At 54.7% G+C, this 116,134-nt stretch overlaps 3 protein-coding genes across 11 annotated transcripts; 2 read left to right on the top strand and 1 right to left on the bottom strand.

Annotated features, from left to right (window-relative positions):
• The first annotated feature begins 13,289 nt into the window (after positions 1-13,289).
• QTRT1 (queuine tRNA-ribosyltransferase catalytic subunit 1) lies at positions 13,290-21,126 on the top strand. Its single transcript, XM_044254204.1, has 10 exons — positions 13,290-13,570; positions 13,741-13,809; positions 13,898-14,036; positions 17,075-17,153; positions 17,236-17,351; positions 19,393-19,531; positions 19,795-19,870; positions 19,980-20,089; positions 20,178-20,265; positions 20,363-21,126. Exons 1-10 carry the CDS (start codon positions 13,328-13,330, stop codon positions 20,513-20,515), a joined length of 1,212 nt encoding a protein of 403 aa, XP_044110139.1. The 5' UTR covers positions 13,290-13,327; the 3' UTR covers positions 20,516-21,126.
• Positions 21,127-23,165: 2,039 nt separating this feature from the next.
• DNM2 (dynamin 2) lies at positions 23,166-107,733 on the top strand. 8 transcript variants are annotated; one of them, XM_044254196.1, is made up of 21 exons: positions 23,166-23,375; positions 52,877-52,950; positions 63,829-63,978; positions 65,122-65,325; positions 67,870-67,968; positions 72,701-72,861; positions 76,134-76,276; positions 78,661-78,796; positions 80,070-80,137; positions 82,105-82,243; positions 83,226-83,312; positions 84,888-84,958; positions 88,132-88,183; positions 89,144-89,155; positions 93,075-93,188; positions 98,013-98,122; positions 100,581-100,692; positions 101,222-101,386; positions 103,857-104,089; positions 105,114-105,365; positions 105,951-106,881. In XM_044254196.1, exons 1-21 carry the CDS (start codon positions 23,215-23,217, stop codon positions 106,015-106,017), a joined length of 2,610 nt encoding a protein of 869 aa, XP_044110131.1. In that variant the 5' UTR covers positions 23,166-23,214; the 3' UTR covers positions 106,018-106,881. The 8 variants fall into 8 exon arrangements, with proteins under 8 accessions (XP_044110131.1, XP_044110134.1, XP_044110135.1 ...); XM_044254200.1 differs by lacking the exons at positions 82,105-82,243; positions 105,951-106,881 and adding exons at positions 80,757-80,895; positions 107,339-107,733 and having other exon boundaries at positions 23,167-23,375; XM_044254194.1 differs by having other exon boundaries at positions 23,167-23,375; positions 105,948-106,881.
• TMED1 (transmembrane p24 trafficking protein 1) lies at positions 107,473-110,579 on the bottom strand. 2 transcript variants are annotated; one of them, XM_044254202.1, is made up of 4 exons: positions 110,283-110,579; positions 109,485-109,582; positions 109,159-109,342; positions 107,473-108,530 (listed from the first exon to the last, which is right to left on the bottom strand). In XM_044254202.1, the coding sequence occupies exons 1-4, from the start codon at positions 110,463-110,465 to the stop codon at positions 108,312-108,314; spliced, it is 684 nt and encodes a 227-aa protein (XP_044110137.1). In that variant the 5' UTR covers positions 110,466-110,579; the 3' UTR covers positions 107,473-108,311. The 2 variants fall into 2 exon arrangements, with proteins under 2 accessions (XP_044110137.1, XP_044110138.1); XM_044254203.1 differs by lacking the exon at positions 110,283-110,579 and adding an exon at positions 109,696-109,983.
• Between the last annotated feature and the right edge of the window lie 5,555 nt (positions 110,580-116,134).

Here is a 116,134-nt window from a genome sequence, read left to right as displayed (position 1 = left end):
TGCAGTTTCAAGTCCCCATGGAATGAAATGTCCTAGGTTTGGTATGTGTAACCTGACTGAAAAAGGATCCCCAGGATCTGGGGAACCCAGCCATAGAACCTTCTACATCAGGATGGCGTGGTTCTGTGTCTCGGACAGCGGCGCCTTCCTCCTTGGTGCCGCCCCCGCCCAGAGGCTCAGAGTGCGCCTGAGTGGTTGGGGCTCCTTGTCGCAGCCCAGCCCCGTTCTAGCAGGTTTCCCTGGAGCGATGCTTCTCAATCCCAGGCAGTTTTGCCTGGTATGGGGGACACAGCCACGCAGTGGGCAGAGACCAAGGATGCTACTGACCGTTCTATACGGAAGTGTCCGCTAGCTACGAGGAGGTGGAGGAACCTGCGCTGAGAGCAGCTCCAGCCCCGTCCCGGGGGGAGGGGCCCTGACTGCCTGTGCCCGGGTCAGCTCTTTCTCGCAGAGCCTTTTGCAAGCTGAGCCCTGGGGCTGCGCTTCTGCAGGGACCCTTCTCTTGCCGTCTCTCTGCCTCCCTCAGACCAGGCTCATTTGAATTCTGAGCCCTGAGGAGTCCCTCGGCCTCTTGTGCTTGGTTAGCCATAAGCTTTGGAAGAAGATCAAAGCTTTTTTGCCTCCGAACTCTTCAGCTGAGTCAGAAACCCCAGTGTTCCTTCAAAGGATGAAGCTCTGCTTTGGAGAGGTGAGAGAAAGGTGTTCTGCGCTAGACAAAAGAAAGCACGGGAAGAATTTTGCCTTCGCTGGAGCAGAGGAGGACCCGGGGTGGTTCAGCTCGAAGCGAGGGAGGGATGATGGGATGCCCGCCCGAGTTGCGGTCCGCAGCGCCAGCATCCGGGTCAGCCTGCCGCAAGCTGGCGTCCCTTGAGTGTGTGTGTGCACTAGTGGAGAGGAGGCAGACCTGAGAGGTGGTCCCCACCCAGACTTTGATGAGATGTGACAACATCTGTGACCCATCGTCTCTCCTGGACACTTCCAGGGGGCTGGGACAAAGAGCTTCTCGTGATCAGTAGGACCTTGTGTTGAAATGAGATGTGGACTGTGGTTGGTGCCTGTAGCACCCAGAAACCCACAAAAGGGAAGGCCCCGCCGCCCCTCCTCCCAAATGCCTTCAAACCGTGGGCCTGTGTTCTCCGCACGCATCTCTCACCGCCATCCTGAAGTTTCTGAACACTGGCCCTTCACAAGGGCAGGAATCTCAAGGCCATGGAAAAAACTCCCAGGCCATCTGACGGTGGAGGCCTCAGGGAGCTGTGACTTGGTGCAATGCTCCTGTTGTGAAAAAGGGCAGATCCCTGGGTGGCTTGTCGTGGATGGAGGCCAGTCTTGGTCCCTGGGCCTGGCCTGAGCACTCCCAAGGCAGGCCAAGTTGTGTTGACATGAGCGACATTCGTTTCCAAGAACAGCAGTATGGGAGAAGTAGGATCTTTCCGTGTTTCTGCCAGCTTCTTGTGACTTTGGGCGTTCCTCTGCTCCTGACAGCCTTCCCCCAGGCTCCGCCCCCCTCACAGGACCTCCCTGTGAGCCGCCTTGTCTCAGATCTCCTCTCTTACAAGGACACAGGCCACTGGATTTCAGCCCCACCCTAACCTAGGGTGAGCACGGCCCGAGATCCTTCACGGTCTCGGGTAACAGCAGTTAGGACGTGGATGTACATTTTGGGGGGACACCAGCCCACTAAGGAGTTGGGTGAAGGCTTTACCCGGTGCTGCCAGCACAGCCCTGGGAGGTTGTCGGCCACCGCCAGGATCACTTGGTCAGCACAGCGGGGACCTGTCCCAAGGCGACAGCTCACGAGCGCACACATCCCCTGGCACCCTCACGGGGACCTCGTTGGTGCTAATGGCACTGTGATGCAGCTGGCCAGGAGCACTGTCACAGCCCACAAGACCTGCTGTCCCCGGAAGCTGAGTTTCAGAAAGTGTGGCCAACACTGAGCATGGACAAGGCCTGGGTGCCAGTGTGGCACTCCTTCAGAGCTGACTGAGGACTTTCTGGGCCTGTGGCCCTCTACACACAGGAAGCCATCCTAGAGGAGGTTCTCACTGAGGTGCTTCTCCAGGGCCGCCTGGGCCAGGGACACGGCGGGCAACAGAGAGATGCTTCAGCCTGCGTGCTGCCAGAGGAGGGTGTCCTGCATCTTTCAGTCGTGAGCAGAGATCGCCAGGAGCCTCAGCGGGAAGAGCCACTGGTCCACAGGCTTACTCAGCAAGCTGATCCGGGTAGGGTACTTAACTTGGTGTATAGACCACGAGGGTCAGTGACCCAGGACTGGACACTACCCAGAGGGCCCGGGAGCCTTTAGAGGCAGGGAGGGAGGAAGGCCTCATGCCTGAGGGAACAGCTGGACATGTTGAGGGGTGGGGCTGAGATGACATCAGAGGGGCAGGGCCTTGCAGGGAATTTCAACTGATCCAGTGGGGGAGGTGTGGGGTGGTTGAGACCTAGGGACCAAAGGGGGCCCCTCAGCAGTAATGGGACACAGATTTAGGATTTCCATCTTTTCTACATCGAGCAGAATCACTAGGGTACTGGTGGTGTCCCTGTGGGCTGGGGTCCGGCCTGACCTGGAAGTCGACACCCAGTTGCTTCCACTGCGGCAGGGAAACATCCCTCTGACCCCTGACCATTCTTGGGTAGTCAGCAAGGCCTGTCCCACCCCGGAGGACTGACCTGGTCCTCCCGGCCTGGCCTTTTGCAGCTGGGCTCAGCCTCAGGATTCAGTCTGCAGGTGTGAGCCCCACGCGGTCTGTGCCCTTTGCAAATCCATCCGGAGACTTCTGGACACGATTATGGGCCACACACCAGCGAGCCTTCTTGGCCTAGATGCTCATTCTAACCCATCCCAGAATAAATGGAAACTTCATGTGTTCATTGTTTCATTCACTCCACATGTATTTATTGGGTGATGTGTATGCATTAGTCCTGTACGGGGTGCTGGGAGTATGAACCTGGGTCCTGTGCTCATGGAGCTTCCAGGTTCCAAGAGGGCCCTGGCCCAGCTTGTGTAGGGAGTGTCAGGGAAGGCTTTCTGTGTTTAAAAAAAGGACAGTCAAATTGGAACCAGAAGGTGTGTTAGGGAGGGTGAGCCCAGGTTATGGGGTGCATGGGGAAGGGGAAGCTCAGCTGTGTGTTGGGAAGGGACTTCAGACAGCTGAAGTCAGGTGGGTGGGCCATTCCGTTTGCAAGGTGAGGACTGTGGCTGGTGTCCGTGGGGGCAACCACTACAGGGGCCTTGACAGCCGAGGACTGGAGTTCTAACGTTTATCCTGATGGCAGTGGGGAACCATGGAAAGATTCTGAGCTCTGGAGAACCCAGGCTCAGTCGTGCCTCAGAACAGTCATTTTGGCTGTTGGGCAGAGAATACGTGTGTGGGAAGAGGTGAGAAGACAGGCCAGCGGGTCACCAAAGAGACTCGAGTCATGGAGCATCTGAACTGAGGTTCAGGGTGATTTAGGACATTGGGCTAAGTGAGGAAACTGCTCCCAGATCTGAGAGGGGTGACACCTGCATGCCCCAGATGGGGCAGTCAGGCTCAGAGAGAGGAACCCTGCATTGCCTCAGGCCACAAGAAGTAGAGGGCCCCTATTTACAGGCACTCTGCTCTGTGGTTGTGAGACAAGCAGAAAAGCCACAGAAGTCATTTTTGCAAGTCCTGGGCCCATGCCCTTCCCAGCGTTTCCCAAGAAGCTGACAGCGAAGCTCAGCCTACTTAGTACTGGGCTGCAGGGGGTGAGAATATCACAGAATGATAGCCTTCATCCCTGGCTGGATAAATCGGAGAGAACACACATTCCAGCCTCCTGGGACAACCGCCAACACCAGCCTCCAAGTACTCTATCTCAACGTTAGGGGTATTTGGAATCCCCAACTCCTCTTTCAGAGGTTCTGGATTCCCATTCCCTGCCCAGAAACCCGACTTCTGCTCTTCTGGGTCCCGAGACCTCAGTACCAGCTGAGAGGCTGCTAACTACCTACTTCGTGGACGACTGTGGCCTTCCCAGGGAAGGGGAGGTTGGGCGATCTAGTGGGAAGACCTTCCAGCCACGCCTCCAACCTGTGCAAGGACCTCCACGCGAGAGGCGGAGAGGCCGGCTTCAGGCCCCGCCTCTGGCAACATCTCCCTAACCCAGCCACGTTCTATTCGCCTTTAGGTCGGCCGTCCTCCCCTATTATGCCCAATCGCCAGACCCCAAATGGAACGGAAGTGTTCTATGAGAGCCACTCCCCGCAGGGCCTGCCACGAGACGCCACGGCCCTGTGCCGTCAGCGAACTCCAATTGGGCGCTGTTGTAGGCTCCGCCCTCTGCCCTGCCCCCATAAGTGTATCCCGCCTGGCGCTCACAGCCAACGAACGGCTTGGGAAAGGACGCTAGCCCAGGGCTCCGCCCCCAGAGCCGCCGCGTCCCCGGTCTCCCGGCAACGCGCGCGGCGCTATCCAGCGTTCTGAAACCGCGCTCCCAGCGCCTCTCGAATAGTGGTGGCCTTCTGGCGCCCCCAGGCCTCCCTGCTGAGCAGCGCTCAAACCCCTAAAGCAGATGTCAGTGAATCTCAGCGGCACCCCGCCTCCACTCTCCAATTTACTTCTTGGTGATAGAAAGAGCTTGCTTCACTTCACGCTCTGGTAAGGAACCCCACCCTTCTGTCTGGCTCAGAGGGAAGCCGAAGTCCTCTTTGAGAACCAGAGGCCCTGCAGAGCCTCACGCTCTGACCTTCTCACCCTCATCTTCCCTTCCTTCCCTCCCTCCCTCCAGCTACACCGACCTCCCCGCTGCACTGCAAACAATCCAGACAGATTCCCACCTCAGGACCTTTGCTCCCGCTGTTCCCATTGCCTGAAATGCTCTCTCTGAGAGCTTTTCTTTCCTTTTTATAAGATGTTGTTTTGAAGTAATTATACCCAACGTGGGGTTCGAACTCACAATCCAGAGATCAAGAGTCACACGTTCCACCAACTGAGCCAGCCAGGCGCCCCGCTCTCTCTCAGATCTTATTATGGCTCCTCCCAGATCTGCTTCAGGTCTTAACTCTCATGTCACCTTCTTGGTGATTCTGGTCCTGACCAGCCTACTTAAAATAGTCACCTCCCAGGGGCACCTGGATGGTTCAGCTGGTAGAGCATATGACTTTTGATCTTGAGGTCATGAGTTCGAGCCCCACATTGGCTGTAGAGACGACTTAATAATAGTCACTTCCCAAATCTTTTTTCCCCTGCCCTCTTTATTCCCCAGCACTCACCACCACCTGCGATGTGGTCTGTTTTGGGCACCTGAGTGGCTCAGTTGGTTAAGCATCTGCCTTCAGCTCAGGATTCCAGGATCAAGTCCCACCTTGGGCTCCCTGCTCAGCGGGGAGCCTGCTTCTCCCTCTACCCCTCCTGCTGCTCCTGCTGTCTCTCACTCTCTCTCTTTCTCACATGAATAAATAAAAACTTTTTTAAAAAAGAATATCATATATATATATATATATATAACATCATATACATTCAAAGCACTAAATTTTAAAAAGGAAATACTCAGCAGCTCACCCATGTTGAATGCTGCTACCAAATTAAGTCATCACTAAATGGCTCCAACATCTGAAGACATGTCCAACCTCAGTAAGAATCACAGAAATGCAAACTAAACCCCCAGTAAGACACTACTTCACACACACCTGATTGACAGAATTGAAGATTTCTGAAAATGGAAGAGGTGTTTTTTTTTTAAAGATTTTATTTATTTATTCATGAGAGATGGAGAGAGAGAGAGAGGCAGAGGCAGAGGGAGAAGTAGACTCCTTGCTGAGCAAGGCCCCTGATGGGGGACTTGATACTAGGACCCTGAGATCATGACCTGAGCAGAGGGCAGCTGCTTAACCAACTGAGCCACTCAGCCTCCCCTGATAAATGGAAGAGTTAACAAACATTCCTTATTTGTTTGTTTGTTTTTTTATTTAAAGTAGTCTCGGGATACCTGGGTGGCTCAGTCATTTAGCGTCTTTATTCTGCTCAGGTCACGATCCCGGGAGTACTGGGATCGAGCCCCACTTTGAGCTCCCTGCTCAGCAGGGAGCCCGCTTCTCCTCTGCTGCCCCCACTGCTTGTGCTCTCTCTCTCACTCTCTCTGACAAAAAAATAGATGAAATATTAAAAAATAAAAATAATCTCTACACTCAAGTAGGGCTCAAACTCAGGACCCTGAAATCAAGAGCTGCACACTAGAGTTCCTGGGTGGCACAGTTAGTTTAGCATCTGACACAAGGAAGTTTTCTTACACCGCAAGTGTAGGTGTCGATTGCTGTGATCACCTGGATAAAAGTTGGTACTGCCTAGTGAAGTTGAATATCCATTCTGTCTAGGGTCTTGCAAGTCTATTCCTAGGATACTTTCACAGGTGTACAAGGAGATGCATACACAGATGTTCACAGCAGAACTATTTATAATAGCTAAAACAAACAAAAAAATAAAAGACACTGAAACGCTCACAAGTTCATTGACTAGAGAATGAATAAGTACAAGGTGGTATATTTATACTAATACCTGATGGTCTGTTGATTTGCAGAAGAAAAGAATGGACCACAACTAAATAAGACACAGATAAATCTTAGACACGTAATTCTAGGAAACATAAAGTAGATCAAAGGACTATATGTGGTATCATGATTTTTTAAAAAGATTTTACTTATTTATTTGACAGAGACCACAATCGGGGGAGAAACAGGCAGAAAGAGAGGGATAAGCAGGCTTCCTGCTGTTCCTGCTTTGCTATCAAATTATCAAATAACTTATGAAATTTACATTTCGAGTAAATCATAATGCTGGGAATAATGTTGAGGTAATTCCAGGAGAGAATGATCTATGACGAGTGGAAAATGGCAGTTCAAAGGCTCCATTTGTAAAAAGTATTGAAGTATTAAAGCTTTGTAGATGATGAAAAAAACCCCATAGTAGGGGCACCTGGGTGGCTCAGTGGGTTAAGCCGCTGCCTTCGGCTCAGGTCATGATCCCAGGGTCCTGGGATCAAGTCCCGCATTGGGCTCTCTGCTCAGCGGGGAGCCTGCTTCCTCCTCTCTCTCTCTCTCTGCCTGCCTCTCTGCCTACTTGTGATCTCTCTCTGTCGAATAAATAAATAAATAATCTTTTAAAAAAACCCCATAGTATATCTAAATGAATCAATCAAAAACAACAGCAGCAACAGGAAGAAAATACATATTTGCTAACATATGCTGACGAGTGTGAGTATAGACAAGAATGAATACTAACCATTATTTAATAGTAAGGGATGAGAACAGTTTTGACAGGGGACATGAGTGGGAAAGATAATTCACAGCATACATTTCATCCCCATTTAAAAAAAAAGACGTGGTGGGACGCCTGGGTGGCTCAGTTGGTTAAACAGCTGCCTTCGGCCCAGGTCATGATACCAGCGTCCTGGGATCGAGTCCCACATCGGGCTCCTTGCTCGGCGGGGAGCCTGCTTCTGCCTCTGCCTGCCATTCTGTCTGCCTGTGCTCGCTCTCCCTCTCTCTCTCTCTGACAAATAAATAAAAAATCTTTAAAAAAAAAAAAGACGTGGTTATTTTATCTATTTTATTATCTATTTTATTTTTTTAGGATTCTTATTTATTTATTTGGCAGAGAGAGACAGCGAGAGAGGGAACACAAGCATGGGGAGTGGGAGAAGAAGCAGGCTCCCTGCTGAGCATGGGGCTCGATCTCAGGACCCTTGGATCATGACTTGAGCCAAAGGCAAACGCTTAACTACTGGGCCACCAAGGCACCCCTATTATCTATTTTAGATATTAATTATTTTTAAAGTAATTTGTGCACCCAGTGTGAGGCCCGAACCCATGACCCTGAGACGAAGAGTTGTATGCTCTTGCAACTGAGACAGCCAGGTGCCCCATATGTTATCTATTTTAAAATCTTAAATAAGCTTATTTAATGAAAATTGAATCCTCAGTAAAGCTTATTACACTCCTCTGTTTTCAAATTTTTCATTGTATTTGTTGTATTTTTGTGTGTATGTATACCTACTTTCATTTCTTGAAATAAATTTGTATTGTGAAACAAACTTTACTGTGGAAAAATATTTAAAATATAAAATTTATCATTTTAACCTTTTTCATATTTGCTAAGCGATTCCCCCCAGTTTTATTGAGATATAATTGACATATAACATTGTGTTGGTTTTATTTGCTTGGTTATTTGTTTATTTATTTAAAGTAAAATCTATGTCAATGTGGGGCTCGAATTCACCACCCTGAGATCAAGAGTTGCATGCCGGGGCTCCTGGAGAGCACAGTTGGTTTCACCTCTGGTCCTGATCTCAGGACCATGGAATCCGGGTCTACTTGGGCTCTGCACTCAGCAAAGAATCTGCTTGAGATTCTCATTCCCTCTCCCTCTGCCCCTCCTGCTCAGGCTCTGCACCTCTTTCTCTAAAATAAATTTTAAAATCCTAAAAAAAAAAAAAAAAAAAAAAAAAAAAGCTTCGCGCTCTACCAACGGAGCCAGCCAAGCAGCCCTGTATTAGTTTTAAATGTACAACATAATGATTTGATATATGTGTATATTTCAAATGTATTTAAGAATTGTAATCTCTACACCCAACGTGGGACTTGAACGCACAATTCCGAGATCAAGAGTTGCATGCTCTATTGCCTGCACCAGCCAGGCACCCCTCAAATGTATTTGATATTTGAAAGGGAAACAGAAACATCAAAAAATATTAAAAGGGAATTTTCCCGCATGCTAGCATGAGGATCTTCGCAGACCCCGTCCCCAGTGAAACTGGTGAAAAGTGTTAAAATAAGAACCATTGAACATTTCTGGAAGGTCCCAAGCGCATACAGTAAATGAGGAAGGAACCATTCAAGAAAATCTATGAGATGGTTCAGTTAGAATAGTGAGTGTTTCTGGTATTTGATATTTTTGCCTCCCTTTCTTCTACCAGTTCAGCGAGATGGAAACTCCGGGTCAGACTGGCGCACCCAGGCGAATAAGGTTGGTTCACCCTTAGCCCCCAGATGGGGGTTATCTTCTCAGGATGGGTAACACCTCAGCATTTCTTGTCCTGCTCTCAGCCCCCTGTGTTGAGGCTCTTTGAGGCAAGGGCAGCTCTTTAAAGAACAACTGAGCATTTCCAAAATTATGGAAAGGCTCTGATCACCAGATCCAATAATTTGAAGGAATCTCAAATAGGACAAATTACAAGAAATCCACCCCGAGACACATTAGATAAAATTGCAAAATGACAAAAAAGAATGACTTTAAAAAAAAAAAGAAAGAAAGAAACTGGGGTGCCTGGGGGGCTCAGTGGGTTAAAGCCTCTGCCTTGCACTCAGGTCATGATCCTGGGGTCCTGGGATCAAGCCTCGCATCAGGCTCTCTGCTCAGCAGGGATCCTGCTTCCCCCTGTCTCTCTGCCTGCCTCTCTGCCTACTTGTGGTCTCTGTCTGTCAAGTAAATAATAAATAAAATCTTTTTAAAAATAAATAATAAAAAAGAAAGAAGGAAACCAGTAAGATCACAAGAAATAGCATTTTGGTTGAGATCCTAGTTCTTCTGTTCCCCCAAGAATTTTATTTTATTTTACTTAAGATTTTATTTATTTATTTGTCAGAGGGAGAGAGAGAGAGCACAAGCAGAGGGAACCGCAGGCCAAGGAAGGAGGAGGCTCCCCCCTGAGCAGTGACCTTGATGCAGGGCTCCAGACTCATCCCTGGATTCCGCGATCATGACCCGAGCCGGAGGCATACGCTTAACCCACGGAGTCACCCAGTCGCCCTCTTCCCCAGAATTTTAAACATACCTGTTAATTTGTAAACAGGGCTAAGGGACAAGAAGGGGCCCTAAAGCACAGTCTGGGATTAGAGAAACAGAAGGAAATGGGGTTAGGTAAAGCGGTTGGGTCAGGGAGGCAGCCACCTGTTAGGGAGGGTCAACTTCTAAGTAGCCATCCAGTGTGACCTCCACCTGTTACCCTTCATAGTCCAACACCTGGAACCTCGAGCCGTCTGCCGCTCCCGGGATCATGACCGCGGATGGAATAGGCACAGGATTCGCTTATTCGCTAACCCCCGCCCAGTTCATACCCTACACCCTGCGATGGCTGGGTCACTTCTGTCACCACCAGGTCTGCCGGGCAGGCGCAGCCAGGCCAGGTCCCGCACGTGGACGAGCCTGCGTCACACTCACCCTTGCAACTTCTTCCCGAACTGCGCCCAGCTCGGGGCCGCCACGCACTCCGCGAGAACCGCCCCGCAGCCGGGTAGCCGTGACAAAATCCGCTGGTTCTGCTCCTGGAGACCCCTCCGCGGACGCTCTTGCAGAAGTGGAGGGCACGCTGGCCGGGCTGGCCCGGCTCCCCACGTTCCCGCCGCCACCCAAGACCCTACCTACTTCTTCTTCTTTTTCAAAAAGATTTTATTATTGTATTTGGCACAGAGAGAGAGAGGTCACAAGTGGGCAGAGCAGCAGGCAGAGAGAGAGGGGAAACAGGCTCCCTGCTGAGCAGAGAGCCCCATGTGGGCCTCCATCCCAGGATCCTGAGATCGTGACCCTAGGCGAAGGCAGACGCTTAATTCATTGAGTCACCCAGGCGCCCCATGTCATCATGATTTTTAAGTAGTCTCAAGGCTGGGCGTGGAGCCCAACATGGGGCTGGCACTCAGCACCCTGAGATCAAGACCTGAACTGAGATCAAGAGGCTGCCTCTTACCGGAATGGGCCACCCAAGTGCCCTGAGACTGTCTTTCAAGAACCAAGGTGGGGGGCGCCTGGGTGGCTCAGTGGGTTAAGCCGCTGCCTTGGGCTCAGGTCATGATCTCAGGGTCCTGGGATCGAGTCCCGCATCGGGCTCTCTGCTCAGCAGGGGCCTGCTTCCCTTCCCCTCTCTCTGCCTGCCTCTCTGTCTACTGTGATCTCTCTCTGTCAAATAAATAAATAAAATCTTTAAAAAAAAAAAAAAAAAAGAACCAAGGTGGGTCACCAGGCTGGCTCAGTCGGTAGAACAGGTGACTCTTGATCACTCTTGGGGTCCCGAATTGGAGCTCCATGTTGGCCATAGAGTGTATCTTAACAATTAAACAACAAAACAAAACAATCCCTTAAATCAATAGCTACAGATATTTCTTCTGTGAAAACAACATAACTAGATGGATATACAAGCAAGGCCAATAAAATATTCCAGAAAGAGGTAATTCCAATCTCGTAGAATTTCTTCCAGCAAATAGGCATTTGAACACCAAACTCAGGCAAAGACAGTACAAGACAGGAAGAGTAGGGACCAATATAATTTAAAACAGATGGGATGCAAAAGCTTTACTAAAATATTAATTAAAATTAATGTCAAATGCCATAGTATATAAAAAGATACCATGACCAAGGTGGGCTTATACAGGAATGGAAATAAATGTGTTAGTAAATAAAATAAATTTATGTCATTGGACATTTTAAATTAAATGAGCCAAATAATATGGCTATCTCAGATACTGAAAAGGCATACAATAAATATTTATTTACAACAAAAATCTGTTAATTAACTAGTAAAAAATTTATTTGAGAGCAGGGGAGAGAGGGAGAGGGGGAGGGGCAGGCAGAGGGAGAGGGAGAAGCCGGCTTCCTGCTCAGCAGAGAGCTCTGGAATCAGGGCCCGAGCCAAAAGCAGATGCTTAACCGTCTGAGCCACCCAGGTGCCCTCAAGTGTCCTTTCTTTACTTGATATGGTGCATCTTCCAAAAACTTACAGTAGATATCATACATAATGGTGAAATGCTGAAAGCATGTCCTTTAAAATATCTTCAGGTGTATTGTATAGGGAGTAAAGAACAGAAGCCACAAGACTAGTGAGCCATTTACTGTAATAATCCAGGTAAGAGGTGCTGGTGGTTGGGTCAGAATGAGAGCTCAAGGACTACCCACACATTTCTGGTCTGAGTTCCTGGAAGGATTGAGCTGCCATTACTGAGAAGAGGAAGATGGAAGGACATAGGCTAGCTTGGGGGGACAATCAGGAGCTTTGTTTTAGACATCTGGAGTTTGAGTATGGACACACACCCAGTGGAGATGTCAAGGAGGCATCTGTAAAGAGGAGATGGGAGTTCAATGAGAGAGGACTACACTGAAAATACAAATTTGAGCACTATCGATGTATAGAGGTTTTACAAGCACAATAGGAGTTACAAGCAACATGATACAGAGTGATACAGAGTTACAAGCAACATGATACAGGTGGAGCTTGTTATTAAGATTGGGGAAGCCAGGAGCAACTGATAAAATACGAGCCAGCCATGAGAAAATCAGAAAGGAAGAGTATTGCAGGTAAAGGCAATAGCTAGTGCAAAGGCCCTGGGGTGGCCCTCATGGTTGGGCGTTTTCAGGCCTTGGCCTCAGCGAAGACTGTCCACCCCAAGGCTCTTTGAAGGTCAGAGCTTGTTCAGATCCGCGCAGTTTAGGCCAGTGAGCCACTGAGCGGAAGGATTCTGGGGGCAATGCTGCCCTCTGCTGGCAGGGACAGATATCAGCTCCATTTTCAACAATAATAATTAATATAACACATAATATTTTGTTAGTATTAGTAGAACGCAGTACTCAATAAATCCATGACCCAGCCTCTCTCATCTTTGTGCGGCGTGAAGGCTGGCACTAGTAGGTATAATGAACATATAAATAAACGAACGTATAAATGTGGCTAAGTTCTGAGTCTCGAGTCTGTTCTATAAATCTGGGATTCTTGTTCTCATTGTATAAACCAATGTATATGGAGCACGTCCTCTGTGCTAGGAGCTGTTCTAAGTTCTTGGGACAAATCAATGGGCAAGATAGACAAAAGCTTGTGCAAGGCAGCTTATTAAGATCTCTATACATCCATGCTTCTCAATCTTTACAAAGTTTATTTCTATTGATTTGTTAAAGGATTTTAAGTAATCTCTACACCCAGTGTGGGGCTTGAACCTAAATCCCCCAGGTCAAGAGTGGTATGCTCTACCGACCGATCCAGCCAGGCACCCCTTTCACAACGTTTTTAATACAAAAACACTATTATTCGCCCCGTTTTATAGAGGAGAAAATTAACGCGTGGAGAGAGGCTTTGAATGTAGAGCAGAGAAGTGACCGGGGTAGCATTCGAATCCATAACAGTATTTATGTGTCGGTGTGACAAAGCAGACACAGCCGGTGGGAACTAATTAGCCGCTCCGCGGGGACGAGCTTACTGGCGTCCGTTGCCATGGTTCCCGCACTCGCTTCCAAAGAGACCGCCCGCGGCTTGCCTCACGTGACTTTAATCAACATGGCGCCGCCCAGGGTGTTGCAGTGGCCACGTGGTTCCCTTAGCTAAAATGGCGGCAACAGTCAGCCCGACGTCTCTGGAGTCGGCCCCGCGGATCATGCGGCTGGTGGCGGAGTGCAGCCGATCCAGGGCCCGGGCAGGGGAGCTACGGCTGCCGCACGGGCCGGTAGCCACTCCTGTGTTCATGCCAGTGGGCACGCAGGCCACTATGAAGGGCATCACGGCCGAGCAGCTGGACGCTCTGGGCTGCCGCATCTGCCTGGGCAACACCTATCATCTGGGTCTGAGGCCGGTGGGTCGGTTCTGCCTTGATGGGGAGATGGCTGGTAGTGGGGAGTACGGGCACCTCCGAGGCACGGGCAGGAGGGAGCGGCGGGACCGTGGGTGGCCAGGCCTGTCCTCCAACATGAGCCCTCAGGGTAGCGCTCCCCACTAACCTGTTCCTTTCTTCTCCTGACCCAGGGCCCCGAGCTGATCCAGAAAGCCCACGGTCTCCACGGCTTCATGAACTGGCCCCACAATCTACTGACGGTGAGGTGGAGTCGGGGCCGGGATCCCAGGGCGCCTGGGATCCCAGGGCGCCACCCCCCTGACAGCCCTGCGGTGGGATTTCCCTCAGGACAGCGGCGGCTTCCAGATGGTGTCTCTGGTGTCCCTTTCCGAGGTGACGGAGGAGGGCGTCCGCTTCCGTTCCCCTTACGATGGCGACGAGACCCTTCTGAGCCCGGAGAAGTCCGTGGAGATCCAGAACGCTTTAGGTGAGCGAATCCTGGGCCACCTGCTCTTGCCTTGCCTCTAGAGCGGGGAGGTGAGGCGGGCCGGGTCCTTAGGGGATGTTCGGTTTTGGGTAAGTCACTCCCCCTGCCTGAGCTTCAGAGGAGCCAACTCAAGTGAGGATAGTTCACAGAAGTAATGACGTAATGTTTGTTCATCGCTTAACACAGTGCCTGGCATGTAGGAGCTTTTATCATATCTCTAAAGCTGTTCTTTCTCTTAAATGGCCAATTAGTGGGGCAATGATTAATAATGAGAAATAATGAGAGCAACAAAGGGGCGAAGGGGGAAGCCTTCTGTCCTTTCTGTTTATATCAGTATTCTTCATCCCTTGATAAAGACAATGAACATTGCTCTGTGGTATATATTGTATGTAGTGCACATTATGTAGTTTCTAGCTGTACCTCCTTCCTGTCGTCTTCCTTTTTGAAAAGACCTTATTTATTTATTTGGGGCAAAGGAGGGGAGGACCAGGAGGAGAGGCAGAGCATCCCAAGCGGAGCCCTGCTGAGGGAGGAGGCAGAGTGGGGTTGGAGGTGGGGCTCCGTCTCCCCATTGGGTGCCAATTCATTCATTCATTCATTCATCCATTCAGTCATCATTCATTCATTCATTCATCATTCATTCATTTGTTCGTTCATTTTTTTCATAAATTTGCTCCTTCAAGAGATGAGTTCCTTTCCCCCGTAGGGTGTCCCAGGGTCTGAATTTTGCTGATCGCATCCCCACAGTGCATGTAACAGTCTTCTTCTGCCTTCTGGATTTACGGTAGTTGGTAGTCAGATCTCGAGGTTTGCGCAAATTAGGTTCTGGTTTCCTGTAGCCAGAGGGCTTCGCAGTGTGTGTATTTCCCTCAGGGAGGTCAGGGAGCGCCTGACCTCTGCTGGGATCTCCTGGGAGCTCATGCTCTTTGCCTGGGACTCTCATGCCATGAGGAGTTCCAAAGTGGTCATGTTCTTTCTTCATCTATCACCCAGGTTATTTCTTTTTTTCTTTTTAAAAATTTTATTTATTTGACAGAGAGAGAGAGAGATCACAAGTAGTCTGAGAGGCGGGCAGAGGGGGAAGAGGAAGCAGGCCCCCCGCTGAGCAGAGAGCCCGATGCTGGGCTCAATCCCAGGACCCTGGGATCATGACCTGAGCCGAAGGCAGAGGCTTAACCCACTGAGCCATCCAGGCGCCCCAACCAGGTTATTTCTGTAAAGAAAAACATCCCTCACCTGCTCCTGGGAGAAGAAGTAGTTCAATTTATATAGGAAAAGTGGGATTCATTCTTTTCCTTATTTACTAGTTCTCATGGATTGATTACTTAGCATCTTCTAGCAGGGATGAATGAATCTTTAGTGTTTTTAGGATGACCATGTAATTGTCAGTTGGTTGGTTTTTTTTTTTTTTTTTAAAGATTTTATTTGTTTATTTGACAGACAGAGATCACAAGTAGACAGACAGGCAGGCAGAGAGAGACAGAGAGGGAAGCAGGCTCCCTGCTGAGCAGAGAGCCCGATGTGGGACTCGATCCCAGGACCCTGAGATCATGACCTGAGCCGAAGGCAGCGGCTTAACCCACTGAGCCACCCAGGCACCCAAGTTGGTTGGTTTTTTGCTCACTTGTTTATTTAACCATGGGTTTAGATGTATTTGATGTGTCTCAGTTTCTTCAGTTGAATCGATCCATATTGACTCTCAAATTGGCCCATCTTTGGTTTGTATGGTGCACCGTGCTTTTCTCCTGGAATGATGCATCTTGGCAGTGTTCCCCTGAGCTTTTCTAACACATATAAATCCACAGCCCCTCATCTGAAATTCTTCAGGTTAATTCAGAATTGTAGTATTTTAGAAGGATAATGCAACATACATAGTGTCCTGGTAGGTCTGGGCAGCACCCTGTTAAACTTCCCTCTTTCCATTAAAAAAAGATGGTGAGCGGTGCCTGGGTGGCTCAGTAGGTTAAAACCTCTGCCTTAGGCTCAGGGATCAGGCCCTGCATTGGGCTCTCTGCTCAGCAGGGAGTCTGTTTCCTCCTCTCTCTCTGCCTGCCTCTCTCCCTACTTGGGATCTCTGCCTGTCAAATACATAAAATCTTAAAAAAAAAATTTATTTCTAAAATTGACTTAAGTAGGCCGCGTGCCCCATGTGGGGTTTGAACTCTTGACCGTGAGACCAAGAGCGGTGAGCTCTACTGACTGAGCCAGCCAGCTGCCCTGACTCTAACCGCGTTTAAATGTCTGATTTAGTGGCACTAAGCACATTTACACTGTTGTGCAACTGTTCACCACCATCCTTCTCCAGAACTCTTCATGCTGCGAAGCTGAAACCCCGTTCCCATTAAACACTGACTCTCCATCCCCCTCCTTTAGCCTCTGGCTGCCGCCATCTACTTCCTGTCCCTAGACTTCTCTAGGGACCTCATACAAATGGAATCATACGGTATTTGTCATTTTTTGTGTCTGGCTTAGTTCACTGAGCCTAATGGCCATGACATTGTAGTATATGCCAGATTTTTTTTTCCTTTTTGAGACTGAATAAGTCACCTGCTAAATTGGATTTTATTAAAGATAATGACTGTCTTGGGTTTTGCTGCCAAATTAGATATGCCGTAGGCATGAGATAAAGTCTTTGGTTTTGAGAAGTTTCTAGATTTTTGGAATTGTGGGAAAGGAACATTTTGTTAAGGGTTGGACCCTGACCTACTGAGCCAGACATCTGTTGATGGGCACCTGGGCTCCCGTGGTCCCATTGCCTGCCACACCAGGCCGGTTTGCTTTGTATACACAACATTTTGCTCTCGAAGGTTAATTCTGCCGGAGTGGGATTTCATTCCCCGTGCTTCCGGCAGGGTTTCAGCTGGGGTGAGGCGAGATCTGATGGGTATTTTCAAAACCTCCCTCTGGTTGTTGTATGAACAGACTAGGGGCCTGTGTGGAAGCCAGCAAGACCCAGGGCGGCACTTCGAAGGTCCAGCTTATCCCCAGCAGGAAGTGAAGGCTTCCCCAGTGATGGTGCTTCTGTCTCACCCCCCCAGGCTCGGACATCATCATGCAACTAGATGATGTGGTCAGCAGCACTGTGACAGGGCCACGCGTGGAGGAGGCTATGTACAGGTGTGTGTGTGTCAGGGAGCAGATCCTAGTCCTGTAGCCTTGTCCGCTTCCCCTACGGCTCATGACTTGGGCCCTCTCACAGGTCCATCCGCTGGCTGGACCGGTGCATTGCAGCCCATCAGCGACCAGACAAGCAAAACCTCTTTGCCATCATCCAGGGTGGTCTAGACGCGGATCTCCGGACCACCTGCCTCGAAGGTAGACCCATGCGCTGGTCCATCCAGGGCTTGTCCATCACTGAGGGCCCCCAATGGGCCTGGCATGTGATGGTGTGCATGGTGGTTATTGAGGGGTGGAAGGAATAGCTGAAGCAAAGGCCCGGGGGCAGAATGGACTAGAATGTTTGCCGAATGATAGTCATTCCAACAGCTGGCGGTTGGGGGGTGTTCACTGGATGCTACGCCGTGGGCCGGTCACAGATTGATCCAGAGTTTTCATAACCATCCTATAAGGTGGGAACTCCCAGGTTCCCGAGGTTACAGCAGAGGAACCTGAAGCACAGGGCTGTATAGTCACTTACCCCAAAGCCACACAGCTTGGATGTTGCAGAGCTGGGGTTTAGACCCAGTTCTCGGGCTATAGAACCCACAGCATTAACCGGTGCAGGTGCTGGTTCCTCCCCAGGGTCAGGAGTGAGGGGTGGGAGTGTGCTGACATGGGAGGCCCTGGGATACCTCACTGAGGTACTGGGGAGCCATGGAGGGCTGTTGAGTGGGAGAGTGACAGCGACCAAGAGGCATCATGGAAAATATCCCTGTAGGATAGGAAGCAGAAAGCCCATAAAGAGGCCGGAGTATTTGCCCAGGGGAAGAGAGACAGGCCTACATGAACGCCGTGGCCATGGAGACAAAAGGGAGATAGAAATGGGGACTCAAAGGCAATGAAGCGTCACAGGCAAGGCTCTGAGTCCTAGAGTTTGGCTGGCCGGATCCAGACCTCTGATCTCTTGCTTCATGGCTGTGCACCCTTGGGTTAGTGGCTTGGCCTCTCTGAGGTCCCCTTTTTGCCTCTGTAAAATGGGCACATGTTCCCAATGTCATGGGTCGAAGTGAGAGGATAAACAGGAAAGTCTGTCCAAAGTCTTGGGCCTCCGCCTGGCATCCGTGTATACCGTTATGCAGAACATCCTTGCTGATACATTTCCTGTCACAGCTCAGTATTCCTGTCTTCTCAAGCTGGGTGCCCAGCTCCCAGTCCAGTAAGTCTTTTTCACAGCCCCCCCCCACCCCAGGCAGAGATACATTTCCTGTCACAGCTCAGTATGTGTGGACATAGATGAAAGCAGAAACCAAGACTTCAGGAAACATTAGCCTTAACATGTGGAACATTTCCTGGCATTCTCTGTTGGCTCATTTAAAAAAAACAACAAACCACGCTGGTCTTGCCCTAGCAGATTCGGTTTGCCGCCACGCTGATGCTGCTTCTAAAATGCTCCAAGCTCGCCTGTACCAGTGCCTTCTGGCTTCTCCCCACGACTGGATCAGGGTCCGCGGGGAGGGGCTGGGAGGCCACATTTGAACAACTGGTCCCCCTACCCCGTGGATTCGGCTGCTTGTTCCAGCTTTGAAAACTGACCCTTGGACTGGGTCCATTTTGTCAATGCCGTGGCCTCCCGTGGTGGAACAAGGCAACTGGGGCCCCAGACACAACTGGCTTGGAGGCTGGACCTGGGTTCAAATACAGCCTCTGGCATATGCGGCCTCAGGCCAGCCTCGAGACCCCGAACACCCCAACAATGGCGCAGAGCTGCCTTTCTGGGGCCTAGTGGCCCACTTCTAAAATGTAGAATGCTTGGAAATTTGCACCTAACTCCTTTGGTGGCCAGCCCAGACCTGTGGGGTTATTCACCCCAGTTGGTGGGAGTCTGATGTTTTGCTGCTGAAACGTTACAGAGTTTGAGGACAGACTATTACCCAGCACATGGGATGTTCTAGATTCTAGAATCTGGGAAATGCTCAGTTTCAAAACATACCTGGTGTTGTCTTGGGTGTCGGTGAAGGGAGCAGAGGCCGTGGACCTGTTCTGAGGATTGCAGGAGGGGAGGGGGCGTCACACGCAGCAGGCGCCCAACAAATGGAAGCTGAGACCACCAGCAACCTTTAGACAGACAGACAGACAGACACTCCCCCCCCTTTCTTCCCGAGGGACTGTGGATGTCTGGGCAGGGTCTGCCCCGGGGCTGCTGAGGAGGCGTATTTTCTTTTGCCTGGTGGCCCCTCACCTTGCCCTCTACCCCCAGAGATGACCAAGAGGGACGTGCCGGGCTTCGCCATCGGGGGCCTGAGCGGGGGCGAGAGCAAGGGCCAGTTCTGGAGGATGGTGGCGCTGAGCACCTCAAGGCTGCCTAAGGACAAGCCACGCTACCTGATGGGGGTCGGGTATGTGGATGGAGGGGAAGCGGCCCTACCTGTGGGGAGCGAGCAGGTTCCTGGGCACTCCTGCCAGGGCTCGTGTTGGTAGAAGGACACAGCGCTGCCTGGGGCGGGGACCGGAGGAGGACACGGCTTTCCTCTAGGGGTGGCTCGGGGGGAAGGTGGCCCCATGTCCGGGGAGTCGGGGTGTCTGCAGGGTGGGGGGAGACCTGAGTGTGTGAGCAGGGCACGAGGTCCTCTGCTCCCTCCTGCCACGGCCGTCCCCTCAGCTATGCCACTGATCTGGTGGTCTGCGTGGCTCTCGGATGTGACATGTTCGACTGCGTCTTCCCCACGCGGACGGCGGTGAGGCCCTGGGCAGGGGGCAGACGGGGTGGGGGCAGGGTGGGGGGAATGGTGCCGATGAAGACCTGGTTGATACCCCCCCCTTTGCCCTCGTCCACCCCTCCCCCAGCGCTTTGGCTCAGCTTTGGTGCCCACCGGGAACCTGCAGCTGAAGAAGAAGCAGTATGAGAAGGACTTCCGGCCCATAGACAACGACTGTGCCTGTCCCACCTGCCAGAAGTAGGGGAAGCTGGGCCCGGGGGTGCTGGGGAAGGGTGTGGACGGCAGCAGGACGCCGCGGGGCTGAGCCCCAGCCTCCTGTCCGCAGGCACAGCCGGGCCTTCCTGCACGCTCTGCTGCACAGCGACAACACGGCCGCCCTGCATCACCTCACCGTCCACAATATTGCCTACCAGGTGCCGGGGTGGGCCAGGCCCTGGGGGCGGGACTGGGGAGGGTCCTGGGCACCCCCTGGCTGATACCTTGGCTGACATTCTCCCCCACCCCCCGCAGCTGCAGCTGATGAGCGCCGTGAGGGCCAGCATCGTGGAGAAGCGCTTCCCTGACTTTGTCCGGGACTTCATGGGCACCATGTACGGGGACCCCACCCTCTGTCCCACCTGGGCCACTGAAGCCCTGGCCTCGGTGGGGATCACTCTGAGTTGATCTGGTTTGGGGCGGCGGGAGGGGAGGGACTGGGAGGTACGGAAGGATTTTTTAAATTATTATTATTCTAATTTAGAGTGTTATCTGTGCCTTCTCGGGAAGGTGGCCTGTCTTGGTCCTCTTCTTCTGAGTGTCCCTGTGGCCAATGTGTCATTCCCATGTTGTGTCCAGTTCCACGCCCCCCCCACCCCTGCTCCCCCCATTGATAATAATAATAAGTGACCTTGGCAGCAGCTGTTCTCTGGAAACCACCTGGCGCAGCCTGGCATGTAGGACGTACCCCAGCACGGGAGATGCGTCCTTTTTCCTGTGGCTCAGGCCCCCCAGCCAGCCTGAGGGTGGGTACTTATTCCCCAACTTTCCACAGGTGAGGAAATAGGCAGAGAGGGAAAGTAGCTTGTCCACGGTCACCACTGAGAGGAAGCCCCTGGCTCTGGAGCTCCTGCTCTGAGCCTTGACTCTTGACGCATGGCTTAATTTTGCTGTCAGTAAACACAGTGATGGTGACAGTAGGTGTGATCTAGCAGATGCTTACGCTGTTGTTGTTTTCTTTTTAAGATTTTATTTATTTATTTGACAGAGATCACAAGTAGGCAGAGAGGCACATGGAGTCAGGGAAGCAGGCTCCCCGCTGAGCAGATGCCCAATGTGGGGCTCAATCCCAGGACTCTGAGACTATGACCTGAGTAAAGGGGAGAGGCTTAACCCACTGAGCCACCCAGGCACCCCCCTAGTACTGTTCTAAGTAGTTGCCTTGTGTGTTTAATTCTTGCAACTTTGTAAGGCGTTTGTAGCTGCAGTCCCTGTGTTACAGATGAGGAGACAGGTTCAGAGGAATGAAGTGAGCAAAAAAAATAGGCACATGATCTAACCTAGATGGGGCCAATTACAGAGCTGGTGCTCTTAGAAGAGAAGATAATGGGTTTTTATATTGAAAAAGTAATCCTGTGTACAATGTGTAGGATCCAGTATTCTAATAGCATAAAAATGAAACTATTTGATCGGTTTGTGTATTCTCCCCGAGATTTTCCATGTATATATATTTTTCAAGAATGTGGGCGCCCTTTGTGTGCAGTTCTGTACCTTTCTCTTTTCCCTCTGAGTATATTTCAAGTTGTTTACACGTCAGAACAGGAAGACTTCCTGTCTTAAAGCTGTTGCACAGTATTTATTTAACGAGCTCAGCGAAGGGGATGTAGGGTGTTTCCAGGCTTCTGTCACTGCGGTCAAGGCTGCAGTGCGAAGCCTTGTCGGTTGACTTTTTGCCCATCTCTCTGGGACCCGGGTTTTAGGTCGTGGAGCAGGCATATACCATTGGCTACTGCCATTCCCCTGTTACTGCCTCATCGGCCCCATTCCCTATCTCCGTTTCATCTGACTCCTTATTGGGCTTCTCTCTGGCCAATCTATGCCCAGGGGAATCAGATCACTTTATAAAATACTTCCACCTATCCCTGGCTTTTTTCCCCATGAGGTCAAGATTTCTAGTTCCCAGAACCCCCAACACCGACTGCAAAATAATATCTTTACTTGGGGGAGAGGATCCGTTGAGTTTCATTGGGTACTCGAAAAGGTCACGAAACGCTCAAGTTGAAGAGGCAGGGGAACAACGTTACAGGCGGTAGCGGAATCAAGTCGGGGCGTGAGCGGAAGGTAATCCTAGGAAAGGGCATAGCATTTGCAAAAGCGTGGAGGTGGGACTTTACAGGAATGAAATTGAGAGCCAACGCAGTGCTAAACCGCTTCTCCCCAGGAACTACTAACCCAGCACTGCCCTTCAAAGCGCTTTGAAACCCGGCGCGAAATGCTGGTTTGCAACCTCGGGCCGAGGTGCATTCTAGGACTTGTAGTTTTCTCCAGAGGCCGGAAACTCAGAAGTGACTCTCACTACCGGGTCCGACCACGAGGTGTCGCCCTTCGGCGAGTATGGTGCGCCTTGGTCTTTACTCCAGAAGACTCTCTAACAGACTTACAACAATCACAAGAACGGGAGATTCTTTGATTGACAGAGAAGTTCTCGATCAAAGTCAGGATTCGGAGGTCAAAGCCCGTCCTCTTTGGCTTTGTTGGCTGGAGGAATGGAGTGATATTTATATAAACCAATGGGGAATTCTTAGGGAACTAGGTAGTGTCAAGTGACAAACCAGAGTCGATGAATCGATCCCTAACGTCATTGGTCGGCACTGTTGACTGGCGGGTCTTCCTGCCAATAAGACTTGGGTGTTCTTGCCTTTATAGGGTGCCTCCCACAATAGGCGGAGCCTATTCCTCCTACATTTTCCGAAACACCGCCTCCTGGCCCTGACAACTCGCTGCCCCCACGCTATTGGCTCTTGCGCAAAAGCGACAGTTCTGGAGTCCAATGGGCCCACCGGGAGGTCTTTCGGGGGAAGGGTCACTCAACCACAGGCCTATACTTCTCTTTCATTGGCTCGCATGTAGGAGTGGCAGCGCGAAAGGCTAATCGGGAGCGGTGTGAGGGCTTTGGGCGCAGCCCCGGGGCCCGGGCGGGAGGTCGCTCGGGTCGGGTGTCTTCTGAGAACCGGATGAGGCGGCTACTGTGAGGCCGAGCCGGGAGCGGGCGTCGCGCCGAGGCCCGGGCGGGCGGGGAGCAACGGCCGCGGACGCCGCGGGGCCGCGTCGTTAAGGGCCGGGGCAGGCGGGGAGCGCGGGGCGCTCGGGCCGGGGCCACCGGCGCCATGGGCAACCGCGGGATGGAAGAGCTGATCCCCCTGGTCAACAAGCTGCAGGACGCTTTCAGCTCCATCGGCCAGAGCTGCCACCTGGACCTGCCGCAGATCGCCGTGGTGGGAGGCCAGAGCGCCGGCAAGAGCTCGGTGCTCGAGAACTTCGTCGGCCGGTGAGCGAGCGCGGCGGCGACTGCGGGCGGGCGGCGGCCTAGGGCGCGGAGGGCGGACCGGGAATGGCGCGCCCTGCGCAGCCGGCGTAACTGCGGCGCTTGCGTGCCCGCGACGGGGACGGGGACAGGGAGGCGGGCCCTGTAGGACGCCCTGGGCGGAGGGCTTCCTGCAGGGTCTGGGGATCCGGCTCAGGCCCTTGGGGCGTCTCACCGACTGGGGGGCGTGGGCCAGGAAGTGCGGTGGACCGTCGCCGACTCTTCTGGTCCCCAGCTTTCGTGGCTGAATTCTACCATCTGGTTGCCAGTGGGTCAGGGTTAGGTCCCTCTTCTCTGTCTGTCCGAAACCTGCCAGCTAGATACCTATTGGTTCGACCCCTGTGGTCTGGCTGGCTGTTGATTTATCTGGAGCAGCCCCTGCCGTCTGGTTGACTGTCTCTCTGTCCTGGATAGAACTCCTTGCCACCACCATTTGGCTGTCCATCTGTCCAGTCCCTCAGGGCGGCCCCTGCTGCCTGGCTAGCTGTCTGGGGTGACCTGTGCTGCCTGGCCGCCGGTCCGTGCCCCTCGCAGACTTTAACACTTAACCATGCCTCTGTTGGGTTACTCTGGCCTCTGCAGCCTGACTTGGCTGGCTGGACCCTCGGGGACTCGGTTGTCTGGTTCTCCTAGGCTCACTCCAAAGCCTGGTCCCTGGCAAACGCTGGCTTCTCTCCCGAATGGATCCTTTTGTCTGTCTGTACAGGTGTCTGGCGTTATCTTAGTCTGCCCATCAGTGCCCTGGCAAGCCCTGGCTGTCTGGCCCCACCTCTGCAGTAGCGAGGGGGTGGTGGGAGCAGGCAGAGGACAGGGAACTGAAGGATGAACCTGAATTTCCCTGTCAGTTAGAAGTAGGACCCTGCGGGGGAACTTTCTGCAGGATTCTTTCCCTGCCCTTGTCACAGTGCTCTGGGGCCCCAGAACACAGGCTAATTCCCAAGCGAAAGCCTGCAAATTGGGGGGCCCTTGTTGGAGCCTGATAAGGCTTTTGGCCAGCCCTGGGAAGCCTCAGTTTACCCATTTGTCCAGTGGACAGACTCCGCTCTGTGGGGTGTTTCCAGGATTCAGGAAGCGGATGAATGAGAGCTGGACATGTGGCCTCCAGGGGTGTTCGGTTCTTTCCTCTCCCTTCCCCCGCTTCTTGCCCTTCTGCCTCCCAGATGGACTGTCACTTCTCCATTCTGGGAAGGACTCGATTTGTGCTTGTGGCTTCTGAATGATAACATCATAGTCATCGTTATTATTACTGTGGTTGTGATCGGTGTTAAGGGGTAATGTTCCTGTGGCCGGCCCCAGGCTGAGTTCTTTTGTCAGCATCTTGAACCCCGCAGTGGGTTAGGTGGAGGTTCTCTTATCCCCAGTTTAGGCACGAGCAGGGAGGCTCAGTAAAGACTCATCCTTGGCCCAAGGGCACCAGGCTAGGGCTCGCTGGAACCCAGCTGGGTGCCCAGCCCCACCCTGCCTTCCCGGAGGCCCGGAGTTTTTCTCTCAGCGGCATGAATTTCCTCCTTTGCTGCTCTGTCTCTGGCGCCTTGCCTGTTGTCCACTGTGGCGGAAAGGTGTGGACTTGGGGTCAGCTGGGCCTGGGCTGAGCCTTGGGCTGGGCTGTGGGCCCCTTTGCATGGTTATCTTCCTCCCTGCCCAGGCTTTCAGTGAGCACACAGCAAAGCTCTGTCCATGTCATTTGCCTTGTGACCTTGCACAGGTGGTTTGGCCTCTCTGAGCCTCAGTTTCCCCTCCTAAAAATGGAGTGACGAGTCCCTCGACAAAACTGTTGCCGTGATGCAGGGATATGGTGTGTTGAAAGTCCTTAACACAGTGTCCGGCGCACAGTAGGTCGACACGGACAGGCTGTTACTCCCCACGCTGGTTCCTTTTATATCAGCAACAAAAACTAATCAGAATGAACGTGTTTCAAGTTACACACTGGACTGCTTTGAAGCCTGATGACGCCAACACTGCTATGATCCCACTTTACAGATCAGACAACTGAGGCTCAGCAGAGTTCTCGTGCTCAGGACCATTCAGTGATGAATTGGGGGCTCTAGGTTGGGGATCCGGGGTCTCTCTCCCCTGCCCACCTCCCCTCTGCCTCTCTGCCCCTCCCCTTTCTCTCTTACCCACCCTCCCAGGCACCTACAACTGAGTGGGCTCCTGTGGCAACCTGCTCCCAGAAGCCTGCAATGTGACCTTGGTGGTTAAGAGCATTAGTTCAGGGCCTGAGAACCAGACTTGTAAAAAATCTTCTTGGGTATGGGTTGCTCAAACAGAGCTAACTTCTTTTTATTTCTGGAGCGTGGGTAAGGTTTCTTAGCTTCCAAGCCCTGCCTTAGGGGGACGGCAGGCGGGCCTCATTTTGAATGAGAACCTGTTTTCTTCTTTGGGTTGTGGACCCTTAACAGTAGACATCTTGGATGGTTTCAAGGAACAAGCGAGAGAGTATGTCAAGGGTCTGTGCCAGGGGGTCAGCACGGGCGGCTCTGTTTCATTGCCACCTCCTGTTGGTTTTCTAAGAATGTGGTCCAGGGGAGAATGGCCCAGCTAGCTCAACCTGTACCAGTGGTTGCAGAGCGGCAGCCGGGGGCCCAGGCCTGCGTGCTGGTCTTTTTGTTTCAGCTGCGTAGTGTTTAAAATCTTTTTTGTTTCTAATTAGCTGCCAGTATTTATATTTTGCATCAGAATTCAGATTTTTGCCGTGCTTAGCTGCACACCTTTCGAGTGTAGTGGTGGTATGCATGGGCTCTGGGCCTTAGGCCTGACTTCCAGCGTGTTTGGGTGTGTGACTTTGGCCAAGTGGACTCAGGTTCCTTTTCTGTAAAACGGGGTGATAACTAGACCCTCCCCAGGGGGACTGCATGAGTTAATGGGTGTCGAGTGCATTGACCGTGTGCCCATGGCAGCTGTTGTTAACGATCGTCGTATTCTGGCCCCCTTAGGCCTGAGTCTTGCTTGGCATGAGGTGCCACACTCCTCACTATTCCCTAATACTCGCCCAGGCTCATTTTACATTTGCCTGGTCCTGGAAACCTTTGAGGTTAAGACCCTTGGCTTATCCGCCCTGTACTAGCATGTGGCCCCAAGAAGGGGGAAGGATGTGGCTCTCCAGTGACCCTGGTCTTTTAGCCTCAGCAGCCCAATGAAGGGAGGAGCTTGGGAAATTTTTCCTTGGGAGAAGAGGAGGAAGCTGAGGTTGAGGCCCCCCAGCTCAGAATTTCCCCAGGGCTGGGCTTGATCCCATGAGCCTTTCCCCTCTGAACCTTAGTATCCCCAGCTCGGGAATAGGGCTGTTAACAGTGTCCCCTCAGGGGCCCCTTTCAGGTGGCCAGATGGGTGGGTGTGTTTTACCTCTTAGGGAAGATAAAGTCATCTGGTGCCTGTCATTGAGGGTGGAGCGAGGACTAAATGCTCGAAAGAGTGTCTAGCACAGGAAAAGTGCCTAAAACGCTGTGCAGTTTTCATTTGTTCACTGAAAAATGTTTCCTGAGCACGCGTACTCATGTGTCCGGCCCTGTTCGGGGGCTGCAGACACGGCCCTGAGCAAGATACCAAAACCCCTGTGCTGGGGGGCAGATAAGAAAGGGGGCAGATAAGGAAGAAACAGGGTGGAAATGGATAACTCTTAAGGACTAGAAGAGCAGGCTCTTGGGAGAGGGCAGGGGCAAGTTAGGGTTTTTTTTTTGTTTTTTGTTTTTTTTTAAAGATTTTATTTATTTATTTGACAGATAGAGCTCACAAGTAGGCAGAGAAGCAGGCAGAGGGAGAGGAGGAAGCAGGCTCCCTGCTGAGCAGAGAGCCGGATGCAGGGCTCGATCCCAGGACCCTGGGATCATGACCCGAGCCGAAGGCAGAGGCTTTAACCCACTGAGCCACCCAGGCGCCCCAAGTTAGGGTTTTAAATAGGAGGGGGTGGGGGGGGCGTCAGGGAAGGCCTCTTTGAGAAAATGACATTTGAGCTAGGACTTCAGCATGTGAGGGAAGAGCCACTGGTGGAGATTTGCTGGGGGAGCATCTCAGGCTGTGGGAACGGCCAGTGCTAAGGCCCTGAGGTAGGCCTGCCTGCAGGCCAGTATAGCAGGACAGTCAGGGCAGATGAGATTAGCAGGTGCTGGGGTGGGGTGGAGTGAGGGCCTGGGGAGGCTCTGAGCAGAGGGAAGGCTGTGGTGGCGCCATTCTAATCCTTCCGGACGTGGTTCTGGGAAAGCTGTGGGCTCTTGCCTTTGATTTTCAGCTTTACCTTGATTTTCTCAGCGAACAGTACTTGCCGGCTCACAGAGGGGCCCACTGCCATTTTTCTTTTGACAAGACTCAGCTGCCCCTGGGTCTCTACCATCTCCAGATCCATTTCCATTTGGTCTTGAGTGACATGTCCTTCCAGGAGACATGGCCGCACCAGGCGGCCTGGCACACAGTGGGTGCGCGACAGATACCTGTCAGATGACTGTTGGCTGCTCCCGCCCCTGCCAGACTGAGGGACCGGCATGTGCCTTCACGGTCATGGGTGTTCGAAGCTGCTTGGAAATGACAGCCGTTTCCACTGTTTTCTCCTTGCGGAGCAAAACTAAATAAAGTTCCTTCGCCTGTGTGGTCAGTAGTACCTGGGCAAGCCTGAATGGGGAGCGTGCAAAGGCGCCTGTGGGAATGTGGCTGTCCCTGTCATAGGTCCACCGAATGACCTCACTTCTCCGGGCCTCACTTCACACACCTGGAGAATGGGGTGCAGGATGTTCCCTCTCCCCTGGGAGCGGGCTGAGGCTCAAATGAGCTAATCCTTGTGAAATAGGAGAGCCCTGTGTTTTGCAAAAGCCCCAGGTGAGAACTCACCATCAGTTAATTTCTTTTTCCGCAAAGAAAAGGAATTCGTAATTACTTTGTTAATGTAAAACCACCTGATTTTAGCGGAACCATAAATTGAGTACTTCTCGTGCGGCGGGCCTCATTCTGACTTTGGCCCGGCAGGGATCTAACCGGGACCCTCCACTGAGCCAGATCCAGAAGTGCTAGCGGGGGCCTCTTACTGGTGTGTTGGTAAGTGGAAACGGTGGCTGCGGTCAGATACTTGGTGTGAGAGTCATGTATGCTCACTTAGCCTGTGGAGGTGGGAGACGGAGAGCAAAAATGCCCCACAGTAGCGAATTGTAGACACGGTGTTGGATACCCAGCTATGAAATAGCTACCGGGGAGTGAGAAGGGGATTTAACGGTCCGGAAGGCTGTGTGAGACCTGTTCGTTTCCCGGACCTAGCAGAGGGGTGCTCTCGTCTCGTGCAAAGCAGTTGTGTTTTTGGAGCAAAGAGCCTGGGATGGTGTATGCCGCCGGAAAGCCACCCCCCCATGTGGGTGGTCTCCCTTTACGGTTCTTGGTTTGGTTTTGCCTGTTCGGATTATGTTTATGGCCGGGAAGACAGATTTCTCCAGACCTGAGCTCTGGGCGGCCGAGGGCTTTCTCAGACTTACTTGTCCAGGGATACTGGCCCTCACTAGGTACACGGATTGAAATCTCCCTGGCAGTGAGCTGGTCGTTTCCGCTGAGGGCAGAGGACGAGCCTGTGGACAGTTCTAGATTGAGGGTTTTCAGAGCTCACGCCGACAGAAGGGAACCACGTGTCTCGCCAGGTGTTTGCATTTGGGTCAGAGCCACATCTGCCAAGCTCTTGACGGATTCGAGTGGAAATGCCGAAATTACAGGGCCCTCAATTGCAAGAAAAAATGGGAACATCAGCGAACCCTTAATTTACTGGCGTTGCTAACCACATGCTGTAATTAAGCCCTTATTGTGTGAAAGCTTTGGGAAAATGCAAGCCAATAATGAGATATTTATAGGGCATTAGCTCCCATCCGAATAAAAGACAAATTGCCTTGCCTCTGAAGCAAGATGGCCCGGGAGAGAAAAGACTCCGCTTCTGGGTGCGTTTTGGGTTCCTGTTAAATATTGGCATGAGGTCCCTGATGGGTGCTGTGCTGGGGATTTTCCCTCCCGGAGTCACCCTCAGCTTGAACACGGAGCCGGGTGACTGCTGGCTTCACCGGCTGCTGGATGTTTATGACCCAGTAGGAGGTGATGTTTGTCGAGCATCACTCTGTGTCCTCCCCTGGGGATTTCTGTCTAAAAATTGATCATGTGGTCCGGGCAGCCCTGGGCTACTGCTCTTCGCATCCTTGCTTTGCAAAGGTGAGAAAACTGAGGCCAGAGAGGGGAACTGACTTGAAGTCATGCAGGGAGGGCTGCGGAAGCTGACAGTGAACTGGGCGCATCTCTTCCAGAGCCGGGTGCTCAGGGACATTAGGGGTGGGAAGGCATGGAGTGGACAGGGGACGCCATGGCCCTTGTGTCCGAGGAGGGGGCCGAGAGGACAGTGGAGCAGCTTCTCGCTCCCAGCATCCTTTGAGGCTGTTAGCCGCGTGTCCAGCCGCACTCCGTCCAGGAGCACCTCCCCTGCCGGGTGCTGGGAGTCCCACGGGGACCAAGATGGACAGAGATTGGGTGAACGGTTATAAGAACAACTTTCTGAACATGAAGTGCGGCGACGATGGTCGGGGAAGGAGAGAGTGGCTGGGTGGGGGCTGCTTCGGACAGGGGCTCGGTGGGTGCCCCACAATGCAACGGGCCGCTCGAAGGCCTGGAGGCAGAGTGTCCCCTGCAGGGGGAAGGGCAGGCACGGAGGACCCCCCCGCATCCCGGCAGGGTCGCTGCTGCGCTCTTGGAGAGTGGGGCTGAGATGCAGGCCTGAGCCAGCAGGCACGGGAGGGTCAGGAGCGTGCCCGTGGAGGCCTGCTTTCCCTAAACTTTCATTATGCAAGTAGGACACCAAAGGCCAAGTTCTCGTGAGAAGGGAAACTGATGAGGAAGAACAGATGAGGAAGAACAAGCTTCAACCCCGTCCCGTCCTCCCGGCTCCACGGGGAGCCCTGTCGTCAGGTTGGGGTAGATCGTGCCAGACCCGTCTTGTGTGTTTTTGTCCAGAAATCCTGCTGGGACCTGTGGAAAATCTGTAGCCCCGCCAGCAGTTGGTTCTTTTTCAGCGTGCCTGCTTTCTAGAACTGAGACCACCCCAGACACATAGTGTGGCAACTTGCTTTCTGGCCACTTAACACGTCCCAGAGGTCTTTCTGCATTGGAGCATCTGTCACTGCTGCTTGGAGTTTCCTGATGGCCCCAGAGGGCTAAGGAATGGAGGAGGGAGCCCAGCGGGAGTTGCCGTGACTGGCCCCGTGAGAAGTGGCGGCACCTTCCGTGTGTGTCATCGATGCTGGGGCCTTGGCACGTGGCGCCTTTCTCACTTCGAGGCCGGTCGATGCTCCGTCCCTGTTAACTGGTGAGGAGACTGAGTCAGAGAGGCCTACCCAGGGATGTTGGGGCTGTGGGTGGCCAGACTTGAACTCAGAACCTTGACCTTCATGGGAGGCCTTCCCCGGGCCTGCTGGCCTGGACCTGGAGTGGCACCCTCAACCTGTGACCCAACTTCCAAGGGTCGAGTTTTCACTCTTCCTGCCCTGTTTGTCCTGCACCGTGGCCTCAGACATTTCTGGAACAAGGCCAGGTGTCGAGTAAACCAACCTCCCAGGTCCTCGCAGTGCCCACTGGCGGGCCCAGTACCGCACCTCAGGTGCTTGATGGGCCTTCTTCAGTGGCTTTGGGGGTGGTCCTGGGCTTCCTCCCACACTGAACAGACTTCCCACATCCCTGACGTGCTTGCTGTGTGCCAGGCACAGAGCGCTGTGTGTCCTTTTGGGACGGCCCCATCTTACAGACGAGAGAGCTGGGGCAGGAGGCATGCAGGTGGGGGTGTCCAAGTCCCCACACTTGCCCATGGATTCAGTCAGTCAGTATTTGGCCCCAGGGGAGAATGGCGCCCCCCTCGCAAGCGGCAGAGGCTGGACTTGAATGGGGGCGTTGCTGTGAGTGAACCCCCAGAGCTGCTTGTCCTCTCGGGAGGCACAGTGACAGGGGGTATGGAGACACGTGGAAGACACAGGTTCTGATAGGGAGCCTTGGGGCGGAAGTGGTGGTCAGGGAATGCTTCCTGGAGGAGGCATAGGTCTTTCTGTTGAGGTGAGGAGAATGGGCAGGAGTTGGCATTCCTTTGAATTCATACTGTGCCCATCCTGCCTGGCTGTGGGCCCCAGCTTGTGGCTTGAGCCCTATTCATCGGTGTGGTCTTTTCTGTCCTTTTCTTTTTTCTTTCTAACTTTTTTTTTTTTTCGACTTTTTAAGTTTTTTTAATTTTAATTCCAGTTAGTTAACCTACACTGTTACATTGGTTTCGGTGTGCAGTATCGCGTCCGTCCCGACACTGGGCGCTCATCCTGACGCGCAGCCTCCTCCCCCTTCCTCTTGGTCGCGGCCGTGTAGTGGGCCGGGTACCGAGGCACCTTGGATATTTGCCAGCCTGCTGGGGGTGGATGCTGAGGCTCTTCCTGGTCATCTAGTCCCAGGATTTGCACGTGGGCAGGGGCACCTGCACAGCCTGTGGGAGAGGAGCGCGGTGGCCAGTGCGGGGTGTGTGGTCCTCCCCTGCCCCCAGCGTGGTGGTCGAGACGCCATCATGGAGCCGCTTCCCTGGGGTTGGTTTGGGACTGGTCAGCAGGTCCTTCCCCCGGCTTCACCCTGCTCTTCCCCTTTAGCTCCGTCTGACTGAGAATAGCCGCCTGCACCCTGGTTCCTCGGGTCCTGCCCTCAGCCCCTACCCGCTCTGGGTGCCCGTGGACCCCTGAGTCGGGGCACGTCCCTCCGCTGGCACAACCTGCCCTGGCTTCTGCCTCCCTCCCAACTTCTGTGCTCCCCCCCACCTCCTGCCTTCCCCTCCTCCTAGTCTCCCCCTCCTTCATCCCTCCAGCCACACAGCCTCCTCCTGGAACCCCCCAGGCTCACTCTCACCTGAGGCCTCGTTTATCCCTTATTTGTACCTCCTCTTTGTCCAGAGTTCCCTGTGACCTGCCTGCCTGTCTCTTCTTGGGTCCCTGCAGAAAGCTCCCCTCTCTGCGAGGCCAGCCCTTACCTACCCTGGCTCACACTGTGGCACTCTCTCAGACCCCCTTCCCTGATGTGTTTTCTTCTGAGCTCTTATTAGCACCTGAAATTATTTTTGTTGTTTTGTCTCTTTCTCTGTCCGCACCACCTGTGCCCCTCCCCCCCAACCCCCAACAGAATGGCAGGTTCTCACGGGCAGGGAACTTTGTCTGTGTGTTCCTTGTTGTCGTGCTACGTAGTAGGAGCATGCGTATTTGTTGAATGAATGTCTCTAGAAATCAGAATTGGATCAGTTTCACTGCACAGACATTCATTGAGAAAAGGGGCTGGAGGACGGGGCTGGGACTCCCTGCTGGGGCTCACAGCAGAGAGTGGGGCATGGGCTGCTCTAAGGGGCCCAGAAGCATGCGCATCTTCTTCATGGGCAGGACTGTGATTGTCCTATGGACACTGAGTAATAACAGTACTGCGCTGAGACCCCAGCGCCACCCAAGCTCGGATGTCTGTCTGGGCTGACTTCCCCAGCCATCAGAGGGCCCCCCCCAGGTTGGGGCAATGGAAGCCCCACAGACCTTCCAGTGAGCTGCCCCCTTAACTCTTGCTTTGTACCTGGCTGCCAGGCAGGAATGGGGACCACTTTGCCCAGCACGTTCACGGGGGCCCCTTGGTGAGCTCTGAAGCTCTTAAGGCAGGATGCCCGAGTCCCCGCTTGGACCAGGGCAGAACTGTGGAAAGAGAGCCACTGGGGGTCGTCCTCCCATAGGGAGCTGGGGGAGAGGTCGTAAAATACCAGCATGCCTCCCCGGACCAGCTTAAAGCTCCCAGGGGATTCTGGTCATGAGCCACAGCATGGCAAGCCCGTGTGCTGGAACGGGAGACTTCTTCTGGCTAAACTTGAACCCGCTCGGACCGCAGACCCGCAGGGTACGGACAGGTGGCCAGCAGAGCTGCCCAGCCCCTCTGGTGACACCCCCACGCCCAGACGGAGGAGGAGGCGGCATCCTGGAGACTCTGCTGCGTGATACATTTTCTCAGCGATAAGAGTCTAAACGGACCGGCAGGCTGGCTGGCGAGCAGAGCAGGCAGGGACAGTCCCAGCTGGGCTGACAGCTGCCTGCTGGGTGATACACCCTGGCACGGCCAGGCCAGCCCCGGAGGACGCCCCTGTGGTGGGCCTGGGACACAACCCTGCCTGTCTCAGGCCATCGGGCCTCTGTGTTCTCTGCTGATGGGGCGGGTTCCTCCGGATGGCCACAACCTCCTTGTCCAGGAGGCTCGCAGCTGGCCCGGTAGCCTGGGAGCCAGTGGTTTTGAGGATGATGCCTTCAGACATTGTTCTTTCGCTCCCCGGCGGGGCGACGGAGTGCCAGGGTTCTCTAAATCAGGACTGGGGGACTGCGACCAGAGACGGGGAGCACCCACTCAGCCTGAGGGAGCCTTCCTGTGGTTTGAGTCGGCTCGTCTTGTCTTGCAACACTGAGTTCCCCTCGTCTGGGGGGAAGCCGTTCTGACGGAAGTCCAGCCTCTGGCGTCTGTCCTGCCGACACCTGCCACCGGCGCTGCCAGGCCTCGGTCACCAGAAGGGGGGCCTCCGGGCGCGCAGCTGGCCAAGGAGGGAGGCTCCCCCCGGAACACGCTGCCGGCACCGGCAGAACATGACATGTTGGCTTGAGTTTTCAGTTCTTTTCAAGTTTAAGATTTATTTGTTCACTGTGAGGTAAGAGTCCCTCCTTTAGGACGCACCGGGAGTAAGGCAGCGGTTCCTTGGCCCATTCCCCCCAGTGCCATTAGAAGCCCATGTTTCCTGCCAGAATGTGCCCGCCTCAAGCCAAATTCCCGCTCTTCACCGTCTGGAGGAGTTTTTGCCTTTGTTTTGCTTGTAATACATTTTTTATATTGGAACAATTTTAGATTGACCAAATTAAGAAGAACAAGTTTTGTTTTTTAGTTTTATTTTTTAAATGATTTTATTTACTTGGGCCCGGGGGTGGGGGGAGAGAATGAGTGGGGGGAGGGGCAGAAGGAGGAGCAGACTGTGCTGAGTGGGGAGCCGACCTGGGGCTCGATCCCAGGATCTTGTGATCATGACCTGAGCCAAAGCTGGCTTAGCTGACTGAGCCAGCCAGGCGCCCCGAAAATAAACAAGGGTTTTTTTTTGTTGTTTTTTTTTTAAGATTTTATTTATTTATTTTTAAATATTTTATTTATTTGACACACAGAGAGAGAAATCACAAGCAGGCAGAGAGGCAGGCAGAGAGAGAGAGGGGGAAGCAGGCTCTCCGTTGAGTAGAGAGCCCGATGTGGGACTCGATCCCAGGACCCTGAGATCATGACCTGAGCTGAAGGCAGAGGCTCAACCCACTGAGCCACCCAGGTGCCCTTATTTATTTATTTGACAGAGAAAGAAGGGACACAACGGGGGGAGTGGGAGAAGGAGAAGCAGGTTTCCTGCGGAGCGGGGAGCCCGATGTGGGGGTCCTGGCATCACAACCCGAGCCAAAGGCTGGCGCCCAATGACTGAGCCACCCAGGTGCCCAGAAAATAAACCAATTTTAAGTTTAAAGGAGCAAAGACAGTAGCAAGAGCGCCCATGTAGCCACTGCCCCATGGTACGTGGGTGCCTCATGCTGAGAAGTGAACCTTGGTAGGTTGTTATCATTAAGGAAAGCCAGACTTACTGCGGATTTCCCCAGCTTTCCCCACTGTGTCCTTTTTCTGTCCCAGGACCCAGCCGGGATGCCACGCTGCAGGCCAGTCATCCCTCCTCCGGAGTCTCTGCTGGTCTGTGACCGCACCACCCTCTTTGCTTGGTTTTCATGCCTTTGGTATTTGATAGAATGTCCTTCAGTTTGGGTTTTTCTGGTATTTCCATGATGAGATGGGGGCTCCAGGTTTGGGGGGAAGAACACAGAGGTGAGGAGCCCTTCCCTCCACATCCTGTCGGGTCCATCACCCCTGACGGGTCTTCCCGTGGGTGATGCTGACCTTGATCTCTTGGTCAAGGCGGTGTCTGTCAGCTTTCCCTGCGGTGGTTCACTCTTTTCCTCCTTTTCATACACCATCCTTTGGAACCACTCAAAGGTGGTTCTTGATGGCTTAAATTGGTAATATGTTCAGTATGGCACCAAGTTCCAAAATTCCAGAATGGATGGAGAGGGAGGCCTTGCTCCCTCTGCCCCTGCAGCCAGCGCTCCCACAGCTCACGGCCCTGCTCCCCGGGGGCGTGTGCCCGCCCTGCTTCCGGACGGACAGAAGCAAACACGTGTGCGTGTGTTCTCCCTTCCCCCCTGCACAGCTTTACACCCTGGTCGGAGCGGTGAGCTTGTTGCTGGACAGTGTTTCTTGGAGATCTCCTTGCATGGGCACAGAGTGCCTGCTCGCCCCTCCGGCTTGTTTCCCACCCTCCAGGTATCATTTACATAGAGTAAACGCACTGTTTTTAGCATAAAGTTGTGTTTTTTTTTTTTTTTTAGCATAAAATTGTTTTGACAGACAAGCAGGCTTGTGTCGCCAGGACGGATCAACAGACAGAACACCTGCAGTCCCCCCGAGGAGTCCCCCTGTGCCCTTTTGTGGTCTCCCCCCCCCGCCCCCCCGCCGTGCACCTGGCACTTGAGGATGGGCTCTCCACCCTGTGGTCTTGCCTTTTCCAGAATCTTGTAAATGAGCCCGCGGGGCTTTTGAGTCTGCCATGTCTCCCTCTGTGTAGCACACTGGAGAACCATCCGGGCTGAAGGCAACTGCCCTTCGGTCCTTTTTCTTGCTGGGGGGGTGGTATTTCATGGTGTGACCGGGCCACGGTCTGCTGATCTGTTCACCCGCTGAAGGCCGGTGCGTTGTCTCCAGTTCTCGGCGACGGTGAATAATGCTGCTGGAAACACGTGTGCTCCTGGCTCTGTGTCTCATGAGTCAGGTACATTTTGAGTTAATTTATGTAGGACTTAGGAGATACAGATGGGGGTTAAGTTTCTTTTGCATAAGTGAGTGTCAGTACTCCCTTCCTTCCTTCTTCCTTCCCCTTTCTCTCTCTTTCTTTTTCTCTCCCCTCCCTCCCTCCCTTACTTGTTCTCCTCTGGCTCTACTGGGCTCCTCACTGTTCCTCAAAGCTGTGAAACAGGGTCCTACCTCAGGGCCTTTGCATATATGCTCTTCCTCTGCCTGGAAAGCCCATCCCTTGAGATAACCTGATGGATCACTTGTCACCTCCGCCCGGCCTGTGGTCAGGTCTCCTCCTCCGCAGGCCCCACCTGGCCCCACTGCTAAAATGCCTCCGTCTTGTTACCCCATCTTCTTGCCCTGCTTGTTTTTTCTTGGAAGTCCTCGTCACTCCCTGTCATGGTTCTACCCGTTTACTTGGTTTATTGTCCATCTCCACCCAGTAGAAGGTCGGTGCCCTGCTCCTGGGGCCTTGCTCTTGGGGGTGCCTCTGCCCTTTGTATGGTGCCCAGTGCATATTGTTCTAGAAGGCCCTCTCCTCCTCGTAAACGAGCCGCGCATCTCGGTCGCTAACAGGTACTCCCTCAGCAAAGGCAGCGGGCCTGCTGCAGGCCCCACTCCGACCTGGGCTGCCCCCTCTGCTGTCGCCACTTGGAGTCAGGCGGGATGGGGGAGGCACCCACTGGGCAGGCATGCCACCAGCAGACGGAGGCTGTGACTAAGGTCAGGGTCATGGAGGGGATAAGGCCGGAGGAGGGCAGGATGAGGCCAGGCCACAGTCAGAGGCCCGGGCCTTTCTGGGAGGGTTTGTGTGGGTTGGCAGTGGTTTTTATCCCTTTTTTTTTTTTTTTTTTTTTTTAAGATTTATTTATTTGAAAGAGAGAGAGAGAGCGAGTAGCAGGAGAGGCTTTTCCACGAACTGAACTCCTAGGCCCCCAGCAGTGGTTTTTATAGATGATGGACTTGCTCCCTTCTTGGTACATGGGTTGCTCTCCCGCTTTTTGTTTTATTTATTTATTTATTTATTTATTTATTTGACGAGATCACAAGTAGGCAGAGAGGCAGGCAGAGAGAGGAGGAAGCAGGCTTCCCGAGGAGCAGAGAGCCCGATGCGGGGCTCGATCCCAGGACCCTGAGATCATGACCCAAGCCGAAGGCAGAGGCTTTAACCCACTGAGCCACCCAGGCACCCTGCCCCTGCTTTTTGTTTTAAAATAGCATCTCTACTGAACTGAAGTATATTTCACATGCCATAAAACTCATCCTTTTTAAAGTACTGTTGGAGGGACACCTGGCTGGCTCAGTCCGTAGAGCATGTGACTCTTTTTTTTTTTTTTTTTAAGATTTTATTTATTTATTTGACAGAGAGAGATCACAAGTAGGCAGAGAAGCAGGCAGAGAGAGAGAGAGGAGGAAGCAGGCTCCCTGCTGAGCAGAGAGCCCGATGTGGGACTCGATCCCAGGATCCCGAGATCATGACCTGAGCTGAAGGCAGCGGCTTAACCCACTGAGCCACCCAGGCGCCCCCCCCCTTTTTTTTTTTTTAAATAAATAAAGATTTTATTTATTTATTTGACAGAGAGATCACAAGTAGGCAGAGAGGCAGGCAGAGAGAGCGGGGAAGCAGGCTCCCCGCTGAACAGAGAGCCTGATGGGGGGCTTGATCCCAGGACTCTGGCATCATGACCTGAGCTGAAGGTAGAGGCTTTAACCCACTGAGCCACCCAGGTGCCCCGTGCCTTTTTTTTTTTTTTTTAAGATTTCATTTATTTACTTGCGAGAGAGTAAGAATGAGAGAGAGTATGAGAGGCATGAGAATGTCAGAGGGAGAAGCAGGCTTCCCGAGGAGCAGAGAGCCTGATGTGGGACTCGATCCCGGGACTCTGGGATCATGACCTGAGCCCAAGGCAGTTGGTTAACCAACTGAGCCGCCCAGGTATCCTTTTTTTTGAAGATTTTGCTTATTTATTTCTCAGAGAGAGGGAGTGAGAGAGCGAGTGAGCACAAACAGGGAGAGGCAGAGGGAGAAGCAGGCTCCCCGCTGAGCAGAGAGCCTCATGTGGGGCTTGATCCTAGGACCCCAGGATCATGACCCGAACTGCAAGCAGATGCTTCACCGACTGAGCCACCCAGGTGTCCCAAGCATGCAACTCTTGATCTTAGGGTTGTGAGTTTGAGCCCCATGTTGGGTGTAGAGATGACTTAAAAAGTAAAGTTTTAAAATAAAGTGTACCGTCAGGTGATTTTTAGCATCTTCCTGGAGTTTGTGGCGATCACCACTGTCTAATTTCAGAACCTTTTCATGTCCCCAAAAGAAACTCTGTCCTTACCAGCAGTCACTCCCCACCCCCCACCCCCAACTCCCAACCACTAATTTGCTTTCTATGAATTTGCCTGCTCTGGACGTTTTGTATTGATGGAATCGTCCACAACGCGGTTTTTGGGTCTGGCTCCTTGGACTTTGTACTGTGTGTTCAAGGTTCATCCTTGCTATTGTACGAATCAAAACTCCAGTCCTTTTCATGGCTGAATAATATTCCATGGCACAGATTATGACCCCTTGTGTTTACCTGTTCCCTATTGACAAACATTTGGGTCATTTCTACTTTTTGGCCATCAGGAATAGCGCGGCTGTGAACATTTGTGTACGGGTTTTCGTGTGCACATGTGTTCATTTCTTTTGAGTCTCTTTGTAGGACTGGAATTGTTGAACCATGTGGTAATCCTTTTTTTTTTTTTTTTTAAAGATTTTATTTATGTGACAGAGATCACAAGTAGGCAGAGAAGCAGGCACAGAAAGAAGAGGAAGCAGGCTCCCTGCTGAGCAGAGACCCCACGGGGCTTGACCCCAGGATCATGACCCGAGCCTAAGGCAGAGGCCTTAACCCACTGAACCTCCCAGGCGCCCCCCATGTGGTAATCCTGATGGTCAACTTAAACCTTGAGAAACTTACAGCTTTCCCTGGTGGCTGCCCCATTTTACGGTGGACCAGCTCTGTAGGAGAGTTCCAATTTCTCCACATCTTTGTCGACACTTGTTATTATCTGTCTTTTTGAATTTAGCTTTGTAGTGGGTGAAGTGGTATTTTGCTCTTTTAAAAAATTTTTATTTCCCGGGCGCCTGGGTGGCTCAGTGTGTTAAAGCCTCTGCCTTCGGCTCGGGTCATGATCCCAGGGTCCTGGGATCAAGCCCCACATCGGGCTCTCTGCTCAGTGGGGAGCCTGCTTCCTCCTCTCTCTCTGCCTGCCTCTCTGCCTACGTGTGATCTCTGTCTGTCAAATAAATAAAATCTTTAAAAAAAATTTTTATTTCCCAATGACTGATGAATTTTGGTGTGCATAATGACCATTTTTCTATCTTATTTGTAGACATGTCTATTCAAACCCTTTGTCCTTTTTTAAATTGGGTTTTTTGTCTATTGTTGGTTTATAAAAGTTCTTTATATCTTGTATCAAGACCAATATCTTACGAGCTATGTGATTTGCAAATACCTTCTCCCATTGAGTTGTCTTTTTACTTTCTTGATAGCATCCTTAGAAGAAGACAAATTTTGGGATGCCTGGGTGGCTCAGTGGCCTCTGCCTTCAGCTCAGGTCATGATCCCAGGGTCCTGGGATCGAGCCCTGCATCAGGCTCTCTGCTCAGCAGGGAGCCTGCTTCCCCTTCTCTCTGCCTGCCTCTCTGCCTACTTATGATCTCTCTCTCTCTGTCAAATAAATAAATAAAATCTAAAAAAAAAAAAAAAGAAGATGACAAATTTTATTTTGATGAAATCCCATCCCTGTATTGTTCTTTTGTCACTTATGGTTTTGGTGTCCGATCTGAGAAACTGTTGTTCAATCCATGGGGTCATGAAGATTTAGTCCTGTATTTTCTTTTATAAATTTTTCCCCCTATTTTTTGCCACCTGAGTCTAAGACTCCCATGCTTCCTAAACTGGTCATGGAACAGCTTAGAGTGACACTAGGGCACCTGTCAACCTCAAGAAAAATTCCGTGCAGTGAGATACACTATAAAACACCACAACGTCCCAGCCCAGTGCCACACCTCACTGAGGTATTAATTTGGCTGTGAGAGACCCAAGGCTTATCTGAAGAAATGGTATCCTTAAGTTTCAGATAATTGAGCAGTCCACCTTTTGGGTATGACACTGGTCACCGAACCTATAGATCTTAAAAAAAAAGGTCAAAATCTTACTAAAACAACCTAAAATTACATTGGTTGTTATGGGGAATGTTTCAGTTAGACAAAGTAATTTTATTTTATTTATTTATTTTTTAAAAGATTTTATTTATTTTATTTGACAGATAGAGATCACATGTAGGCAGAGAGGCAGGCAGAGAGAGAGGGAGGAGGAAGCAGGCTCCCTTCTGAGCAGAGAGCCCGATGCGGGGCTCGATCCCAGGACCCTGAGACCATGACCTGAGCTGAAGGCAGAGGCTTTAATCCACTGAGCCACCCAGGTGCCCCAAACAAAGTAATTTTAAGAAGTGCATTTGAAAGCAAGCATTGCCAAATTGAATGAACAGAATCGGATGCCTATTTATTTTTTCATCCCCTGTCCCCCCAACCCCCATCTCTGGCAACTACTGATCTGTTCTCTGTATCTGAGTTTGGCGGGTTTTTTTGTTTGTCTGTTTGTTTAAGATTTCACATATAAAACAGACAGCAATTTTCTTTCTCTGTCTTACTTCACTTTGGCATAATGCCCTCGAAATCCATCCCTGTTGTCAAAAATAGCAAGATTTCATTCTTTTTTTAAATGACTGAATAATATTCCAGTATGTGTACATATAGCACAATTCAGTTTCTTTAGCCGTTCATCTATTGATGGACACGTAGGTTATTTCCATATCTTAGTTATTGTAAATACTGTTGTTATATTTTCTTTGAATATTTTCTTTTAACTATGTTACAGTTTTTGGACTTACATTGAGGTCTGTGATCCATTCTGAGTCAGTTTTTATATATTTTGTGAGGTAGGACTTCAGCTTCATTCTTTTGCATGTGGCTGTCCGGTAGACCCAGTACTATTCATTGAAAAGATTTATTTATTCATTTATTTATTTTAAAAGATTTTATTTATTTATTTGAGAGAGAAAAAGGGAGAAGCAGGCTCCCAGAGAGCCCGATGTGGGGCTTGATCCCAGGACCGTGAGATCATGACCTGAGCCATCCAGGTGCCCCTGTTGGAAAGATTTAGATCTGTTTGGGGTATACTGCCATCTTAACAATATTAAGTTTTCCAGTCTGTAAATACCGGATGTCTTTTCACTTATTTAATTTAGGTTTTTGTGTTGTTGTGTTTGGCGGATTCTGTAGCAGTTTCTATAGACATGATCATGTCATCTTTGAATAGTTTGCTTCTTCCTTTGGATGCACTTATCATTATTATTTTTTTTCCTGTCTTATTGCCTTGGCTAGAACCTCCAGACAATACTGAATAGAAGTGAGAGTGGAGGGGCGCCTGGGTGGCTCAGTGGGCTAAAAATAAAAAGCCTCTGCCTTTGGCTTAGGTCATGATCCCAGGGTCCTGGGATCGAGCCCTGCGTCAGGCTCTCTGCTTGGCGAGGAACCTGCTTTCCCTCCTCTCTCTCTCTGCCTACTTGAGATCTCTGTCCGTCAAATAAATAAATAAAATCTTTAAAAAGAAAAAAAAAAGAAGTGAGAGTGGATATCCTTGTCTTGTTCTTGATCTTGGAGGGAAAGCTTTTTAAGTGCTTTACCATTAGTAGGATGTTAGCAGTAGGTTTTGTGTAAATGCCCTCTATCAGGCTGAGATAAATTCCCTTCTGTTCCTAGTTTGTTGAGTGTTTTTATCGTGAAAGGGTGTTGGATTTTATCAAATGCCTTTTCTGCATCTGTTGAGATCATGGTATAGTTTTGTCGTTTAGTCTTCATATGATGTGTTGCATTGATTGATCTTTGCATTTTTGGACGGTTCCGGCATTCCTGTGATAAATCTCACTTGGCTCTGGTGCGTAATCCTTTTTATATGTTGTTGGATTTGGCTTACCCATATTTGTTTTGAGGATTTTTTTGGTCTATATTCATAAGAAATATTAGTCTGTTTTCTTGTCATGTTTTTGTCTAGCTTTGGTCTCAGGATAGTGCTGGCCTCATAGGACCAGTTAGGAAGTGTTCCTTCCTCTTATTTTTTGGCAGACGTTGTGAAGACTCTGTTAAAACTTTTTTTTTCCCCCAAAAGATTTTATTTATTTATTTATTTGACACAGAGAGAGAGATCACAAGTAGGCGGGGGGGGGGAAGCAGGCTCCTTCCGGAGTGGAGAGCCCGATGCGGGGCTCCGTCCCAGGACCCTGGGATCATGACCTGAGCCGAAGGCAGAGGCTTTAACCCACTGAGGCACCCAGGCGCCCCTTAAATTTTTCTTTTTTTTAAGATTTCTAAATGTTAAAGCTTTATTGAGGTATAATTGGTATAGAACAACCTGTATAGTCCGTATGTCTGTCTTTTTTAATTTTTAACTTAATTTTAAGTAACTTATTTAAAAAATTTTAAAGGTTTTATTTATTTCAGAGGAAGAGAGAGAGTGAGAGAGAGCACAAGTGGGAGAGACAAGCTGAGGGAGAGGGAGAAGCAGGGAGCCCGATGTGGGACTTGAGCCCAGGACCCTGGGATCATCACCTGAGCTAAAAGCAGACACTTAACTGCCTGAGCCACCCAGGCGCCCTGAAGATTTTATTTTTAAGTGATATCTACACCCAGTGTGGGGCTGGAACTCACAACCCCAATTAAGAATCACATGCTCTCGGGGCGCCGGGGTGGCTCAGTGGGTTAAGCCTTTGCCTTCGGCTCGGGTCATGATCCCAGGATCCCAGGATCCTGGGATTGAGCCCCACATCAGGCTCTCTGCTCAGCGGGGAGCCTGCTTCCTCCTCTCTGTCTACTTGTGATCTCTGCCTGTCAAATAAATAAAATCTTAAAAAAAAAAAAAAAAGAATCACATGCTCTCTGATGGGCCTGCCAGGCGCCCATCTTTTATTTATTTATTTTTTAAGATTTATTTATTAGTGAGTGTCCGGGAGAGGCAGAAGGAGAGAGAAGATCTCACGCAGGCCGCTCACTGAGCAGGGAAACCCAGTGTGGGGCTCCATGTCACTACGCATGAGACCATGACCTGAGCTAGAACCAGGAGTCAGACACACCCAACTGACTGAGCCACCCAGCGTCCTCCTGTCCTTTTTTTTTTTTTTTTTTTCCTTTTCTTTTTTTCCCTAAATATAGGTACCTTGGGATGCCTAGGTGGCTGACTCCGTAAAGTGTCTGCCTTTAGCCCAGGTCATGGTCCCTGGGTCTTGGGATCAAGTCCCCCGTTGGCTCCTTGCTCAGTGGGAGCCAGCTTCTCCCTCTGACTGCCCTGCCTGCTGCTGCCCCTGCTTGTGCTCCCCCCCACTCTCTCTCTGACAAAGAAATAAATAAATTTTTTTTTAAAAGATTTTATTTATTTATTTGACAGAGAGAGATTACAAGTAGGCAGAGAGGCAGGCAGAGAGAGGAGGAAGCAGGCTCCCTGCTGAGCAGAGAGCCCGATGCGGGACTCGATCCCAGGACCCTGAGATCATGACCCGAGCTGAAGGCAGTGGCTTAACCCACTGAGCCACCCAGGCACCCTCAAAGTATTTTTAATTTCCATTATGTTTCCGTCTTTGACTCCCTGGTTGTTCAGGAGTGTGTTGTTATGAATTTCCATGTACTTGTGAATTTCCCCAAATTTCCTTCTGTTACTGATTTCTCATTCCATTCCACGGTGGTCAAAGAACATACTTTGTGTGATTTTTCAGTCCCTTGACATTTATGAGTCTTGTTTTATGGCCTAACCTTCATACAGCCTAGCCTAGAGAATGTTCCATGTGCCCTTGATAAGAATGTGTATTCTGCCGCTGTTGGGTGGAGGGTTCTCTGCAGGCCTGGTAGGTCTCATCAGTTTATGCTGGCGTCGATGTGCTCTGTTCCTCGTTGATCTTTTGCGCAGCGTTCTGTCCGTGATTGAGGATGGGGTATGGACATCTCCCGGCGACTGCTGTTGACTTGCCTCTGTTTCCCCGGTCTCGCGCTCTCTTTACTTTGCTTGCTGGGCCTCAATCTAGCCCAGCCGGACTCAGTCCTCTTGTTCTCCTGCGTGAGCTTTTAGCTTCCCCTCCAGACCGGGCCTTGGGGTGAGGTGACAGGCCTGTGCGTCTGCTGTGCCCGGGGCTGATCCCCGGAGGGGGATTGCTGGGTCGGAGTGGGAGCTGACTTAGAATCATCTTGCCAGGCCTGCCAGGGAAGACTGTGCCAGGGTCCTTCTTGAGGTTCCAAGGAAGGTCTCCCTGTCTGCCATCTCCCTCATCAACCAGTCTGGTGCCCTATATGTGGCAGGCACCTGGCTTCATGCGACTTGTCCTAATCCTGCCGATAGCCCGACGGGGAGGGTGGGTTGACCATCCCCATCTTCCAGATGGAGAAACCGAGAACCAGACAAGGGAAGGCCCTTGTTCAGGTCTCACGGCGAGGCTATGGCTGAGCTGTCCAGCTGCAGCCTCTGTGCTCTCCACTGTCATGATCTCCTGGCCACTTTGTACCTGCAGGGAGCTGTGACTGGCTGTCCCATCTTCAGAGTTCAGCTCAGTTTCCAGTGTGGTGCCGGCAGGTGGGGACAGGAATGAAGCCTGTTGGGTTGGTGCCCCACTGGTTGGTGTTGGTGGGGAGGGATTGCTGTTAGCTTAGGTGGCTTTGACCTAGCTGACCAAAATTCTCCAGGTTCAGTTTCTCCATCTGAGAAGTGGGGTTGGTGCTCGCCCCTGTGAAGGCGGAACAGAGACTCCTGTGCACAGAGCTTAGCTCTGTGCTGTGTTGTGTGCAGCCTGAAGACGCTGGCCCCTCTCACATGCGCTTCTCAGCACCTGTCGTGTGCCAGGCGCGGTGCCGGGTGCAGGGGAGCAGGCCGTGAACGAAGCAGACGGTTTAGAATGGGACCCGTTTGCAGGAAGGAAGCATGGAGAGGGGACAGAGCCCAGCCTGGCGAAGCGCTCAGGGGACCTCTCCCTGCAGGTGCCATCCAGCCAGTGTGCGAAGAAAGAGTGGCGGGCTCTGTGGGGGCATCTGGAGGCAAAAGAGCCCAGAAGGAGACTGAAATCAGATGTCCGTGGGGCCCGGAGGCGGGAACTGGGGGAGCCAGCAGAGAACGGCAGGGAGGTGATGGGGCACTAGCATTGGGCCTTGCGGGCTGCAGGAAGGATGTTGGTTTTGTCCCAGGTTTGCTGGAAGCCACTGGTGGGTTTTAAGCATGTGGCAGCGTGATCTGACTTGTGGTTTGCAAAGCTCTCCCTGGCTGCCGGGCTGGGAACACACGGGGCAGGGCAGGGGTGGGACACGGAGGGCAGGGAACCAGCACCCAGGGGACTCAGTCTGAAGGGTTTGGGACTGAGCAGGGGATGGGGATATCTTTGGGTGTGTTGAAGGCAGGATTTGCTGATAGATCGGCTGTTGGGGGTGAGAAAGGCATGGCCAGAGAAAGGGTGGTAAGGCCATCCTGTCTTGCCTGACACCCTCTATCTGGAAGACTTCTGGGAGGGGTTCTGGGGAGGGGACTGGGGAGGACGTACACCCATTCTCCTTGAAGAAGGAGCCTGCAAGGAGGATGGTTCTGGGGTGCTGGGAGTGTGGCGGGCACTGCCTGGCTTTCTTTTCTTTTTACCAGCAGCCTCCCTCTGGCTCCGTTGGGCCCCCCGCGCGGTGACATGCGTAGAACTAGGGATCCATGTGTGGCCAGCCAGGCCCTAGAGATGCAGTGGGACTCACTGACGCCCCAGCACCTGCACTGTCTTCTCCTGTCCCCGCCACACCCCATTTTATAGACGAGGAGGCTGGGCCCAGGATGTGAGTGACCTTGTTGCCAAGGTCACACAGCCAGCGTGCCGCCGGGATGGCTGCGTCACCCAGGCTTTCTGCTGCAGGGTGAGCAGTGAGGATGCTCAGGTGACCCCCAGGAGGGCAGACTCAAGAGCCTGGGTCTCTAACTGCCAGTGGTTTTTCTGTTAACTGTGAAAATTCTTCTTGGCCAATGGGTTGCTTTGGTGCTTCTCAGTACAACTGAAAAGTTAAAAATTCATATATACCTATCTTTAAAGATTGTATTTATTTATTTATGAGGGAGAGAGTACACAAGCAGGGGGAGCAGCAGAGGGAGAAGGAAAAGCAGGCTCCCCACGGAGGGAGGAGCCCAATGTGGGCCTTGATCCTAGAATCCCGGGACCATGACCTGAGCCAGAGGCAGACGAGTACTTAACTGAGCCACCCAGGCGCCCTCAGAATTAATGTTTACCTGTTAAAAAAGTTGTAAAAAAAAAAGTTATGGAAGACAGAAATTCACGTCATGTTGGAAACTTAAAACAGTTTTTCCACTTGCCTTCCATACATGACTTCCATCAAGGGCACCGTGTCCCCTCCAAGTTTGTTGTCCCCACACAGGCAGGAATGTGCACAGGCATTAAAAAAGAAGTTTGGAGGACACAGTCAGTTCTGTGCATCACACTTTGCTTTTGGCACTGTGGCCTGGATTGCCTCTTGGGCCAGCTCCAAGATTGATTCAGCCAGTGCCATGCCGATGGACATCTAGGTGGTTAACAGATTTCACTCTGGAAAGCACTGCCACAGGGAGAGGCTATCCTTTTCTCTTTTAAGATTTTATTTATTTATTTGACAGAGATTACAAGTAGGCAGAGAGTCAGGCGGGGGTTGGGGGAAGGAGGCTCCCCATTGAGCAGAGAGCCCAATGCAGGGCTCGATCCCAGGACCCTGAGACCATGACCTGAACCGAAGGCAGAGGCTTAACCCACTGAGCCACTCAGGTGCCCGGGGAGAGGCCATCCTTAGACCCATGGAGGAGATTGAAAACAGGGTGATGTGGGTGATGTGGGGTGGGGGTGTCAGCAAGGGACAGTTAAGACTCTCAAAAGAGTTGACATCTGAATTGAGTTCTGGGTGACCAGAGGAAGCCAAGGTTGTGGAAAGGCTCAGAGGAGATGGTCATTCCAGGCAGGTAATGAGTACGTGCAAAGGTCCTGCAGCAAAAGTAGATTTGGCCTGGCTGCTGTACCTTGACCAGCAGTGTGGCTGAGGGAGTGAGTGAGGGGGGCGATGAGGGTAGGGAGGTGATACGGCAATTTCTCAGGGCCTTGGAGGCCATCAGGAGCCCTTTGGCGCCGAGGAGGGTCATGGTCAGATTCATATCGTGTCGTTTTCCCTTGATTGTATAGGGCAAATGGTTTCTTTTGGGTAACATGGTAAGAACTTTGCAAACCCCTCCAACTACCATCTGAGGCAGGTGACATTATCCCCACTTTACAAATAAGGAAACTGAGGCACAGAAAGGTGACAAGACCTGGGCGCCTGGGTGGCTCAGTTGGTTAAGCGACTGCCTTCGGCTCAGGTGGTGATCCTGGAGTCCTGGGATCGAGTCCCGCATGGGGCTCCTGCCCAGCGGGGAGTCTGCTTCTCCCTCTGATCCTCCCCCCTCTCCTGCTCTCTCTCTCTTTCTCATTCTCTCCCTCTCAAATCAATAAATAAAATCTTAAAAGAAAGAAAGAAAGAAAGAAAGGTGACCAGACGTGCACAGATAGTCCCGAAAAGAATTGGAAGTGCCTGGATTGATTCCAGCTCTGGTCTAAGAGGCCCAAGAGCCACGGCTGCTCGTCTCCATGGGCCACTTCTTCTCCTGGCCTGGCCTCCAGATGAGACCTTGGAGCAGGTGACCCTATGGCCGAGAGCCAAGGGTGGGGCAGATTCTGGAACCTCAGGATTGCTGAGCAGGGAGGAGGCTGCTGGGGATTTGTGAAGGGGAGGCACCTGGAGTGGAATTGGCAAAGTCAACAGGACTGCCCACCCCCCTTCTGAGCCTCAGTCTCATTGGACAGTGGCACATTTGGTCCCGCATCCCACAGACATTGGTCACCTGCCTCCTGCCTGGCTCGCTGTTGAGAGCTGAGGAGAGACTGGAGAACATACCAGGCAGAAGACCAAGCTCCCACGAGGTTGCTCCTCTAATGGGCAGGGGGGGAAGACCACCACTCTATGGACAAATGAGTAAACTGGAAGGTGCCAGTTATGAGAAGAATTGAGAATTAAGCCGATAGCATATAACAGAGCAAGACCTCATAATTGGGGGTGCCGAGCAGTAGGTGCAGCCGCAGTAGTTTAGTCGGGAGTTGCTAATTGACCCTGTGGATGTTGCAGGGAGAGAGTTTGAGGCTGAGGGAGTAGTCAGTGCAAAGGCCCTGAGGCAGGAACCTACCTTTTTTGGGGGGACATGGCAGAGAACAGTATAGCGGGAGCTGAGTGAGTGAGGGACAGGGCTGGGGTGGTGACTGGCAGGTCGTGCAGGGCCTTGTGGGCCTCAGAGAGGACTTGGGGTTTTACCCCGGGGGAGGTAGGAGCCTTGGGAAGTCTCTGAGCAGAGGGGGGCATGCTCTGACGTGGCATCCACAGGCACCCTGTGGGCTCTCTGGGGGTGAGGGCGGGTAGCTGGAGAGTAGTCAGAGAGTCAGCAGCTGCGCTGGTCCAGGCCAAGCATGGGTGGCTTGGCTGGCTTGTGTGATGGCCTTAGATGTGCAGAGAAGGGGGCGGGTTCGTGCTCGCTGTTCAGGTGGAGCCAGCAGGGCTTGCTGCGGGGCGGGGTGGGTGATGACGGCGGGACGGAGCCCTGGGTCTGCCCTGCCCCTCGCTGTGACCCCAAAGATACACTGGCGCCTGCCTGGGGCCACTGAGTGTGGGCCGGGCCCCGGGTGACCAGTGGTTACTGTTGGATGGCATCCAGATGGGTGGTAATGAGGCAGGCACTGGGTGGGGACCGTGGGGCATGTGGACTGGGTGGTGAGGCTCCAGAGGCCGAGGGGTGAACTCTGCCTCTGTTCTAGCAGAACCACAGCGGAGGCCGTGGGCGGCATGAGGGTGATTGGGGGGTGGGCTGCCTCATTGACATCCCAGTCGCGTTCCCATCACAGCTCTGCTCCTTCCTCACTGGGTTGCCTGGGCACGCCCTGAAACTCCGAGCCTTAGTTTGCCCACCTGGCCCTGGTCTTGTTCTTTTGGTGTTGCTAGAGGGTCTGCTGAGATGTTGGCAGAGATGGGCTTAGAGCTGGGCTGGGGGACAGCCAGTGCTCCCCGTCTAGGCTCTTGTCGGCCTGAGAGAGTGAGTTGGGTACAAACAGGTCCCTCGAGCATGGGTCTCCTGCTGAGGGCTCTTCCCGTAGCTGGTGCTGTGCTGACGTCTCCTGGTCACACTGAGGCTTTGAGTGACCCCCACGAGGATATGGTGATGAGGATGGGATCCCAGCCTCGGGCACTTGCTGAGGCTCCTGCCATCATGCCGCCCAGGTGAGGGGTGACCTGGGCGCTTGCCAGCTCTGACTCATCCTCTGCTGGCTTATCTGTTTTTTCTTCCCCCCCCCCGGAAGGCCTCCACCTCCCCACTTGTCAGCCTGGGTTTTAAGCCTCCATTGTTCCCTCAGGCAGGCAACCCCGCCCCTGTGGGGGGCTGGAAGCCAAGGGTTCCTGGTGGGATCTTAGGCTCTGTTCAGACAACAGTAAATAAACAGCTGGGGCTTCTGATCTGCCCCCTGGTGCCACCTCCTGTTGTGCCTTCCCCTCCCCGCTGGGCTTTGAACCCAGGCTGTCTGGCTCCAGAGCCCATATTCCTCCGGGCCACTCACCAAACGTTTCATGAGCACCTGCTGTACACCAGGCACTGTTCTAGGTGCTGGAGATCCAGTAGTGACCAGGCCAGGTGAAGTCATTTGCAGTCATTTCCAGAGGCTGGAAAGCAGTGCAGGGTTGGGATGAGGGTGGTGGGCTGGGCAGGCAGAGGACCCTGTGAAATGTGGGATGGAGCGAGTGACTTCTTCAGGAGGAAGGCTTGGATCCCTGGTCTTTGCTTTAGAGGAAACCCGGGAGGGACCCGGGAGGAGGATCATGGGGCCAGGCCCGGGCCTGGTTTTCTTCCCAGGGGAAGGAAGCCCCAAGAGAGCTCCCCCACTGCCCCGTGTCAGAAAACCCTCTGGGTGGGCCTCGGGTCACAGCCGGACAGGCCGCTCCTCACTGAGACTCTTGGGAGTTTCTGGGGAGCTGCTCTTGTGGGGGACTGTCCCGGCTGCGGGTGGTGTTGCTGCTCTTTCCACTCAGCAGTCTGAGAACTTCTGGAAACAGTCAGAGGAGTCCTGGGGCTCCTGGGGCTCCTGGGCTGGTGTGCGAGGCCCCGTGCGCCTGCCCAGCCTCATCCTTCAGCCTTCTCCCCCTCGGGCCGCGCCTCCTCTGTCCAGGCTGCACCTCCGGTCGTCCTTCCCGCTCCCCACCAAGTCCCAGCCCCAGAAGGCTGCCTCCGCTGCATGTGCCCAGAGCGCTCAGGGCTCTCTCGGGCGGCTTGCTGGTCCTCGTGTCCTGCTGAAGCTCTCATTGTCCGTTGTCTGTCGGGTTACCATTGTGCTCATGGTGCCTGGCCCCCCAGCCACGCCCAGAACAGTCACAGGACAGCGTGTGCCGATACCAGTGGCCGAAGGCTAGGCCTGGGCTGGGGAGATGCCAGAGGCTTTTGAGTCAGATGCGCAGGCCCAGAGGCCGGGTGAACTGGGGTCAGAGGCCAGACCCCGTGAATTTCATTTCGCGGTCCCACCACTCCCTGACGCCTAGTGACCTTGTTTTGTTTTTTTTTAATTCTTTTTTAAGTAAATGCATACACTCAGGAAACCACCGGACAGATCAAGATAGAGGATGTTGTCATCCCAGAAAGTTCCTCGTGCCCCTTCTAATCAGTTCTCCAAAGGGAACCAACTGCTCTGATTTCTATCGCCAGAGACGAGTTTTGCCTGTTCAGGTCCACCCTCTGACTCAGCAGGAGAAATGGGGGTGTGTGTCTACGAGAGGCACGTGTGCAAATGTTCACAGCACCTGTATTTGTAATGCCCCCGAACTGGAAAGACCCCAGATGTCCCGTCAGCGAGAGAGCGGATAAGCAAACTGTGTCCCATCCGTGCCCCCAAACATGGGTCAGCAGGGTAAAAGGATCCTGTGTCGCTCACACACGCGGCGCGGGAGGGATGCATTCCCATGTTTCTGGATCGTTCCATCACGGACCCGTTGGGTCGCGTCGAAGAGGCAGAGTGGGAGATTCTGGCAAAAGACGCACACACTGTCACTGCCGCTGTCGCTGATTCTGCGTTGGAGGGCCTGCGCTGATGGAGGATGCCGTGTCTCTGATATGCCAGGGGTCTCCCGTCCCTGCCTCTCAGGTCTTTGTCTCTGAGCCAGGGGGTCAGGGGGCCTGGGGCTAGGGCCAAGGCCATGTGTGGTGCTTGAGGTTAACAGCCACCGGTGGGCCTGCCCTGCCCTGCCCTGGGAGAGCCTGGCATCTGCCTCGAAGTGGCTTTGCTCTTCTGGAGACACTGGGCTGCCCCCTCTGGCGAAGGTCTTGGTGAAGAGCTGACTTTCAGAGCCTGGTGAACTGGGGGCCTCCTTGCTGTTTCCCTGCCCTGCCGTTCCGCAGCCCTGCATGTGGCTCATTTCTTGTTTCTGCTTCTCTGAGGGGCCTTCTCTGACCATCCCAGGGGGGATGCCCCGTACCACTTGGCCTTTGTCCTGCCCAGATTGCAGATGACTTAAATATTTATCTAGGCACACTCCTTGTTTGAAATTCTTCGAACCTAGAACCTTTCTCCATTTTTACATGACAACACAAGAATCCTCTGCATGGCTTTAATGATCTCTGAAAGTCCCCCTTCTATTCCAGTGCCCCCCTGGATCCCTGCTCTTTGACTTTCCTTTCTCACTGGTCCAGAGTGCCTTCTGGTCGCCCTACTTGGCATGCATCCACATTGCTAATGTGAGCAGGTGTGGGTGGTGCCTATTTCTGTAGTGAAATGTACAGGATACATTTTTTATTTCACTGTTTTATCGAGGGATTGTTTCTGTATTAATAAATCTACCCGTTTCAAATGCAGTGATATTTTTAGTAAATTTATAGTAAATATTAGTAAGTTGACCACCACAATCAAGTTTTAGAACGTGTCCAGCATCCCAGAAATCTCTCTCCTCGTTTCCCACCCCTGGGCAAGCACTGATCTACTTCCTGCCTCTATTGATTGGTCTTTTTGGGACGTGAAACATTGTATTTTGTCATCAACTACTTTTATTTCATCTTTCTATCATACATATGGCATTATATCAATGTAGAACGTGCACATCGGAAATGTACAGATCTCTTTGAGGTGTGGGGGACGTTGTTCACATATCTGTCCATGAAAGAGCTCCTTGGGCAGGCTGGGGCTAGAGCGCTGCCAGCCAGAGGGACACGGTCCCACTCATCGGCAGCCTTCATTCCAGTCCCTCCTCTGCCCCTTGTGGCTTCAGGATGCTCCGTGGTCAGAACGATTCCCAGTGCCGGGCTGGGACTGGTGTCTCTGCCGATGTTGCCCCACTCGCAAGACGCGATTGCCCCACATGTGTGGTCACACTTCCTGCCTTGCAAGCCAGCCTCGTGAGTAACTTCTGTCCTTTTCCCCTCCCACAGGGACTTCCTTCCCCGAGGTTCAGGAATCGTCACCCGGCGACCTCTCATTCTGCAGCTCATCTTCTCAAAAACAGGTACAGTGGGACAGCTCGCCGCTGCAGCAGGAAATGAGTGTGGACGCGGCGCCCGGCAGGAGTGAGGGGGCCAGTGGCGGCGTCCAGGGTCTTGGGCTGTCATTTGGGCTTGAATTCATGGTCTCCACGTGGGTAGCATAGTTGAAGCACAGTTCGGTGAACACCCACGCCTTATATCCTCCATTGTGACCGGGCCGCTAGTCGCCGCGTTTGCTGGCTACACTGGGGATAACACATTTTCGCTGAACGCTTTTAAAATCAGTAGCAGACACTGTGACACATCAACCCAGAATACTTCAGTGAGCCTCCCCTTGCACTAAGGACACCTTCCTACAGTCATAGAGCCTCACCCAGGGAAAGTAAACATTTCTGCCTGGTATCTGATGCCCAGGCCATACTCACGATGCCAGTTGTCCCCTGCGATACCTCCCCTGGCTAGTTTTCCAGCTGCTCTGATCAGTCCCCTCCTGTACTCCGTTGTCCTGTCTCCTCTTTTCCTTAGAGCAGCATCACCGCTGGGTCTGTTTTGATGATGATGTTGGCTTTGGGGAGAGGCCCATCCACTGAATATAGAATGGCCGGTGTAGATTTTTTTTCTGTCTTCGCCTGGGTGGCCCCATTTATTTCTGTTATTTCCACACAAGTCTGGCATGAGGTGGGCATGTCTTCCAGCATAAAACCTGCTGAGGTCTTCTTGGAAAGCACCTCGGGTCAGAAGTTAGAAGGGGACTGGGGAGCTCTCGGGGGCATGGCCTTGCCTCCCTCCAGAGCCCCCTCCAGAACCCCGAGTGGCCTCCGTGCCTGGAATATTGGCCTTGGTTGGGTCAGTGTTCAGAGGGCGCCAGGCTCACCGCGCGGCCCGGTTCGACACACCCGTGCTAGGAAGGCAGCTGACACACCCCCATTTTACCGGTAAACTGAAGCTTAACCAGGCCACCTTCCTTTACGTGGGGCACCCCACACAGGATGGGCGTCACCCAGTCAGATCTCAGCCCCTCTCCTGTGTGGTGTCCCAGTCACCTGCTCTCATTTTCATCCTCTGACTCCGCCCAGCCCACCTGCGAGGGGGCGTGACTCCGGTGAGAGGCCGTAGCCGATTGGTCCACACTTCTTCTTGTGAGCCTTGCCGTGTCAGAGGCCACAGGCGAGCCAGTAAGCGTCCAGTCAGCTGGGCCAAGACTGGCGGTCCCCGAGCCGGGGCTTTCAGATGACCGTGGGTCTGAGAGTCACGGAAGGCTTGGCTCAGTGGGTTTCCGCTTTCCATTCAGCAGGTTGATCGAAGGCCGGGGGTGGGAGGGGGCTGAGCATGTGCATTTTTTTTTTTTTTAAAGATTTTATTTATTTATTTGACAGAGAGAGATCACAAGCAGGCAGAGAGGCAGGCAGAGAGAGAGAGGAGGAAGCAGGCTCCCTGCTGAGCAGAGAGCCCGATGCGGGCCTCGATCCCAGGACCCTGAGATCATGACCTGAGCCGAAGGCAGTGGCTTAACCCACTGAGCCACCCAGGCGCCCAAGCATGTGCATTTTTAATGAGTTCCCAGCGGATGCTGATGGGCGTGCTTCTGGCCCAGGGCCACACAAGGGAAAGCCTCTGCCCTGGTGGGTCGGCCCTGGGAGCTCCAGACTGCCTGGGTTCAGATAGTGCCTCTGCAGCTTACTGGCCTCATGGCCCCTGGGGAGGGACGGCTGCTCACGATGTGTTTCCTGTCTGGACAGTGAAGATAATAATAGCGCTGACTTTGTTGGTTGCCACGAAGACCACGTTATTCAATAGGTCCAACCCGCAGCTCTGTGCGTGGCACACTCCAGGTCCTCCCTGTGCGTTGCTGAGGCAGGGGGTGTGGTTTTGTGCTTTCTGCTGGCTTGTTCCCGATGGCCTGCTGGGAGAACAGGTCTGCTGGCTTTCTGCAGCGGAAGGTGGCAGGCTGTGTTATGGCGGGAGGGCTCCCCCATCATCTCCATGGTGGCCGTCACCAGCTGTGGTCCACTGTGCACTTAGTGCATGCCACAGGCTGCTCCAGGCGCAGGGCACAGCAGTGACAGGACCAAGGCTGCTGCCAGCACCCACCACCTACCCATTCCCATTGGTGCCAGGGGACAGAAGCGGGAGACTGGGGGGCGACAGTCAGGCCTGGCCTCCCCCAGATTGGAGGGTGTGTGGAGAGGGGAGAGTGACTAACTTCATCCTAGAGGGTGGGGCATCCTGGGGCGTTTCCAAAGAAGTGATGTTGGAGTCAAGGCGAACAGGTGTGCTGGTGCAGGGAAGGGGGAGCTCTCCTTCCAGCGGAGAGTGGCAGATGCGAAGAGCACTGAAGGCAGAAACTCCAAGGGTGCACATCAGCTTGGTGCCTGACTGGACTAACACTGGGGTCTCCATTCCCGTTATCCCCACTTTACGGAGGAGGGAACCGGAGCTTCCAGAGATGAAGCCACTTGCCCAAGAGCACACAGGAGGGTCATCGTGAGAGCCCAGCCCTAAAACCCCTTGGTGGGGTGTACCCTTAGGCCCATGTGTCACTTGTCCAGATCCTGTGGCTGCTGGAGGGAGACACCACAGGAGGCTGCCCAGGGCAGGGGACTGGAAGAGGTGGGAGTGGTGCCTGGGGGCAGGTGGGGACAGGGTGGCAGCTGTGGAGATAGAATTGTGGTTGCATCCTGTTGGGCTGGTGGTGGAGGTGGGATGTGAGGCCCGGTGTCCCATGTGGTGGTGGCTCTTGCTGTGCCCCAGCACACATACTCCTTCCTCCTTCTCCACTTGACCGTGTCATCTCTGGTCTTGTTGCTGCTAGCGGACGCGTGACCATTCCAAGCTGGACTTCTGCCGGATGCCAGGGAGACACCAGACGGGATGCTATGGCCAGGCTGCAAGGCAGCAGGACTGGGGGTGTGGGAGTGTATATGGGCCATTAGATTGATTTTGGGCCAGGGGCCCAGGGAGAACATTCTGGGCAGGGGCTACAGCGTGTGTGAAGCTGTGAAGGGAGGCTGGGGGGAGGGTCAGGAGGCAGGTGACATGGCCTGGCAGTCTGGTGAAGGATTAGACATGAGAGCCCAAAGAGCACATGGGTGGGGTAAGACCGGCTCAGCCCACTGGCCGCCCTGTGAAAGGAGGACGGGCAGAGAGGCCGGGGAGAGGGCAGCCTCGAACCAGGGAAGAGGTGAAGTCTGGCCCAGGGCAGTGCTGTGAGGGTGAGGGGCAGTCTAGAGTGACCTAGACGTGGGGGGTCCAGGACGATGAACAGCAGAGGTGCCCTAGCTGGGTGGGAGGTGGGACATCCCACTAATAAGAGGGAGGAGGCCAAGCGCAGTGGGGGACATGGTGATTGGTGGAGGGCCCTATAGAGGCTACGTGGGGCTGCATTGCTTCTAGAGAGGAGACTTTTGTCCAGCTGACTCTGGAGAGCAGGACTCTGGAGCACACACTACTCCTAGTGTCTGGGGCCTGGGGCAAGTGGCTTCCCACTCTCTGCCTCAGCTTCCTCATCTGTAGAATGGGGTGATAGCGGTACCTCCCTTGTGGCCCTAGCTTTGGTGTGGCTGCCACCTCCTTTGGGGTCAGTCTGGCATCCCACGATGTGGCTCTGCCAGGGGCCTTTGTCCGCTTGATGCCTGTGACACCCAGTGATGTCTGCCTTCTGGTCCACACTGCTCGCAGTGAGCTGTCCTTTTAATCTGCTTAGGTAGTTTAAAAATTACCTAAGACCGCATGGGGCACCTGGCTGGCTTAGATGCAGTTCTTGATCTTGGGGTTATAAGTTTGAGCCCCACATTGGGTGTAGAGATTACTTAAAATCTTTATAATACCTAAAACCACAGCCACCAGGAAGTTTGATGGTCCATGGGTGAACCCTGCTTCTCCCTAGGCACCACCCCTTGGCCTGGTAAACCCTGGGTGGTGGGGACTGTTCTTGTCTGGAATGTGGCCTGCCGAGCCCTTGACCTTGGCTGGTGTTCCCAGGCTCCAGAGAGGGGATGGCAGGGCTTGGCTCTCTGCTTCCTTAAAGCCTTCTGACCCCAACAGGGCCTTGCTGACCCCTGGGACTTCGCCTCCTCCTGGTCCCTAGCTGCAGCCACCACCTTCCCTCGTGTCATCTTCAAGGTCAGCGCGTTCATTCACGCCTCCAGGACTTTGCCCTCACTGCGCTCCCTCCCTGGAACGCCCTGCCCACCTTCCTCGTCCTCCTCTCCTGAGAGCCCAGCGCCCCCACCCCCCCATCCCATCCCTGCTACCTAAGTTCCTCAGCACCACGTACCCAGTAACCTCATCCTATTCTTACATTTTCTTAATGATTTCTCTCCCCCCGAATCCTGATGTGCTTTGTCCACAGCTTTCTCTGGTGCCCAGCACCCTGACCCTCTGTGGGCTGCTGCCGCGCCTCTTCTCTGCCTGTCCAGGGCGGGCGGGCGGGATTATCAACAGCTCTTTCTCTGGCACCTTTCCCCGGGAGCCTGGCCCTGGCGGGGCCTTTTCTGTAAAGCTGGTAGACTCTACAGCACTCAGGGCAAGGGCCTTGTGTCCTGATGAGAAAACAGAGCCAGGAGCTGGTGCAAGCCAGGCAGGGGCTGGGGCTGTCACTTTCTCTGGTGTATGTGACGTTTTTCCCACACTACCAAGCAGTTCTCCAGTTCACGGTGGACGTGGACGGCGTGGCCCACAGTCACCTCCGTTCCAACACCGCCTGCCCACCTGGCGATGGTGTCAGACCAGGCTAAGAGCTCAGGGCCACTAGACTGTCGCCCTTTGCCCCCACTGCGGGTCCAGGGTGTCCCCTGAGCTCCTTACAGCCCGGCTGCAGATCTGAGGTTCCCAGCGCCCCTCCACAGGCTCAGTGCATTTACTGGAGCGGCTCACAGAGCTTAGGGAAACCGTTCCCTTCCTAGATCGGTGGTTAACATAAAAAGGATAGAACTCAGGAGCAGCCAGAGGAAGAGGGGCGTAGGGCGGGCTGTGGGGAAGGGGCGCCCCTCTCCCAGCGCCGACTCGTGCTCTCCAGCCGGGAAGCTTTCTGAGCCCCACCTTTTGGGATTTTTATGAGGCCTCATTACACAGGCATGACTGATGAAATCACTGGCTACTGGCGATTGATTCCACCTCCAGCCCTCTCGAGGTGGGGGTGGGCAGGGAGGGGCTCAAAGCTCTTTTAATCACATAAATTGGTCCCCCTGGCAAGCAGCTCCCATCCTTAAGTGCTTTCCAGAAGTCTCCTCATTAGCATAAACTGATGTGTGGTTGAAAGGGGCTTATTAGAAATGTTAAGACCCCTTTATTGCTCTTATCACTTAGGGCTTTCCAAGGATTTTAGGAGCTCTTGTGTCAAAAATGGAGGGAAGAGATACAAAGATGTATTTCTCACTATAAATCACGATAGGACACCTTCCCGGTGGCGGTGTGTCCTAGAATGGGAGGTCTGCGTGACTTGTCCCGAATCAGAGGGAGCCTGAGAAGCAAGCAGGCTTGGGGGTGCCACATGCTTTGCCTCTTCTCAGTTGGCTAAAACCTCTGCAGAGTTCCTCTTGTTTGGACCCATTTGCTCAGACTCAGGGTCTCCCGAGTATATCTGAGTCCCCAGGTGTGTCTTCCCACCGCAGGTGAGCATGCCTGTCGTCGCCCAGTTAGGGGAAGCTGGACCCCATCTCCTGCTGCCAGGAGTCAGCTTGGTGTTCCTCTCCTTGCTGGACTGAGAACGCAGAAGGGCTGGGAAATGTCCATGAAGACCCGGGCAGGGCGCCTCCATGCAAAGCCCCAAGATGCTGGTGCCCCTGGGTGGCTCAGGTGGTTTAAGTGTTTGATTGACTCTTGATTTCTGCTCATTGTGATCTCAGGATCGTGGGATCGATCTCCTAGTTGGGCTTCCCGCTGGAGTCCGCTTGGGATTCTTTCTCTCCTTCATCCGCTACCACCCCCCCCACCCCACCCTTGGGCCCAAGTGCGCGTGCACGCTCTTTCTCCCCCAAGAAAAGGGGGGGGGTACCTGGGTGGCTCAGTCATTGAATGTCTGCCTTCTGCTCAGGTTGTGATCCTGGGGTCCTGGGGTTGAGCCTCGCATCAGGCTCCCTGCTCAGCGGGAAGCTTGCTTCTCCCTTTCCCTCTGCCACTCCCCCTGCTTGTGTTCCCTCTCTCCAGCTCGCTCTTGCTCTGTCACATAATAAATCTTAAAAAAAAAAAGAAGAAGAAGAAGAAGAAGAGCCCTGATACCCCAGGGCCAGCCTTATGCATTTCCTTGACTGGCAGCTAAGCTATTTGTAGAATTCCGGCAGCAGCATGGAGGAATTTGATTTCCTAGCAGCTCCGCAGCTGTGTTCTCTGTTGTCCCATTTCCTTGTAGGGGAACTGAGGCACCGAGCTGGGTGTGGCTAGGCATGCCGCCCCTCTCCTTCCTGTCCCCTCCCCACGTGATGTTGTGGGGCCTGACTCACCCTTCCCAGGCCAGTCGTTCCAGCCCAGCTCAGCTCTGTCTGTCCCCGGCTCTGCCTGTAGGGTGGGGAGGGTGCCTTCCGTGTCCTGTGGGCCTCCTCCAGCTCCTTTGAAACAGGAGGGCGCAAGGACTTCTTGGGAAGCCAGGCCTGAGGGAATTGCGGCCACTATCTTGGGGCTGTTTCCTTGTGCCCCGGGTTGCCCATTACCCCGAAGGTGGCAGCATGTGCTTGTCATCTCTCTTCCGAGGACACCTTCCCGAAGGGCCTGGAAGATGCCCAGAGCACAGTGGGGACCTGCTTGGGACTCAGGGTGATGTGGTCTTAGGCTGTGACACCTTATGACTTTGAAATAGTAGGTCACTCAGTAATTTTTATTAAGCACCTACTAGCTACCAGGCGCCCGAGAGAGCAGTGGCCAGAACGAGGTCTGCTCTCCTGCTGCTCCAGCCTTAGCAGGGACACCCGGCCACAGGGTGTGGTGGGGGGAGGGACCAGGGTGGTCAGGGTGGGCCTCCCCTCCAAGGGCTGTTTAGGGCTGAGACCTGAAGGAGATGAGGAAACAAGTCCTGGAAGGAGGGCAGAATGTCTTTCTAGAAAAAAACTGCGAGTGCATTCACTGCCCCGCAGTCAGGATGTGCGTGGGAAGCCTGGCAGTGGGAGAGGGTGGCTGGCGCCTCTGGGTCAGCAGCACGAGTGCTGGACAAGGGCCCGGCTTCTTGCTTCATTCCTGCTGTGCTCCAGGCCCTGGGGCTGGGTCTCTTGGAAACTCTAGGGCTGCCCTTCCTCCTGGGGAAGAGCCTGGCTCCGAGGGCAGGCTGGCATTGGGGGTAGGGCTGGGGCTGTCAGTGCTGCCACTGGGCTCTGGGACCGAAGGTTGGGGGAAGGGGGGTCTGGCCTTGTTCTCTGTGACCAGCAGGGGACAGTTATGCAGCAGTCAGGCTGGGGACATGCCAAGCAGCTCTGCTGCGGGCACCTCCACTTTGGCTGCTGGGAAGGAGTTGAGAGGGAGTCTCCAGGCATCACAGGCTCTGAGCTCAGCCTTCAGGCCTCTGACTTACTCTTTGCGACAGGGGATCATTAAAAAATCATCAGCATTCCAGGGCATTCCAGCTCATACAGGGCTGTGGAGCCCCAGGCAAAGCCGCTCCCGTCTACTTCTCAGGTTTCTGTTCTCTCCACTGGGAGACTGGCACAGAGGCAGACCTAGTCCGCAGGGACTCCCCTCCTTCCCCAGACCCCCTAGGTTAGGGGATCCTCAGGCAATGGGGGGAAGTCACCACCTCAGAGAGGATGCAGGCCCGGCCTCTCTGCCCACTGCTGCCCTGGCCTGCCTCCCTCGCCTTGGGGTGGGCTGGGGCTGGACTCGGGCTGGTTGGTCCCTCCAGGAGGTCCCTCCCACCCCTGACTAATGCTGTGTAGGTCTCTTTGGAGTGTCTGTGGCACTACCTCCTTTGACACGCTTGGACCAGACCAGGAGCCCAGTTCAGGACTGGGCCTTTAGCGTCAAGATCTTGGGAAGGAAGGAGGGAGCTGAGGAGAGAGAGAGAGAGGGAGGAAAAAACAGCAGGTGGCCTTGCCAGACTCAGTCCCTGTCCAGTCTCCCATCTACTCAGCTTGGTGGCCTTGGTGTTGGACCCACTTAGAGAAGCCGAGGCAGGGACCACAGTGTCTTTCTGATAGTCGTTCAGTCACATGTACAGTAATTGAGCAGGTCAGTAGGAACACCCAGAGGGAGCCCAGGGACACAGAGTGATTGCGATCCCTGCCCTATAGGGTGAACCTGGAAAATAACACAGGATGAGGAGTTCAGTGTTGTTAGAAGGCGACAGTGCTTGGAGAGTCATAAGGCAGGGAAGGAAGAGACACTCAAGAGGTTCGCCATCTTGGGTGGGGGCCGGAGCATGCCTCACGGAGAAGGTGACACTTGAACCTGAAGGAGGTTAGGGAGAGAGCCTGGAGGCAGAAGAGCCAGTGCAAAGGTCCTGCGCAGAAGACCCGAGTGGCTGGCTGGAGGGGAATGAGTTGAAGTCAGAAGCTGGGAAGAAGGAAATTTTGTAGGGCTCTGGGGAGGTGGTGAGTAGGGCGCTGTGGAGGGTTCTGAGGAAAAGAGGGCCGAGGTCTGGCTTTAAGAGGGTCAGTGCTGTGGGGGGAAGGCAGGCTTGGTGGGAGCTTTTGAAGATTAGTATCAACCCTGGAATCTGGCACGTGGTTCCAAAGTGACAAGGAGCCCAGTAAAGTGTGGAGTGAGGGATGGGCCTGGCAGGCTCCTGAACCTTCCTCTCAGGCACAGAGGGTGTGCTGCCCCCCGGTTCCCAGGGGGGAAGCTGTCTTCTTTCTGGCACCGTCTACACCTCCTGCAGACAAAGGGGTCAGCAGAAGGGGCGACGGCCAGCGTACGCTGGACTCAGAGCCGGCAGGTCGTGGTCCCGTAAACACCATCCCAAGGTGACGTGCCTCTGACGGGGGGAGGAGGCCCAACATCTAGGTTGCGGGTCAGGCGGCCTGGAGTTTAGAAAGGCTCCCTGCGAGAGGCGGCGGCAGGCAGGCCCTGGGGGAGGAAGGGGTGGGAGTGGGCCTTTAGGCACCAGGCCTCCCGGGCCCAGTCTGTAGGTCAGAGGGCCTGCGTCCTGTGGCTCTGCTCCTGGAAGGGGGATGGTCTCTTGCGGGTGCTGAGCCCAGGGCCCCGAGCCGGATGAGAACTGAGGTATGCTGTGGGGGGTTGGGGGTTGTTCCATTTTTGGAGGCTGCTGCCGGAAGAGCAGCCAAGCATTTCCTCTTGTCCCTGTGGAGGGCTTGAGCGTGACTGTCCTTGGGAACTGGGTCAGCTGGTGGGGGTGGGGTGGGGGTGCCCATGCTGGCGGTGTCCTCGTTGCCCCTGTCCCCAAGTGGCCAGTGCCCACGGTGGAGGTGGTTCTCCTTGATCTGAGCCCACGGAGTCCCCCGGGTCCCCGATGCAGAGGTTCAGAGAGGTTAAGAGCCTTGGGGGGTGGGGGGATGCGGAGCTCACAGAGGCCACGTGACCTAAGAGCCACTACCTGGAGACAGATGAGCTGAAGTCGGAATCGCAGCTCCGCCACTGAGGCTTCCCCTCTGTGGGCCTCAGGTTCCTCCTGCACGGCACAGACGCATGCTGCCCCGGTGCTCGTCCCCGAGGGGCCCGTGGGAGCACGCGGGCACGCGCACAGGGCTCGGCGGGAGCCCCCAGGGGCTGAACATGGGCCGCGGTTGGTTAGGTCACGGTGATGGGGTGGCGAGCCTCTTGGCATTCCATTCTTGCCGGGCCTCCTCTGTCAGGCTCCATGTCTGTCCCCTCTTGAGGCAGCTGATGGCATGTCTGTGCTGGGATTTGTGTAGCCAGGTCTCCTCCTGGTGGACACCGAGGCGATTTCTCGTTCTTTCCTCTTAGAGAGGACGCAGCCTCTCTGCAGTGCTCTGGTCCTTTGGGCTGTTTGCCAGCATGTCTGACTTCCGTTTTTTTGTTTTTTTTTTTTCTTTAAATCATTACCGCAGAGCTGTGGTCTCTGAGCCTACAGGGTCCCCCCTCCCCAACACTGACCTCAAAAATGGGAACATACGGGAAAGTTGAAGAATTATACAGCAAGCACCAGTAGGCTCTGTCCCTACATCTGAGGACAAACATGTTCTGTTCTTGCTCTACCCCAGAGCTGAGGGGCCCAAGTACTAGTTGTCGGGGTCACTCGGCTCAGAAGGCATGGAAAGGCCTCCTCTGTCCAGTTGAGGCCCTGCCCAGAAGCTCTTCTCCTGAGGGCCTCATGTCTGTGGGGGGCCCTGCCAGTGGCCAGGAGGGGAAGAGAGACAGTGAGATGGGCTTTGGTGGCTCCCTGTTCCCCACACCGTGCAGGTGCTCGGGGAGGAGGGACAGATGGGTCTCAGGGACATGCGTCTGGCATCTTGGCGAGCTGGACAGTGCCGGCAGCCCAGGATCCTACTGGGACAGTGGCCTGCATCTCCTCACGATTCCAGACTTGGTCTCAACGGAGAACACCAATGAGGCAGCTTCCTCACGCGTACCCCACCTGCTGTCCAGTGACACGTGCCCATATTTCCCCTAATGTCGTGTTCGTCCGAAAGTGACAACTGCTGGTTACACCCACCTCTTGGTTTTTTGTTTTGTTTTTCTCACAGCGCGTCCTGACATGTTGTTTCACAAAATACCTCACGAGAGTTTCTGTTCCCTCCCTGGGGACAGGGTCTTTGCTAAAGGTTTTTGTTCCTTGAGGAATCCCCTGTGGTCTGGGAGGAGGCCCGGCTGACGGGGTACGCCTGCAGATCTCTTTCTCTGAGAATAAATCTGTTGCTCCCCAAATTCCTGGAGCCACTGTGACTGACCCTTCACTTTCTCTGCTTGACAAGGCACCTGTCCCAGAAGGCCATCAGCTCCCTGCCTGCGAGTGAGATGGCTTCTCTTTCTCATTTCAAGCATCTTTCTTCCTTTTTCAGAATATGCTGAGTTTTTGCACTGTAAGTCCAAAAAGTTTACAGACTTTGATGAAGTCCGGCAGGAGATCGAAGCGGAGACCGACAGGGTCACGGGGACCAACAAAGGCATCTCCCCAGTGCCCATCAACCTGCGGGTCTACTCACCCCACGGTAGGCAGCACCGGCGCAGACCGTTTGGGTGTCGCGGTGGAGGGGAGCCGACTCTGTGCCGCTTGTGGGTGGGGTCCGCTGTGCTCTCACAAGAAATGGGTCCCCTTCCATTCCTCACGCACATAGCCCTCTTGGTCTCGGGCTTCCCATTTTTTAATAGGAACATGGTGCTGAGGAATCAGTCTCAGCTCTCAGGAAACACAGCATGCTGGGAAGACTGTCAGGCTTGGTGGGGACTGGGGCATTTCATAGCTGTACGCCCCTGTGGAAAGGGGTGGCTGCTGTGTGGCTCCCAGGTCCTGGGCCACATAAGGAGACCGGCCCAGGGTAACCAGGTCTTCTGGGCCTTGCAGAGGAGCCGGAAAGCCAGTCTTCTCTGCACAATATTCTGATTTTTAAACTCCCATCAGTGACCTAGAGCAGCTTGCCACCAAGTACGACTTGTGGCCCCAGGGCATAGATTGCTAACGGAGATGGCATTCGGAGAATATTCCAGCAGACTCGGAACTCCTCAGCCTGAGTTCTTGGCGATGAGTTTTTAAATCGACCTATTTCTGAATAGATGATGCCTCTACACGGCACAGAAATTCAAAAATTATGAAAGGGTATTGAGCAAAAACCTACCCTGGAGCCTTCAGGATTATGAATGTATCTTGTATTCTAACGGCTGAGTCAGTAGTTACGATCCTGTTTGCGTGCGTGTTTCATGCATGTGTGTTTCACACTTTTACCCAGATTGTAGCATAATATAAAATGCCATTGCTTGCAGGAATACATCTCAGTGTGTCTCTTATCAGAGTATCTTTTTGTTTTTTATGGTAAACACTGGCAAACAGCAGCCTTTGGTCACAGCTGCATTGATGGGCCAAAATTTATTTAGTCACAGAGAGCAATTCCAGGCTGCCAGTGCAAACGTCCCGATTTAGAACTATATCGCTGCACTAGAGGGAGACCGCCTATAGGAGGGGGACTTGAAGAGGAGCTGCTGGATCAAAAGGAGTGATCTCGTTGGAGGGCAGGAGGACTCCTGCGGCCTGACCCCCCAGCACTTAGGGAAGCAGGCTGGATAGCTGTGGGGCCGTGGGGCCTTGCTTGCCTCCCCTCCTCTGTCTCTGATGACCTTTCCCTCTGGTTTCCTCTCAGTGTTGAACCTGACCCTCATCGACCTCCCGGGTATCACCAAGGTGCCCGTGGGGGACCAGCCCCCAGATATCGAGTACCAGATCAAGGACATGATCCTACAGTTCATCAGCCGGGAAAGCAGCCTCATCCTCGCTGTCACCCCTGCCAACATGGACCTGGCCAACTCGGACGCCCTCAAGCTGGCCAAGGAGGTCGACCCACAAGGTAACTACTGAGCCCCATAGTAGGCGTTCCCCTTCCGAGGACCTGGGAGCATGGCAGCTTGCCCAGCATCCTTGTTTCCAGGTCACTCGGCCTTTGGCCTATGACCTTTGCCTTTGGCCTATGACCCCTAGGAAAAGGTCCTCCTGGGATACAGCCTCTCCTTTGGGGACCAGCAGGGCCGATGGACTGCCCAAGAGGCTCTTGTGCAGCAGCTGGGCATCTTGGTCCCCTTCTGTCAGAATGGCAACAGCAGTCCTGGCCTGTAGAGCTCCTCAGAGGACTGGAGAGGTCCCTGTAATGCTTAGGGGCCAGGCAGAGAAGGTAAAAGGGGGATGAGTTCATGAAGTCCGCTGGAGCGATAGGGATCAGTGTGGACTGTGGCATCTCTGGCTGGGTCAAACTTTTCCTTGGTCCATTGATTAAGTACATGTCAGTTAAGTACCTGTTATATGCCAGGCTCTGTTTTGGCCTTGGGGACCCTGTAGGGGACAAAGTTGACAAGGGGCCCCTGCCCTGGCGAGTTGATGTTCCAGGGAGGGAGACAGAAAACCATAAGAAAATTAGCAGGTGGGGCAGTTTCAGCCAAAAGCAAGCACTGGAGGAAAATCTAACCTTTTGAGAGAGTGGCTGGGGTAGGAGGAGGTGGGGGTCAGAGGTCTCTGAAGATGTGAGGTTTCAGGCAAGACCAGAACGGCAAATGATGAAGGAGAGGCAAAATCCAGGGAAATGGCCAGTGATGCTAAATAGGCTGGGCTTGATTTGAGCCTGGGGTGCCCAGGAGATGGCAAGGAGGCCATTGTGACTGGGGCAGAGGCGGCGACGTGGGGGGTGGGACTATCCCAGGGGCCTTGGTGGCTGCTGTGGGGACCTGGGTGTGTCCTGCATGTGTTGGTGGTTGTGGAGGGGGACACGCACTGAAATGTGGTTTGTGAAATGCCCTCTGCCTGATTCCATAGTGGTTTGGAGGGAGTCGGGGACCAGGGAGGAGATGGGGAAAGACAGGCTCTGGCACTTTGCTCCCTGGTTTCTGGTTCCGGTCTGGCCCGAGGACGGCTCGGGGAGGGGTAGGAACTGACGGCCCTTTTGCACTGTGGACTGCGAACTTTTCAGAGTTGAGGACTGTGTTCTGAGTATCTTTGTCCAGCGAAGGGGACACTGTGTCCCCAGGGTCACCCCAGGCATGGTCTCCTAGGAGAGGCTACCTCTGCCTGGCGCCCCCCCACAGCCTCCCTGTGCCCACCCCCCCCCATCCAGTCCCATGGGATAGAGTCTGATTGTGACAGAGATGCCACAGAGGCTTGATCGGGTGCTGAGGAAATGGGCGTGGGTTCAGTTACACTTGTGAACTTGATGTTAGCTTTTCTGTCTCTGGAAGTGTTCATAATTATTACCCCCAAAATGTCACTGTTGTAAAACACAGAACCTAAGAAAGTGACTGGTTTCCTTCTCCCAGGAGGTATCACTGGCCACGCCTTGTAAATAGTCTCGCATAGTTAGTTCTCCCACGTAAACTCACATTTTAAAAAAATGCGGTGATAAGGTGACCTTTCCCTATTTTTCTGTGCTGTGTGTGTGCGTTTCCTTGTTACCAGTGGGATGCGTGTACACAGCACCCACCAAACTGCCTGTTGTTGACTCTTCTTTGTTCTTGAACATGTGGATTGTTTCTGGTCTTTTGTAAATAACGCTCCAGTGAAATCCAGCATTTTCAATAGAGTCCGGGCCCCCAGACCCCCTCTGCGGTCCCATATCCTCCCTCACTCTGCCTCTCCCCTCCCTGCCTGGCACAAGCTTTGTGGGTGTTCACAGCTGTGGCCCCTCTGTTGTCCAGAAAGGTGATGTCAGCTCACAGGCTCACGGCTGAGTGTGAACAGGCAGGGGTGCCAGGGAGAGCGCAACTGTCAGCCCCTCAAAGCCCCCCTTCGCATCCTCTGAGGATCTCCCTGGGCTTCATGTGGTTCACACGTATGCACACACCCACACATGCATGGGCGCCATCGCAGAGGGGATCCGTAGTCCTGCCGGGGGCCACTGATCAGTAGGTGAGCAGCTTTGCTTAGAGGGTTTCCCTTGATTCGCGAGTGGACCTGGGGATAGGAGGAATCCGATGAGGTGGTTTCCAGAGTGGAATTTTGGCCACTCAGGTGCAAGGTAACCCTGGAAACAGTCGCCATGGGTTTGTGTATGATGTTGGGACTCTGCAGCTAACTCAGCGCAGCATGGAGACTGAGCCGGGATTTTGAGTTTCCACAAGGTCTCCCCCGACACTGTGGCAGCGAGACACTGTCAGCAGGTCACAGGAATGACAATGATGGTGGCCAGTATTTACGGATGGCGCGTCTGTCACAAGCCAGTGTGTCTTCATGAACAGCCCTCTGAGACTGGTGTGGCTGTTGTCTTCACTTGACATGAGGGAAACTAGGGTCCAGGCAGGTGATGTTATGGTTTGTCCCAGGTCCCACACCTGGAAGTGGGGACCCCTGCCCAAAGCTGCCAGACCAAGCTCCTCCCTCTCGGCATCCTCTGACTTCTGGGCTCTTTCAGGCCTGCGGACCATCGGCGTCATCACAAAGCTCGATCTGATGGACGAAGGCACTGACGCTAGGGACGTCCTGGAGAACAAGCTGCTCCCCTTGAGAAGAGGTGGGCTTGGGTGCAGAGCTGGGGGCGGTGTGCAGTGGCAGGGAGGAGGTTCAGACGATAATGTTTTTGTCCTTACCATTACTGAAACCTGGACCAGTGCCAGGAAGTACACACACATAAGCACCCACTGTTGCCTGTCTTCCAGGTGCCGGCAGTAACTACTGTTTCCTATGTATCTTTTTCTTCTGATTTTTACACATTGACTTCCCAGTTACACAGTTAACACCTGCTCGCTTCGGGGACATGAACAGGCCTACAGAGAAAGACACCACAGTCATCCCTAGCACAGCATTTCCAACCAGTTTATACTTGAGGGCTCTCCTCTGAAAACATTCCCCAGGATGCATAATTAATTAATTGACTGCTTCCTTCCTTCCTTCCTTCCCTGCCTCTTTCCTTCCTTCTTCCCTCGCTCCCTTCCTTTCTTTGTTTTAATTTATTTATTTATTTGCAAGAGGAGGGGTGGTGGGCAGAGGGAGCAGAGCAGACTCTGCTTTGAGGTTGGAGCCCAACGCACAGCTGGATCGCGTGACCCCGAGATCGTGACCTGAGAGGACGCCAGGGTTGGATGCTTAACTGACTGTTCCACCCACGTGCCCCAGGATTCATAATTTCTTTCTTTTTTTTTTCCCCCCAAGATTTTACTTACTTATTTTAGTGAGAGAGAGAAAAAGTGTGTGAGTAGGAGGGGCAGAGGGAGAGAGAGAGAGAAAATCCCAAGTAGACTCCCCGCCGAGCGGGAGCCCAATGTGAGGCTCCATCTCATGTCCCTGAGGTCATGACCTGAGCCAAAGTCAAGAGTGGGATGCTTATCACCTGAGCCACCCAGGCGCCCTATGATTCATAATTTTTATTAACGGTCATGCTTACTTTCTATCGTGAACATTTAAAAAACATTCTTTTTTTTTTTTTTTTAAAGATTTTATTTATTTATCAGAGAGAGGGGGAGAGAGCAAGCACAGGCAGACAGAATGGCAGGCAGAGGCAGAGGGAGAAGCAGGCTCCCTGCTGAGCAAGGAGCCCGATGTGGGACTCGATCCCAGGACGCTGGGATCATGACCTGAGCCGAAGGCAGCTGCTTAACCAACTGAGCCACCCAGGCGTCCCTAAAAAACATTCTTGAGAGTAGAGAAGTATGAGGAGCCCCATAGACCCAGCCTTAGTGGTTATCAATACACAGCTAATCTCGAATGCCCAAATGCCCTCCCCTTATTTGCTCCCTAGGGGATTACAAAGCAAATCCTTGGCTTCCTACCATTTTACAAATAAATGCCTAAGTTTCTGGCTCAACAGCTCCCTCACCAGCCCCTTTTTTCTCCCATATCATTTTTTTGTGGAAGAAACCAGATCATGTCCCAACTTGGGATTGGGCCGATTATTCCCAAAAATAGGCAATGAAATCTAGACGGAGAACCTGATAAAGTTCAGGTTTAGATCTTCTCACAGGAGTAGCCTAAATATTTTTTTTTTTCAAAAAATTAGAAGAGCAGATACTTGTTATCTGTGATGTACTAGGCACTGCTCTATGGTCTTTTTTTCTTTTTAATGCTTTTTTTTTTTTAAAGATTTTATTTATTAATTTGACAGAGAGAGATCACAAGTAGGCAGAAAGGCAGAGAGAGAGAGAGGAGGAAGTAGGCTTCCCGCTGAGCAGAGAGCCCAATGCGGGGCTCGATCCCAGGACCCTGGGATCATGACTTGAGCCGAAGGCAGAGGCTTAACCCACTGAGCCATCCAGGTACCCTTGCTCTGCTGTCTTGATGTGTGCGAGCTCATTGAGTCCTACTAAAGAAGATCCAGATTATGCGGGCCTCTCTTTATATCCCCATTTTATGGATGAAGAAACCGAGGCGCAGGGAAGCTGAACGCCTTGCCCCAGCTCACGAGATGAGGATGTGACAGAGCTGGTTTGGAATGCTGGCCCTCTGGCCTCCTTGCCACTTGGTGACCTACTTTTCCATCTCACTTAGCAGAACGGCAGAGTGTTTCCCCATGACGGGCGAATACTCTCCAAGGTGACTTCCAGAGGTCCCACGGAATCCCTTGTATGAGGATCTGTGTGCCGTTACTCGATCCCTATTTGTTGGACACTTAGGTTATTACTGTTTGTCACTGTGGCGTGGTGTTGAGTATCCATCAAGGCTTTAATTTAAAAAAAAATTTTTTTTTAAGAGTTTATTTATTTGACAGAGATCACAAGTAGACAGAGAGGCAGGCAGAGTGAGAGGGGGAAGGAGGCTTCCCGCTGAGCAGAGAGCCCGATGCGGGGCTCGATCCCAGGACTCTGGGATCATGATGGGAGCCGAAGGCAGAGGCTTTAACCCATGGAGCCACCCAGGCACCCCAGTTTTTAAAAAATTTTTAAAGCCATTTTGTTAATTGGCTCCCTTTCCTGCCCCATTCCTTGCCTCAGGCGATCTGCTGCCAGCTGTCAGCACCCTCTGCGGCTGGTGTTGCCAGCACCATTGAGATCTTTTCTTTAGCCCCTAGAGATTTGCTGCTCCGTGTGTGGGATTGGCATGGGGACAACGTCTGGACCTTGGTTTCCACCTTCCCCAAGCCATGCTGAGACATTGAGTAAGGAGAGGTGGCTGCCAGGGTCAGGGTCTGTGTCAGAGGTTTAGGAAGGAAGGGTTGGTGCCAAACGGGGAAGCGGACCCTGCATGTCCCTGTCCCCTCTACCAGCCACCCTAACCCCACGCTCTTCCCACGTGTATTGGGCCTAAATCTTAGTCCCGAGGGATGCTACCTGGGCTCAGCATCGGTGACAGGCGGCTGGATGGTGACACACACCTCCTTGGCTTCCTTCCTCCCCGCCCCACTGCTTCTGCGTCTGCCCTCCTCTGCCTTCCTGTCTGTTTCCAAGAAAGTCAGTCCTTCCTCTCCCCGACCTGTCTGCCTGCTACTGACTTGTGCCCTCAGGCCTCCCACCCTCAGTGTTCTGCTCCCGTCCTGTGGCTTTTAGAATCTCACTCACCAGCTGCGTCCTTCTTCTTGGCTTACAAAAGACTCAGAACTCCTATGCTTTTAGGAACCAGAATCCCAGCCAAACCACTGGCTCTGCTCCCGGCTGTTCCCTCCTGCGTACTCTTGTGTGGATGGTAGTGAGTTTGGGCTTCTCACCGGTCTGGGTTCCCATCTGGTTCTCCTGCGGCCCCCTCCTCTGTGACCTTCCCTTGGTCAGGTCCCCTCATCTGTAAAATGGACATAATGACAAAGACGGAGAGGGTGAAAGGTAACCGGTCTTGCACAAGACTTGTCGGGATACATGGTAGGCAGGCACCGCTCCCCTCTCCCCAAGGGAAACCTTGGACGCCCCCCACTGAGAGTGGGGTGTGTCTGTCTGCACGCATCCCTGAGGGCCTTTGGCCACCTCTCCCAATCCACCGCTTCACCTTTCATTATGTTAGCCGGGGATGAAAACAGTCACGACGTCTGTTTACTGCGCACCTACTGTGGGTCAGGCTTTTGGCTGAGTTCTCGATGTCCCGTGACACCCTCCCCCGACGAAGCACACACACCCATACTATTTGGTGCCCTGTGTCCGTACCTGGGAACCCAGGACTATTCTGGCTTTTTTTTTTTTTTTTTAGTAGGCTCCATGCCCAGTGTAGAGCCCAGCATGGGGCTCGAACCCATGACCCTGAGATCAAGACCCGAGCTGAGATCAAGAATCAGACGCTCAGCCGACTGAGCTACCCAGACACCCCTGTTCTGGCTTTTTGAACACCATTCCTGTTCTCTACCCTTCCAGTTGCTTCATGTCCTAAGAGGGCAGATATTTTCTTCACATTAGCATTTTTATCTTAAATCCTGTTTTCTATGATTAAAGCATTCCGGAATGGTTCGGAAGGCCATCAGTGAAGGAGAAAGTAGCCCGCCTCTCCCGCAAGCCCCATTTCTCATATAGTCAGTCACGGCTACCATTTTCTTGTATCTGATTCAGAAAAATTTAACCCACATACGATCATCTCTAACGAGCTTCCCTCCTGTTGGCTTAGAAGCATTAACCATCCATTCCCACCTGCCATCATGTGTGGTTTTAGACTTTTTTTGTGGTTTTAGACTTTTTTCTGTTCTGTGCCATTCATTTCTCTGGACATCCGTGCCCGATATATCCAAGCTTGACAAATGTAACAGCCGTGGAACAGGTTTTAATACCTGGCAAGATGAGCTGGTCCCTCTCGCCCTAATTTTTTTTTTTTTTTTTTAAGATTTTATTTATTGATTTGACAGAGAGATCGATCACAGGTAGGCAGCAGCAGGCAGAGAGAGAGGGGGAAGCAGGCTCCCTGCTGAGCAGAGAGCCTGATGTGGAGCTCGATTCCAGGACCTCGAGATCATGACCTGACTAAGGGCAGAGGCTTAACCCACTGAGCCACCAGGCGCCTGTCGCCCTTCTTTTTTGAGGTGGTTTTCTTTCTTGTCTCTAAAGCTCAGTTTGGGGGTTTCATCTTCGCCAGAGCCTTCCTTTCTCCCTGCCTCATACGAGGTTGGGCGTCACCCCTCTTTCCTCTAGACACTTCTGTTGCTTTTCCGGACCGCTCTGTGTGTTCGTGTTCTCCGCGTTTCTGAGGAACGGGTCTGGCCGGGGACCTCGTCTGTGAGTGACCTGTGGGACAGCGGCCGTGTCTGCCTGCACTGGGCCCAGCTGCGTGCCCGGTCCACGGTGGGCATCCAGGCCCTTTGGCCCGCCTGGCACTGCCCCTGCCCTGACCCGCTCTCCCTGCAGGCTACATCGGTGTGGTGAACCGCAGCCAGAAGGACATCGAGGGCAAGAAGGACATCCGTGCGGCGCTGGCGGCCGAGAGGAAGTTCTTCCTCTCCCACCCGGCCTACCGGCACATGGCTGACCGCATGGGCACCCCGCACCTGCAGAAGACGCTGAATCAGGTATGGCCGGGGTTTCATGCTGCGGCGGTCCGCCACGCTGCTGGCCTTGGTCTGCAGCAACAAGGGTTCCGACCACATTCGATTCGGGGCCTGGCGAGGGCTGGCTGTTCCGTGAGTCACTAACAGCGCTGTTCTCGCCGCCGCTACTATTGTTGATTTTATTTTCACTCTAATTAAATATTTGGAATTATCTAATCACCGTACCCAGAAGTTGGCCCGGGTGACCCGGGTGACAGTGGCCTGGCTTGCACCAAGGCAGGGTGGCTGGGAGCGCTGGACAGGACCTCAGCGGGGGGACTGTGGGGCTTGAGTTCCGCGGGTCTGAAGCCCAGCCCCACCTCTGACGGGGTGGCCCGGCCGAGCTGTCTGAGCCCCGTCCCCCAGGCATCAGCTGGCCCCCTGGGGCTGTGGTGTCCGTGCCCCATACGTACGCTGCCCCGCTGTAGTGTTCTTTTCCTCCCACTCTTACTGTACAGGGAATGGATTCTCGGGGTTTGGAAACAGCGAGCGTGCTGTGAGGCGCCCCGTCTGCCCCGTCCCTCTCACCCACAGGGCCTGCTGTCAACCCTGCCTGCGTCTCTCTCTGTCCATAGACGCAAAAAGGTCTTCTGAGAATCCTAGTTCCCCCTTCTGTACCTAAAGGATGATGTAGTTGTGGATGCCTCCGCACCCCTCCATCCTGCCCCACTTTTGAGTTTTTCTGCTCCGCGTTATCTCCTGGAGCGCTGCCCAGGCCGAGAAGCACCCTTCCTCGTTCTTTCTCGGGGCTGCGTCGTCGTCTCTGAACACATGGGCTGCAAGCTGTCCCGCCAGCTTCTCTTTGGAGCGCGGCCGAGATGGTTTCTCATCCTCCTGGTGCACGCAGGTGGCTGTTAACGTGACCACCGTCGGACCGCTTGCGTGTGGCTCTGTCTGGAGAGCAGAGTCCCTATGGCGGATATCCGGTGCAGGCTCGCGGTACCAGGCCGGGCCTGTCCTTCGGGTCGGGCCTGGTTTGTCCATCCAGGATTGTGAGATGTGCCCTCTGGATAGTTGATGGCAGCTTCCCGGAAGCAGGGAGGGACTCGGAGCCACGGTGAGGGCCGTCCCTGCGGCCAGGCCGCGGGGGCACAGCAGCAACGCCAGAGCGGGACCGTGTCCTCGGGGAAGGCATATTTCTAACGGGGGGGGCACAGACTGGGAGCAAGTCCCCAGGTCAAGGCACGATTAAGGGTGAGGGAGCGCTGGGGGCTGGGAAGAGCCAGTGCAGAGCAGAAGGTGGAGAGGGCAGCTGAGGGGCGGGATGGGATGTGTCCAGTGGGAGGAAGCGGGTGGCCTGGGTGGAGGGGCAGAGGGAGAGGAAGGGAAGTAAAACTACCCCGCGGGGCCTGGCTGGCCTCATGGCACTTCCTGGAGCTGTGCCTGCCCCCCTGCTCCCCGCACCCCGCCGCTGCCCACACTTCTCCATGAGCCGCTGCTCTCGGGCTCTAGGATGCTGTCGGACACGGGGTGGGGGGGGCGCAGTCTGCAGAGCGTGTAGCCTCAGTGCCCCCTAAAGGCCTGCAGCTCCCACTGAGGGGTCTGGGGGCAGCCGCTGGGGCAGGGTCCTGGCCACAGAGGCCCTCAGTGGAGCCGTCAGATCCATAAGCACAGTGTGGTGAGCTGGAGGGTGAGGCTCCCTCGCACCTCCTTCCTAGCTGGATGGATGCTAGTACGTTCCTGTCTCTTGTAGGAGAGCTGGCAGCGGGCGCTTTTCACTTGTAGGGCAATAGCTGCTTTTATGGCTTTTGTTCTGTTCCCTGCCTCCCTCTCGCCCTCTCGGTCTCTCTTTCTCTCTAGTATAGTAAAAAATAAAGTCATGCAGCCCAAGTATAGTGACTCTCCCATTTCCTCCCATCTGGTGGTGGGTCCTTTCCCCAGTGCTGGCCGGTCACCACTAACCGGCTGCCCTCTAGTGACACTCGGGGCCGAGAAGCCACTGTGTCTGTATCCCCCGCCTCACTCTCTCCCTCCCCGCCCCCCGTCCTCCCTACTTTCTCCCTCTCCCTCCTCTCCTCCGTCCCCACTTCCCCTTGCCTTCCCTTACTACTTTCCCTACCGTAACAGTGATATATTTTCTGTTCTCTCTTACGTTTTTCTCTCTCCCTCCATCCTGAGGTATAACTCTCTAACCTTTCCTGTAGTGTTGCTTCCTCTTACAATTTGTGAACAATTAACAAATCCACACGAGAGGCACCTGGGTGGCTCAGTGGGTTAAGGCCTCTGCCTTCAGCTCAGGTCATGATCTCAGGATCCTGGGACCGAGCCCCACATCGGACTCTCTGCTCAGCCGGGAGCCTGCTTCTCCTCACCTTCTGCCTGGCTCTTTGCCTCCCTCTCTGCCTCTTTGTGATCTCTCTCTTTCTCTGTCAAATAAGTAAATAAAATATATTTTTTAAAAATTTTATTTATTATTTATTTTGACAGAGAGAGATCACAAGGAGGCAGAGAGGCAGGCAGAGAGAGAGGGGGAAGCAGGCTCCCCGCTAAGCAGAGAGCCCGATGTGGGGCTCGATCCCAGGACCCTGAGACCATGACCTGACCTGAAGGCAGAGGCTTTAATCTACTGAGCCACCCAGGTGCCCCAATAAATAAAATCTTTTTTAAAAAAAATCCACATTATTCTGAAGCAGATGAGGAGAGGAGAAGGGGGCACAGTGAGAGGCCCCCTTCCCGCCCGCCTGCCCCACTCTGGCCTTTCTTCCGCATTTGTTTCCTGTGGAGCTTCCTTCCCGCTGTTCAGGCAACTAAAAATACATTCTTACGTTCTCCATCTTTCACAGAAGGGAGCACACGCTCTGCACATTCCTTTTGCCAGGGAGCTGTTCGCGCCCGGCCCCGCGTCTCTCCATCTGCCTGTTGCTCTGTGGCCCACGCGGACCGTCACCCACCGGCCGGTCCTTCAGTGCGTGGGTCATTCGGTGGCCTCCTGGGCCTCTCACCGGAGCACTTGTACGAGGCTGCCGTGGGTCGGCCCATGTGTCATGTGTACCCTGCGGCGTGGACACCCTGGTTGGCTGCCCTACGGCGGCCCCGTGGGCCGTTCCCAGCAGCACGTGCCACCCCTCCTGTCCGACATGCCAGTGTGGCTACAGCCGGATAGTTCCCTTGCTTTCTCCTGAGGCTGGGGGTCGTGCTGCGCTCAGGGGCCATCTCGGCATCGGCCCTCAGCAGGTGCAGCAGGCCAGAGCCTCCCTGGCATCCTGCCTGTGCTGACCATGACCTTTGACCTCTGACCTCTCTCCCTCCCCCAGCAACTGACCAACCACATCCGGGAGTCACTGCCAGCCCTGCGGAGCAAGCTGCAGAGCCAGCTGCTGTCCCTGGAGAAGGAGGTGGAGGAGTACAAGAACTTCAGGCCCGACGACCCCACACGCAAAACCAAAGCCTTGCTGCAGTACGTGTCTCCCTCCCAATCTCCCAGCCCCCCCGGCCTGGCTTGTGGGGGGCCTCCACCCAGCCACAGGGTCCCAGGTCCAGGCTGGGTGTCCATCCTCATCCGTCCATTTGTTCACTTAGCGCAACGTTTGTGGAAGCGCTCAGGTCGCCCCAGTGAACGGGGCAGACAGCCATCCCTGCCCCAGGTGCTTAGAAAGGGGAGGGCGGAGCAATGGGGCAGAAAATAAGCAAATAAGAAAATGTGGAGTGCGTTACATGGTGAGATATTAACATGGGGAAGGGGCTAGGGTGCCAGGATGGGCCTGGGGATGCCATTTAAACAGAGTGGTCAAGAAGCCTTCCCTGAGACAGTGATAGGCAGGCAAAGATCCGAAGAGGTCAGGGATGGGGGCTTGGCCAGTGCAAAGGCCCTGAGGCAGGACTGTGCCCTGCAGTGCTGGAGGAGGCTGCATGACAGAACAGAATGAGTGAGGAGCAGAGTGGAGGAGGGGAGGAGACAGGGCAGAGCATTCAGGTCTTAGTAGGCCATGGGGAGGAATTGCTTTTCCTCTGAGTAAGGTGGGAGCCGTGGAGGGATGGCCTGACTCAGGTATCCTAGGTGCCTTCTGGTGGCTGTGGGGAGGACAGACATGGGCGACCAGGGGGGCGCCGTGGCCGTGTGTCAGCTCTTTCTGCTCTGTCTCCTGGAATTCTCACCCTGACCCTGGGTGGGTACTGGCTGTCTCAGCTCAGAGCTGTGGGGGACTCCACAGCCGCGCTGCTGTGAGGAGGGGGAGTACGTGTGCCCGACAATCCCAGAATCTCTCTCTCTCAGTCTCTCTCTCGGCTTCTCTTGCCTCTAGACTCCCAGTTTCTTTCTTTCTTTCTTTCTTTTTTTAAAAAGATTTTATTTATTTATTTGACAGATATCTCAAGTAGGCAGAGAGGCAGGCAGAGAGAGAGGAAGGGAAGCAGGCTCCCTCCTGAGCAGAGAGCCCGATGTGGGGCTTGATCCCAGGACCCTGGAATCAGGACCCAAGCCGAAGGCAGAGGCTTAACCCACTGAGCCACCCAGGTGCCCCAATACTCCCAGTTTCTTGGCTGCCAGGAATCCTGGGCACTGGGCTCGAGTGGGATCCAGAAACTCACTGGCAGTTCATAAGGCAGATGGTGCCACACATGTGGTGTGTCCCTAGGTCACAGCAGAGGGACACCACCCGTGACCCGCGATAGCTGTCATAACCCTGGTGTCCTCCTCCCCCGACCCCGCCACTCAGCACTGCATGCCGGAGGGTTCAGGGGTGAGAATGCTTTTATGCTCAAGCTTAACACCATTTACTTGCGGGCAGAGTTTCTTGGGGTATGAGACACCCCATCCCTGCCCTCCCACCGGGCGTTCCAGGAGAACCCCATTCACTGGCGCCAAGCCTGGCCGCCCAGCATCTTGCGGGCATCGGCGGTGTTTGCCTGTGAGAGCTGGACGTCTCTTCGCTAGCAAGCTGTGCTCCACGCCGCTGGCCCAGTGGGGGCTGGTCCCTTGACGGTAGCAGCTCCCCTTCGGGGCGGACTGCACGCAGAGCTTGAGGACATCAAGAATTTGGGGGCGGCGGAGGTACAGAAATGACTAAGGCAGGCAGTGCAAGAGGCTGGGGAAACGACTAGAAATGCTAACAGAAAACCAGACGCTAACAAATACTTTAGTTCTCGGCTGCTCACAGGGTCACAGTACCAGTCAGCATCACCTGGGGACCGTTTTAAGGGCTGGGCTGGGTTCCAAGGGCGCGCATGTGGTGGTGACATATTTCATCACTTACATAAGCACTTTTTAAAAAGAAAAAACATTTTAACTTCCCTGAATTCAAAAGTTTGAGGTGAATTACCGTAATTGGCTGTGTTGTCTCTTTCTTCTCGGGGTGCAGACTAGCAGTCCTCCGTAGGGTCGGTGATTTCTCAGAGTTGATGAAATCTAGAAGTTCCTCGAATCCTCACTGTGACCCCATGTGGGGCCACCATTAAGATCAACTCACTATGTAGAGGCTCAGAGGGGCAAAGACACCAGAATTGTGTGGAGGAGCTCGTTTTTCACACACAGTTCTGCCTGGTCAGGGCAGAAGTCGCTGAGCTGTGACCTCACCCCTCACTCTTACCATCTGCAAAATAGGACTAAGAACCGCTACTCCCCAGTTCGGTGAATGAATTGCCGTAACGGGCTGTAGAATGGGCCTGGCATGTCGTGACTACGCACCGTAGGCGATCCTATGATTGATTTGTTCTGGTCTCTGCATACATTTCACTGCTAAGAAAATGAAAGGGAGCTTGTAAGCCACGGCTTGATTTGGAGCATGATTCTGGCGCTGTGTCAGATCCTTCTCCTCTGACGTCGGGTTCTCTCTTTCGTGGCAGGATGGTCCAGCAGTTTGGGGTGGACTTTGAAAAGAGGATCGAAGGCTCCGGAGACCAAGTGGACACACTAGAGCTCTCCGGGGGCGCCCGAATCAATCGCATCTTCCACGAGCGGTTTCCCTTCGAGCTGGTGAAGGTAGCACCACCGCGTGGGCCCTCCTGACTCCGGTCAGGGCCTCCTCCCATGCCCTGGGTCTTGAACTCCTGCCTCCCGGCGTCCGCCTCCCGTGGGCAGCGGTGGTGCCAATGGCAGTGCGGCGGGGGGTCGGGGAGGAGGTGTCACCTCCAGGCTTCCTTCCCTGAGCGGGCAGCTCAGAGGTGTCCGGCAGACCCATAGGAAAGTTCCATTTTGGCCCTCTGACAAAATCCAATACACAGTCTTTGCAAAGTACAAAGAACATGTAGGTCAGTTCTCATGGGAAAGTGTCCTCATCATGGTGAAGGGGAAAACAGGCAGGGTAAGGAACCAGGACGTATAGGATAGCATATAGGATAATATGTACAACGTCCTTCCTCGTGAAGGCTGTGATGTCTCCGTGGGTGTCTTTGCACAGACAGATCTGCAAGAGTACTCATAAAAATGTCCGTTCTGGGCTTTGAGATTTTTCTTTTGTTAATTTGCTTGAAGTTTTATACTTCTTACCATGAACATACATCATTTTTTATAAAAACCAGTAAAATTTATTTTCAACAAACGCCAAAAGCTTAAAGGGATGAAAAACACCCCAATCCTAATACCCGCAGACAGCTCCTGTTAACTTCTCAGTGTTTGCCCTTTCTGGATTATTTCTATGCAAATGGGTAAGTCCCCGGCCTACACAAAACACAGCACATCTGCTCATCCATACTTGAAAAATAATTTGTTTGTCTCTGTATCCTGCTTTTTTCATATGGTGGCCATCTTTCCAAACCAGTCATTTACATTTCATGCGTTGTTAACGGCAAGATAGTATCTTATGCATGTCCCATCATACATTGAACCAATCTCCCATTATTAGACTTATTTAAGTTGTTTTCACATTCTTTAGCAGTTACGAATAGTTCTATGAACATAACTAATTCTTATGAATTCCTCAAGGTAGGTTTCTAGAACGTTTAAAACTGCTTGAAAGTATAGCTGTGTTTTTGGAGGCCCATGATTGGTTCCGCCAAATAGCCCATAAAAAAGTTCATGTGAATTCATGTTCCTTCAGAGAGAGAGTGAGTTCACGTTTCCTCTGAGAGAGAGTGTGTTCATTTCAAACCATCCTTGCTGAGACTGGGTTTTAAATGTTTTTAAAAATTTTGACCGGTGAAATAGTCTGCCATGTGAAAACAGCCACACACAGGACATACTTTCCCCAAATATGCACCCGTTATGGGGGTGCCACAGGTACCTCTTTGCATGTGAGTGATTTGTCTGCTCTCAGATGGAGTTTGACGAGAAGGATTTACGGCGCGAGATCAGCTACGCCATTAAGAACATCCACGGAGTCAGGCAAGTTCTAAGGGGAGAGCTGCCGTGTTCCCTTCACCTCTGCGGTGCCGCTGTCCAGCCAATTGGTTGCCGCTCCCTCTAGGTGCCCTGAGTGTGAGGCCTGGAGAGGGTTCCTGGGTGGTTTTCAGTAGCTTTAAGTCTCTCCCTGTGGGTCTCCAAGGGCACTCGAGGGCGGGTGTGCTGTCTTGTGTGGATCTGTTGTAGGCCAGGGGGCTGCTTGCCACCCTTGGGTTTAATGTAGGTTAAACCGCCCAGTCAGTTGGCATGAGCCCAGCTGAGAAAGCTCACTGGAGATTTACCCTGGGGGGTTGTGGGGAGCCAAAGCTGAGTCACGGTTACAGGAACCCAGCATGTGTCCCCATCACGGGTCCCCAGTGAGGCTCCTAGGTCCCCTCCGTTATCCAACAAAAGTTGTCACCCTGGTTGTCCAGCCTTAATCAGCCCTGGGGTCCTCGGATCATCCTGTGGGTTTCCAGGCAGTGGATGCTGGCATCTGACCCCCAGACTTGCCGTGACCTTGGCTCATTCTCGGGGACCTGGCCCATGCCTATGAAATTGCTGACCGTGCTTTGTTTCTCTCTGACTTATCTCCCCCACCCCCGGGTACGGATGGTTTTAGGACCGGGCTCTTCACCCCGGACTTGGCATTCGAGGCCATTGTGAAAAAGCAGGTCGTCAAGCTGAAAGAGCCCTGTCTGAAATGTGTCGACCTGGTTATCCAGGAGCTAATCAATACAGTTAGGCAGTGTACCAGTAAGGTATTGGGCCCTCGGCAGGGTGACTCCTGGCCTTGTGGAAGCGGGGTATGGGGCTTTGGTATCAGGCTCCCAGTGCTGCTCCAGCCTTTGCCCTGCTGGTGCCCTTTCCCCCCAGGTTGCCTCAGTTTCCAAGAATGTGGCCTTCTCCCTGGGGCTGGGCGGGGGCGTGTTGGCTTGGGCGCGATGTCTGTGGGAGGGTGCGCCAGGCCTCCAGAACTGGCCCGACTGGGGGGCAGGGCTCCCTGGGACCCTGATACCAAGCCTAGCATGTGTCTGATGGACATGGGGGTGTCATTGGGCTGTCGCTTTGCTGCCTTCTGGGAAGCAGAGAGGGATCCCGCGTCAGCTGTTGGAGGCCAAGCTCCCTGAACCCTGCACCCCGCCCCCCCGCCATCACTCCTTCTTGACGAATGCCTGGCATCCTCGGGCCTTCCTGGAGCCAGGCACCTCTCTGTCCACAAGGCACCAAGAAAGGCCCAAATGCCACTAGCAGAATGAGTGCTCAGGTGCCTGGCCCTGCAAAGCCAGCTCGGCTCCTTGCCACTCTGCCAGTGCCCCTGGCTCCCTCCAGGAACGGAGCTGTCCCTCCAGGCAGCACATTCTCCCAGCCACTAGGTCCCCGGCCCCCATGTGCTGGTATTCACAGGCCACCATCTCCACCCGGCGGGTCACGCTGGGCTCCCCCGCAGGTCTGGTTCCCAGGGCAGTGCGCTTCGGCCAGACCGCTGAAGTGCTTGCCGGTGGCCGGTTTGTGTTTGCACGTCCGCAGGGGCCCCAGAGTCTGGGGTCGGTCTCCCAAGGCAGGGAAACTGCTTGAGCCTTCTGTCTCGGTCTGGAAAAGCCCACATTTGCTTCTTAAGCTTCTTCGATTAGAAAAGGGAGAGAGAGAGAGAAAAACCTAGGTGGGGTGGGGTTTATCACCCTAGAGCCCACTGTCACAGGTGTGAAAATTTGAGGCCATCACGTTCCCTTCGCCTTCTGCACCGTGACACTGACCCCTGGCCCCACCCCGGCCCCAGCCTCTCCTCCGACCCAGGACTCCTCCTTGATCTGAAGTAGCTTCCGGGGCAAATGCGGGCACAGGCTCCTACCTGCATGTCACTAACCAGCTGACTCTCCTTTCTTCTCTTTCTGTTTCCCATCCCGCGTGTGTGGCCTGCACTGTCCCTGGGTATCTTTCTACCTCGTCCCGCCCTCCGCATGACCCAGGACGGGGCTCTTCACCCCCGACATGGCCTTTGAAGCCATTGTGAAAAAACAGATTGTAAAGCTCAAAGAGCCGAGTTTGAAGTGTGTTGATCTCGTGGTCTCAGAGCTGGCCACGGTCATTAAAAAGTGTGCCGAGAAGGTAACCGAAGATTTTGTTGTCACCTGCACATTTGTCCCGCATCTCCTCTCCCCACCCCCATGTTAGTCTCCACCTGCGCATCTGGGAACTCTGCCTCAGTGGCACCTCCTTCCATGGGCCACCTGTCGCTTGGCGACATCTCAGCTTTGCCTAGCAGACGAGAGAGGGGGGCATCGTGGCACGTGGGTGTTCCACGTTTCCAGTTTGGGCTCTGTGGGGGAGGAGAGGCTTGGGGTGTGGCCAGGGACAGTCACCAAGCAGGCAGTGAGGACCAGGGGCAGTGCCTTAGAGAACCATATAGGAGGAGGGTGTCCACCCCGTCACCCAGCGTGAACCGCGATCAGTGCAAAGACGTGTGTGTGCGCGTGTCACGGAGCATTTCAGAGGCTTTCCACTAGTGATTTTGACCGGCTCCTCGGTGTTCCCTGACACGTGGACTTAACCCGAACCTCGGAAGGTGGGCTTCTCTGTACGTTTGGTTCAGGTTATGATGAGAGAAGAGCTTTCTGTAAGGGGGTCCCGCTGAGGGAGATGGCCCAGATGCTGCCCCCATCATCCTAGATCAGGCGCTGCTCACTCACGAGCTGGCCGAGAGTTCCCGCCCCGTGGGCCTGCTGGCCTTGACACTTGACTCGGTGTCCTTGCTCTCACCCTGTGCTGGGCCGAGGGGGTGGCCGTCACTGTCGGGCAGCAGACACACACCACCCACTTTCTCTTGCCACTTTCCACCTTCGTATCCATTCTCGGAAATCATCTCTGCTCGTGTGTGGGCGCCCTGTCATTCTGTCTGGCACACCGTTCCCCCACCATCCCCTTCCTGTCTCTCAGCTGGAGCAGCTGTGAGCCAGGAGTGGGGTGGGGACTCGGTAGGCCCACGCCTGGTCACTTCCCTTCCCCTGTGTTCTCTGCGTGGTTCATGTCGTTCCCTGGGCCACGAGGACTCCGCCAATGTCACCCCTGTACCCCCCTCCCCTGCCCCCAGCTCAGCTCCTACCCCCGCTTGCGAGAAGAGACGGAGCGAATCGTCACTACCTACATCCGGGAACGGGAGGGGAGAACCAAGGACCAGGTAATCGACTTTTCGTTTGATTTTTCAGGTAGAATTTGTGTGCGTACCTCTTTTTATATGTGCTTAAATCTTGAGCACACATTGCCTTGAATAATGACAAACGCATAAAGCAAGGTGACCCCCACCTCAGTCAAGGTACAGAACCCTTCTGTGACCCTCAAAATCCCTGTCCTGCCCCGCAACCCTGGCAATGACCGGTCTGCCCCCTTATCCAGAATGACACTCACATGGACTCCTGGAGTGTGTAACCTCTTGATTCTGCCCTCCCACACTTCGCATAGAGCACTCATGATTCTTCCCTGCTGTTCGTGATGTTCACGAAGGTTCTTGCCGTTGATCGCTCAGCGGTATCCCGTGGCACATGTGGACCACAGCCTCTTTATCCCCTCGCCCAGCAGAGGATGTGTGGGTGGTTTCTAGGTTTTAACAGTTTCCTTGCGGAGACCATCCAGGCGCACACAAGGACGGAGAGTGGGGCTGCTCCCCACACGGCCGCGACCTGGGTCTCACCTGTCACATGCCGAGGGAGCCTGCGGCTGTCCTTTCAACTCCCTAGGGGGCCTACGTCTGGTCTCCCTCCCTCCCCCTCAGTTGTCCGCCATGGCCTCCTGGCAGGTGTTTGTTCAAACCAGCACCGGAACAAGACTCCGTGTCTTGTTGCCCATCAGTGGAGAACCTGGTTTGTTGGTCCCTCAGAGAGTCCCACAGTCATCCTGTGCTCCAGCCCATGTGGCTTCCGTACCCTGGAAGTTGTATCAAAAATTTGAAAGATTCCAGTTCATTTTGTTGTCGAGAACGTGGCTGTCCCTTCGCCCTGCCGCGGTGCCTGGTTGTCCCACCGCCAGCACTTCCGGGCCCCAGCCTGGGGCGCTCAAGCCTTAGAAACCCAGCAGCAGTGGCTCCTACGCACAGAGCCCCCCAGCATTTTCCAGCAACCCCACAAGGTCCAAGTGCCTGGCATGTTTCATGCTAGAGTGCTCAGAGGTACAGTGAAATGACAGGAGGGGGCAGGGTGTTGTGTAAAGGCCTGTCCCTTAGCCGACGGGACGTCGTGACTGGTTCCTAGGCACCCGTGCGTGCTGCGCGTTCCGTTCTCATGCCCTCGGCTGGCCAAATTGGCTTTGCTGTTTTAATGCAGCACTTAGAACACACCAGGCGCTGCTCTGTGCACTTAACATGCTCTGACTTGTTTGACCCTATGCAGTCGGGCCTCTCGTTGCCCCTTTCCACTGTAACCTGAGGCCAAGGGTCACACCGCCAGGCAGGGGCCGGAGCAAGACTGCAGCCTGGGTGGTCCACCCCAGAGGCCGTGCCTGCAGCCACCACATGGCGGCCTCACTCCGCTCTGTTGGCCCAGTCTTTCTTTGTCGTGAGGCTGTGAAGGTGCAGAGTACCCACGCCCCCTTCCCCCTGCAGGTGTACCCCAAGGTGTGTGTAGGAGGGTATGTGTGTGTGTGTGTTCCCAGGTCTCCCGCCTGGAAAGCAGTATGGTTCTGTCTCCCCCTGCTGGTGGGTTTGGGAAAGGCTCCTGCTAGCTTTGGATCTGTGCTCATAGCTAACCCGGCTTTCTTCCAGATTCTTCTTCTGATTGACATCGAGCAGTCCTACATCAACACGAACCATGAGGACTTCATTGGATTTGCTAAGTATGTACTTTTCAGGACAGCAGCTGGTGGGTGGCCGCAGTGCCTGCCCTCAGAGCCAGGCCCCAAGAGAGGCGGTCGAGTTGGCTTCCCTTAGCCGACAAGGGCAAGAGGGTCTTTCTGTCAGGATACTGGGGTGAAGCATGGAGCCACCTGAGGGTATTTGGAGCCTTTCCTGGGCTAACAGCAGTCCCCTTCCTCATTGCCCTCAACACGCCTCCTGTGGGGCTGACTTCCAGAAAGGGTGAGGCCGGCAGCACACGGTGCTTTCCTTTCTGCGTGACTTCTCAGAGCCTTTCATAAGCTGTGCAGTTTTCCCCAGACTCCCCCATCTACACTTGGCCCTTTCACGGAGCATCTTCCGGGCTCGGGGCTCCGGCTGTGGGGGCTGCTCTCTGGGAAGTGCTGTCCAGGCTCTCCGTGGCTTCCGTCCACACACCGTAGATTCAAAACCGGAACCTCCTGTGGCACCTGGATAAGGGGCCAGAGCAGGGGTCTCTGATTGTGTCATGGTGTAGATGTACGTGCTGGTGGCCTCCGGTACCGCTCACTGACTTCCCCCGCCCCTGGGTCTGCCCTCAGCCTGCTTGGGCGTCACGTGAATGGTTCTGGTGGCTCCTGAAGGTGGTCTTGCCTGAGCCTGATGAGTCACAGAACCGGTAGTAGCCAGCTTCCTGGCATTCGCTTAGCAAGTAACCCTGGTGTGTGTTCTCTGTGCGGGGTTCTGATACAGCAGTGAACGAGCACAGACCCAGGTCCCCGCCCTCAAAGGAAGGGCCGGTGCCAGGGACAGACGTGCACCAAACCAGCAAGACGCAGTGTCGTCACTGCTGGGTCGGGGCTGTGTGAGGCTTGTGCCGAGTCTGGAGGGCCGCCCCCTGGCTCGGCCGCGGGGCAACAGGGAGGCTTTCTTGTGACGTTCCTGGGAGCGCCTCGTGTTCGGCTAGCAGGCTGGACAGGAGGCTCTTCCGCTTGGGGGGGAGGGTCTCTGAGCTGGGCTCAGCACTTCCAGGGTGGGACAGTCACGGTTGCACTTAACACACTTGGTCGCCTGATCTTTGCTGGGCACGTGGTAGGTGAGTGGAAGGAATGAAGGCATGAACGAATGAATGAGGGCATGATCAGAAGCTGCTTCCCATGCGCGGATGAGCCAGGGGCCCTGGTTGGGCCGTCCCTGCTATGGGAGGGCCGGGGGGCTCTGACCATGGGCCCCACGCCAGGTGCGCCCTCCTGTGCCTCTTCCCCCAGCAGCCAGGTGTGTGTGAGCTGAAAACGCTGGTCCCCCCTTTTTGGTTTGCTGCTGTTTTCCTCACCTTGATGTCTCTGCTTCTCATACTTCATCCACAGTTCCTTCTCACACTCTCTCCTGTTTTTCCTTTGACCACTCTTCCCTCTGGATTCCTGGGCCTTCCCACTTCCCCCAGCTGTTATTATACTGAGCAGCTGGTGACCGGGTGGGTATTGCCTGCTGTGTGCCTTTTTCCTGGTGTGTGAACGGGGTCGCCCTGGCTGGGGGCGGGGCCCCGGGGGCGCCAGGCTCCAGGCACAAGTCAGGGCCCAGCTTTGGCAGCAGGATGTCCCTGGGGGCCCACTGGAGAGCCATGGATTGCCGTCTCAAAGCCGGGCCTGGTGCGGGGCCTTTGGGGCAGGACGGTGAACAAGGCCGACTTGGCCTTTCCCTTTCCGAGCCCGGAGGCTGGACACATGTGTTACGGAGCCTTATGGAGCCCGTTGCCACAAGGCAGACAAGAGCTGGAAAGGGGAGCAGGGATGTTGCCTGGGGAGAATGCCAGTGACAGGCAGGGGACCCAAACAGCGTTGGAGACAGGGAAGGAAGGCCAAAAAGCAGGGAGGGCTGGGGAGACCGAAGCAAGGTAGAGGTGAGAGACCCAGGCCCCATCGCCGGGAGGGACTTTGGACTCCTTCCCCCACCATTCCCCACCCCCTCCCACCCACCTGCCCCCATTCCCAACAGCAAGACATCCTCATTGGGCAGAGGCAAGGGGAGAGGAGCGGCTGCACAGGCTGCCCAGTGAGGGTGGGAGCCAGGAAGCCCCTCGGAAGCAGCACATCCGAGACCTCACTGGCATCCAGCCGTCACTGTGTGTGGCCTAATCAGTCCCGTCTCCTTCTGACGCTGTTGACTGAACTCCTTCCTGGGCTTCGATGCTCTGGGCTGCTTCCTCACTGTCCTCTAAACACAACCACCAGGGCCCGGAGAGAAAGCTCTATAATAAACTCATTGAATGTTAGGAAAATCGGTGGATAAACTCTTCCCCTGTTGTTAACGTTCCAACCTTTACCGATAATAGGAATAGATGCCTACTCCCTTAACTCTCTCTCCCCCTTTCCTTCTCTCTCCCTCTTTCCTTTATCCCAACAGCCAGCTTGAACTTGCAGGTACAGCCCCAGAGGCAGCCTGTAAAGGAATGAAACAAGGTGGTTTTCCTGGTCCTGTTCTGAAAGTTTCTAAAGCTATATGACAAGAAAAGAAAATAGGATGTCTAAGTTACAGGACACAGTCCGTTGTTTGCAGGTGGCTTTGTGATTGTCCCAGTGGAAAATAGGATGAACAAGGGAGCTAAGTAGGTTCCCACGTACAAGATATCTGATCTTCATCTGCTTGGCACGAACTAGCCAGAAAACAGGGTAGCTGAAGAAGAAGAGATCAGGGACTGTAGACAAATAAGGGACCTTCTAGAAATTTGCATAGTGGGCGGCTGTCCCAGGGTCTGATCTCCCGGGCTGGCTGGCTCTGTGGTCAGAGCCATTGAAGACTTGGTGCCAGTCAGGGATGGGAAGAGAGTGGGGAGAAGCCTCAGGTTTGACCCCCAGACAGCCTGGTGCTCAAGTTACTCTGAAGCCAGTATGGCCCCCTCCCGGCCCCCTGGGAGTCCAGCTTCTCAGGCCCCCGCCTTGGAGGCTCTGGGACTGTTGAGTCCTCCCGGCAGTAGCTGGTGCTCTTGGGAATGGCTGAGGTCAGGGCCCTGAAGCTTCAGTTTAGATACATTTTCTCCTTGCATGAGCCTGACTCTTTCCCTTTGGCTTCTCTCTGCCTCTGGCCTTAACTGGCCACTCGCCGCACCCCCCCCACCCCACCCCCTAGCGAGGGAGAGCACCTCACCACATCCCTCCTGCACATCACCACATGAGTGCTCTCTCTGCTTTGTTTGCAGCGCCCAGCAGAGGAACACACAGCTGAATAAGAAGAGAGCCATCCCCAACCAGGTAGCCCACCCCCTATAGCCTAGAGCCCTACCCTCGGGGGCGGATGGTCACTTAGGGACCACTGAGCCCAGTGGTGGCGCCTGGCTTGTGGCATGTCCCACCAGACCCTTTACCCCCACTTCCCAGCCTCTTGAGTCTGTTCAGGCTTTGATGTTTCAGGAAATGTATCTTTGAGCTGAAGCTCTGGCACAGGCTGGGGAGGGGGGCAAATTTGTATATCCACGAGGCCCCGTCTGACATCCACGGCCACGCTTAGAACTTGACCCTGGAGAGAGGGGCAGCCCAGTCACCAGTGGGTGTCTGCAGCCAAATGGGGTTCCCAGCCCTAGCCCCAGAGACTCGGAATCTGTGGGAGGGCCTGGGTGGGAGGCTGCATTGCGATAAGCCGCCCTGGGGAGCCTGAGGGGACTTTGAGCCCCATACCTGGAGAAGCCCAGAGCCCCAGGAGGGGTTTCTACCTCCATGTCATGTCCCAGCCAGAGGCCTTGGCCATGAACAATATGAACAGCTTTATACATGCCGGTAGCAGGTGCCTCTTTTTTTTCTCTAAGAAAACACATCAGTTTTCGCAAAAATTTCTGCCAGTGCCCGCCCCGCTTCTCCATGGTAGGCAGGGTGGGGGTGGGGGCAGGGGTAGGGGCTCTCTGTCCTGCACGGTTATGGAACCCTCTGGAAAAGAAGGATATAACCACTGCATGATTTTTTTTGCGCTTGCCATAGGTCATACATATATTGTTGCTTTTTTGTTTCGGGAGATGATAATGAATTAAATATTAACACCATGAATATAATTAATAGCATGTAATTTTTTTTCTTTTGCTGTTTTTTCCCCCTGCTCTTCTCTCCTCCCATTTTTGTGCTTTTCCTGCTTTTTCTCTGTCCCCTCATGTCCCTTACGTTTCTCTTCCTCTGCCTGCTCTTCTTTGATTTACCCACAATCCTAACTTTGCATTTTCAAAGGGGGAGATCTTGGTAAGTACCCACTTAGCGTGGTAGCATATGTTAGAGGACCCAAGAGTGGTGGAGACCCCGCCACCCCGTAACATCCCTTCACCCCAGAATAACAGAACCAACTAAAAATCAAGCTAACCTAAAAACCGCCTGCCATGGCCAGCACCTGCTGGCCTCGTGTTGCCCTGGGCATAAGCCAACTCACACAGACACTAACCTGACCACCATCCTTGTGGGAGGCCCACCCCTCCGGCCCATTCCTGACACATTTAGCTAGTTTCCTGTAGGTCAGGGATGGCAAATACTCAGCTAACACCTCCCACGCTTCCCTCCCCTCACCTCCCTGGCCAGGGAAGATTTTGCTTAAGTCCTGCGTTCTAGTCACTGCCACCACTCCAGTGCAGACATCACCATGCTGAATTTTTCTCCTCCTGCACTCATGGCAGACATTACTAATGGACCCAGCACTCTTCCCTCTGTGCCTCTCCCCTCTGTGTGCCGGGGGCAGGCATAGCTAATCAATCCGGCATTCTTTCCTGAACATGCCACCACTCCCCATCTCGTGGCAGATGTGACTAACTGGTCAAAGAATTTTTTTTCCACGTGATAGCTTTCACGTGACACCCCTCCCACACCCATGGGAGACATGACTGATTGATCAGGATCAGCATCTCCTGGATGCTGCCACTATCTTTCTGTCCCCGTGGCAGATGTGATGGTTGATCAGACTGTTCTGGTCCACTTGCTCCCCTTCCCTTGTATTTTGCCTACGGCAGACATCACTAGTCGCTCCTGGCACGCTTTCCAGCTGCGCCCAGAATTCTCACTTGGAATTCTCAACTGAGGTGGCAGTTGCTACCCATTGATCAGTGTGGCTGCCCACAATGAATGGTATTTGCCATCCCTGTTATAGGGAACACCTCCTCTCCACGTGTGGCCCAGCCCAGGCCCGCCCACTGGGGGCCAGGTGCTGCTCCCATCTGAGAGGTGAGCTGTTTTCAAGGTGCTTGAAAGCCCAGGCAGCTGGCTTCACCCCCAGCTCTCCACGTCAGAGAGCAAGGCCTGGGCCTCCTCCTCCGGGCTGTTCTCCCACCACTGGCCCCTGAGGCGCTGGGCGGCCGGCTGCTGCCCTCTGGCAAGGATCTTCTGGTGAGCCCTGGGGTCGAAGTAGCTGAGCTGATCCTGGGCCAGGGCTGTGCCGCATCTGGGGCTCGGCAGTGTCGGGCGGGGGCAGTGGCCGGAGGAATCGCTGGTCCTTAAGCCTGTAGTTCCCGCTTTTCCCGATGTTGCCTCCCCCTCCTCTTGGAACTCAGAACCGTTTCCTCCCTCCACACAGCCCAGGGGCCTGCTTCTCCTCGCACCCCAAGAGGTTTAGTCGTTCTTTTCCTGCCACATTCCACATCCCCAGCCACAAAGGCCAGCCCTGCCACATCCATCAAGGCTGTGGGCCCCTGGGTCTCCCAGCCGTGGTTTCCATCCCTGCCCTGGGTGACTCAGGCCGAGACCTTCACCCAGGAGGAGGCTGACCCACCCTGCCAGCGGGCCCCAGCTTGCTGCTTCCTGCCTGCCGCCCGTGCTCCCCCGGAGGCCCTTCCTCCCATCCCTGGCGTGCCTGCATGCCTGTCGCTGTGCACCCTGGAGCGTAGGAGCCTGCCTGCCTCTTCTGTCCTCCGCCACCCCTCTCCTTCTAAGCCAGGCCCCTGGGGCACAAGTCTGGCTCTTGGACGAGGAGGCTCGCCTCACTCTCCTCTAGACGCCACGCGCGTGTCTGCAGCCCACGTTTTGGGCCTCCCCAGGGTGGGATTTCGTCTCTGACCCCACTTGGCTCCCACACGGACCGCTCTCTGGGCAGCTCGAGGGGAAGGGGACCTTGGAGGCTTCTGCAAGCCTACCCGGCGGCCTCCTGCCTCAAGACTCAGATGTGCCATTCTGGGCCCGGCCTGGCCACATGAGCCACGGCTCGGCCTGGGCCCTGTCCGCCCGCTCTGCCTGGGGAGCACTGAGGGTGGAGGCGGGTGAGCCAAGCCCGAGGAGCAGGTGGGACACCTCTGCTCCCTCAGGAACTGGGCTGGGCCCTGGAGTAGAGAGGCCTCACCATGTAAAGATTTCTGGGGAGCACTGACCACCTGTGAGCTCTGCCTCCTGCTCCCCTTCTGCCAGTTGTCAGTGACGAGGTCTAGATGTATCTCTTCTGCCTGGCCTGGGCCGGGACTAGGCTGGCCCTGCCCGCCGCGGGGGGGCCCCCCCCCGCCCCCAGCCAGTGGGGAAGGGAGGAGCCAGTATGAATGCACAGCTCTCGGGTGGGGCATGGGGGCTGGAGCAGGGACTCCTTCCTGGGGCAGATGCAGGATGGCCTAGGGCCGGAGTCTGAAGACCATCCTTGCCCCCAGTGTGACCAGGCCATCCCCCCTTTGCCTGGGCCTGGAGGCTGTTGCCAGGACTCCACAGATTTTTGGTGCTAAACCAGGGTGCCCGGGGAGGATGACCTTACTGAGGCTGAAGGCCTCCGCCCCCTCGCCCTCTGGGCAGCCCAGGTTGGGCAGGTGCTCCCTGGTGGCCGCAGGTCTCTCCAGTGCTTTGGTCATCGCTAGGAAGCCTGGAGAAGGGCTCCCAGGTGGCATCCTGTGCTGTCCTCACCCTGGGCAAGGGCTTCTGGGTAGTGCAGGGGCCCCTGGGCATGCTCAGAGCCTGATTCCAGCCCCAGGAGGCAGGTGGTCCTGTGAAGATCTGACAGGCCTGGGGGCAGGACAGAAGACAGGATGAGGGACCCTCTTGAGACCCACCCATCAGAAACGCGTGTAGCCTGCTCACTGGTGCTTTTTCCACACCCTGCCCTGGGGGGGGCTCCACACCAGTCCCTCCCAGGCGTCCTTGGCCGCACCTCTGTTGCTTGGCCTGGTTTGTTGCTGCCTGGGCCCCACACGGGCCTGCGTGTGCCTCTACGTGCTTCCCGCTGCCCTGGGGTCCCCAATCCAGAGTGGTGGGTAGCTCCAGCCCACACATGCCTTCATGACCCAGGGAACGTAGGACCATGGCCGCCCAGGCTGCCTACGTAGAGCTGTCAGGTGAGTCCTCTGTGTAGGCCTGGGTTGGGCCTCCTACTCAGATGACCGCTGCAGCCACACAAGACCCATCTGGGGATCCTCCAGCCAGAACCTGCCCCCGGGTTTGAAGCCAGCGTGGGTGCAGGATGCCCTGCAGCTTCCCCAGGCTCAGACCTTTGGCCTCAGCCCCCTGGGTGGAAGCATCCCTTCCTCCTATCCTCTGGGAAGAGTCTGTGGGGGAGGGAGACCCAGGACGGAGACTGGCCACGATCCCCGTTCAGAGCAGGTTTCCTTGCCCACCCGGTGTTCCCCTGAGTGAGCTGGGCAGGTGAGCCAGGACATCTGGCGGCCGAGCTGACGCTGCGTGGTGCACCTCTGCTAGGCAGCCGCAAAAGGAAAGCAAGAGCCACTCCGTCTGGGGGCGGTTCCTGCAGCCTTCCCTCACCCAGCAGCTGTCTTCCAGGAGGGTGTGAGGGGGCAGCGGGCCGTATGGCGCCTGCGTCTTGCAGGTGTGGTTCCTCCAATGTCACATCCCATGTGACACATGTACGGGCCCGGGACTTTCCCTCGGCCCCTTCTAGACGACGGGCATCCCTGTGCTTGCCTGCATGTACTGAACCTAACCCTGTGGGCAGGGGTCTCCCGGGGCCCGGTTCCCTGTCACCCCCAGGCTCGTGGGTGAGTGCGTGCCCCGTGTCTGTCTGCCTGGGTGTCCCCTGTTGGTTGCCAGTGGGAAGTGCTTAGGGGCAAGGTGGAGTTGGGTCGCTGGGCTTCAGGCTGGAGGTGTCCCTGCCGTGGTCCCTCTTCCATCCTGGGGACAAGGGCAGTGGCCGCTGCGCAGGGGTGGGCCTGGCAGGGCGGCGGGCGTTGTCCTCTGAGCACCCCGTCCCCCGCAGGTGATCCGCAGGGGCTGGTTGACCATCAACAACATCAGCCTCATGAAGGGCGGCTCCAAGGAGTACTGGTTTGTGCTGACCGCCGAGTCTCTGTCCTGGTACAAGGATGAGGAGGTGAGTGCAGGGTTGGGGGGGGCTCAGTTGCGGGGGGTTGCTCACTCCCTCACTCCGGGTCATTCAGCAAAGGCTCCCAGGGCTCCCGCAGAGAACGGTCGTGCCAGCCCCAGGGGTTGGGGGGAGGCGGTGTGTCCAGCCACATGTGGCCGCTCCACTCCTCCAGGTGGGAAGGAAGGTGCAGGGGAGCCCTCGGCCCGCCAGAAACGGAGCCCTGCTCGCAGAGTCGCAGGGAGGCATCCCTGGCTCTCAGAAGGGGCGGGCACCAGGTCGGGGTCTCCCACTCACACCCCGGCTCCTGGGGGGCCGGGCTTCTGACGTCTGCAGCCTGCACCCAGTGCAGGCCTCTGTTTCCCCATCTGTGAAGTGGAACAGCACCGGCCCTGTGACGGGCCTAGCTCTAGTGTCTGTGCTTTGAGCAATCTGCAAGTGCTTATTCTTGTCCAAAGGACACGCGGGAGTGTCCAAAGGACACCTGAGCAGTTGCCCGCAGGCCACCTCCTGCTGCAGTCTCCATGACCCTGTGGGCAAGGGCTGCGAGTCCAGCCCGCAGCCTCGGGCGCGCCGCGGCTATCTGGGCCCCCGCACGGGCCCGCCCTCAGTCCTGAGGGGCCCATCTCTTTGCTTTGTTCCTTTAACAATGTGGCCACGGCTTAGTGGCACGGGAATGATGCCGCCCTGTTGCTGCTCTCTTGAGAGCCGGTTGGCCTCTGAGGGTCACCAGGGAGGGCCACTATGTTTCTCTCATTTTCCTGGGCCTCCAGGCTCTCCCCATTGGCCGGGGTGGAGTTCGGTGTCTGTGACAAGAGGCCCCAAGTGAAGGCACTGACAAGGACAGCGGTCTCTTTCCTTCCCATATCCTGGTTCTGTGAGGCTGGCGTGGGCCCAAGCTCCATCTTCCCCATCGTCCCCTTAACATGTGGCTCCCCATCGTGGTCCCGGAAGCCCCGTGCCCATCACACTGCGGCCTCTAACAGCCAGAGGAAGGGGAAGAAAGGCCTGATGAGGAAGGTCCATGCATCGCTCTGCTCACACCCCTGACCGGAATCTAGTCACGTGGTCGCTGTGTGTCCTGCTCACCTGGGAGGGCACAGTTCCTGCGCCTTGTAACAGGCTTGCTGGCTTGGAGAGCCCATCCTGGCCACATTTTCCTCAGGAAATCCTTGCACTCTGTTTGCCAGGGAGGATTCAGGCCGCAAGCGCTGATCTGCCCCATGTCACAGAGCGTGGAAGGGTCCCCGTGGCGGGGGGTGGGGGGGTTCACAGCGCAGGTGCTCCCCCTCCTGAGAGACACCTCAGCCCTGGCCTGGACCAGTCCCTCAGGGCCCAGGCCAGACATGGTTCCTCTGAGGGAGGGTGTTTCGGGAGAAATGGTATCATCCCACTGGACACCAGGTCAGAGAGTCATCCTGGAACCTTCCAGGAGCGTCAGGAACCCCGAGCCTCCTGAAGGACTCTGGCTGGCTGCTGTTTCTAAACTGCGGGAGGGCGTTTGCAGGCTCACAGAGCCTCACGGGGTTGGGATGTTGAGGGAGGGTGAGACCAGGCTCTCCTGAAGGGACACTCGTGGCTGGAGCAGCTTCTCAAAATGGCCGGGCCGAGGGCGGGTGGGGAGGACGCTTGGCCATTTTCTCCCTCCTTCCGCCCCCGCAGTCTGAAAGCCAGTCTGCGCTGGGGCATCGGCTGCCGGGCCGGGCCAGGGCTGGTCACCTTGGGCCCGGGCATCTCCACCTGGGGTGGGAGCGCCCGGTTGGCCACAGCCGTGGGCCGTGGCAGAGGCTCTTCCCGGCCCAGACCGCGTCCTCCCAGCTCCCCCCACTGTCCAGTTCTCAGAGCACCTTCCTTCAGGGCGGGAGGGGCTCCCTTGTCTTCCCCTCATGTGGGGGTTGAGGGCAGGAGCCCCAGGCCCTCCTGTGGGCCCGGAGGACGTGCTGGGCGGGTGGAGGGTGGAGCGCCCGCCGGCAGGAACGAGAACCAGCAGGCCCCGGAGCGGGGCCCTGTGTGCGCCCCAGACACAAAGCAGCCTCTGATCAGGAGGGGCAGGAGCCAGATCCCCGCAGAGCAGGGACCCTCGGAGTCACACACGTGGCAGCAAACTGCCCCCACCCCGCCCCATGATCAGGCCGCTTTCTCAGAGAGCGCTCAGAGAGGCAAGACGACGTATTTCTTTATTTTGAAAAACCACCGAGAGGAAGCAGTCACTGTGTGGGGGCGGAGTAGGGGACCGATTGTGCCAAGAGCCCCCAACCCCTCAACAGGCTCCCTCTGCCTCTCCCTGGTCCCTCTTCTCCCACCCAGGCCCTTCTGGACTCCCCAGTCTTTTGTCCAGGCCTCCACCCCAGTGGGAAGCAGGGCGGTGGGCGACGACACTCACCTCCGGGTCTGCCTCGCCGTGGAGGCGGCAGCAAGTTTGGGGGGTGCCGGTCCCGATGCGCCGCTTGCCCGAGCCCAGCCTAACCAATGTGCAGACTACTGTACACATTCAGAGCCCCCTGAACAGGTAGTCTGAACACTGGGTTGGCGGGGCCGGCTGTCCATCCCGCAGGCCTCCGGGGGGGCGAGTAGGGCCACCGCGCCCCGGCCCTTCGGAGCAGGCGAGGAGGCCACTGGCGGCTCCGATCCGCTTCGTCTCCTCTGACGTGGCACGGCCGGGGCTGGCTCGCATCTGGAGAAAGTTGTGGGTTTGCAGGAAATCCTAAGGAGGGGGTTGGGGAGCGGGTGGGCGTGGGCGGGAGGGAGGGTTTGGGTCCGCGGCCTCTGTGTGCCGGGAAGGTCTCCGGGGGTCGGCTGGGGGCGGGGTGTGCACCCGCCGTGTCTCCGGGAGTGCTTGTGCTCCGTGTGTGCGTGTCAGCATCAGGAAGGCCGCCGCTGCCTCTGGGCGGAATCACACTATAAACAGTTCCAGATGTGGCGTCTCGCTCAGGGCCCAGAAGGACTGTGACTCAGTTACTTGGCCTGATCGGCCGACTGGAAGCTTCCTGTCTCCTGACACAGCACGGCGGGGGCAGCAGAGGCCCTTCCATCTTCCTGGCGGGGAACCCCTGCCCGGGCCCCTGCTAAACCCCACAAGACGTTTCTCTGGGACGTTGGTGGGGCCCTGGACCTTGCCTGGAGCCTTTCTCCGCCACCCTCCGTCCTTGGACTCCCAGAATGCAGGCTGAACGGGGGTTTCCCACCTCTGTGTCCACCGGGCCCCTCTTAGGCCCCTCACTGTAGCTCGGCCCTGCTTCCTCCTTTGCCGGAGCCCAGGGAACAGACGCTGGAGCCATAGAGGGACAGACAGACACACAGAAGAAAACCCTTGTAGTGCCTCATGAGCTTGCCTTAATCCTCACCTCGCACAAGTTGGGCCAGATTCCCGTCCGCCTTTAACAGATGAGAAAACTGAGGCAGAGAGGGGCAGTGGCCTGCCCAAGAGCTCATGGCCAGGTTGGGGCAGAGCCCATCTGAGGTCCCAAGGCTACAGGGCCAAGGGCAGGCCCCAAGCCCGCTGCACACTCCTGCCTCTCTTCCTGCCGTCCTGAAACTTGAAGCCAGTCCCCACCTGCTAGGGAGCCCCTGGCCCCCCTTCCCCTCGATCACTGTGGCTGCTCTGGAATTCAGAGGGAGCAGCCATGTCGGGCTTTGTTCTGGGGCCTTCCTCTACCCATGGACAAAACAGGTGAAAAGAAGTGAACTCCTGGATGAGGAGGAAGGGGTCTCCTCTCCCAAGATACCCAGAGGTAAAAGGGAGGGTGGTGTGCAGAGCCTGGCTGTGGGGCGTGCAGGCCTGGCTTCTGAAATCCCGGTGTGGGCCACTCCTCCTGCTGTGTGGCCCTGGGCAGCTACCTTACCTCTCTGAGCACAGTGCCTCCCTGGCAGGGATGGGGGATGGTCATCGAGTGACTGTGGGTCACGTGGGCCTGGGAACCAAGGGATCTTGTTGCACCCTGATACCGTTCTCTGGTTTCCTGGAAGACCTGTTAATGGGTCCCCCACGCCGCCCCCATGGAGAGGTCTAAGGTGACATGCCTGCAGGGGCCCCTCCCTATGCTGGGTACACTAGGAGCTTAGCCACCGTCGGTGAGCGAACGTTGGCTTCCATGATCCACATCCTTCCCAAGCTGCCCCCCCCACCCCCCGAAGTCACCAGGACTGAGTGCCGGCCACTCAGCGGGCACTTCCTGAACAGGGCTGCCCTTAGGAAGCGAGTGACACTTCCGTGACCTTGGAGCTCAGGCTTCATCTCAAGGGAGCTCACTTTCCAGCTCCAGAAACATCTGAAGCTGATGAATTTTATTTTAAATCCCAGCCCCGCTCCTGAATCGTTGCTTGCTTTGCTTGGCCTCAGTCTAACTCTCTGTATAATGGGACCATAGTGGTAACTCGGCTACAGGCTCATTGTAAAGATGTCATAGTTAACAGTTTCATTTCTGGTGGAGGAGGGGTTGGATTCTGGGTGGAATGAGAGCTGGCCAGTGTTGAGTATCCACGCTGTGTCAGCAGTGAACAAAAGCAGTAGGAGTCCCTGACCTTGAACTGACAGATCAGGCCCAGTACAGACCATGAGCAAGAGGATGTGGTGGGTCCAGTTACATGAGGAGAGGTACCGAGAGGAGGAAGAGGATTGGGGAGGGGGCGGAGAAGGAAAGTGCAGGGTGGGGACAGAGCAAGCCTCTCCAGCAGAGTCCCCTCTGCCCAGAAACCGGAAGGACACACGAGGGAGCCGTGTGGGCATTGGGAGGAGGAGCATTCCAGCAAAGGCCCTGGCGTAGTGTCCGGCCCAGGGCATCCTCAGATGCTCAGTTAAACAGATCACGGTGACCCCTCCAATTCCACCCGCAGGAGAAGGAGAAGAAGTACATGCTGCCTTTGGACAACCTGAAGATCCGCGATGTGGAGAAAGGCTTCATGTCCAACAAGCATGTCTTCGCCATCTTCAACACGGAGCAGAGGTGAGGGCCCACGGGGCTATGGTCGCTGGCCTCATTTGGCCATTCAGCAGCATCCACTGAGTGCTTTCTGCATAAGGCCCCTGGCCTGGAATGTCATGTTCTAGAAAGGGAATCAAGTTAGAAGCAGAAAACTGGGTGCTTCCGGGTGTGGTCAGGGAGGATCTCTGGGCAGAGACATGATGAAGTGAGGGGGGAGCCATAGAGGGTTCTGAGCTGGGGAGGGACTGGCCCTGGCTCGGGTGCTCACGGGCGCCTCCTGGTGGCTATGGGGGGGAACACAGGGCCGGAGCTGGGAGACCAGGGTTGATGGGATGGCACTGGTCCAGGTGGGGCCGAGGACTTGGAGGGGGAGGTTGCTTATTCGGAGCGTCAGAGCTGACCAGATGCCTGGTGGATGCAGGTACAAGAGAGGAAGGCATTTTCTGGGGACCCTGAGCACCGCAGGGACTGGGCTGCCCTCTGCTGAGATGTAGAAGGCAGAGTCAGCATAGGGTTGGGAACGGTCAGGGAGAGGGGCCTGTGAGACACCACATGGGGGAGTCCAGGAGGTGGATATGTAGGTTCCAGAGTCTGATGTTCTGGAACGAGCTCCAGGCAGGGTGTGAACTGGGGAGCTGTTACTGCAAGGTGATGGTCAAAGTCATCGGGTGAGACCGCTGGGTGAGTGTAGAGAGAGAAGAGAAGGGCACCGGGGGCCTTGCTGAATCCACCCCCACGGGCATTGCTGTGGAGGGGGGAGACGTTAGCACAAACAAAGATGCTTTTCTCAGCTGGGGAAGAAACCCAGTTCTGGCAGGAGGTCTGAGAGTAGGAGGAAGGGCCGAGTGTGGACACACCCTCCCTGCTGCTCCAGGACCACCTCCCCTGTGGCCCACTGCTCCCACACTGCCATCGGTTCGAGGCAAAAGCCTCACGTTTTGTGTAAGAGTAGCTCAATCCCACTTTGTTCTGGACTGGCCAAAAGCTCTGGGGCCCACTTTGCCATCAGCTTGCTCCAAAAACCTTTTATCTCTTCGGCTCTTCCCCCTGCACCTCCACCTCCCCGCTTAAAAAGCCCGAGGGCATGAGGCAGACCCTGGGCTTTGGCTTGGAGGTTCTTCATTGCTGAGCACAGGGCAGCTGTCCCACCTCCCCAGCCCCTGATCCCCTGTGTGAGGGGTTGAAGGTTGTACCTAACGTAGTATTTAGGAGTGAGCCCAGGAAAGCCAGAATAGTAGTCATGGAAACAAGACAGAGGTTTGGGTTTCCTATGGCTTCACCATCCAGGGCAGGGGCCAGTTCTTCTGGCTTCCAGGCCCAGGTATTCCTGCTCCGGAGCCCTCCTCCTCCTTTTCCAAGATGGCTGCCCAAGCACCAGCCATCATAATGATGTTCCAGGCAGTACTAGGGAGGAGAAGAAGGAGCAATGAAGGTGTGCCCCTCACTCCCTAATGATGTTCCAGGCAGTACTAGGGAGGAGAAGAAGGAGCAATGAAGGTGTGCCCCTCACTCCCTAAGACTCTTTCCAGAAGTCGGAGGGCACAGACTCTGGACTTGCCGACTGCCAGCCAGCCGTAGCTCCGTCACAAGGTTGTGACTAACCCCAAACTCCGATCTCACACAAAAGCTTTGGGATGGCTTGGCCATCTTGGCCACACCTGCCTTGTGGGATCTGGCCTACAGAACACCATCCATAAATGCCATCCATACGGTGTCCGTCCGCTTTTCCTCCAGCCTGTGGCTCTACACCGGCCTTCTGCTCACAGACCCACATTTGCCCAGCATCTCCCATGCGGTAGCTGGGCGTCTCCGTCCTGTCCTGGGACAGCTCCACAGCCCTCCATTCCCCACAGCCCAGCCCCCAGGAATCCACGCACATTCTAGACCTTCATTGTCCAGTGCAGTAGCCACTGGCCTCATTTAGCCATTTAAATGTAAATCGACTGAAATGAAACGCAACCTGAGTGAACTTCCTCCGCCGCCCTCGCGGTGCTCACGAAGAACCCGCCTGTGGCTTATTGCGCCGACAGTGCAGTTGAACGATTCTCCCATCACAGAATGTTCTTGTGCACAGCTTGGCTATAACCTCCCTGAAGACACCTCGATGGGAACACATGCCCGCTTCTGAGAGTATCTTTGGCAGGCTTCGGCCCCCGCAGGAGAGCATGAATGAGGAGAGGTGCCCAGGAGAAAGAGAGGCATCGACTAAAGGCGCAAAAAAACAAACCCCCGGACGCTGCTGGGTGCAGATGCTCTCTGAGCACACGCTCTGCTCTGGGCACGGTCCGGCTGCTGTGGGCACTGACTTGGGGCTCCGTCAGCCTGACATGGTGCAGGTGCTGCTACCATCCTGGGGCTCGGGCTATGCCCAGCTCAGGTGTAAGTCCCTGTCCGTTAGACCCCAGAGCCCTTGCTACAGCTCCTGCACTGGCCAGGCCTGTGGGCAGGGTCAAGAACGTGCCTCTTCCTCTTGCCGCAGGAACGTCTACAAGGACCTTCGGCAGATCGAGCTGGCCTGTGACTCCCAGGAGGATGTGGACAGCTGGAAGGCCTCGTTCCTCCGAGCCGGGGTCTACCCTGAGAAGGACCAGGTGAGGAACTGCCCTGCCCAACTGACGCTCCTTGAGCGGAACTGGCCCCTCCTGGGAGAGGATGGAGTCTAGCATCTCCCTGGGTGGGTCATTTCCAGGCATGTAGCCTTCTGTACTCTCTTGAGCTAACAAAGGAGAGAAGTGGAGAGGGTTTTGCAGTCAGGGTCCAGAGGTTCTCTGGAACTTCTGGCTTTAGTTCTCCAACTAAAGCCAAGGCCAGGGAGCTACATGGCCTGGGATCCCATCTGTTTTGTTCCCTCTCCTCCTCCTGTCCTTGAGGTGGAGTGAACATGGCTGCCCTCAGCCCCGAAATTAACATGTTCCGGTCACCAGGTGAATGGGTCTGATCACCTTGGACCAAGGTCGCCCCAGGTCCGGGCAGCGCAGGCCAGGGGCAAGCAGGCCTCACAGCGTCAACCTGACCATCAGGGGACGTCCCCAGGAAGATGGTGGTAGACAGGACAAGCAGTTCTCAGAGAAGGGAGACTCCCCACGCTCGCCTCACCATCTGCGCCCTTTCCCCCTGCAGGCAGAAAATGAGGATGGAGTCCAGGAGAACACCTTCTCCATGGACCCGCAGCTCGAGCGGCAGGTGGAGACCATTCGCAACCTGGTGGACTCGTACGTGGCCATCATCAACAAGTCCATCCGCGACCTCATGCCAAAGACCATCATGCACCTCATGATCAACAACGTGAGTTCGAGGCCACGGCGGGGGAGGGGAGAGGGCCTGTGGGTGCAGGGACAGGGGCCGGGGTACCATAGCCAAATCGGCCTGAAGGCTGTGTGGTTTGGTTTTTAAAAGATTTAATTTATTTATTTGAGAGAGAGGGAGTGAGAGCATGAGCAAGGGGAGGGACAGAGAGAAAAGCAGATTCCCTGTTGGGCAGGGAGCCCGATGTGGGGCTTGGTCCCAGGACCCTGGGATTGTGACCTGAGCTGAAGGCAGATGCCCAACCGACTAAGCCACCCAGGCGTCCCAACACTGTTTTACTTAAAATGTAAAGTTAGAGTGAGTCACTCCTTTATTAACATCAGAATCGGAATTCTCCGCCTCTCTCCGGAAATTGGAAGGTGCAGGCCACACGGGGCTCACTCCCATTTTCTTAGGTACTTAAAGCTAACACCACACATCTATGCTTACTCTGAATTTTTTCAGCCTTACGATAACCCTAGGAGAGGGGCTGCTGTCATTTCCATTTTATAGACAGGATGAGGCCCAGCAAGGTCAAGAAACCTGCCCTGAGTCACTCAGAAGAGTGGGAGGTGGGATAGAAACCCAGACTGGGTAGGTCCCAAACTGCGGCCTTCTGCTGGCTTGCAGCCCAGCCTCCCTTCGCTCCGGGGCATTACCTGCCTCCGCCCCGGCTCCTGAGCCGCTCAGAGCTTTAGCCTGCTTTCTGGTGAAATGCAGCCGTCCTAATACCTCCGGCTCTAGGTTGCTGGGAGGGTGCGGGGGGCTCCTGCCTCAGGCCTCCAGCTCAGCTGGGCACTCCCCAGTCTCCGTAGACCGGGCTCAGTTCCGGTCGCGCCTGTAAAAGCTCTCGGTGGAACAGGATCCAGGGCAAAAATCTCAAGTCCCTTCTTCTTCACCGCGCTCTTCACGATCTGCTTCGGGCTGAGCACTGTCAGGCTTCCTGGGTGTGCTGGTATGTTCTTCACCTATAGGAATTACCATCTACTTGCTCCCGCCACTATGAAATTTAAAATGCATGCATGGTTTGGCCCCAAAGTATCTACTCACAGGAATTTCTCCCACAGAGACCTTTGCCCATATTCACACTGAGCACGTACATACTTGTCTGTTATCTTAGCGTTGTTGTTGCGTAGTGGCCGAAGATTAGAAATCTCTGTCCCTTTAATTGAATCCACTTAATACATAAAGAAGGGGAGGAAGACCTCCGGGTTGATAGTAAGCCTCACTCCTGAAGTGGAAAACTGTGGAACATAACAGAATGCACAGGAGGGCTCCGGAAAACAGGAGGGCAGAAACCCTCAGGTGAGGTAATTGTTGCAGATTCTGAAAGTTCGTTCGGGAAAAGTCAAATCTGTTCTTAAAAAAGACAGTGGTAGGAGTCCTCTGTGACAAGTCTGCATTTCAGCCTAGAGCCGCTCCTGCCCTGATGGGGAAGCACAGGAATCATCCCCTCTAAAAACAAGAACAAGTTGGCCATCTCCACTTGCGTTAAAACTTCCTTGAGGGGCGCCAGAGTGGCTCAGTCGGTTGAGTGTCTGACTCTTGATTTCAGCTCAGGTCATGACCTCAGGGTCCTGGGATCGAGTCCCGCATCGGGCTCTGCCCTCAGTGAGGCGTTTGCTTGGGGATCTCTCTCCCTCTCTTCCTCCCCCTGCTCACACGCACTCTCTCTCCCGCTCTGAAATACATAAATAAAAATCTTCAAACAAGCAAACAAACTTTCTTATAGAGTTACTAGCCAATGCAGTTTGATCAGAAAAACCATTTAGAGTTGCGAAACTCTGCAAAAGAATAGGAAAAGTTATTCCCGGTTGGAGAAGCCTGGGCACGTGAACATGAACCCAGAAACTCCGAAAAGTAACTAAGAAACTCCTGTATCCTGTAAGAGGTGGTAGAAAGGAACAGAGCATAAAATTAACAGAAACTAGTAGCTTTTTAATGAAAACCAGCTGGAAGACAAGAAATGGGAGGAAAAACGGCAGTAAAAGAGGCAGGATTTGAGAAGTTTACGGGGCGCCTGGGTGGCTCAGTGGGTTAGGCCGCTGCCTTCGGCTCAGGTCATGGTCTCAGGGTCCTGGGATCGAGTCCCACATCGGGCTCTCTGCTCAGCAGGGAGCCTGCTTCCCTCTCTCTCTCTCTGCCTGCCTCTCTGACTACTTGTGATTTCTCTCTGTCAAATAAATAAATAAAATCTTTAAAAAAATAAAAAAATAAAAAAAAATTAAAAAAAAAAAAAAAAGAAGTTTAGTAAGCGTCTCGTGGACCGGGCTGGAAGGACACGTGACAGGGCCCCGGAGAGACGCGGCCAACAGCCAGGTAGAAGGCTCGTCCTCAGTTCCAGCATCGTCTGTGTCGTACGTAAAGTTAAAGACCAGACGGCCCGCTGGGTGTGGCGGATGCTTGGGACGGGCTCGTCCTAAGGTCAGGTATGGGGGGACGCCCTGACCCTCTGCCCCTTGCCCCCCAGACAAAGGCCTTCATCCACCACGAGCTGCTGGCCTACCTCTACTCCTCGGCGGACCAGAGCAGCCTCATGGAGGAGTCGGCCGACCAGGCCCAGCGGCGGGACGACATGCTGCGCATGTACCACGCGCTCAAGGAGGCCCTCAACATCATCGGGGACATCAGCACCAGCACCGTGTCCACGCCCGTGCCGCCGCCCGTCGATGACACCTGGCTACAGAGCGCCACCAGCCACAGGTCCGGGAGGCCGGGGCGCCTGGAGTCTGCGGAGGCCCCTTTCCCGCGAGTCCCCGGCTCTCCCAATGTGGCCTGCCAGGCCCCAGCCCCGGGGGTGGCTGGGGTGGGGGGACCTAGTCGCAGTGGGAGCTGCTGCCCGGCCTGGGCCTGAAGGACAAGGAGAGAGAAGGGGTGGCCGGAAGGCCCGTCTGACTCCTGGTGTTTTCCATCCGTTAAGCCCAAGTAGAAGCCGGAGAGGGCGAGAGGCCAGGGCAGCAGGGGCCCTGGGGTCATGGTCCTGAGCACAGCGCACAGGCAAGAACGGCTGGTTGGGGAGGTCTGCGCAAGCAGCTGGAGGGCATGACTGGCCTGTCCCCTGCCCCCTCGGCCACCTCCGAGCTGTTGGATGGACATACTCTGGCAGGGGCAGTGCAGAGCCTCAGACTGGGACACCTAACCAGTGACAGGGCAGGTGGCTGGAGCACAGAGGGTCGGTCAGGGGAATCTCCTAGAAGGTGTCAGCCCTGCCAAGGCCTCCATGAGCCATGGAGTTACTTGGGAAGAAGGAACAGCAGGTGCTGCAGCCCAGGGGGAGCCCGTGGGGTGCCCAGGGCAGGGTTAGAGGCACTGGACTTGATTTGGAGTCAAGGCTGGGCTCTGGAAGGATTTCTGCTTAATGAGGGTGGATTGGAGGAAGCGGGAAGCAGACAGGCCCGAACAGGACTGGTGAGACTAAGTGGCCCTAGGAGGGAGGTCAGAGAGAAGTAGGAGCCCCTGGTGGCCGAGGAGAGGTACTGGCAGGCCCTGGCTCGAGTTTTAGCTGGGGGCACAGCCATTGCTAAGCCCTTGGTGGCGGGGCGGATGGAGGGGCCCGGGACACCATGCGGCCTGCTGCCCAGGAGCAGACATGCCCCTGTGCCCCCCTGGGCTGCGGCCGCTGCCAGCCCGTGCCACACCCTGGCCCTCTTGGGTTTCCACGGCCACCCTGGCAAGGCTGGTGCTCCCCACCCCCTTCTCCAGCTCATACCCTCTCCTTCCTCCACAGCCCCACTCCACAGCGCCGACCCGTGTCCAGCGTGCACCCACCGGGCCGGCCCCCAGCAGTGAGAGGCCCGACCCCAGGGCCCCCTCTGATTCCCGTGCCAGTGGGGGCAGCAGCCTCCTTCGCTGCGCCCCCCATCCCGTCCAGGCCTGGACCCCAGAGCGTGTTTGCCAACAATGACCCCTTCTCGGCCCCACCTCAGATCCCGTCTCGGCCGGCTCGGATTCCACCCGGCATCCCCCCTGGAGTGCCCAGGTAAGGCTGGACCACCCACCCACCCCCCAGCTACTAGAGCCACCAGCCCACGCCCTGAGGCCTATCCTTGAATCAAGGAGCTCTCCTTGTCCCCTGCAGAAAATAGAGCCTTCATATCCCTTTGAACTGGTGTGAAAACTAAGGCCCAGAGAGCCCAGCTTGCTTGCCCAAAGTCACAGAGCAATGGAGAGTCAGGCTGACTCCCAGGTTCCCAGGCCTGGCCTCTGCCTCAGCGGGTGGCCCACCACGCAGATTGGGACTCTGCGCCTGGGGCCCCTTCTCCTGGTTTTCAGCTTTGTTTCCTTACTGAGGACACACACATGAGCTGTCCACACCCCTCCTTGCCTCACCCCACCCAGCAGGCCAGGCTGTGTTCTCCAGAGTTCTCCCGTGAGGAACCTGAAGTGCGGGGTGGGCAGGGACTCACCCAGAGTCACGCGCAAGGTCCTTCGTGTCTAGCAGCGTTCAGAGCATTGGGCACCGTGGGGGGAGTAGGGGCCTGGGTCCCCTCTCTCGTCCTACTTACAGCCTCACTGCCATCTCCCCCTCTCCCCTCCCCGTCTGTCTTTATTCTCTTTGCAGTAGAAGACCCCCTGCTGCACCCAGCCGGCCCACCATTATCCGCCCAGCCGAGCCATCCCTGCTCGACTAGGCCACGGGGGACTAGGCCACGGGGGGGCGTGTTCTCAGGGGGTCTTTGCACCCCCACCCCCACCATGCGGGAGCTTCGGTGGTCCGGGCCCCTCCGCTGTCCCTGGCCCTGCCATCCACGTGCCAGGACCAGGCTCCCTGTGGGCAGCCCCCTGACTCCTCCTTAACCTTGGCCCCCATCCCCAGCTGGACACAGCAAGCACTGAAGAAGGAGCCCCGGAGCCCTGAGGCAGGGGGCGGGAGCTGGGCCATTGCACTTTGGGGGATGGAGCCACAGGGTCACAGAGGAGGGAGCGCTCTGGGCACCGTCTCAAATGAGCATCCCGGCCCCGGGGCCAGGGCGGACTCACCCGGGGCTTCTCTGGCCAGGAAAGCCTGAGAACAGGCCTTTTGGAAACCGGGGCAGCAAGAGTGCCTGTCCCCCCAGCTCTTCCGGGGGCCCAAGGAGCATGTCCGTTTCTCAGCAGCAGGAGCTCCAGGCAGCGAGCCAGGCCCAGCAGGCCCTGCGCTGCCCACCCTGCAAGTTGTAAATATTCCTTCTGTGGCCGTATTAATCACACGGCCGAGCCTCGGCTGCCGGAGGTGCCTTCGCCGGGGCCGGAAGCCTCCGTCCTGCCGGCCTCGCTCTCTCCTCCCTGGGTCCCCTCCTCCTCCTAGGTCCCTGGGGTGGCTCGGGCTCAGGGCTGAGTGAGTGGGGAGGCTCCGAGCGGCTCCTGGCTCCCACCCAGGCCTCCCCGACGGGGTGGGCCTCCGGCGGCCCATCGCAGAGCAGCCCTTGCTCGCTCCTCGCTCGGTTTGACCACTGTAAGTGCCTGCACTCTGTATCCTATTAATAAACTAAAATAAAGGGAAGAAGCTTCTGGTGGCTGCTGTGTGGGCCTTTTGTGTTGGCGTTCAGGCTGAGGACGTGGGCCGCTCAACCTTCCCCAGGCAGGCCTCTGACAAGGACCACCCCCTCCACCCCGCCACCGTGGGCCATCTCCCACCTTGCTCCCGGGGCGAGTTCACTTGTTCCAGAGGCAAGCGTGCTTTAGAGGGAAAATCTCTTGGTTTTCAGAATACATCAGGCATGGGGACAAACGTTCGCCGCTCCCCCTCCACACATACTAACCCAGGGGCCGGCTGCAGCCGCTGACACAGGCCTGTGGTGGGCAGCAGAATCATGCAGGAGAGAGGGAATCCCAGCCCTCTGCCCCTGACAGCCGTGGTCAGGGCCCCCTCCCCACCACTGCAGTCCTGAGGACTCCACCCGGGTCCAAGGCCTTCTGGCTCAGCCCAGGTCACAGTTAAACTTTGCTTTCTGATTTTTCTCTTGTGCCCAGGCGACCACCTCCATCGGCTCCCGCCCGGCCTTTCTTCTGAGCTTCGTGGGAGACCCCTCCCGCCTGCCTGGTTTGCCCCCTTGGGGGCAGATCTGTCCCGGCTGGTGTCCCTGAGCCCCAGACACCAGGCTCTGTGATTTTCTGACCATAATTTATTGACTCCAGTGCCCAGGCCAGACCGCCCTTTGTTCCGTGAAGCTCCTGCGCAAAAGCTTTGCCTGGGCCACCCCTCAGCCTTGCCCGGGGCCTCTGCAGAGAGAGCAGGAGGGGCGGGTGGCCGTGCAGCCCCCCCCCACTCTTGGAGTTCTGATATGAGACCCCACAGCGAGCCCACCTGGCGCTGGGCTGAGGGGCTGGGCTCCTTCCTCTCAATAAAGTGACTCTCCTGGCAAGAACACTGTAGCTGTGTCTCCTTCCCGGCCCCTGGCATCAGCAGGCCGGCCCCCGCCTGGGAGCTGCCCCCAGCAGCAGCAACAGGCCTCTGGTGGGGCGACAGGGAGACAGAGGAATGTGTGGGGTCCCACAAGCAGCAAGCCCCTTCCCGCCATCTCCTGCCTCAGAAGGCCAGGAGGGAAGGGAAGGGCGAGCTTGCTTCCTGGCCCCCATCCCACACTGAGCTGTGCCAGTGCAGGCTGGGCCTCGGGCTAAGGCACACGCATTACCGGAGGGGACACGGAAAGGGGCAGAAGATCCAAGGGTCACGTTCAAATGCTGCAGAGCCGTCCCCTCCATGCATAATTCCCAGGAAAGCAGGTACAGCCACTGAGCTGTCCCTCCTGGAGGGCCCAGGCCTGTCAGCCAAGCCAACAAGTGTTCTCGCCTGGCTCCTGGCAGGGAAGAGACACACGAGGGCCACACCTCGGGCTGTGACTGCGTGGCCTCCCCTCCCATAGGAAGCAGTTGGGGGAAAGGACCCCAGATCTCACACACATGTGCCCTGCTGCCCCTCCTTTCCGTGTTCATCCTTCTGGGGCTACGTGGGCACAGGGCGCTTGTCCTGGAAGAAGCGCTTGAGCGTGCAGACTTGGAGCACGGCCACCAGCAGCAGCACGGCCACGTTCACCGCAGACCAGAAGTTGACTCGCTCCAGGTTGCCCTCCTGCAGGTTGCGGTCACGTGCCTCAAAGGCCCGCAGGAGCGTCAGCATCTGGATGCTACGCTCCAACCGGGTCTTCATGGTTTCGATGGACTCCTGTGGAACAGAGAGAGGGGCAGGGTCAGGCCTCTGCCCTTTGGGGAGCAGGGACCAAGAAAACTGGGGGGATGGGGTGAGCCTATGTTTCAGGAGGAGAGAGCTGAGAGCAGACTTGTGGCCAGGCTGCCTCAGTCTAAATCCTCTCTGTGGTGACTGGCTGTGTGACCTTGAGCAAATTTATTAGCCTCTCTGGGCCTTCGTTTCCTCTGAATTACAGTGAGAATTGAATGCCTAAATAAGTATTAAAAAAACAGACTTACTAGTGGTTAACAGCATAGTTGCTAAAGCCAGACTGCCTGAGTTCAAATGCGGCTCTGCCAGTTGCTGTGTGGCTTTAGGAAAGTTATTTAGCCATCCTGTGCCTCAGTTAAAATGGGGCATCAGAAGCACATTTCCTACCTCATATGGAGATTTTGTGTTATTTAAGCTCTTAAATTCCTATATCTAGAAATGCACTATTATTTTAACTGTGAGTGGCTACTGTTCTAATTAAGGTGGAGGCACGGTGGTCGGGGGGAGGGAGGGTCAGGCAGATGCAGAGCCCAGCCAAGGTGGGAGAGTAGGGGAGCACTGTTGCCCAAGCCAGAGATTTGGGACAAGTGGCCCCGGCTCAGCCTGGGCGCACCTTGATGTCCTCCATCTTGACATCCAGCATTTCCTCAGGCTCCACAGCCTCCGCCCAGCCCTCGACCTCCTCGTCATCCTGCAGGCTGTCAAAGATGAGTTCGAAGAACACCAGCTTCTCAGAAATTGTGCTGAAGGAGTTGTCAAAGCACAGCTTGTAGTCCCCAGCCTCCGTGGGCTCCACCCTGGGAGAAAGACACACAGACGCACATGACCCACAGTGGCCCGATGGCCGGACTTTGAGAGGCAGGGAAGGTAGTAACCTGAGGCCACCGGGGAGGGGCAGGGCTGAAACTAAACCCAGGCAGACAGTGGGACTTGACTCACGTGTGCACCCCATCTGCCTTGCGGGACTCGCTGACCAGCAGCACGCCCTGAGGGCTCTCGAGTGTGAAATCCACGTCCAGTCCAGCACCTCCGATCACCTGGGGGGACAGGTAAGAGGGTGGAGGGCTAGGGGTAGGTGAAGGGCACCTGCCAGGGAAAGCCAGGGCTGGACCAACCCGCACAGACCCATCCAGGACCACCAGGGGCCTACCTGAGCGCGGACACCTACACCTGCAACCTGGTCCTGCCCCACCTGTCCCTCTGACCGCGCCCCTTGCCTTGGCTCAGTCTTCATTGATAGGACAGCTTTGGGTTGGGCTCTTTCATCTGGTCACGCCCCCGTCGTAATTCCTTGATCGACGTTTACCTGGCCACACCCCAAGTGAGGTGACAGGGCCCTGCTTTCCTTAACCCAACCCCCGAGAAAGCCTCCTGTTGACCACGCCCTTTCTAGTAGCCCATCTTGGTCACGCCCACCAGCTCCCCAAGTCGAGCCAACTTTTGGCCACGTCCACTCGTGAGGTTCCTGCGCTGTGAGGCGCGTCCTCTTATAACCGATGGCCCCGCCCCCTCCGGCCGCCTCACTCTAACCCCGCCTCCTGCCATTATTCACACCCACTCCGCTCCCACGCCCCGTCTCCACCAGGTCCTGCTCGTTCTTCCTAGCTCCGCCCCCGAGCTCTTACGCACTGGCTCCTCCCCCTCCCTCTTTCATCGCTGTCTCGCTTCAGCTGCTTGGCCACGCCCCCTCGCCCTGGCTCCGTTCGGTCGCATGCTTCCCGACTTGGGACCCTGTACCTGGTACTCGGTCTCGAGGCTTGCGTTGGCCGGCGCAGACTGGTAGAAACATTGCTTCCTCCCCGCAGGCAGCAGGAACGTGAACTCGCCGTCCTGGATCGGCGGGGGCCCTGCCCCTGCAACCCCCACCGGCGGCAGTAGTAGCCAGAGAGCCAAGGCTAGGGCCGTGCTGGCCGCCATCATCCGGGTCACCCTCCGGTCTGCGGAGAGGTCGCGGTTCCTTTAAGAGCTAGCCCTGCCCCCTCCGCTACTCGGTGGAGCTCATTGGCAGTCCCTTCTGCCGATGGTGTGAAGCGAACTTAGAGAAAAAGTGAAGGGCCCCCTGAGAGCTTAGCTGCCCGGATGAATGCCTGCTGTGCCTTAAAACACTCGAGCTTCTGGGGGCTTCTTTCTGAGCAGCTTCTTGCTCTAGTCTCAACGGATGGTGAGGGAAAATGATAAAAATAAGTACTATGATGGTGCATGTTTCTCAGGCAAAAGTTAAGACAGCTAAGTAGGAGGTTCCCGGGACCTTTTAAGGCACCTCCCTGCGGTTTTCCCAGAGTTCGCTGCGCGCGACGACCACTGGGTCTTCTGGCCCGGGCGGAGTGGACCTTAAATAAGGGCTGGGCTTGGACCCGTATGCGACCGTAGGCCTCACGTATAAGTTGATTCAACTGGGGGAGAAAGGGAGACCCTTTCGTATTGATGTGGGGGTTTCGTGTTCCTTGTCCGTGGCACCAGGTTCGCCGCCTGACCCTTTACCCCCTTTGCTCCTTAGAGCCATCGCTTTGTCGGTTTTCTCGTCTGTACTGGGGTGATGGGACGTCCTCCCCATAGGGCGGCTGTGGGACTCGAGACGAAGCCCTGCCCGTAGCGCTCCGTTTCCTTGCGTAGAGTCCGTAGAGGGACATAGCCCAGTCTGCATCCCAAAGGTCCCAAACTCGGGGTGGGGGGGCAGCAAATAAACAGAGTAACTGATGTGACCCAGGGTAGGAAAAATGACAGCCAGATGCTTACGAGGCAGGAGAGTGTGGGCCTGGGAGCCACAAAGCCTCCCACACCCACTACCCCTTCGACCCTTGGCTTGGAATCATCCCACCGGCCCTCCGTGTCCTCATCCGTAAGACGATGTGATGCTCGTCTTACCTCATTGGGGTGTTGTGAAGATTGAGAGAATGCTCGTTCGGCGCTCAGCATATTATCTGCTATTTTCCAGGCTGATCGCCCACCACTAGGTAGCCCACCATGTAACTAACCTCTGCTCCCTCAGTCTGGCTTAGAATATTTGGAGGCGACCACCCTCTCGGAAGCTGGCAAATAAGCCAAGAAGTCACTGGAGAAATGGACTCTACTTGGTGATTCTGTCTAAACATAAGGAAGAATGTTTAGATGGAAATTTTGAGTCTTTAAAGATAGGCCCTGAAGTGGCTGGCAGTTGTTGACAGTTACTCTTCGAATACAGCTGGTGGCTGTCAGCTCTTTCCTGCTTTTGGAGAACTTGGGGAAGTCACACCACCTTGTGTCAAAGTTTATGTGCAGTCACTGTTACTGTTCCTTTTCATTTCCAAAGTTTTCTGTCATTCAAACTCGCTGCTTGGACATTTTGAAAAAATTTTTTTTTAATTTATTTGGCAGAGAAACAATGAGAGAGGGAACTGAAGCAGAGGGAGAAGCAGGCTTCCCGCTGAGCAGGGAGCCCGATATGGGGCTCAGTCCCAGGATCCTGAGCCGAAGGCAGACGCTTAACAACTGAGCCACCCAGGCGCCCTGAAAATTTATTTTTAGTTAAAAAAAAATGTGTGTATATATATACATATATTTTTTTTTAAGTTTTATTTATTTTAGAGAGAGCCTGCGAGAGCGAGGTGGGGTGGGGGCAGGAGTAGAGGGGGAAGGAGGGGAAAGAATCTCCAGCAGGCTCCTTGCTGAGCACAGAGCTGCACCATTTTGTACTCCCACCATTTTGATACCACATGTATAAGGGCTTCAAGTTCTCCAAATCCTTATTTGTTTTGCTTGTTCTTTTAAAGATTTTATTTATTTATTTGACAGAGACACAACAAGAGAGGGAACACAAGCAGCCGGAGTGGGAGAGGGAGAAGCAGGCTTCCTGCTGAGCAGGTAGCCTGATATGGGGCTTGATCCCAGGACCCTGGGATCATGACCTGCGCCAAAGGCAGACACCTAATGATTGAGCCATCCAGGTGCCCCAAATTCTCCAAATCCTTATCCACATGTGCCATTTTCTACTTATTTCTATTATGGCCATCCTAATGGTTGTGAAATAGTATCTCATTATGGTTTTGATTTGCATTTCCCTAATGATGTTGAGCATCATTTCAGGTGCTTGTTCAGCATTTGTATTTTTTGTTTGTTTGTTTTGTTTGGGTTGGTTTTGGGTTTTTTTTTTTATTTGTTTTTGTTTGTTTTGAGAATTGTCTGTTCAAGTCTTTCGCCCATTTTAAAATTGGGTTGTCTTTTGGTTGTTGAGTTATAATAGTTATTTATATATTATAGAGAGCAAGCAGAAGAAAGAAAAAAGAAAAATCTTCCCTCAGATTTATTCTGGGGCACTCCCTCAGACCTGTGTCTGTAAAAAGACCTACTTTTCCAGGTTGTTTACAATTTTGCCTTAGGCTTCACTTCCTCTTTGCACTGGATCTAGAGATAAGCCTGAGATGAAAGCTCAAGGTCTTCTCAGCTCTTTTCTGAGCACTTTTCCTGCCCTGGGCATGTATGTTGTTCGCTAAATCCCCCAGTATATATGGGTGCTTCTGAATGCCTTAATTAGCAGAGAAACTCTCACCCCAGCTCTTCCTCCCAGCTTTTGGCATGTCCATTGTTGTGAAAATTAATAAGAGGAAACCTCCTTTAGCGTGGAATCAGGAGGTAGAAGGGGGAGCTCTCACACCCTACCACTCATTGTCAATTGCAGACCCCACAGGAAGAGATGTACATTGCAAACTGGTACTTTCCTACCTGACTCTACTACCACAGCAGGGGAAGAAAGGTTTTCTCCTGCTGGTAACAGCCCAGCCAATGAGAGACTGAGACTACTCCACCAATGAAACATCACTACACCTCCAACTCCCAGTTTAATCCAATGGATTTCTTGTTCATAACAGCCTGCCAGACTTCCCCTTTCCTCTATAAAAGAATTTTCTTCTTTGTTCTCCAGGCCTTCCTATGCGTTTGCTGCGGATTAGCTTGTTCTCAGTTGCATTTCTTTGCTATTCCTGAATAAACCCATTTTAGCTGGTAAAATCCCTGGTTAGTGTTGTCCTCGATTATAATATTTTGCCCCAGGTGGCTGTGGGTTATTCCCTTTGCCTTACAGTATTTTCCAGGAATGCATTCTGAGTTCAACAGACAAGCACCTTGAGTCGGTCCCATAGGAACCTGCCAGACATGTTAAAACAGACGAACCCCATACTGCCAACTTCAGCGACCGAGTACCGGAGCCCCATACTGGGCGACACAGGCTGCTGACTTCAAGACCTCTACTGCGCTGGGAAGGAGATGTGGGAAGGGTGGGGAGAAACACCACAGAGCTTTCTTTCCTGCCATGTTCAAGTTTCCTTTTCATTATGATTCAGTGTTCACTTGGTGGGCACAAACCTTTGCCTGTCTTCCAGAGTTCGAATGAACTTGATTCTGACTGTGTTTGCTCGGTTTGTCGAAGTTTCTGTTTCTTGTTTGCTTCAGTTGAAAACACTACCTCCTGTCCAAGTAGTCAACAAATATTTACTGAGTGTCTGACACTGTGAATAAAATAGACTCCATGTCCGCATGGAGCGGCCATTCCCGTGGAGGAGGACGGTCATACGGTCATACCTGAGTTTGGAACTAAGATGATTTCAGGTAGTTGTGGGCACCGCAGAGTAAATGTTGGGCGGTCGGTGGATGGCTTGGGGAGTTGGGTCTCCCTGAGGAGGAGGCATTGAATCTCAGACTTGAAGCAGAAGCGAGAGGAAGCAAGCAGAGAGAACCACGCTCTGAGGTCAGAAGGCACTCAGAGGGCTCCAGGGGCAGAAGGGAAGAGTGGCAGGAGAGGAGTAGCCAGAGAAGAGACAGAGCAGTTACACAGGCCTCGTCCTGTGGAGTCCATCTTCCCTTTGCAGTGTCGGCCTGCAGTCAGCCTGGGCTTCTTACAACCATGCGGAGTTTGCCGACTGGCTTCTCGAGGCCAGGAATCCCCTGAAATTATAACCTAAAGATTCTGAGCGTGTATGCTAGGCAGTCTTTGTGCGCCCTACCTGAGCCCTTCTCCACGCCTTCACACCCTGCTCTGTGCCCCTGGAGGCTGATCTCTACACAGCGGGTCAACTTAGCTGCCTTTTCCTTTCACATACAGTTGGGTTTGGCCCCGGTAGGAGATCCGAGGGCTGGAGGAGAGGTGGGTGTAGGTAAACATACTCTGGCTCCCACCCTGTGGGGCTGCGTGTTTCTACCAAAGCCTGCAACTCCGCTATCCCTAAGTTCCACAAGCTGCTCCTTCCCTAGCAGCTTCACGCTCGGGCTGATAACAGCTTCCTGGTCCGGGGAGTCACATCCCTTGCTGATTTCCCTTCAGCCCGCCCATAACTCCTAGTTGTACCTCTTCTAGGCGTTATCTGTACGAAAGCTGACTGATATAGGTAAGTGTGTCTCTTTGTCTGAAGTCAAAATTCCAGGTTAAAGATTCTTGCACCAGGTTAAATGCTCCCAGGATGAAGTCCTCTCATTCATCCAAGGTTTTTCCTTTTTTTTTTTTCCATCCAAGGTTTTTCACACATTTTATTACGTATACCTAGAATGTCCTCCCCTTGTCTCCTTCTCAGGGTTTTGGAGTCAGATAACACCTCCTCCCAGAAGCCCTCCCTGAACCTCCAGAAGAAGCTAGGTTAAGAGCTCCCCTTGGTGACTGCCTCCATTAGAGCACTTCACCAACTAGACTGTCATTGTCTGGCTGGCTGACCCTCTAACTGAACTCTGAGCATCCTGAGGGCAGGAGTTTTTCTCCCTCACAGTGTCCCTGGCACTCAGCACAGTTCTGAGCCCTTCATGGCACTCAGTAAACAGCTGGTGGAATAAATAAGCCAGGAATCTCTCTTACTCTGTATCTTACACAGCCAGGATAGAGCGACAAAACTAGACTGAATATTTTTTGACTTTCAGGTCAGACAATCAAATACTAGTTGTGGTTCACTGTGTGCCAACCACTGGGGTAGGCATTGGGAAACTACAGGAGGCACCACAGACCCACCCCTGCACCCTGAAAGGAAGAGAACTGGATGATTTTGATAAACTCAAGCATGTTCTATAAATCACGATGACCTAATTTAATGGATGTTTACAGACTATTATTCGAAACAACTGCAGAGTGTACTTTCATTTCAAGTGCATAAAGAACGTGGATCAAGATATGGTGGGCCATTAAAGTATCCCTCGGTCTCAAGGGATAGAAATTATATGGAGTGCATTCCCTGGTCACAAAGGAATTAAATTTAAAAATCACTAACAGTAAGCTATCCAAAAAATCACAAATGTTAGAAATTGACACATTTCTAAATAAAGTATGAGTCCCAGAAAAAATTCACAAGGGAAATAAGAAAATATTTCTAACTTGGGCACAACAAGTCAGAACGTATGAGATGCAGTTAAAGCAGTACTTAGAGGGAAATATATAGCTTTAAATGCTTATATTGGGAGAAAAATGTTTAAAATCAATGAGTTAAGCTTCCATCTTGAGAAGCTAAGAAGAGCCAATGAGGGGCGTCTGGGTGCCTCAGTGTTAAAGCCTCTGCCTTCGGCTCAGGTCATGATCCTAGGGTCCTGGGATCGAGCCCCACATCGGGCTCTCTGCTCAGCAGGGAGCCTGCTTCCTCCTC

The sequence above is a fragment of the Neovison vison genome, chromosome 6 (genome assembly GCF_020171115.1).
Source record: "Neovison vison isolate M4711 chromosome 6, ASM_NN_V1, whole genome shotgun sequence".
NCBI classification, from domain to species: Eukaryota; Metazoa; Chordata; class Mammalia; order Carnivora; family Mustelidae; genus Neogale; species Neogale vison.
This window is presented reverse-complemented; position numbering and strand designations above follow the sequence as displayed.

Bases quoted from the DNA above. Each gene is read 5' to 3' on its own strand.
- QTRT1 (XM_044254204.1), top strand. From the start codon at position 13,328: ATGGCGGCAACAGTCAGCCCGACGTCTCTGGAGTCGGCCCCGCGGATC. The intron at 17,154-17,235 runs GTGTGTGTGTGT...GCCCTCTCACAG, and splicing joins GTGGAGGAGGCTATGTACAG to GTCCATCCGCTGGCTGGACC. The intron at 20,266-20,362 runs GTGCCGGGGTGG...CACCCCCCGCAG, and splicing joins TCCACAATATTGCCTACCAG to CTGCAGCTGATGAGCGCCGT.
- DNM2 (XM_044254194.1), top strand. From the start codon at position 23,215: ATGGGCAACCGCGGGATGGAAGAGCTGATCCCCCTGGTCAACAAGCTG. The intron at 84,959-88,131 runs GTATGTACTTTT...CTTTGTTTGCAG, and splicing joins GACTTCATTGGATTTGCTAA to CGCCCAGCAGAGGAACACAC. The intron at 100,693-101,221 runs GTGAGGAACTGC...TTCCCCCTGCAG, and splicing joins TCTACCCTGAGAAGGACCAG to GCAGAAAATGAGGATGGAGT.
- TMED1 (XM_044254202.1), bottom strand. From the start codon at position 110,465: ATGATGGCGGCCAGCACGGCCCTAGCCTTGGCTCTCTGGCTACTACTG. The intron at 109,343-109,484 runs GTGAGTCAAGTC...TCTTTCTCCCAG, and splicing joins AAGGCAGATGGGGTGCACAC to GGTGGAGCCCACGGAGGCTG. The intron at 108,531-109,158 runs GTGCGCCCAGGC...TCTGTTCCACAG, and splicing joins TCAAGATGGAGGACATCAAG to GAGTCCATCGAAACCATGAA.